The sequence below is a fragment of the Taudactylus pleione genome, unplaced genomic scaffold (assembly GCF_031769625.1).
Source record: "Taudactylus pleione unplaced genomic scaffold, aTauple2 ptg000041l, whole genome shotgun sequence".
Lineage (NCBI taxonomy): Eukaryota > Metazoa > Chordata > Amphibia > Anura > Myobatrachidae > Taudactylus > Taudactylus pleione.
Genome location: NW_028284443.1, coordinates 63,746,055 through 63,890,233, shown reverse-complemented (window position 1 = coordinate 63,890,233; position 144,179 = coordinate 63,746,055). Strand labels below are relative to the sequence as shown.

The 144,179-nt window shown below is 40.0% G+C and overlaps 1 pseudogene; it reads left to right on the top strand.

Moving 5' to 3' along the window:
- Positions 1-55,062: 55,062 nt before the first annotated feature.
- On the top strand, positions 55,063-103,062 carry LOC148538224 (single-stranded DNA-binding protein 3-like; annotated as a pseudogene).
- The last annotated feature ends 41,117 nt before the right edge of the window (positions 103,063-144,179 follow it).

Sequence of the window (144,179 nt, the reverse complement as noted above, 5' to 3'; positions counted from 1 at the left end):
ATGGGAACAGCAAGATGTCTCCAACCCACAAATTTTTTGTAGTCCGCTGAAGTCTTTTTCAAAGAACAATGAATCTCTTTTCATAAAGTAGAGAAGGAATCAACCAAGGTTGTGACAGCAGGAGCTTCTTTTGGTAGTATTTCTTGGAAATCTGGCACCCATGGATGTTTACCGTACACTGTTGTTACGGGCTCAGAGTCACTAGAGGGAAAAAGTCCTGCACAGCCTTGAGGGCTGGAATATCTTGGCAAGATGTGGCTGTATAATTGAGATGTGGCCTCTGGGCCTGCTGCAGCCTCTGGGCTGGATAAGGCCTGAGGGCCTATGAGTTGAGATGTGGCCTTTGGCCGTTAACAGCCTCCGGGTTGGTTGAGACTAGAGGGCCTTAAAGTAGTGATGCGGCCTTTGGGCCAGTAGCAGCCTCTGGGCTGGTTGAGGCCTGTGGGCCTATGAGTTGTGATGTGGCCTTTGGGTCGGTAGAAGCCTCTGGGCTGGTTGTTGCCTTGAGGGCAGAACGACTTGTCAGGAGGATGCTGAGTAGCTACCAGTGCTGCTGGGATGACACTGGCGATGGTGCACTGGATTGTGCACTGAGGATGCTGAGTCACTACCAGCATCACTGGGATGACACTGGCGACTGTGCTCTGGAGTGTGCACTTGGACCACTGAGTCACAACCAGTGTCACTGGGATGACACTGGTGACGGTGTGCTGGAGTGCATACTTGGCCTGCTGAGTAGTGCCCCATGTCACCGGGTTGACACTGGCGCTGGACACAGACTGGCACTTCAGGTGGAGAAAGTGTACCATGCCACTTAGATGACACAAGCAGCATGAGCAGGTGGAATTCAGACTGCACCGCCTGGATGGGACAAATGGCAGTAGATAAACACAGTAGACTGGCTCTGGAACTCAACTGGAAAACAGAAGACTGGAACAACTGGAAGTACAAGAAACTCTATCACCGGCAAGAAGTAGAAGGGCTGGCTGGAATATTACAGGAACAGGGCTCAACCAGAGCAATTTTCCCTAATGACAAATTATTGAGCACCTGGGCTGTATTCAGACAGGAGAATCAATCAGTGTGCACCTGATAGTGCACACAGACAGGCAGTAATTAGTGCAGAGGCTCAGCAGCAACCAAGACTGGAACTGCAACAATATGCTGCTAACCACTGATCCTAACAGGAGGAAGGAGGAGACTTCAGCGAATACTTGTCTGGCATTCACTCCGCACAGCATTGGCAGCACAGCAGTTTGTGACAACTATAAAGAATGGAGTGGAATTAGAGGAAAAATGGTATCTGAATATGTGAGTAAATTCTGCCCAGGGTAAAAGATTGATCCAATCGTCTTGCGAAGAGGACACAAAGAGTCTGATGAATGCCTCCAACTCCTGATTTACCCTTTCCATTTGGCCATTGGTTTGAGGGTGAAAGGCAGAAAAGAATTTCAATTTAATTCCACAGGAAGCACAGAGGGCCCTCCAAAATTTCACCACAAACTGTACCCCACGGTAAGATACAATTTCTTTAGGCAAGCCATTAAGCCAGAAAATCTCATGAATGAATACCTTTGATAGTTGTGTAGCAGAAGGAAGACTGATCAAAGGGATAAAATGGGGCATCTTTGAAAACAGGTCAACCACAACCTAAAGGGTATTGTGACCCTTGGAGGGGGGCAATTCAGAAATAAAATCCATCAAGAGATGAGTAGAAGGGGCATCCGGCACAGGTAAAGGGCGTAGTGGACCAACAACTTTGTGACAACTGGACTTATGATGAGCACATTTGGCACAAGACACAATAAAACTATGAATATCCTGCCTTATGGTGGGCTACCAGTAAGAATTCTGTAAGACTTTGAATGTCTTAAGAAAGCCTGAGTGACCAGCAAAAAGAGAAGCATGGGCCCACGTTAACAATTTTTCCCACAATTGAGGACATACAAAAATTTTGTCAGGAGGTGGAGAAAGGACTTCAGTGGGCTCAAAAACAAGAGGATCCAATATCATCTGGACTTGTGGTTGATCCTCTTCCTTAGGAGACAGGAAGTACTGAGAGAGAGCATCAGTCTTTTTTATTCAGGGTTCCAGGTCAAAATTGAAGCTTGAAATCAAACCGGGTGAAGAAGAGGGACCAACAAGCCTGTCTGGCATTGAGATGTTGGGCAGTCTGAAGGTAAACCAGGTTCTTTTGATCTGTGATAATCATAATTGGAAATCTTGCACACTCCAAGAGATGTCTCCATTCTTCCAAGGCTAGGCGCATGGCTAGTAGCTCTTGGTTTCCAATGGCATAATTCTTCTCCACTGGGGAGAACTTATGAGAGAAGAATCCACACTGGTGATTCTTCCCGTCATAAGCAGTTTGAGATAGCACTGCTCTCACACCTATGGAGGAGGCATCTACCTCCAGAATAAAAGGTTTTTCCAGTTGTCGCTGGCATAAAATTGGAGCTGAAGAAAAGGCTGTTTTAAGATTTTGAAAAGCAGCAATAGCTGCAGGTGGCCAGTGGGACTAATCTGAACTTTTTTTAGTGAGAGCTGTGATGGGAGCAACTGCCGTAGAGAAGTTCAGAATACATTTTCTGTAGAAGCCCAAAAAATGCTGGATTACCTTTAATGAGTTTTGCTGGGGCCATTCCTGATTGGCTTTTAGCTTGTCTGGGTCCATCTGTAAAGAACTCCCAGAAATGATGTGCCCCAGGAATTCAATAGATGGCTGCTCAAAAAGACATTTGGAAACTTTCCCAAAGAGTCTGTGGTTGCGAAGGCATGACAAGATTTCTTTGACATGACATCGCTGACTCTGTCCTTAGAAAAAAAATATAATGTCATTGACATAGAGTACCATAAACTCATAGAGGATATCTCTAAAAATGTCATTGACATATCCCTGGAAGGCTGCTGGAGCATTACTTGCATCTTGTAGTGCCGCCTCTTGGTTGATCGCTAAGCTGTGGGTTACCACCCACAGCTCTAGCGACCAACCAGGGTGATGGTCGCGATGGTCGACCATCGGGGCTTGTGACGAAACCCTAAGTTTGGGTCTCGGCACTCGCAAGTCCCAGGGAGCTTCCTGCTCTGATCGAGCAGGAAGCTCCCCACTGACATCAGTGCTGATGTCAGTGGGGCCACCCCCAAATGGCAAGTGTTCTGTCTGGAATGCCTCCATTTTACCGGCCATGCCCCCTGCCCGCCTTCCAAACGGGGTGAGCTGTCACTCACCATAGCCAGCTCACCCCCTTTGGTGCAAGACCCCTAGCAACGGAGCTCCCATCGCTAGCCGGGACTCGTGCATGCGCACGTCGGACCGGCTCCAACGTGCGCATGCCCAGTGGGGAAGCATCGACCTGGTTGTGAGCGCTCAGCGCTTGCGTTTGGGTCTGAATGACCCACTCTGAGTGTGTAATGAATGAAATTGGATTTCCCTAAATGATACTGCCATCCATTCCAGAGAGAGCTAGTTTGCTGGGAAGAGGATTGACCGGTATACCCAGAAAATGTGCCAAGGACTCCGAACTAAAGTTCCCAGCTGCTCCAGAATCAAAGAACATACAAAAAAAAACCCACTTTGGGCGCTGATCTTATTAGTAACAGTTTAATACCAACTGACTTGTAGCTTTCTGAAGGGTATTGCTCCCTTTTTACTGAAATAACACTTTTTTCTCTATGGAAAAACTTACATAAAGAAAAGAAAGCGCTTTCACACTGTGGCCATCTTTAATCGCCTCTACTTTTAACTAAAAAAACAAGTTACCATGACACTATAATTTAAATATATTTTTTTATTTATTCCCATATATCTTGTTTGGAAATATAACAATCCCAATATTTGTATATTTTTTATACCCTATTAGAATTTATTTTCACATCCTATTTTATAAAGTGCTTTAATACATAATCTTAAAAATCGTGGTAATTTAGAAACTATCAGATGGGAAATATGACCATAACAGTTTTCTTTAGAGAATTATGCATATAAAAACAAGATGCAAACGATGCCCTTATTAAGTTTTTCTTATATATAATTTTATGATATAAATAACTCTCCAAATAATATATATTGCTCACCTTGACAAAGGGACAGTGTGGCCCCAAAACGTTGGTCGCTTTTCCAGCTCATGGAATAAACATCACTTGTCACCTGCTTTTAAGTCTCAGAGTGCCACTTCATTATACAGTATATTTTCCTTCATTAGGAGGCACCTGAGCATTTTTTTGGATGGTGGATCTATTTGAGTGCCGGACTATTTGTTTGTATATATACATATATATATATATACATATATATATATATATATATATATATATATAAATGTCTTTAGTAGTTCAAAAACTAAATAGGATCCTTATTATACCAAAACCCAGACATTTGTTAATAACACCAATATTGTTACTTAACATTATTCTTACATATCTCTGGACTGGATATTCTCTCTCGTAACATGTAAGGATTACAGACAATATCAAATAACTTGAACTATGTGAAAAGGGAGATTTAAACTGCATTTACTTATGTGCTGTCATTTAACCCCTGTGGTAGCAATGTTTGCAATCTAAATATCCAAAATGCCTCCCTTCTGCATAGTCTGGTATATCTATCTCCCCCTCTTGAGGTGTTCTCCACCTGTTCTATAGCTTTTATAATGATTTTGTTTCATATCACCTTGGAAACATTCTGTAATATGTTTATATAATGTGTTATTTCTTGACTTCTTTATAACATTACATTGATGTTCCAAGAACCTAATGTGCAGTTTTCTTGTCGTTCGACCAACAGATACATGAGATTTAAAGTACTTGACTTTTCTCTCTGTATGTTCACATGTAGAACAGTAAGTTCTTCCACATTTATGGAAACCCTTTGGTTTCCGGGGGATCCAAGTGATTTTATGTTCTAGTATCACATAATTCTTACCATAAAAGCTAGGAGCTAATTTTTAAATTGTCTGATTTTCTAAATACTACTTTATCACTCAGTTGAGGAATATTATTTAAAGTTTCATCAAGTTTTAATAAAGGAAAATTCCTCTTAATAATTATTTCTTGTATGCTTCACTATTATATTTGGTTAGAAATAGTGTGGATCTCCTTATCCTCTTGTTTTTTTTGCCTACCCTAATCTAACAATACATCCCTATTTACTTGATCTATTCTAATGCCCAATCCAAAACCTTCATCGGGTAGCCCTGATCTTTAAGGGCTTGATATATTTTTAATGTTTGTTTAGAGTGTGTCTGGTGAGGAACAATTCCTTTTTAATTTAAGAAATTGTCCTTTAGGAATATTATTCTTCCCCTGTTTTAAATTACTACTTTTAGAATTGATATATCTATTTTTATCTACTTTTTTAATATATATCTTCATCATAATAGTCTAATTTTTGGCAGTAAGTGCGATAGCCAAGAAATTAATTTCAACCAGGTGTGGTTCTTGTGAATTTTATACCAACATTATTGTGATTCAAACTTTCTAAAAATACCTGACTTGGTGAGAGTGCCTCATCCCAAACAAAAAATAATTCATCAATAAACCTGCCGAAGAGGACGAGACCTGCCCCCAGCCCATTCCCCCACACATGTTGGTCCTTGAACCTACCCATGAAAGGGTTTGCAAAGCTGGGGGTGAAGCTAGTCCCCATCTCAGTACCCTGAATTTGTAAAAATAGCTTTTTATCAAATATAAAAAATTATGATACAAAATGAATCTGATAGCTCATAAAATAAATTATCTTAAATAATTTGTCAAGGAGGTATTGAGTAATAATTTGTGCTCTTCCTCTTGAATCCCAAATTCATGGTCAATATTAGAATAGTCATTCTACATCGCATGTGATAAAGACATACATACATTCCCATTGAACATTTTCTATTAATTTTAAGAACCACTTTGTATACTTAATATTAGATTTTAAATTTTTAACATACTTTTGTATATAACTGTCAACAAAATAGGATAAATTACTGAAAATAGAACCCACTCCCGATATGGTGGCTCTCCCTGGTGGAGAAATTAAAGAAATGTATTTCTGGTAAATAATAAAATGTTGGTGTAACTGAATGAGTTAAGAACAAAAAATTAAATGTATCCTTGGGTATCGTACCCACTGCCAGGGTCTCATCCAGAATTCTTGAAATCTATTGCTGGGCTTTTCACTTAATTTTCTAGAGAACAATTCATCATTTAATTGTCTAAATGACTCAACTAAATAGTCAGGTGTGTTTAAAACAACAACCCCTTCCCATTTATCTGCTTGTTTTATTATAATATTTGGGTCATTAGATAATGCCCTTAAGGCAGTTCTCTCTTGTTCAAATTATGTTTTACAGGATTTTTCAGAGCATCACTACATAATTTTCTGAATTGTTCCATGGTACTTTTATAAAAGCTCTCTATATATGGTCCTCTCTATTGTAAAGGGTAAAACTCCGACTTTGGCTTGAATCTCTTTACATTACTTGCCTTAATATCATATAATAATTCTCCTTTATTACCCTCTTTTAACTCTGCAGCTAATGATTGTAAAATTTCTAGTGCCAAATTATCAGTGTTATCCAGGATGATAGGGGACCCTATCTCTCCTCGCTTCATTGATTATAAGGCAAAATACCTTTTTCTGCTCAGACTTCTAATGAACCTGTTCAGGTCCATGAAGCTATCAAACAAACTGGGTTTACTCATCGGGGCAAAGTTTAATCCCTTTTCTAACAATTTTTCTTCATTTGTATTTAATATTTTAGAATAGAGATTAAATACCTTTCCCTTTTATACCAGACATACACTTTTCTCTTGATTTTCTTCTATTACCGTTTCCTCCTCTCTTTATTGGTCCGTTGTCCTTTTTGATGCCCACCTTGGTCTTATTTGAGTTCGATTCTGGTAATTTTGATATCCTTGGGCATTCCCTAACAATTTACTCTCTTATGGGACCTTTCATGATGCTCCAGAATCAACTAAGGCCTTTAGTTTCTTTGTCTTTGCCTTGTAGGAAAGAGACACTGTTAGTAAACTATCCATTAAATTGGATGGCTTGATCAGTACCCCTAACTGGATGCTCCCAGAAGCAGTTAGGTTCTTGTGTTTCCCGAAAGGGGAGGACAACTCTTAATAATGTGATCCGGGGTGGCACAATAGAGGCAAGGCATGTTTTGGAACCTACTGGTTCATTCATTAGTTGTTAGACAAGATCTATTGACCTGCATAGGTTCTTCCCTACTGGTGGTAGGAGACGAAGAACAAAGATCCAAAAATCCATGGATGGTCAATCTCAAAAATGGTCCCCTCAACCCCTGCTGGCCAAACATTCCCTGTGTCATATATGCATAGTGAAACTACCTAAGCGAAGGCCTCTGGGAGGTCTCAATAGGCTAGTTCATCCTTAATTTTTTGTAAAGGCAATGAAGAAAAGCTTTACTAAGGGCCTCCTTATTCCACTTTAATTCAGGAAATGGTTTGGAATTGAACCACATACTGTCCCACAGTACGGGTTCCCTGTCGGACTCGAAGGAGATCAGCAGAAGCTAAAGCAGTATGACCAGGCTCATCAAAAACTCTTTTAAAGGTAGTGATGAAAGTGTTGTAGTTGGATACTAGCAGATCCACTCATTCCCACAGTGGGAAAATCCAGTCTAACGCAGTTCCAATCAACAGGGAAATAATGTACGCCACCCTCAATCTAGGCAATGGGAAATTCTGCAGCAGGCATTCAAATTGAATTTCACACTGGTTGATAAACCCCCGGCATCATCGAGGGTTCCCATCAAAGCATTCAGGAGATGTCAGTTGAAGACGAGACTTCAAGTCTCCAGAAACCAGAGATTGAGCTAGAGGATTAGATGGTGCAACCACAGCGGGAGGAGGGAGGAGTGTGGCCAGTGTCACCTATATAGACAGTAACTATCCAGAGACTTCTTGTAGATATTGACCCATCTGATGTTAAGGCCCCTCCTGATTATCCATGCATGAGGCAAGGTCTTGTAATGCACCCACCACTTGGTAACCATTAGCTTCCATGCGGCCTGTGCAAACTGTTATGTTTGACTTTGAAGAAACCCCAGCAGAGGGGGTGAAAGCTGAGGTCCCAGGCTGAGTGATGTATCGGAGGCATGGGGCCTGTATATAAGATCTCCTCATCCATGACTATCAGACATTTATGAGACCTGACCAAGGGTGCACAGTCTAACCTTCTGAGAGGTGTTCACCAGTGACCCCTCCAAGTGGGATATGGGTTTAAGCTGCATCCAGCAGGCAGGTCATGGTCTTTTGTTCAGGTATTCGATACCCACGAGAATGGAGAAAATACAAAAATGGCCCATAAAAAGTACTTCAGGAAGAAGTACAGCTGCACTAGGAGTTGGCATTTGTAGTTGTACGCAGGTGATGGGTTTTTGATGCACTGCTGCACCAAGAGGTGGCACTTGTAACTGCACACAGGCACAATGTCTTTGAGGCACTGCTGCACCGAGAGGTGGCACTTGTACTGGCACACAGGCAATGTGTTTTGATGCACTGTTGCACAAAAAAATGGCACTTGTATGGCACACAGGCAAGGTGTTCGGATTCACTGTTGCACAAGGAGGTGGCACTTTTATGGCACACAGGCAAGGTGTTCAGATGCCCTGTTGAACAAGGAGATGGCACTTGTATGGCACACAGGCACGGTGTTTGGACACACTGTTGCACTAGGAGATGGTACTTGCATGGCACACAGGCAAGGTGTTTGGTTGCAATGTTGCACTAGGAGAAGGTACATATAGTATCAAAGGTATCTCAATACGGGAACCTGGAATGAGGTGACGGCAAGTATACACAATGTAGCGACAATGTTGCACAGGCAACTTCATGCAGTCCGGAGACTGGCTTATACCTTGTGGCAGCGTCAGCTGATCATCGCCACACTATCATTGGGTAAAGGATAGTCAGGTGATGCAGACTGTCATGGCTGCATCCATGACGGCAACTGCAGTAACTAAGGCATGACATAGCTCATGGATGTCCACATGGCTCTAGGTATAATGCTCACCCCGTCACTCACTGCCGCACCTGACGTCTGACCACCCGAGGGATCAGGGGAAGCAGGTGCTGGGGTGTGTAAAGGCCGATCCTAGGCCACAACCTGACAGTCTGATACCGTAGGCCAAATGTAGTATGGTAAGAGTTTCGAAACTGTGAGAGTAAACATCTTACATTTTTAAACTCAGCCAATGTAATAGAGTCACATAACATGCAAATTTGCTTGTTTTTCAGACTCAAAAAACTCTCAAGATTTAAACTCTCATCCATGTGTTTCCTGTTTTGAAAATACAACTCGATCTATGTATTAGTGTAAGAGTTTTACTGCTACACTCTCACATTTTCTAAACTCTCACCATATTACATGTGGCCCTGTGTCTCTAAATTGCTTTGGCATTTTCTGCATGCACACTTCATAGAGCAAACAGTTTTTAGGGATTTTCATGTATGTGCCTGTGCAAATAATCACTTAACTCAAAGAACATTGGCATTGAGTTTGACTGAATAAGGCCCTATATTTATATGCAATTTGTAATGCTAACCCTCTGGTACAGTAATGTTTCAAAATTTCTACTGGCAGTCAGTGCAAATGCATACTGTATGTTATGTTATTGAAAGGATGGTACAATGCCATTGTGTAACTTTGTATTTTGTAAAACATGCCCACAACACACATACTGTGAGTTACAGTATGATTGTCTTCTCTCTTTTCATCACTAACAGCGTAGTGACTGTTTTTTTGTGTCTGTTAACACTGACAAATGGTGGGGTAATGGTGGAGTCTGCAGATTCTATCTATGTGTTTCAGTGTCTGAATTGATTCAAAAGTAGCAATCAATTAATGATGTATATTTCTGTCATGTCCATTGTTCATAAAGCCGAATGGATTTATGTATATTTCTGTCATGTCCATTGTTCATAAAGCCGAAGGGTGTGGATTATGTTTGATTATAAGTTTTCAGCTGAGCATTGCTGTATTATATTCTTTTCATTGATCTGTCATCCTTTTTTCTTAATTACAGAACCTACTGATAAATTTGTACATTTTACTGAGTCCCTTAATGTCCTGACTAAGCTTCCCTGAAAACATTGTTTCCATTGTTTCGTTATGAGTACATGATTTGAAGTAGTAAGATTTAGTGTAATGTTCCTCATGCAAGTACATACAGTAGTGACTATAATGCACTATAGTCCGCTACAGTAACCCTTTACTTTGCTTGATTAAGTACTACATTGAAATGTTTATTATTTGTATAATCAAAAAATATAGGTTTCCTAAATATGTTCTACAGGCACTTATGCAAATCTTACTGAGAAGGAAGACTAGAAAAATGTTTTTTATTTTTAAATGTTGATGTGTGCCACAATCTTAATATTAATATTTTATAGCTAATATTTATGATCATTTGAGGAGTTGCTTAATAAAAATATGCTTTGCATAGGAGCATTGCTGAATGAAAAAAATGCTAATTTCTTTTTAGTGTGTGTTTTCTATACTAGGCATGGGGCTAAATTTACTAAGTGGTGGTTTTTAATTTCTAGCAGGTTTGTGGCAGTTTTCTGGTACATAATAAATTGATTTTGACAGACAGGACTAACTGAAAGAATATAATTCAGTAGGAGAATAGAAGATTATGAATGTGTATCACCAGATATAACAGAAACACTCAAACAAAAATATAAAATACAAGTAGGGGTGCTACCCATTGCAACCAATCAGATTATGTCTATCATTTCTCTATTGCATCCTAAAAATTGTTGCAGTATTCATATTACATCAGACTGATGCCTGCTCAGAAATTCATTCATTTGGACCATTAGCATATGGACAGAAATGGCTTACACACAGTATATTGTCTGGACAAAAGACAATGGATTTTGACCACTAGCTATGCTGGTCACGCCCACTGAGGCCAATATTACCCACTCATACAAGTATTTTCAGACACACAGCGGGAAGCTTATTTTATTTCACTCTAAAACCCACAATGGACCTAGAGACACCTGGATTTAGAAGCTAGCTCTTCCTTTATTCCACTCATGGCTAAGGATCACATCTCTCACCCACCAATTTGGTTACCCCCACATGGCCAGATAATGGAACTTGGCTTGTGGCATAGTACATACTTTAATGCAAATGGCTTTAATGGTAATGGCTATTATATACTTATGTGATTTAGTTTTTTGGTAATTTGTGTAATATAAACAGCAAGCAGTATATTCTGTTTACTGTGTAATTATGAGATTTGGTTATGTGGTGGTTTGTGTGGTATGTGCTATGGGTCACCAATGCCGACCGATGGTATGCAGATTAACCGATGCTGTATTGAACAACACAGCTCGGTTAAGTAATGAACAGGGGGTATGATGCCTCCTGTGCATTAACATATCTGCAAAGGATTGCAATTGCAAAACTTCCTGAGTGCAGCTTTGCATTTACTATCCTTACAGAATCAGGCCCTGTGTGTTTAGTTTGGTGTTTGACATTGTGATAATACTGTTTTATAATATATGTGAATATTATGAATATTATAGAAGATCAATTGTCAATAAAAATATACTTTATTTTACTACATATTGAGTATAATTTTTCTTGAATAGAATTATCCTAATGATTTGAAGGTTTATTTCCTGGGTATAACTTTGCGAATAAGTTATTAAAAGGGGATGCAGTCAGGAAGCCAATGGTCGAAATGCCGACAACCAGTTTCCCGACTGTCAAATCCTGGCAGGATACTATTGAGAGGTGTTAAAATCCCGACACCTGTCATTGTACCTATGCCGAGAGCCCGACGCCCGGCATACGGAACGAAGGTAAGCCGGGAGGTAAGCGCGGACAGCCTGGGGGAAGCGGTTAGGTTACTCCAGGAGGGTTAGGGTTAGGCTAGTGGTAGGGGGGTTAGAGTGTTAGAGTTAGGCACCTCCGGGGGGAGGTTAGGGTTAGGCACCCCCCGGGATACTTAGGTTTAGGCTTCGTGGACAAGGGGGTAAGGGTTAGGCACTTAGTGGGGGGTTATGGTTAGGCACTAGAGGGTGAGGTTACGGTTAAGCAATCCTACATGAAGGCAAGGGTTAGGGGGAGTAGGGTTATTAAATACTTACCTTTATAACTGTCGGGATCTTCACTGCTGCTGGCCTTCCGGAGTCGGGATATGAACCCATTAAAAGGTATATAGAAATTAATTATTATAAACTATTAAATTATAAAAATAGAATATTTGCTTTTAGAATATGATATTAATATGATGAAAGCACATAGGAAGACTTTCACATGATCAGCCTGAACAAGGACATGCTTTATCAAAAATGTCAAACAGAATTTGATATTTGGTCTATTCCACCACTTTTAATTTTTAGAAGCTTTAGTAAATCTACCCTACAGACTATAAGCAAAATACACTTCAGATAGACAATATACAGAACAAGAAACAAAGTAACTTTAAAAAAAACTCACCACAATCAGGAATCACTTTAGATCTATCTCTTGTTACTTTCCTACGACTTTCTTCTTCTCATCTTAAACTCATCACATACCCACATATTCAAAGAAGCCAGCTGTTGTTTCTATAATGTTAACTAAATGGTGCTTTCAATAACAAAGAGAAGAGAACCATTAATAAATATGAATTGAATAGCTGCTAATACACAACAGTTTGGTTAAGAATCAATTACACATGGAGCATTGTCATTTCTAATCCAACAAGGTTACATGTCAGACTATGTTAGACATCAAAACTGCCCTTTAATAAATACTAGCAATTATATATTAAAACCACTGCCAATCTCACAATGTTGCTATACCTCTACCAAGCCACAAATGCTAATGGAAGGTTATTCGCAGACACTGAATGAATGGGTACAATCTGATTGGTCAGGACATGGCATCAGCTTGCTCTGATCAATCCGAATTTTCTCATTAATTTCAATGGCACTGTCTGTGAAAGACCTGTCATAAGCATCGGGACCTTGTTAGAGGTAGTTGTATCAGCTCATATGGTGTTTCAGTTTTCCAGGTTTATAGCATGCTTATAAGAAATGAAGATTACCCTTAGCAAAAGATCTCAGTAAGTAATAAAACGAGGAAAGAGGCATGTGTAGAGAATTATTATTTTTTAAATAAAATACTTTGTTTATTATGAGTATCATGTGTCATGTGTATTTATTTTACAGGTACAATACAGGTGCTAGAGTTCCTGCCTGGTAGGTTCTCCAAGTGGCAGCATAACCTGAAAGTCATTTAAATTGAATATGACAATGTTTTCTGGGACTTGTAGTGTGCCCATAAAGAAAAATATTATATTTTTCATTAAAACTGTCCATGGTGTGTTAGGAATTGTCATAATGCTACAATAATGGGGCTATTTATGGAAAGAGTACATTTCTTTCTTGTGGGCCCCACCTCTCTAGGGATTCCAGCCCTTTGCTGGAAGCCTTCATAGAGCCTACAGCTGGTTGGCACTATTATGTTGGGACCCACATTATGAGTGTACCCCTACTATAGTGTAAAAAGCCTTGGGTGGTAAATCCTAGGGCTGTTTAGTGACATACAGTACAAGCCTGGTGCTGGTTCTACTTTGGTGGATCCCACTTATTTTTTTTTAATTGTCTATTTTTTATATTATAATATATAAAAGCCTTCCCAGTTACTATATCACTTTCTGAATACTATAAGGCCCACTTTAATCTAAGAGACATTTATATTCTGTATGCTCCTACAAATAGTTGCCTACATCCAGATTTCTGTAAAATATATACATCAAAAAGGTCCATTAGACCTCATGATATAAATTATTTACAAATCAAAATGGGAAATTATCAAAATATAAAATGAAATAATCAACCTTAAGCAAAAGATCTCAATATTAACATTTGTGGAATAAACACCTCACTTGCGGGCTAAACTTACCTTGCAATTTGTAAAACATAAAGCTGGTCTTTTGACCAGCAGATCAAAATGGTTTCTCATGACCATAATATACTGAAGTACATTCTTTTTCTCTACCAGCTGTTCCTCCCAAAACTCCCTAAGGAGACCAAGAACTCTAGGAGGTTTCCACCCCTAAAGAAGCTTAAATGGTGAAATTTCTGTAGAAGCTTGAGACACAGTTTGGACAACAAACATCAAGTAGTTTGAACTAATGTCTCTCATTGAGTATCTCAACAAAGATTATAAAGTGAGGTTAATCCATCCATTTGAAGATGATAAACTGATGTCCTTACAGAATACATTTTAATAAGTTTTAATGCACTCCTAATTAACTGAGACATGAAATTGATCCTTGATCCATGAGGATTAATTTTAAAAGATAAACTGTAGAATATAACGCATCTAGCTTCATAGATACCCAGTTGGCTGAAGCAGTATTGTACATGAAGAAAATGCCTTTGGAATATGAGTGGCAAAGTCTTCCACCACCAATATACAGTAAATCAATACCCCTGTGATGATGGCTTAAGGTGTTATTAAACTGCTTCACTAATCCATTTATTTGAGGATTATAAACTGATATCCTCTCAGAAGTTATTTTTAAAACTTTTAACACATATCTTAACTGGGACATGACATTAGTTCCCTAATCCATGGTGATTACTTTGGAAGACAAATTCTAGAAAATAACTAACATCATATTTACCTGGTTTTTCTGAAGCAGTATGTAATGGCAGTACCATCATCTGCAACCACTATGCCTTTGGATAACGAGTAGCATAATTTCCAACCGGCAATATAAATGAACACCCCATTGAGGATGGTTCAAGGATGCCCACCAAATCAATTCCAATCTTTTCAAAAAGTGCATTTACAATGGGTAAAGGAACTAACAGGGCTGGACTAGGTCACCTTAAAAAAGAACACTGACAACCTGGACAAGCTGCACAATATTTTGCTACATAGGCATATTCCACTTGCCAAAAGAACCTATTTGTATCCATAATTCTATCTACTGTTTTGTCTCATCCAAAATGTCTACCGCAAATAAAGGTATGAGATAATGATTGCCATGTGTGTAGGAAAAGAGTTGGGAATGACTGGCAGCTAAATAATCTTACCCATTTGTTTATGCTGATCTTTCTGATACAACATATATTTCCATAAAACAAAACACAGATATCTAATTTCCCTTGTACTATATAAAGGTAGACCATTAACAGCTGCCACACTTTGAATGAGCAAACCAAGTGATAGATTTTCCATTTTGGTGGCTCTGAGACCAGATAGCAGCTTTGGGCCTGATTTAGATTCTCAGGCAAAAGTGTACACAACAACATCTACTGGCAGATGCCCAACTGCAAGTTTAAGCAAATGACACTACAAACATTTTCTCTTGTGTACATCCATTTGACCAATTGTGCAAAGTCTGAGATACCCACTTTTAACATCAGTGCACACTGTAATAACTATTGATGCATTCTTATAAACCACCATCAGTGACACCATCAAAACTTTCAACAGCACTAGGGAACTTTCACCAGCAGTAGGGAACTTGATCTCAGTCTGACTATAGCCTCCAATGCCTGTGGCTGTGTGTTGGTGAATGCACTGACATTCCCATAACATGCCCACTGTCACGACCAGGGCAGGTAGTGGTTTGGGTCAGCGGCACTTACCTATCTGGATGCTCTGCCAGATTCCTTCTGGCATGGGTGCAGGCACAAGGAGGTCCACGCTGCATGCTACAGGGGTCTGGAGGCATAGTGTTCTGGCTGCTAGAGAGAGGATTGCACACCTTGGCAGTGCTGCAGTGTGACATGGGCGCCACCATCTTGCTTTTGGTCAGGTGACTTTTCTCGACCAATCCAGCATTCTGGGAGTCATAGCAACCAATCCTGCACTTCCTCTGGGTATTTAAGGGCTGATCTGCAGTCCTTTCATTGCCAATGCATAGTTGTTCCCAGCTAATGTAGGTGTTAGTTCTCTGAACTCCCTGCATTCCTTGTTCCTGCTGAGTCTCACATTAGGTATACTGTGCAGGTTCCAGCCTCCCAGACACTCTGCATACCAGTGGTGCTACTCCCTACTACCATGCCCAGAGGGAGCCCTGCTTAAGCTATCCTGACAGTCTGTGATCCTCCCAGATGTCCCAGTAACCTGTTGGGTGTATCTGCAGTCCGCTCTGGGTGTATCTTGTCTCCAGCACCTATTCTTCATTAGTGGGCCATTCATGAGCAACACACATCTCAGACCAGCATCCTTTCAATATCAGCCATCTGCTCCTATAACTCCCCCAAATCTACCATCTAGCCCGGGTTCATCTCTGCAAGTACCTAACCCTTTTGTGACAGTTTGCACTGGCCAAATGGATTTGGTCAGTGGTCAAGACCCTAGGGTAGACCTCCTCCAAGGCATTGCCAACTGCCTGGAGGGATTGGAAGTGATGCAGCAACAACTGACCCAGTTTCTACGGAAGATGTCTCATCGCCAGGATAACCTTCAGTCTTCTCTGGTCACGGTGAATTTACCAAATGTTCCAAATCCACAGCCCATACCAGTCATTCCCACTCCTACCGCTCCTACTGCGCCATCCCATCTGCATCTGCCGACACCTAATAAGTTTGATGGGAACCCCAAGTAATGTCGGGGTTTCCTCAACCAGTGTGACATACATTTCACACTTCAGCCAGTGAACTTTCCCTAAATGAGGAGGCCTTGGTCACTGCATTTTGGAGTGATCTTTTAGACCAAGTTAAGGACAATCTCGCCACTAGGGATCTTCCTTCCTCACTGAATGAGGTAATCTCACTTTACAACAAAGTAGACATTAGACACCAAGAATGCCAAGTGGAAAAGACTGAGGGAGAGCATTACTGGTTCTGCCCAACCACCCTTCCTGATACTCCAGTCCTGAGCCATCCAATGAGGAGCCAATGCAGATCAATAGAGCTGGGAAAGACATCTCTGACACAATCTTTGTTTTTATTGCGGAGGGACTGGCCACCTGTTGGCATACTGCCCTGTTCATTTGGGAAACTCCCGCTCCTAACTGGCATCGGGGACACCAGGTTAGGATTTAAGTGTCAGTCTCCATCTTAAAAATAGTCTGCCTTGCTTCTCTCTCTAGAATTTCAGCAAAGTTCTAAACTAAATCTTTCTCTCCTTGATTCAGGAGGAGCAGAGAGCTTTATCACCACTGAATTTGTCCAGCGCTCTCAATTCCCATCACCACACTAGAACACAACATCATCTTATCCACAGTGGATGGTAGCCATATCCTTAATGGGACTGTGACTTCAATGACTCAACCGGTACGAGTCCAGATTGGGGCTCCCCATACTGAGCTTAATTTCAGGTTATTCCCAAGGCCTCTCACAGGATTATCCGAGACTATCCTTGGTTGAGTAGATACAACCCCAAGATTAAATGGAACACTATCCAAGTTCTGTCATGGGGGTGGCGCGTAATGAGTCTTGTCTACCATGTATCAGACCTGTCAAAAAGATTGAATTGTTAGAATATTCATGACTTCTGTGTCCATATCATTCTTTCTGTGACATATTTAGTTAAGCTGGGACAGATTTCTTACTGCCGCACTGAGACTGGGATTGCCCCATTGAGTTGATACCAGGGAAAATCCCACCACGTGGCCACACCTTCCCTTAGTCCATGCTAGAGACCAAACACCATGTCTGAGTATATTCAGGAGAACCTGCAAAAAGGCTTCATCAGACCCTCTACCTCCCCAACTGGTGCAGGCTTCTTCTTCATAACCAAGAAAGACGGGGGCCTCTGTCCTTCTATTGACTATCGGGGATTGAAAGATATTACAGTGAAAAACCATTACCCTTTACCTCTCATTACTGAGTTATTTGATAGGGTCAAGGGATCTACAGTTTTTTCAAAATTGGACCAATGAGGAGCATACAACCTCATCTGAATATGACCTGCTGACTAGTGGAAAACCACTTTTAATACTCACGATGGACATTTTGAGTATTTAGTTATGCCTTTCGGGTTATGCAATGCTCCAGCGGTTTTTCAATGCTTCATTAATGAGATTTTCAGAAACTTGCTCTATTCCTCGGTGGTAGAGTACCTCAATGACATCCTGGTTTTCCTTCCTCATTGGATGAGCATCGGAAACACATGAGAGAAGTCCTGTACCAACACAGAAGAAACCATTTCTTTTATGGGATATATAATATCTGGATCTGGGCTAGAAATGGATCCTAAGAAGGTGCAAGCCATTCTGGACTGGTCCCATCCTACTTCCTTGAAAGCAGTCCAGAGGTTCCTAGGATTTGCCAATTATTACAGACATTTCATTAAGGTATTCTCTACCCTAGTGGCACCCATATCTGCTATGACTTGGAAAGGAGTGGTTCCCGCTTCAAGGCCTCCCAAAGCTTAATCAGCATTCCAGTTCCTGAAACAAGCATTCATGTCTGCTCCCATCATGATACAAAGTGACGTTAAGAGATGTCACGGCTATAGACTCTTGAGACTCCTGAGGAGAAACAGGCTTCACAGATGGTACAAACTGAGGGGGTTTAAGGAGTGACCTTCTCGTGAAATAGCATCGGCATGCAATGTTAAAAGTAAAACAAGATTTATTCATAGACAAGACTGTGCTGAAAAGTTCTAGATACTTAAGCATAAAGTCTCCATAAAGCAAAGTTCAGATTATCACAACAAGCAGGTGTCAGGATAGCCACGCAAGAACTAAAGTTCATATAGCACAAAGTTCATAACATACCAACTAACAGGTGCGGAGTTGAACTCCATGAGGTGATGAAGATCAGGTATGCGGCAGAGCCCCAAGATGTGACAAAGATCTGGTATGAAGTTGTGTGGGGTTGAGCCACAGGATGTGACTGAAATCCGGTATGGAGTTGAGCACCAAGGTGCGAAGGAGATCCGGTATGAGGAGGTGCTGAGGATGAGCCCCAAAATATGATGGAGGTCTGGTGTGGAAAGGTGCAGGATTGTGCCCTGAGATGAGGCAAAGGTCCGTAGTGAAGAAACTTTTATGATGCAATTGACAACTGTTAGTTGAAGGTAAACATGAAGAGACCATGAAATGGCAGCAAAGCTAGGCTAGTAGTACAGCAGAGACTACCAGCAGAGTTAGGTTTAGTAATGCAGCAGAGAGTTCAGTAGCAGCGCTGGGATCTGTAGTGCCATCAAGCATCTGTAGCAGAACCGGGCAAAGAGAGTCCATAGCAAATATCAAGTACAGCGAGTATCTGGCAGGAGTACAATGAAGAACCTGAAGGTAATGTAGCACAGACAACAATGCTCAGTTAGTAACAGACTTTTATAGCAGATGCATGAAATCCATTGGAAGTGTTAAAGCATGTAACCCAGACAGAACCAGGTTTAGAAAACCAAGTAATCACAGACCCCAGCAAGCAGACAACGCCCAAGGAACAGAGGATCACTTTATACTCTCTGCAGTACACTCCAGAGACCACAATAGAACCTTGGCAAGTATAGTTTATCTTTAAACAGGGATACAGTTCGGGTTCTGACAAGAGACCTTTCTTCTTGGAGGTGGACCCTTCTTCCAAGGTGGTTGGAGCAGTACTGTCCCAGATGTTCGAGGACAACCACATTCATCCATGTGGATACTTCTCCAAAAAGTTCCTACCGGCGGAAAGAAATTACCCCACAGAAGAACAAGAACTGCTAGCTGTCAAACTTGCTTTTGAAGACTGGCGGTATTTACTAGAAGGGGCTAAATATCCTATCTCAGTGTTCACAGACCATCGAAACCTACTCTTCTTAAAAAAGAGCCACTGCATCATTCCTCGTTTGGCCCAGTGGGCAATTTTTTTCTCCCAATTTGAAACCTCCCTAACATTCTGTTCGGGATCACAAATCCTAAAGGCCGATGCCCTATCATGTTTGCTCTCCTCTGAGAACACTATAGAGGAATCTGCAGTGTCTCCACTTCTGGAACCTAAAGTTTTTGCTGCCATCAACATTCAACCTGAAAGTCTTCATGGTTCATGGGCCCACAAACCTTGATTCTCCAGCCACATGGGGGTTTGCAAAACCTTAGAATTTCTCCAAAGGTCCTATTGGTGACCTACCATGAAGGCCGAGAAATCTGAATTTATTTCCTCTTGCGCCCAAAGTGCTCAACACAAGACATCCCATCAAGCTTCTGCTGGAGAACTTCAACTGCTAACCATACTGACCCATCCCTGGACTCATCTATCCATGGACTTTGTAACCGACCTCCCTGTCTCAAATGGGTACACTACCATCTGGGTAGTGATCGACCGTTTTTCCAAGGTGGTGCACTATATACCACTCAAAAAACTACCTTCCGCTTCTGATCTGGCTCAACTCTTCATCTCTCACATATTCTTTCTGCATGGGTTACCGACCGAAATTACTTTGGACCGAGTATTCCAATTCGTAGTCCGATTCTGGAGAGCCTTATGTTCAGCACTACAGGTCAAGCTAAAGTTCTACATGGCCTATCACTTTCAAATCAACGGGTGCACGGAGAGAGTGAATCCGGACCTAAAGACATTCTTATGAATTTATATGTCCTCTTCCCAGGATAATTGGGTGGATTATTTACCCTGGGCAGAATTTGCACATAACAGTTCATATCACTCCTCCACCAGACAAAGCCAATTTCTCCTGGTCTAAGGCCATCATCCCAGAGTCCCTGAGTTCCAAAGTCTTCCAGTCTTCGATATCCCAGCAATCGATTCTTTGCTACAACAATTCTTCTGAATCTTGTCCCAAGTCAACTCCTCTTTAATGAAGACATCCAGTCGCTACAAGTTAGGGGCAGACAAGAAAAGGTATGTTCCCAGCATGAAAATAGGGGATCAAGTTTGGCTCTCTACTCATAACTTATGACTTTGGGTACCCGCAATAAAGTTTGCCCCTCACTTCATCGGGCCTTTTACCATTACAGAGATAATCAATGCAGTGGAATATAAATTAAAGCTACCCACTGGATTCTCAAGTCTGTTTTGGTCAACTCCAGTATCTCCTGGATTGGAAGGGTTACGGACCAGTAGAGAGATGCTGGATGAAGAGTAAGACTGTCAATGCATCACGTCTAGTGGCTAAGTTTCATTCTGAAAACCCAGAAAAACCCAATAAGTGTCCATAGGTAAAGGAGGGGGTACTGTCACCACCAGGGCTGTGAGGGGTTTGGGTCAGTGGCACTTACTTGTCCGGACACCCCTGGCGGGGTCCTTCTGGCGGGGGTACAGGCACATGGATGCTCATGCTGCATGCTACAAGGGTCTGGAGGCATAATGTTGTGGCTTTTAATGTGAGGATTGCACACCTCACATGTAGTGCTGAAGCACGACATGGGTGCCACCATGTTGTATTTGGTCAGGTAACTCTTCTCAACCTATCCAGGCATAGCATTCCAGGAGTCCTAGCAACCAATCCTGCACTTCCTCTGGGTATTTAAGGGCTGATCTGCTGTCCTTTCATTGCCAATGCAAAGTTGTTCCCTGCCTAGCTGGGTGTTAGTTATATGAGCTCCCTGCATTCCTTGTTCCTGCTGAGTCTCACATATAGTATACTGCTCCAGGTTCCAGCCTACCAGACACTCTGCATTTCAGTGGTGCTGCTCCCTACTACCACCCCCAGAGGGAGCCCTGCTTAAGCTATCCAGACAGTCTGTGATCCTCCCAGACATCCTAATTACCTTTTGGGTATATCCGCAGTCCGCGCCAGGTGTATCTTGTCTCCAGCATCTATTCTTCATCAAGGGGCAATTCATGAGTAACACACATCTCAGACCAGCATCCTTTCAATATCAGTCGTCCCTGAATCTACCCCGGGTACATCTCTGCAAGTACTTAACCATCTTGTGACACCCACTGAATTAACTATTTTTCCTGCATTTCTAGCCAATACCAAGTCATAGCCCAGGAACGCCCATCACTTTTTCATCCTCACTGAACATTATCTAAGTATAAATACCCCTTTCTGCCCACTTTACTCTTCTGAGTTGCAAGATATGTGACTGAACAACTCTGCATTGCCTGTATTTGCATACTCTTGTTTCCAGAACATGTGCAATGAGAAATCAATATTTTTAACATTCATATTATAAAACATGGACAAAAATAAGTGATTGCAGCCTTATAAGCAATTGTTTTAATAACCCTTTATTTGTTTTCACATTTATATTTCTTTTATTACAGTATTTCACTTTGTTTCAGAGGATGTCATGAATATAATATAATGAGATAAAATGTATTATACTTATATGTGAATAAAGATATTAAGCTTTAACATTATTTTTGGGGTGTTTTGTGCTCTGCAAATTTATATGAACTCACTTTGCTTTCTGTTATTTTATGAATTTTATGATAGCATTACAAGTTTGTTAGTGAAGAAACTAATTGTAATCAGGCCACAATACTATTCCATCCACTCAATAAAGATATATGTGAGACAATCCAAGTTAAGCAGTGTGCATAGTTATCCTAATCACAAATTCCAGATTACATTGTTATCTTAAACATTGCTAAAACTTCTGCGTATAGTTAACAATATTAAGAAATTGTCTTTCTATAACCAGCTCTTTGTTAGGGAACCTGTGATGGTTATCAATATTAAAGTAAAACTTAGCAGAGTAAACTGCACAATGTTTGGTTGGATGTTTTAATTAGAGATGTGTGCTTGCCCCTGTGTTTTGGTTCTGGATTAAAAAAAAACATTTTTAAAAACATCTAAAATCATGTAATTTATGAAATCCAAAAGCCGAAATTCGGATCAAAATTCTGAATTCCGAACCACAAAAGATCAGAACCACGACTTGTATTCACAAAATCCGGGTGGATTCAGATTTCTGGAGAACCAAAGCGCACATCTCTAGTTTTAACTGAGGGAGATCAGAAAATAATAGTGTGCTCTCCATTCTACAAACTATTACTGTTGTTGGGTACAAAATCTGCTTAAGTCCCATTTTTGTTTGGTGGTTTTCATACTAGTTACAGAGGGATGACATTTTTAAAACTGTTCTGCAAAATATGTGCCTTGTTTCACATTTAGATGCTCAATTTCACTTAAGAATTAGAGGTCTATGTACTAATAATCATGGAACTGGCACGATAATTAAGAATCCATATTGCAGGTTATATTTTCAGTTTTAATGAAAATATCCCCGCTATGTACAAAGGAGAAATTGCAGGGACAGTGGTTGAAGTAACCACTGCCCCTATGAGTTATACCCCCAGGAAATTGTAGAAGTCTTTCCTGTTTGTGAAAGACTTCTCTGTGGGAAGCTGACACTACTCATGTGCAATGTGTCAGCTACCAGAGCCGGCCGGAAGCTGCAAAACAGAGAAAAAAAGATCTCTCTCCAGCACCTGGAGCCTCTATAGGCTTAAAGCAGTTTACACCATCTGAAGATAGTGTAACTACCTGGGTCAAACTCTGAAAAGCTTCGCTTTTTGGCATTTGGTACATCGGGTAAGATCATAGTCTCAATTGATAATAATGGAGACTACAGTCTTCAGTGCTAATTAGCACTTTGCCCGAGATTTCCTCTGGGTACTCCGGTTTCCTCCCACAGTATCTACACAGTAGATACTTTGGGCTAAATGTAATAGCCTGTGAACCGGCACCGCTGCAGGAATACATTAGAGTATTCCCATATATTTAAAGCTGCAAGCATGTTAAAGGCAAACAGCTAAGTTTTGCCTTTAACATGCTTGCTGCTTTAAAAATGAATATTTACATGTATTCCCGCAGCAATGCTGGCTTTGCAGGCTCTCACATTTAGCCCAAAGTACCTACAGCATTTAGGTGGTCACTTCTATATCACATCACACACTCCTGTCTCTGAATGCAGTAACTTAAATCATTAAACTGCAGCAAATAACTGCAGAGTCTGTAGTTACTGGCTGCAGCTTAGAATTGTTTGGGTTCACAATTAAGTAATGATTAGGCATCCATCAGTCATCAATTTATAGGTAGGGACAAGAGGGAAATTATCATATTTGGTATTCATTAAAACAATAAAGTTGTAAAATAAAATAATTGGTATAATTAATTGGTTTATTTAATTCAGTAACATGATTTAATAAAGAATCATAAAATAGCATTACAAAATTCTAATTATTATTTGTATGCTCACAAATTAAAAAGATTATGGGATAAATTTGTCAAGCAGGGTTTTTTTGGGGGACGGTTTGAAGCCTGACAAACATTGCCTGGGATTTTCTCATATAATCTCCAGAATTAATGATAAAGTAGGGTTGGTGTGCTAAAATTCAAATTGATGGTGATGAGAAGTGATGTGTGGTGGTTTCAATAGCCTCAAAAATGCCGGTGTGTGGAAAGAAATTCTGCGTATATCACAAATTGTGTTTTTATGGTTGGCCATTTCAAACCACACATGCATTCATCATGCCTCCTTGCCTAAAGTATATCTTCCAAAAAACAGCTCTTTTTGCAGAGTCAGCTTTTTTAAATTGATACTTTTTCCTTTTAGCTATACTGTCTCCACTTCCAGTCTGCAGCCCCTGCCCCATGTCTCCCCTCTCCCAGCCTGTAGCCACTACCCTGTGTGTCCCCTCTCCCAGTCTGCAACCACTGCCCCTTGTATTCCCTCTCCTAGACCCCCACCCTGCCACCTGTCCATGCCCAACCGGGGCCACCCTTCCAGACTATGGGATACATTTGTCAAGCAGGGTTTTAGGGGGGGAAGGTTTGAAGCTTGAAAAACATTCCCTTTGATTTTCTTATCCAATTTCCTGAGTTAATGATAAAGTTGGTTTGGTGTGTTAAATTTCAAATTTATGGCAATGAGAAGTGATGTGTGGGGGTTTCAATAGCCTCCAAACTGCCAGTGTATTGAAAGAAAATCTGTGTATATCACAAATTGCCTTTTAATGGTGGGCCACTTCAAACCACACATGCATTCATCATGCCTTCTTGCCTAAAGTATCACTTCCAAAAAACTGCTCTTTTGTGGAGTCAGCTTTTTGGAATTGTGATACTTTTCTCCTTTTAGCTACCCTTTCCCCACCAGCCACCACTGCTGCACTAACCACTTTTCCCCTTCCACAGCTGATGTTCATCCCAGCTTAAAACCCCTTCCCCCCGTGGCCACCACTGCTGTTGAATGTAAATGCTCCCCAGGTGTCTGTCCACGAATGGCTGCCCTTCCACCACTGGTTGCCACTGCTGCTCACCACTCTGCCCCTTCCCTGCTGGTGTCCCTCCAACTGCTGCTGTAACCACCCTCCCTTCCCTGCCATCAAAGTCTGACATGTGCAGGAGAAGCTGCAGCACAAGAGGATGGACCTAATTGGGGAAACCAGAGCTGCCAGAGGTACAGTAAGGAGGGAGATACAGCAATGTTCACAATGTCAACATCTGAAATGTTTGCATGCAAAATGTCAACATTCTGCAAAATGCTGACATTAGGGTCAAGCTGCAAGAGGACGGATAGACTTAGGGACTAGGGTTTGGGTTACGCTGTAGGAGTGAAGGGTGAAACTTAGGCACTAGGGGTAGAGTTAGGGATAGTGTTTACAGTTACTCACCATCACCTAACCACAGGACACAAAAGACAGTGCCAGAGATCTTCTAGCAGGTAAATGAGCACTGCACTGGGACAGGCTGCTTTTTCAAAATTCTAATCATGTCAACATTTTATCAGTGAAACATGATGACTGTTGACATGCAGAATATCAAAATTATGAAAATTTCCACATTCTCATATCGACCTTATGAATGTCAACAAAATATACAAAACCCATTTAGAGGACATCTCATTTGACAAGGAGATCCATATTCCACAGCATTATCCTGAACAACAGCAAGCAGTAAGTGAAAAACAGGCAGATGAAGAAGTCATCCTCAGTGTGGTAGTATGTGTCAACTGCACAAGAACAAAGACCTTATCTCCTGCAGCCTGTTACTGCATCAACCATGTTTGATATGACTGAAGCAGTTCTGGAGTACTGTACAATTCAAAAACAAATACAAAAGAGGTTGAAAGCAATTATAAAAGTATAATGCAATAAAAAAAATGGTTAATTTGCCAATTTTATATTAATGTACACATTTTTTTACACGACTATAGCATGTTCATTGCCTACAAAACATGGGTTTAAAATTTTCTACTTAGAACTGGAAATAGCATCAATGTGTCATGTTGTTGCATTTTCTTGTGGCTCAGTAGAGCTAACAGTTTATTATTCACTGCACATATTAAGTTAAGTGTGGGTTTAGGGCATGATTCAGCAGTGTTAATCATGCATATGCATAAATTAGCTACTATGATTGCATACCCCCCTTGGGTACTTACTGCATGCAATAATACTTGCAGTTTCTGTGGCTAGTCAGACCTGCTGTAAATGTGCATGATGGCCCGATGTGTGTCGATGGTACCTATGTAATGTACATGATGGAGTACGACATAGTGCGGATGTGAGAAATTAGCAGTGGGCATCTCTGTCACACAAGCTATGGCAGGAATTAAAGTGGTATAGGGGGGTATAGGTGCCCTCTTCCTGTGTAGGGGGGGTTGGGGGGTGTGGTGGGTGTAATGGTAGTGCCAAACTGTAGAGTAAAGTAAATGCAGATGCAACCAATGTAAGGAGGCTAAATCTTTTATTGATCAGGCACAGTGCTGCTTTGATGAGGTCTTGTGGTGGAGAGGGAGGGTGGGGGGAGCAGGCTTGAGTGGGAAGGTAGGTAGACCTTTTCAGGGGGATCATTGCCATGTGGTTCTTGACCGGCATGTTATCCTTGCTGGACCTATGGTCTACAGTCTTATGTGCTTGGTGGGGGTGACTGGGTACCTTGGAGGTCAGTCTGTTAGGAACAAAGTCTTGCTGTGGCAGCGTCCCACATGGTGGTCACAATGTGGACTGAGTACTTTCCTACCGGTAGGGTTTTTGTGGGTGGATGGTGCAGCTGAGGTGCTTGTTGCTTGCACCCTGTGTAGACCACTTCCTTGCATGCTCTGCTGGTTCAGTTGTTGGAATGGGAGTCTGCAGGTTGCTTGTTGGAGAGTGCACCTCACGGGGTTGTGAGGACTTGATTCAACTGACTGTGGTCTGCGTGGGCACAGTGCGTGTGGGGTTCCAGGTCCCTCCTGGCCTGCTGATGGTTGCCTGCTGGTGGTTGGCAGGGACAAGCCTGGGCCAGTGGTTGGGGGGTCCGTCCTCTCCTGAGGGCCTTTGCTGGGTGCGTGTGGGGTGTTTGCACCTCGTGGGTGGTGAATAATGTGGTTGTTGGGAGGTTGGTCTGGGGGGTGGCCATTTGCTGGTGGTGCTAGCGGCTGCCTGGACCAGTGGATGCTTGGTAGTAGCAGGTACCTGTGAGTGGAGAATGGACAGTGTGAACTGACACCGGCAGTCACGCATCCGGAAGCAGGTGTCGGTGGGTTCATTTTGGGTTGTGTGGTCTGTGGGAATGGTCACCAATGTTTTTCAGCAGTAAGGCCTACTTCCAGGAATTTTTTACAATAAAGGGTGATGGGGAATGTGTGTTTGTGGGGTGTATGTTATAGTGACTGGCAAAGTATTACAGTGAGGTTAGGTATGTATTACAGTGAGGGTAGAGGGGGGATTTTGCTACAGTGAGGGGAGGGGGAATGTCTTATAGCTAGGTATGAGAGGATTGTGATGCATTGAGGGGTGAGTGAGAAAGTATTATGGTGAGAGGTGAGGGGAAATGTGTTACAGTGAGTGGGGAAGTGATACAGTGAGGGATAACATGCTACTGTGATGGCTGGGTTAGGGAGTATGTGTTACAGTGAGGGGAGAAAATGGTACAATGTGATGAGTAATGTTGTACATTAAGGGGTGAGGTGGAACATGTTACATTAATGGATGAGAGGGAAAAGTGTAACAGTTGAGGGTGGGGAGAAATGTGTAATAGTGAATGGGAAGGTGCTACAGTGAGGGTTGAGGGATAATGTGCTACTGTGATGGCTGAGTGAGGAAGTATGTGTTACAGTAAGAGGGAACTTGTTATAGCGAGGGGAAGAATGTGCTACCTTAAGGGGTTTTGTGGAATGTGTTAAAACAATGGATGATAGGGTAAGTGTTATAGTGAGGGGTGAGGAGTTAAGTGTTACAGTGAGGGACAATGTATGTTTGTTTGTTTGTTTTTTGTTACAGTGTGGGCAATTTTTTTTCTAATCCTGTGGGCAGTGATGTGCATTTTTTCCCTCTGGGACCTAATGTGCGTGTTTTTGTTACTGTTGCGATGTATTTGGATTGGGGGTTGCTCCAAATATTCTCACACAGGCTTTAAGTAAATCTGGGGCCAGCCTTGCTGATAAGTTAGTGAGGTAAACGTCTATTCGTGCTGAGAATCAACTAGTGCTTTCTGTGTTTCATCTGGCTGATGCTGAAGAGACAGACACTTCAAATTGCCCCACTTTCTGGCTGTAGTTCGGGTGGTTCCAACTGTCAATGGTCAGCAGTGGAAAGAGGGGGAGTTGACCAGTTATAAAAACAAATGACTGCAACCTGTGGCTACAGTATAGTTTTATCAGCCTATAGGTTGCTTAGGCAATGATTGTGGCTGCTCTACTAATTAAAAAGAAAAAAAATTATCAGTTAATGCAATGGTGCTGTGGTCACTGTTGGTGTTATCTTTAACAAATTCTCAGCAAGGGAAGCTATTGCCACAGGTAATTAGTGACAAACTTTCTTCAGTCTGGCAAAAAATAAGAAGTCAATTTGTGTACTTATATAATGCCATCAATGCATCAAAAGTGGATGCAAAAAGTTCTGCACACTGAGAAACATAGATCCACTGACATTGCAGGAATATCTCTACAGGTTCTATCAAGACAGTATATTGGTGCATTTGCAAAGCATTAATAAATATGTCTTGTTTTATTTGGAACACAATAACATTTATAAAACATGCACACACACATGCACAACCTATATTGGATAATTTTGTCAAGAACAGTAAATAATCTCCCTCTAAAGTATTCCCATTAGACATATTCAAACATCTTTCATGTTTAATTAAGTCTCAAAGCAGCTGCAGTAATATTGCAACCCATTGCCTCTGGGCATCAGCGAAATGACCTTGTTCTGTAATTATGGATTTTATTCAAAGGCATTATTAAGAAATATTTTGAAGTGCAACTCTGTAAGGGCAAGATGTTTCTTTTCAGCTCTTAATGGATTTGAAAATAATTCTACCTGTAAATGGAGAGCTTTGAAAAATCATAGAGCTGGATTTAATAATTCATAAATCCACATATTTTGTATATTGTCTTCCAAAGAAAACTGCAATGTCAAAATAAATATTGAACAGAAGTCATTGAATGTCAATGTTACATGAAAAATACTTTTATGTCCCTGGATGGATGCTTACAAAATCTGACATAAACTTTAAGATAAAATGGAATAATAATAAAAAGGTGGAAATTATGAATCTAAATTTTATATTTCAAGGATTTTTGTAAAAAAAAAGATAGCGCATATATATGAACAGGCCCAAATTATTTGATTTTAGCTGTTTTATGATTTTTTTTGAAAAAAATACAGATCCATAAACAAAACACACAAGGCAATTTTTGGCAAAAGTAAATCCAGATCCGAAACACGAAGGAGATACAGTTCTAAAACCAAAACCAAAACACGGGGGTCAGCACACAGGTGCGGCACTCGGCTGATTTGGTAAATAATCAACTCAATGCAGAAAAGACTTATTGATTATTTACGAAGTCCGCCGAGTGCCGCACCTGGTGTATGAATGCATTGTAGTGAGCACCACAGCAATTTCATTCTTTGGAAGGAGTGTGCCAGGCAGCAGGCAGTATGGGCTATATATAAATATATATATATATATATATATTATACAGTATATATATATATATATATATATATATATATATATATTAGGGGTGTGCACCGGCCACTTTTCGTGTTTTGGTTTTGGATCTGGATCTTTCTTCATATTTTGGATCTGGATTGGTTTTGCCAAAACCACCCTTCCGTGTTTTGGGTTCTGGGTTTTGTGTTTTGGATCTGTATTTTTTTGAAAAAAAGCATAAAAACAGCTTAAATCACAGAATTTGTGGGTTTTTCTGCTCCTATGCAATTAATAACCCTTAATAACCTTCATTTCCACTCATTTCCAGTCTATTCTGAACACCTCACACCTCACAATATTGTTTTTATAGCCAAAAGATTGCACCAAGGTAGCTGTATGACTATGCTAAGTGACACGAGTGGGCGGCACAAACACGTGGCCCATCTAGGAGTGACACTGCAGTGGCAGACAGGATGGCAGTTTGAAAAACAAGGCCCCAAACAGTACATACTGCAAAGAAAAAAAAGAAGTGCAAGATGGAATTGTCCTTGGGCCCTCCCACCAACCCTTATGTTGTATAAACAGGACATGCACACTTTAACAAACCAATCATTTCAGCACCGGGGTCTGCCACATGACTGGGGCTTAAATGATTGGTTCGTTTGGGCCCCCACAAAACAAGCTGGCAATTAATGTGACCCTGCACAAACTGGCTCTACGGAGGCAAGATGTCGTCCTCATCCTCCTCATCCACCGATTCCTTGGATATAACAGGAAAAAGGGATTTAGGTGTCCCTGGACTGCTTACGGTCTTAGCCAAAGTTTCTGAACTTGACAGTAACTTTTTATGAACGCGCTACAGGTGCCGTATAAGGGAGGATGTTCCTAGGTGGTTAACGTCCCTACCCCTACTTATTTCACCTTTACATATGGTACATATGGCAAGACAGTTGTTGTCCGGATTTGGATAGAAATATTGCCAGACCAAAGAGGTGGAATGTTTGGTCTTCTGCCCAGGCTTGACCGTGATGGGCTTTTTCATCCCACGGACAACAACTGTCTCCCCCGGAGCCTGATTTAAACAAACCACATCACCATCAGAATCCTCCTTGCCAACTTCCTCCTCAGTGCCAGCTACACTAGTATCCTCATCCTGTTGTACTTCAACAGTGACATCTTCAATTTGCATATCAGCAAGTGGACTGTGGGTGCTCCTTTCAGCACTTGCAGGGGGCATGCAAATGGTGGAAAGAGCCAACTCTTCCCGTCCCGTGCTGGGAAGGTCAGGCATCGCAACCACCACCACACTTGGACACTCCTTGGGGATTTGTGATATCTTCTTAGAACGCACAGTTCTTTGCTGTGCTTTTGCCTGCTTAACTCGTTTGATTTTTTTAGCGGGAGGAGGTCTTCCATCGTCACGTGAAGCTGAACCACTAGTCATGAACATAGGGAAAGACCTTAGCCGTTCCTTGCCACTCCGTGTCGTAAATGGCATATTGACAAGTTTATGTTTCTCTTCAGATGATTTAAATGTTTTTTTCAAGGACATTTTCCTGAACTTTGTCATTTGGGATTGTATGTGCCCTCTACTATGACATTGGGCATCGGCCTTGGCAGACGACGTTGATGGCATGTTATCATCTATGTCATGACTAGTGGCAGCAGCTTCAGCACTAGGAGGAAGTGGTTCTTGATCTTTCCCTATTTTATTTTTATCGGAGAAAGTTTGGTCCTCCATTTATGTTATATTGATATATACGTGCGGCTAAGGCGCACACAAACACAGAAAATATGTTTTTATTTTTGCTGGAGAGTAGTGCACTTTGTGGGTTACACCACCCTTTAAGAAATGAGCCAGCCGGCTCTTTACTTATGGGACACAGGCGCACGCTTGGCGCTGCTCCTTTGTTGATGCACGTGCAGCCACAGTGCACACAATTCACAAACACAGAAAATATTTTTTTATTTTGTTTGGAGTGTACTTTGGGGGTTACAGCACCCTTTAATGGTCAAGCCAGCCAGCCCTTTACTTATGACACAGGCGCACGCTTGGCACTACTTTGTTGATGCACGTGCGGCTACTGCGCACACAATTCACAAACACAAAAAAATATATACTTTTATTTTGTTTGGAGTGCCCTTTGGGGGTTACAGCACCCTTTAGTGGTCAATCCAGCCGGCCCTTTATTTATGGGACACAGGCACATGCTTGGCACTACTTTGTTGATGCACGTGCGGCTACTGCGCACACAATTCACAAACACAGAAAATAATTTTTTATTTGGTTTGGAGTGTACTTTGGGGATTACAGCACCCTTTAATGGTCAAGCCAGCCGGCCCTTTACTTATGACACAGGCGCACGCTTGGCACTACTTTGTTGATGCACGTGCGGCTACTGCGCACACAATTCACAAACACAGAAAATATTTTTTTATTTGGTTTGGACTGGAGTGTACTTTGGGGGTTACAGCACCCTTTAACAGTCAAGCCAGCTGGCCCTTTACTTATGACACAGGCGCACGCTTGGCACTACTTTGTTGATGCACGTGCGGCTACTGCGCCTACAATTCACAAACACAGAAAATATTTTTTTATTTGGTTTGCAGTGTACTTTGGGGGGTACAGCACCCTTTAACGGTCAAGCCAGCCGGCCCTTTAATTATGACACAGGCGCACGCTTGGCACTACTTTGTTGATGCACGTGCGGCTACTGCGCACACAATTCACAAACACAGAATTTTTTTTTGATTTGGTTTGGACTGGAGTGTACTTTGGGGGATACAGCACCCTTTAACAGTCAAGCCAGCTGGCCCTTTACTTATGACACAGGCGCACGCTTGGCACTACTTTGTTGATGCACATGCTGCTACTGCGCACACAATTCACAAACACAGAAAATATTTTTTAGATTGGTTTGGACTGGAGTGTACTTTGGGGGTTACAGCACCCTTTAACAGTCAAGCCAGCTTGCCCTTTACTTATGACACAGGCGCACGCTTGGCACTACTTTGTTGATGCACATGCGGCTACTGCGCACACAATTCACAAACACAGAAAATATTTTTTAATTTGGTTTGGACAGAAGTGTACTTTGGGGGTTACAGCATCCTTTAACGGTCAAGCCAGCCGGCCCTTTACTTATGACACAGGTGCACGCTTGGCACTACTTTGTTAATGCACGTGCGGCAAATGCGCACACAATTCACAAACACAGAAAATATTTTTTTATTTGGTTTGGAGTGTACTTTGGGGGTTACAGCACCCTTTAACGGTCATGCCAGCTGGCCCTTTACTTATGACACAGGCGCACGCTTGGCACTACTTTGTTGATGCACGTGCGGCTACTGCGCACACAATTCACAAACACAGAAATTTTTTTTTTTTTTTTAGCACTTTGGGGGGAGCACCCCTGATGGACAGAGCACCCCCTGGACAACACTACAGCACCCCTTTAGGACTGTGACACTGCACAGGACTTTGGAGTGGACACAGCCCCTATGGACAACTGACTGCACAACACAGTCCAGCCAGCCCCTATGGACTTTGAAGTAGTGGACACAGCCCCTATTAACAACAGCAGCACAGCACAACACAGCCAGCCCCTATCGACTTTGAAGTAGTGGACACAGCCCCTATGGACAACAGCAGCACAGCGCAGCACAGCACAACACTACTCTGCACTATACTACACTACACTACAAAGCCCAGCCAGCCCTAACTCCCACCCTCCCTCTTCACTGTCCACAGCCAAGTGAGAAAATGGCGCCGACGCGGGTACCTTATATAGGTTCCAAAACCCGCGAAACCCGGATGGCGGGATGATGACGTTTTACCTCGATTTCAGATCCGAGTCTTGCGGGAAAAGTCGAGCCTGACTCGGATCGGCCTCGGATCGTGGGGGCTCGGGGGGGTTCCGATTTCAGAAATCCGAACCCGCTCACCCCTAATATATATATATATATATATTACCATCAATGCATCAAAAGCTGAAGCAAAAAGTTATGCACACTGAGAAACATAGATCCACTGACATTGCAGAAATACATATACAGGTTCTATCAAGCCAGTATATTGGTGCATTTGCAAGCAGCTTTGCAATTCCATCTTGCAAATATGGTAATGCAGCAGGAGGCAACCTGCCTCCTGCATGCATTACATATCCAAGCTGTGTTCGCCAATGCGGCATCAGAAATTCTGCTGTAACATTGGCCGACTAAGTGATCCATGGGGTCATGCAAGCTTGCCACCACAGATGAGAGGAAGCGGCCAGGAAATCTCTCTCAACCAACAGGCATCCTGGCCTCTTCCATCCCTCACAACAGTGGTGATGGGCCTCCATTTCGGAAAATGGAGGCTGTTGATGCCCTCTCCTGCTCACAAATGGCAGCAGAATGTCAATTAATGACAGCCTGCTACCCAACTGCGTGCGATCATGCAGGACCTATACTTGCAGTATGGGTTGGGCACCTTATCACATTCCCAACCATTGGGAATCTGAATTTAGCAGTGGCATCACAAGAGGGGTGCAGGGGGTGTGGGTGACACCAAAGTACCAACTCCTCAGTGACAGGAACCGGGTGCTATACTATAGCACTATGCAGCACTTGGCTCCTGACACAGTGAGGGAGCTGGCACTGCAAACAGAGTGGACCCCAGGGGCAGTCCGCACCTCCGCACCTAGCGTGCACTGCTGAATCAGGCTCATTTCTATTGTCATCTCTTCTTCTGTTGTGACTTCATTTACCTATTTTTGCATGATTGCATCAGCTAATGTGATTATTATTAGTGTTTCATTTGGAGGTAAATTTAGGATATCTAAAATACAGCAGCTGGGAGAATTAGACTATTCTTTCCTGAATGAGGGATTAATTAGCTGAAGATATACCTTTCATGTGGCAAACACATGAGTTTTAAAATGAACTTTCATAACACAAGAATACACCTTTTGTGCCATCTAGGTGTAATTCAAACAAGAATGAAAAGTTGTAAGTCTACAATAATGAATGTGATAAATGTGAACATGTACAAAACGTGACACATGAATTAAAGAAAACTCTAATGTCCCCTTACTGATATATGCTCATATGCTGAGTTATTCATAAACTTGGTTGAATAGCCATTATCATTACCAGCATGCATTTGCACCAGCCCTAATCTTGGTGTAAGAGGTGCATTGAAAGAAAATTCTGAATTGCCTTTAGATGATGTCTACATCTCACAATACCCTGCAGAAATATACATGTACAGTATATAGAAACATAGAATTTGATGTCAGATAAGAACCATTTTTTAAACATATTGTTACCTCAACCCTTATTGATTCTTACTTCTGCTGAAGTATATCATTATGTCTATTCCATGCATGTTTAAATTGTTCTACTGTCTTAGCCTCTACCACCTCTGATGGGAGCCTATTTCACTTGTCCACTAACCTTTCTGTGAAGTAATTTTTCCTCAAATTTCCCCTAAACCTACCTCCCTCCAGTTTCAGAACATGTCCCCTTGTTCTAATACTTATCTTTCTTTGAAGAATTTCTCCTTCCTTTACCTTGTTAACCCTTTATATATTTGAACCTTTGTATCATATCCCCCCTATCACTTCTCTGCTCCAAACTATACAAATTAATGATTATCTAGTGTTTCCTGGAACGTATTGTGGTGTAGACCTTGCAGCGTTTTAGTTGCCCTTCTTTGTACAGTCTCTAATGTATTAATATAATTCTGGAGATATGGCCTCCAGAACTAAACACAGTATTTGAAATGAGGACGTACCAATGACCTATATAGTGGTATTATCACTTCTTTCTGCTACTGATTCTTCTCCCTATGCAACCAAGCATCTGACTTGCCTTCCTCATTGCTTTGTTACAATGCTTGCTTGCCTTTAGGTCACCTGAAATAGTGACTCCGAGATTCCTTTCCTCTTCAGTAGTTTCCAGTATAGTGCCATTAATATTATACTTAGCCTTTGGATTTTTGAGACCCAAGTACATGATCTTGCATATTTTGGCATTAAACTGTAGTTGAGACGTTCTTGACCAACCCTCTAGTGGAATCGGTATGAAATACCGCTGGCCGCATGGTTCGATTCCTGGCAGCGGCTGCCCGACGGATGTACAGATCCCGGCAGCGGTAGCCTGACAGCGCTGGAAATCCCGATTATCCTTAGGTAAGTATTTCTAACCTAACCCCCATAACCTGAACCTTCCTTAGGGGAGCCTAACCCTAATCTCCCCCAAGTGCCTAACCCTAATCCCCCCTGTAAGTGCATAACCCTAACCCCCCCTTCCCCGCTGCCTAAGCCTAAGTCCCCCAGGGGGTGCCTAAACCTAAGTTCCCCCCGGGGGTGCCTAACACTAACCCTCCCTCCCCCTAGCCTAACCCTAACCCTCCTGGGGGGTGCCTAACCCTTAGACCCCCTTGGTGTGGCTGTCTGCTTGTGGCTCCCGACATTCCTTCGATCAGGATGCAGGGTGCCTGTCTCCCGGCATCAGGAAAATGACAGGTGTCTAGATATAGACACCTGTCATTTAACCCACGCCGGGATAAAGCAATCAGGAAGCCGGCTGTCAGGATCACATCAGCTGGTTTCCCGATTGCATCCCCCTCTAGTCTACCTAGATCATCAATCATTTGTTTTATCTCTCCTGGTGAGTCTACCCTGTTGCATAGCTTTGTGTAATCTACAAAAAGGCATAGTTTCCCTTCAATACCATTTGCAATGTCACAAATAAAGATATTAAAAAGCACTGGTCCAAGTACAGATCCCTGAGGTACTCCACTGGTAACATTTCCCTTTAGAGACTGCACTCTGTTTACTACAACTCTCTGTTTCCTATCCTGCAGCCATGATCTTATCCATGCAACTATCTGTGTATCCAATCCCATGCTTTCCATGCAATGGCATATAGTACAGATCATATACAGTATACAAATGTAATAGGATAAAATTTTGTGAAAATCTTGATTATGAAGTGAGATTGTAGTCACTGTATATAATACAATACGAGTACAGCCTATCTCAACATAAGCCTGTTTTCAGCACAATACATCCCAACCCAACCTCCATATGTTTCTAATTTTAAACATAAAAGTCACTGGATATAATAGTGTGTGAGTTGTAAGATAGCTGTAATCACACCACAATAACTCACCTCAAAATGAAATGGAAATCATTGATTAGTTAGAGTGTTGGGATTGTAGTGAACTAACTAATCAATGTGGCCCCATTCATACCTGTGGAGGATGTGTCCCTGAGTGACCTCTCATTATCAGCAGGGTCCAGATATGGACAACTTGTGTCATTTGAAGTGGTTTTCTTCAAGAAACCAGGGAATGCTGAAATAGACATAATTCCCAATGACTTAGTAACAAATGGGTAAAATAGAGTATATGTGTCATGAGCCACCACACTAGCTGCTCTGCATGCCAGATATTGGCTGTCACTAGGAGATTGGCAAGCTGGGCTGTAGTGCTTTGCATCTTGGTCCAGGCTGGCTCTCTGTCAATTGCAGCCTAACAGCAGCAGTGTGTTTAAATCTAGGGGTTATGTTCCTGCTGGTGCAATCTGAATGGTCTCTGTGTGTGATATAAGGTAGGGAGGGCTTAGCCTCCTTGTCAGTTGTACAGTAGCTTCATGCCTTGGTGTTTAGCCTTCTGATCCTGGTGCCTGGTAAAACTCTGGATTGCTGATATCCTGATACAATCTTGCCTCTCCAGTCTGGTCTAAAGCACTCTGTCCTTTTCCATCACCTGTTGTTAAGTATTGCTTTACTTAATATTGAAAAAGTGAAAATATTTGCAGTTACCATTGTCAGCCATATTTTTTACTACACAGCTTCAGTTTCCATGGTCAAACCACCTATTTAGGCGATACACCTTCAGTTGTCATATTATACCCACCTGTTTAAACTAAACAGCTTCAGTGTGTTCACATATTGTATTCAGCTACTCCAGTCTAAAATCCTGTGTTTTGTTTAATTGTATAAGCCCCTACTATGCTGAGTCAAGTCATGGTGGCATCTCAGTACCAGAGAAAACATCTCTCTCTATGGGAAAAGGGTGGCTTTTATAGTTGAATGTCTCTGTAACTTGGTTCTAGGGTTCTTATGAAATTCATTCAGGTGTATCATAACAGTGTGGGGTTGTGTTTATTTTCCAAAAAATATTTATCTACAATGTGTACTGTTTTTCATTTCTTTTTTACAGGTGGACTACACGTGACAGCAGGCCATTGATTCCTAGGCAAGCTGGCACCTGTGGATCTCCAAGTGTCACCATGCCCTGGCATGCTTTCTGGGGTCATTAGTTCATCTGTAAATATAATATAATTTATTACATTAACTCTTACTTCCAAACTCACTAACACCAGGGATACGGAGAAGAGCCTTAATATGATTGGCACTAGAGCTTGTTGGACTCAGAAGGGAGGCCCACACACTTTTTGGGCAACAATTTACTGGTGTAACAAGCCATGGTGCCCACTTGCCTAGGGCTGGTGAAATAATGGTGGGGTGGACCCCAAACTGCTTGTCTGTCCTCTATACTTCCTCTAGCTCTAACTGGTCAAAACTAGTGCTGGTAAACAGAAATTAGGGGTACCCCATGCACCCCCCCATGTTTGTTCCTATACCAGACTAGGCACAAGTGGTGTGGCTGGTAAAGGTTTTATTTAAAGAAAAGCATGTTTCTAGCAGACCCACTGGAAACACTCTGGCAAGTATGTTTTTTTAGGCATATATGACCAATCTATTGCTGAGTTAGTGGCTAGCTAGAAATGTACAGTATCACATTCAGTGATTTTTCACATGAAACTCACATAAAACTCTCTGTGGGTTTCAGCAACTTTTTTTTTTCTTTGGGAACCCAAACTCTATTACATTTAACCAATAATATCTTTTGATTTTATCACCAATATCAATGGTAATTGCATCCTAGTACATCAACAAAAATCTACTTCCTCCTATTCTCACTACCTATTTTTCTTGTACACCAGATACAGTACACTCTACACCTGCACCTAGAGCCTTAAGCCTCTACATACAGCTTTCCCTCAATGAGCACAACAACTTGAATTATTTGTATGAATGAAATGTATAATGCAACCAACTTGGAGATCTATCAGTAACTGCATGCACATTGAGCGTTGACCCACAAGGGATCTTATGAAGCCATTCTGGCTTTGGAAGTAACATAGAAACATAGAATTTGATGGCAGATAAGAACCTCTTGTCCATCTAATCTGCCCTTTTTTATCTTTTGGTAACCTCAATGCTATGTGATCCTCAGTGATGTGAACAAGCCCTGCCTCGGGCGAAACGTACGTCATCACTTCGTCACGTGATCTGACCTGATCGGCCGGGCACCATCCCGCTAACTCGTGGAGAGACGCTCCGGAGAGTCCAAGCCGCGCACTTACACAGTATCCGGCATCACGTGACACTAGCGTCGGGGCACCAACCCGCTGACAACCGGAGAGATTCTCCTAGTCAGTACGCAGCTACTGGCTCACAGTAAACAATCTATTTAAACTTTGTCTCCCTTCTGTATAAATTCTGGCATTGGGTACTGTAGCCTGCTATACAGGGATGGTTGACGACTTTCTGACCTTTTTAAAAATGAACATTAACATAATTGGGATATATTAATATATGATTAAGTCCAGCCACTGCCACACAGTATATTATATTTGGTATTCTGATGGCTTTTGTAAAAACAGCTATTTCTATAACTGCTAGAGTATAGCTCTGCAATTTACCTATTACTGTGTATCACCATTTTTTGCTACCATAGAGGGTCTGTACAATTCTATATGTTACTCTTATATTGTTTCAGTAACACGGCTACATATTACAACCATTGTAATTGCAAGATTGTGTCACTTTTAAAATTATCCACAGTTTATCCATATTTTTTGGCTATCTTTAATTATGGTTTTGATCTGCTATTCACAATAATCTTTGTAGGATGGATTAATGCTTTCTTTTGAACAATATCTATATGAATGCAATTTTTCTGCACTCTCTCATCGGTGTACCTACCACACCTAGGGCCTGATTCAGACCCACTCACGAGCGGCTGTCCGCTCACAAGTGGGTCGATGTTATGTACTGAGCATGCGCACGACGGAGGGAGCTCCGTCGTGCGCATGCGCCAGACGCGACGAGCGAAGGAAAGTCCTTCGCTCATTGTGTCCGATCAAAGGGGGCGTGCTGTCAATGTTGATTGACAGCACACCCCCTTTGGTGGGCGTGCCGGGGGCGTGCCTCCCTGATGGGGGCATTCCCACGGGAACGCCTCCCGTCAGAAGCCGGCCCACTGACATCACTAGTGATGTCAGTGGGAGTGATTTTGGCTCTGATAGAGCCAAAATCACTCCGGTGCTTGCGGTTGATAACCTCAACCGCAGGCTCCGGCTCGCAATTTCGATGGTCGCGATGGTCTCGACCATCGCGGCCATCACAAAGCACGCTCGTATAGCCTGTGGGTGGTGACCCACAGCTATACGAGCGTCCAGGAGGACGCTCCATGAAAATGGAGCCCGGCCCTCATTCAGAGCGTGCGCTCTGCTCAGAGCGTACGGCTCTGAATGAGGGCCCTAGACTGCAATGTCCCTGACACCAGGATAGACGTGGTTTGAGCACACTGATAGCAGAAGTGCTCTTCACCTTTCTTCCAACCAGTCACCTACCCTGTTCTCTCATCCTGTGTCCTCTTTTTCAGACAAGACGCAGCGACAGCAGAAACAGGGGAAGACCATATCTGGGCCCTTCAAAACTATTCTTCTCTCCTTCACCTAGATTGCACCTATATATGCAAAATATTGTATTCAGATATTGAATGAACTTTTATTGAGGGCTCTCTAGATCCATGACAAATGACTAATTGATTTTTTCTTTTTAGGTGACACTGTATTATATAATCATATTTTCACATAGATGTGCAGCGTCTAGGCTCTATGTCAGTTTTCTGTATAGAATTGAGTGGGTGCAGTTCACACCCTATATGACCAGGTGCAATGTGCACATTAATCTCCCATCTTTCTTGGTAATTTGACTTGACTATTTATTGTCAGTTAATATATATGTTTTGTTAGTCAATATGATGTAGTGTATATCATTCCGTCTTCTTTTATTAATAAGCATAAAAGTTAAGTTTTAATTCTTTCATAAATCATTTTGATTTACTACTTCGAGTGCCCCCAACAAAGAGTCTTCTTTTCTCCTTTTATCTTACTTGTATTTCCTGACTCAGGGGAGCACCACCAACTCGTAATTATCCCTTTTGCCACAATTTGTGTTATATTAAACTGTTAGTTGGTTCCTAATAACAAAAACTTACTGTACTGTTATAAAGAAAAAAAAAATTCTTTGTCATTATTATTATTGCTATCTGACTTTTTCCTGAGCGGGCTCCAAACAGTGTATTTTCTTGATCCTCAGTTCTTTGTAAGAATATTCTTATGCCTATACCAAACATGTTTAAATTGCTCTACTGTCTTAGCCTCTACCATGTCTCATGGGAGGCTAATCCACTTATCCACTACCCTTTCCATAAAGTATTTTTCCTCAAACTTCCTTAGTACCCATAGACAGGTATAGTGTAATGTTATATCAAGAAGCAAAGCTTTTTGCAACTTACTAAAATTTAGTAAGCCTCCATCCCCATACATTTTTGTGGGGATAGAGCTAAGAAGCATACATTTAGTTAAGACTGGAGAAATATCTGTTTTCTCCAGTAGTAACTTGTTTGCAAAATTAGAAAAAATACGAAAAGCCATTTCTCCAGAGAAACCACTATAGCAAGGGCTTTTGTTAACTTAATACAGTATATAGACTCCAATGAGTTAGGGACTGAACTGATTTATAAAAAAAATGCTGGGAAGTGTTGCATAACTATTGGTGCTATATTCATAAATGATAAAACAATATACACCAGTAGATTCATATATCTACAGGTGTGACCCCTATAATTCTAAAATTTTGTTATATTAATCTGATCTATTAAATATATATCTCTAGTGGGTAAGTTAGGCAAATGGCCATAAGGGAAATAGTTTGGGTGACATTGTTATGCTGTACTTTGCTATGACATACTATAGTACAGAACTCATTTCTTAAGTACTGTATGTGGGCTTATGTATGTATATGTAAATATTGAATTCTAATCATGTGGACCTGAATCTACTTGAATGTTCTAGAGACTCTGTGTCTCTAATCAGATTTAGGTCGGAGTGGCAGTTGGTAGGCATGAGATGAGGAGTGTATATATGGAGGAGCAGAGTAATGGTTTGTTAGATGGGTTGGGTATGAAATACCAATGGCTTAAAAGCCCTCAGTTGAAATAGCAACCCTGGAAGCCCAAGACATCATAATCCCAATGCCGGCTGGAAAGTATATTTAACCCTCCCCTCTCCCTCCCTAACCTTACCTTGGGGTGCCTAACCCTAAGACTCAGAGGTGGTGCATAACCCTAAGTCCCCCTGTGGTGCCTAACCTTAACTTCCCCCTCCCCGCACCATAAACCTAGCCCCCCTGGTAGAGTGCCTAACCATAACCTCCCCCCGGTGGTGCCTAACTCTAACTCCCCCTTCACCTAGACTATAAACCTAACCCTCTGGGGGGGTTCCTAACTATATGTCCCACCGGGGATGCCTATACCTAACCCACCTCCCCCACAGCTAACAAGTTGCAATGCCTGGCTAACCTACGTTTGGTATGCTGGGCGTCGGGATTTCGGTGTGGGGCTAATGATAGGCATCAGTATTTAGATGCCTATATTTAGTCCCATGTCAGGCTTTCAGTGTCGGGATTCTGGCAGTAGATATTTTGACGGCCAGCAATCTGACTGCATCCCCTGTTAGATCAATGGTACCTCAATACAAAATAGTGGTTGCTTTTATCAACCTAATGGTTTTTCACAGGTGCTTGAAAGGGAGGGGTTTACTCTGGGCTATAGAAAAAAAGAAAATAAGTTTCTCTCCAGCAAACTGCAAAAAAAACAGTAAAAATGCTTGAATACTACATGGTAATAGAAATACAGAGGTCTTTGTTGGAATACATGGTTAAGCACCGCTGTGTCAAGGCTCCTCTTTACCGGCATCCCTAATGCTACATAATAATAGCACCTTTTTTGTGTCATAATTGCATACTGTTGTGCCACATGATAACAGCACATACATAAATATATTTTGATAGCGAACTCACCTAGAAGGTACCCCAGAAACCTCTAAATAGAACCAGCACAACCTCCCAATGCTGGTCCCATTAATGCATCTGAGAACAGCAATACAAAATAGTGGTTGCTCATATCAACCTAATGGTTTTTCACAGGTGTTTGTAAAGGTCCTATCTTGGTCCTATGGTACCTGACAGAGAGAAGGACTCTTAAGGACATTCACTGAGCCTATTGCATCACAGAACTTGTTGCAGGTGCCTATCAGGGTAAGAGCAGTTTCAAAACCTTCCCACTGAAGCTGGAGTCATTCATCCCTGATTATCTGGGGGAATCACACTTTAGGGGGGGAGTAGCAAGAGCTATTCCAGTTACTGGGTGCTATAGGCATCTGATGGAATATGGTATTGTATATAAGCATTGCATTGCAATCATTGCCCCAATCACTGAGGTTTAGGTCAGCACCACCATTGAAGTAATAGCTGCTATATCAGCTTATAAATTATAGTTCCTCTAGCCAGCAGTGCTATCTGAAAGCATGAGAATAGAAATTATTGTTCTCTCCCTAACTCCTAGAAATACCTTAGTGGAATGGAGTTGAGAGTACGCTGGTCAAATTGAAATAAAATCTAAAACGTTAACCGCTTTGTCTACCGCGTGTATCTATTGCAATTCCTGACTGTGAGTGCCGCACCTTGCGAACTGTACCTACCTTGAACTGTGGAGGCACTCAGGTAAAGTGCAAAAGAAAGTCCACTTTGTACATCTTAGCAGAATTACAAGTTCCAAGTGTAAGATTACTAGTTCACACAGAACAGTTTTTTACGTAAAACCACACTGCCAATCTGATTGCACTGTGGCTTTAATGTTTCAAGTTGGGGTCTTCCCCTTAATCAAGTCTGCATCCAATTTGGGTTAAGATTTCTCTGCAACATCAGATAAAACAAAGGGTGCACTCCAGAGTGCATGGAAAAGTTACAAACTTTAATAGACAAAACATGAAGCACAGTCAGGGCCGGTGCTTCCATTAGGCAGCTTTAGGCAGCTCCCTAAGGGTGCCGGGACCTGAGGGGCAGCCTGCTAAGGCATGGTCTTGCCTCTACTGCTGGTGAAACTGCTTACCCCAGTGGTGGCACCCATCTACACCTGTCCCCCAGAGAAGGCAAGAAAAACACACAGTAAAAGGGAGTCAAGCTGCAGCAGCTGGGTCCAGTGCCGGCAGGGCCAGACTGGCCATCGGTTAGGCTGAAGGGCCACCAATCCGGTCACACACACTACATACAGAGAGCTGATTAAATCACTCAAAGCCCTGCCCCCTACTGTACAAGGCCAGTAGCAGTGGGTGCCGTCACTGCTCTGCACTGTTCTGGACAAATGAGGTGAAACTGGAGTCACTGTACTGCCCGCCCTCACTGACAAGCATCGGCGATCATGGAGAACAGACACCACAGTGACAGCAAGAGGTCAGTAGGTGCTCAGAGTGGACCTGGATGGGGGAGGTGAAAATCTACCTCAAGTCTCCACTGTTCTGTACAGCAGCAGATTAACCCCTGCATTGCTGGAACTGTCCTCTGATGACACTGTATACAGTAGCAGTAATGTAATGCTCTCCTGGAAGAAGCAAGTAAGGAGCTGCTCTTAACTTTATTGTCTCAGTAGCTGCTACCAATGCACTGGGGAATGGGGAGGCACATCATGCATGTACAGTAACTAGTGGGGATACCTCCATTTATACACAGATCCTCTCTTCCCAGCCTGTCACCAGGAGGGATGCTGTTACCACCTGCAGAACAGCAACAAGAACCTGGAGCCTTCTCCCTGCAGTTTCAGCCCTATTGCTGATATACACTTTCACTCTGACTCCTACTTCCCCCAACCACCTGCATGACATCAGTCAGAAAGCTACTGATTGGCTGTGACCAGTGTCAGTCTGGCTGAGGAGTATCCTACATACAGTATTACAACTTGCATGCAGCTAAAAGCTCCTACACCACCACCCTGACACCTCTATACCCACCACTACCTCTCTGCTCTACCCTCCTGACCACTCCATGCCCACCACTACCTCTCTGCACTATCCCTCTGGCCCCTTCATACTCACCTCTCTCTCTGCCTTACCACTCTGACCCTTCCATACTGTACCTACTACTAGGTATCTGCACTATCTCCCTGACCCCTCCATGCCCACCACTGCCTCTCTGCACTACCACCCTATATCTGCTTCTATCTCTGCGCTACTTCCCACACTACTCCTTATTGTACCTGCCACTATGTACCTGCACTACACCCTGAATCAGGCTCTATCTATCTAATCTTAACCTGAGGGGGTATTAGGGCGGGGGGGTGGGAGTAGGTATAAGTTTACCTAGGGTGCCGAGAAACCTTGCACCGGCCCTGAGTACAGTATGTAACAAAACACACATTACTGAACATATTTTCTTTTTGTATATACTGTAGAAGAACACAATGCAAATAGACAACAGAAAGGAATATAAATTAATTTCAGATATATAAATGCATTCCATAAATGTACAGTATGCAATGGTCTGATGAAGGAAGATTTTAAATTACAGTATTTAGTAAAGAGTTAAGGCTTTATTTTATCATTTTTTATTAACTTTCACAATTAAGCATTGTTTTTACAAAGGTTATATTTGTATTCAATTCATACTGTAGTTTGCCCTTGAAAATGCCATCAAGTGGCACATAATCTGTAAGCAATTTTCAGTCAACAACCCTTCAGGAAGGATGCTGTATGCAGAGAATGCGAAAATAATTTAAAATGTTGTCTATACTGGTTATATCATCATTTATAACATATATAATATAAAAGTTTGTATAGTAAAATGAAATTGTTAAATAATTCTGCTGTGTTTCTGATAATGGCCGTTCCCAATTTGCAACAAACATTTACAGGGGCAACTTAATGGAACAGAGGTAATAACTAGGGAATATTCTATATGTCTGCATATTATTCTGTATAGATCTAGTGAAGGATAGTGATTGGTGTGCTAGTCAACTGCCAACTATGCTGCAATTATAACTAAAGCTTTACTTATATATTTTCAATTTTATGCAAAATAAAAATGTGTACTACAGTTTATCTCATTAAACTCAAACAGACACATAACTAAATACCTATTGGTAGCACGGGATGCAGTCGGGAAGACGGCTGACATTATACCGTCAGCCGGCTTCCTGACTGTCATATCCCGGGGAGGCTGAAATGCCCGGCATCTAGATGTAGATGCCACTCATTTTACTGATGCCAGGAGACTGGCTCCCAGCATCCCGATTGAAGGGATACTGGGCGCCACGCACAGACAGCCACGGGGGGAGGAATAGGTTTAGGGCTGCCGGGGGGGACTTAGGGTAAGGAACCCCCATGGGAGGTTATGGCTAGGCTAGGGGGAGGGAGGGTTAGGGTTATGCACTACCTGGCGGAGGCTAGGGTTAGGCACCCCCCCGGGGGACTTAGGTTTAGGCAGCAGGGAAGGGGGGGTTAGGTTTAGGCACTTAGAGGGGGGATTAGGGTTAGGCACTTGGGTGGGGAGGTTAGTGTTAGGCACCCCTAAGGGAGGGTTAGGGTTAGGGGGTAGGTTAGGTTAGTTAATACTTACCTAGGGACGATCAGGATTTCCAGCTCTGTTGGGCTGCCGCTGCTGGGATCTGTTCCAGTGTCGGGCTACCGCTGCCGGGAATCGATCCACCGGCCATGATTCCGGTAGCACTAGTCAACTATATGTCATTTGGCCACCGTCATCTTCAGAATTGTTTCTACTGCCTGATTCAATTAAAAAAAATACTTTTTTTACTTAGAATTCATAGATTAAATATTATTTTAATGTTAAATATGCAATGGGCTTATATTCTTTATTTCTGGTCAGCAGATAATTGAAGGCAATTGATATATTTAAATGATTTAATATACTCAATTCTGCACATGCTGTACACAGCTTTATTTTTCTGGTATACAAATAATTGCATACCAAGTATACTAATAGTAATAATAATGTTGAAGGAAATACTGACAATATGTACATAAAGGGGCAGATGAAGAGTTTAACTGAAGGTTTTAAAAGCTACACATATATTGCATATTGCATGCAGATATACTCCTGCATGCTGAATTGTATGCATGAGTTCTTTTTGCAATATGTAGCCTATAGGCTACAATGGCTAATGTTATGTTCAGTGCTTTGAAATTATTTGACTACAGTGGATGTTGTAGATTACACAGAAAATAACCATGGGAGAAAAATATGCTGTCAATCTGTAAAGCACTGTTGCATAGGGTGCATACTGGTATGTGGGATGCCGATGTTCTGAATACCGGCAACAAAATCCCAACAGGTCTGAATCCCGGCACCAGTATCCCGACCGCCAGCATCCCGAAGGTAAGTATTGGGATGTTAGGGGGAGGTTAGGTTTAGGTAGTGGGGTTAGGGTTAGGCATTAGGGGGAGGGTTAGAGTTAAGCATCAGGGAGGGAGTGTTAGGACTATGGTGAGGGGAGGGGCTGGTTAGGTTTAGGAACTAGGGGGAGGTTATTTAGGCACCAGGGTGGGAGAGTTATGGTTAGGGTAGGGGTTATAAAAACACTTATCTGTGTTCCCTATGCGGGACGGGAATTTGACAGTTGAGATGCTGCTGTCGGTTTTCTGACCAACGGCATCCCGACAGCCGGGATTTCAAACCCAACTGGTAGCATATACATGTTAAAATTTATAGTGTTACTGTATGAATTTACAATTAAAATAATGATCTTCAATATAATAATCTATTTAAATAATAAGCAAAAAGTTAAGAACACGAAAAATTATATGTGTCAAATTCTTACATATCAAAAATAAGCTCCAGAACTACTGTTTACAAAGTATTAAAGTACTTTAGTAAGACTTTAAAATTTACTTCAATAAAGATATAATTGCTAAATCAGACATTTGTAATCCCAATGAAATTTTGTGAATTCTTAGGCTGCTGATTGATACTGTTCACATGTAGTATACTGTAGAGAACAAAACAATTATATATATATATATATATATATATATATTACTTGGTTGGAAATGGGATCCCGGCAGTCACAACCCTGATGCCAGCATCCTGACAGGGTTAGGATACTGACACCTGTCGGTAAGTATCCTAACACTTCCACTACCCCTAACTCTAACCTTCCCAATCCACAGCCTAAACCTAAACCTTCCCCCCAAAGCCTCACCCTGACCTTCCCATAGTGCCTAAGCCTAACCCTTTCCCCCCACAGCCTAATCCCAACCTTCCCCCTAGTGTCTAACCCTAACCTCTAATTATCCCCCTAAGCCCAATACTTATCATTGGGATGCCAGCATTTGGGATGCTGGTGCCAACATTCTGGGTGCCTGCATCCCAACAGCAGAGATATAAATGACATCACATTTTACAACCTCACCAAAACAACATACTAATTTATAATAAAGAAAGAAAAAACATTCCTGGCGCCAGACACTTTGACACTGAGTGCAGTGGAACAGCCTAACCTAAAAGAGGACTGCCAATCCTTAGGAATATAGAAGCACAGGTGGTGCTTAATTGCACAACAATAACATATTAATACTATAAAAATATAATAATACACATTTATTACATTTAATAAATCTCCTGGGAGTGGAGTAAAAAACAATTCAGCAATCAGCATGCACTTAAAAAATGTGATTCATAATAATTGACTTTATAATTAATAAAATTCCAGCATATAAATTCCTAAAATCTCAACATGATAAAGATACCGTAGTCTGATCTGCACAATTATGTAAATGTGTCACAGTAGCTGTCAGCTTGTTACAGAGTGCCTTAATAAATACAATGTTTGATCCTGCTAGAGGCTGTGGAAAATGTTGCTGTCAGTCTCTACACAGCCGGGTAGTAAAGGCAATCCAGCAACGAAACAGTGTTTTAGTACCACATCAGTAGATCCCCAAGTAAATAAATCAACTAATAGTGCCTGTGGTGTTCAACAAAAAAATAGGAAAATGGGCATGATCTCAACGCAATATGGATGGCATATGCCTGTGATGTCTCTATAATGTAGCTATTTCAATGACCCACTGGGACTGGTAGTGCCATATAGATAGAATGGCAATGGAGACTTGCAGGCTGTAGTAATGGGAATTTTACTTTGTAGGCTGCAGTAACTGGAGTTTAACAGAGGCTCCAGGTGCCAATGCTTGTCACAGCAGTGCCCTGCAGTTGGTATACCTGGGCAGGATTGTGCAGACAGTGGGAACTGGGTCTCAGGAGTGCAGTGCAGAGCTTTGTCAAACATAAATATTTTGCCTTGACTGTGAAAAAAATTGTCACTTGAATACTCAATTTTTGATACTCTTTCCTGCTGAAACCACTTAGATTTAGTCAAGAGATCAGTTCACTAATCACAACAGATACTTAGGTTTCTCCAGGATATACTGTATTATTATCTTTGATAGATATCTGTACCAAATGTTTTTATATAAACTTCTTGTGTTTTTGATTTTGATACAAAGTACTCAATTTTTTTATAAATTAATAAAAGTAATATTTTAACTCATTTTCAGAAATTTTTTTTTATAAGCGAGTCCTACAAAGAGTATTCTTCATTTCCCTTTTGTTTTATGTGTGATAATATGTCAATGTATCTAAGGTACTATTTATTATATATTTTCCTCTTTAAAAGCATGTGGAAAGGGTATTTAACACTTGATTTAGGTGTAGTTGCCACTTAAGAAAAGTCTAATGCAGGAGTTATTGGATATGCCTCCTGCATTTGGCAATTTTTTGATGGATACTGCAGTCCCCATTATTTGCAATGTATACAGCAGTCTGGGCCAATTTGCCAATCTGCAAAAAGCTTATCTTTGCCCTGTGTATCCCATTTTTTATTTATGGAGGCATAAAATGGCATAATATGATTTGCACATTTTATTTATTTCTCTTTAATACCTAATTATATCATGACAATTTATACAAATAAATCTAATATCTATGTAAACTAGGTTATCATTAGATATAAAGGGTTACCAAGAAAGAATCTTCCAATTCCTCCTAAGTATTAGTGCCTCCACACAAGTTTCCAAGTGTTTGTTATTTCTCCAAGGGATGGCTTGGGTCAACCCCAGGGCAGAAAGCTATCACTCACTTCTTCCTGAATAGGTCCCACTCTGATTAATAACAGTGGGTTTCTATCAGGATTGAGGTAATCACCATACCAAGGGGTTTATTCATTAGGTTAAATATCAGGGGATGGACGGCTCCTGATAATTAACATTCCATCTTGCAGAGAGCGCTGAAGCAATAATTTTTTTCTCTGGAGTGGAGACAGCTGATCCAAAAATCAGATATCTCCACAAATCCTTTTACCGCTACTTCCGTAGCAGTGAAAATTACCACTGCCAAGTCTGACAGTGTTGGTCTGCCCACGTGGGCTAGGGTTCACACAGGCACACAAAGCCCCAGCATCTGGTGGAAGGAGCCATGTCGTGGCTGAGGAATATGAATGGATTGCACTTAACAACCCAGTAGTCCTTATCATTTGGAAGAAGAAGGGTGCGGGAACAAACACATTCTGAAGATGGCAAATTTTCCTGGAATTAATCTCCAAAAATATTGTATTTTTGGCAAGTGTATGGAGACAGTGGGCAAAATTTCTATATGTGGATTTGTAGTAGAAGTCCACGCTGGATAATACTAACTACCATCAACTGAGTGACTGAGGTATGTTAACAGTTTAACCAGAAATAGTGCTCAAAATGTAGTAATATGCTCTGGCTAGTTCTGTGTTTGAACCAGGACTATCAATACAGTATGTTGCAACTTCTGGCAATAAATACACACCACCCTGGTTGGTCATTAATACCACTGGTCTACAAAAATAAACTTTTTTTCTTTCACAAGAACTAAATAAACTGAATCTAAATGTATTTTTCATACTTAATTCGAATATGCATTCAGATTTTTTGCCACAGGGCAGGGTTTGTTTGTGACCTACTGTAGGTTTAAAGTTTTATTAAATTAGTACTTACGTAAGTCTAAATGATAACCAGACTCCTCATTAAGGCTGACCTAAAAAGTTGCAGATGATAATTTTTTGCCTTTGGGATGTCTCTTTTCAGGGTTCAGCAATAGTCAGCAAGCATACTGGAACTCCATTTGACTTGGTACCTATTTTCCATCATAGAAATCTGCTAATGGAAACACTCGCCATGCTCATTGCTTACAGCCCCAAGATATTTGGGATCGGAATCGGATTTTATTGGCCAAGTATAAATATACAAAGAATTCATATTGGCAGCTACTCCTCCCATAACATATTAAACAACAACCATAGCACATACCCATAAAAACAACAGTCATATAATTATAATAATTTGATACATCACAGATGCCAAGGACCTAGTATTCCCCAGGCTAACCCTTGATTGTTCAGCATGAGAACTGACTGTCGGAGGAAGCTTTTAGAGTGCCTAGCAGTTTTAACCTGGCATGATCTATAATGCCTGCCTGGTGGAAGGCGCTGAAATAAGTCATAGCCGAGATGCGTTCAACCTCCACAATATTTTTTGCTCACCTTCCAATCCTAGTTAGATATAGTTATTTAATAGGAGGAAGATTGACACCAATATTTCTTTTTGCAGCCCTGATTACTCTTTCTAGTCTGTTATCCACTTGTTTAGTTAAAGATCCACACCATACAGTGATCGATGCACAAAGAACAGGCTGGATTATTACCGTATAGTAAAGAATTAGAAATTACTTTGGCAAGTTATACTTCCTGAGCAGCCTCAAGAAATACAACATTTGCTGTGACTTCTTAACAATGGCATCTGTGCTAAATGCCCACTTCAAGTCCCTAGATATCACATAACCAAGAAACCTAAAGTTTTCCACCACAGACACCACACTATCTACAATAGTGATCAGTGGAGAATGCCTCCTAAAATCCATTATAATTTCCACCATTTTAAGGGGATTTACCTCTAGATTATTTTGACTACACCAGTGAACCAACCGCTCAGTCTCTTTTATATAAGCGGACTTCTCACCTTTCTTGATGAGGCCAATTATGGTGGTGTCATCTGCAAATTTCAAAAGCTTCATGGGTGGTTCACTCGAGGTGAAGTCATTCACATATAAGAAGAAAAGCAAGTGGAATAGAACACATCCTTGGGGAGCCCACATATTAATTGTCTGGACACTCAATGTAAACCTCCCAAGCCTAACTTGCTGCTTCCTGTCCTCCATAAATTAAAAATCCAGCAGCAAGTAGTCACTGGGACCCCCAAACTAACAAGTTTGGGATACAATAAATGCCAAAAGATTGTGTTGAATGCCAAGCTGATGTCCTCAAACAGTACCCTTGCATATGTTCCTGGAAGATACAAATGCTGAAAAACATAATGCAATGCCATGTTAACTGCATCATCTACCAACTGTTTGCCCAATAGCAAACTGCAAAGGGTCCAATAGGGGCCCTTCAATGTTCTTCAGATGGGTCAACATTAGTCACTCAAATGTTTTCAAGATCACAGAAATCAATTCTACTGGTCTGTAATTCTTCAACCCCTTTATGGAGGATTTATTAGGTACTGGAACAATAATGTAAGACTTCCACCAAGATGGAACTACACATGATTCCACTGAACAATTAAAAATCCCTGTAAAAACAGGAACCACCTGTGCTGTAAATATCTTTAGACTAGATGGCGATACCCCATCTGGGCCTGGAGCTTTCCAAGACCTCTGGCTTCTTTTCTACATCCCCCTCCACCACCCTTATTGCAGGTACCATTCCCTTAAAACTAGATAGATGAATAATGGGAGAATCCTCCAATCATACAGTGGAGTCTGAATGAATGGAAAATGAGAAGCTGGATTCCTCAAACCTACAATAAAAAGACATTTAATTTGTCAGCCAATTCCTGGCTCACAACAGGGTGGTCAGGTGCCTTCCTATAATTAGTAACAGCCTGCAGGTCCCTCCACACTGACACAGGGTAATTTGTTGTAAAAATCTCAATCAATTTATCAGCAAATCATCTCTTAGCTGCCCTAATCTCTTTAGATAGTGTATTCTTAGCCTATTTATACAAAACTCTGTCCCCACTTCTGTAAGCCTCTTCCTTGGCTCAACAGAGCTGCCTAAGCTTTGCCGTAAACCAAGGTTTATTATTATTAAAGCTGCAATATGTTATTGTCAGCACACACATATTCTCACAAACACTAATATATGATGACAAAATATCAGTAAAATCATTGAAATCAATAGTAGCAGCTTCAAAAACACTCCAGTAAATGCAATCAAAACATGCCTGTAGTTCCAATTTTGCCTCATTAGTCCATTTCCTTACTGTCATGATCCAGTGCAAGAGTTCATCTGTGGAGGACGGTGAGCCAGGGGGAAGCGTGGCTAGGGAATCAGCAGGCAAGTGACAGCAAGGTCTTCCTGTTTCAGCCAAACCCAGGTTTGGCTAGACCTGCCCAGAGGTGTGGAGTGTAACCCATTTGGTGGTCTTCACCAGTGACCCCCTCCAGTCAGGATTTTGGTTTCGCTGCACCAAGTGGGCAGGTCGTGGCCCTCTGGACAGGTACCTGGGGAATGGTAGAAAGACCAGAACTAGATTAAATTAACTAAATACTTGAACACTGCATATGTACTGAACACTGGTGATGAACAGAATACTTAAACACTGGTGATGAATGGAATACTTGAACACTGGTGATGAACTAAATACATGAACACTGGTGCTGAGCTAAATACTGTAACACTGGTTATGAACTAAATTCTTGAACACTGGTGCTGATTTGCACAGAGAAAAACAGAGAGAAGTGGACAGAAGCATGTACTGGGGATTGCTATAGATCCAGCTGAGAGCTAACTAGAAATTAGCAGGAAACCTGACACCTTAGTAACACAGGGAAGCTGCAGTAGAGATAGCAGCACACTACAAGACAAACAAGAATAATAACATAAAACAATGGAATACTAAGAGAGAACAAAAGTCACAGTATATAAATTAGCTAATGCAGGTAATACTGGAGAACTGTGAATAGACTGAAGCAACATTCTGTAGAAAATAGCACAGAGCAACATTGGTGAGAATCACAGGCACTGGAACAGCGAAGTTGAACAGCAGTTTCCTATTCCTGGAGTCAGACTTAAATACCCCTGGGTAGCTGATCTTTGGCTCATAGGATCAGCTGAGTGACCACAGGACTACCATTGGGAGAGACTAGTCAGGTGATATTTACCAACATGGCTGCTTCCATGCCCGGCACCCTGGAAAACAGGATGCATGCATGGAAGTCCTAGCAGACCCCAGGGAGAATACTCAGACACCACTTACCTCCACTCCCAGTGACTGAACACCTAAGCCCAAGGATACCGATGCAGAGGTGAGTAGCAGCCAATCCCAGGCCACATCTTGGCACTTACTGTCTTTACCACAGGCTTCACAGATCTTACTCTCTGCCTATAAGTAGGAAGTAACTGGACCAAACAGTGATCCGAAAGGCCCAATGCTACCCAGGGATTGGAAAGATAGGCATCCTTCAAGATGGTATAACAATGATCCAATACAATAGATTCCCTTGTTGGACACTTAATATGCTGCTTATACCTTGGTAGTTCCTGGCTGAGGTTTGCTCTGTTAAAGTCACCTAATACTATAATCAGAGAGTCTGGATACTTTCATCCATATCCATTATAGAGGCAGCTAGATTTTGTAAAGCCTAGTTAACTCAAGCCTGTGGGGGAATATACACCCCAACCAAGATAAATAAGGTAAACTCCCTTGGTAAATAAAAAGGTTTGCAATTAATAAAGAAGACTCCAAATGAGGGTTACATATCCTATTTAATACCTTGACATCCATACACCAACCTTTGTTAATGTAGAAACAAATCTCCCCTTCTTTTGTTTTTCCAGAAAGTCCCATGTCCCGGTCCCCTCTGTAAATCCCATATTCCGGCAGCTGCATCAAATTCTCAGAAAACTGCTTCCTAAGCCAAGTCTCTGTGAAGCATAGCACAGCTGATCCAGAAATGCCCCCAAGGAGCAGCAGCAGTTCATCCATTTTATTACACAAGGAACAGACATTTGCCAGAACCACTGTGGGCAGTGCAGACTGATGCCCTCGCCTCTTCCACCTTACCAGGGCTCCAGCATGACTCCCCCTCCAACACTTCCTTCTGGCCCTGACAAAAGCCCCCTCATGAACTGGCCCACAAACCTGCTAGGAGCAGCAGCTCTGTCCCCCTCTACACCTCCAGCCTCAGGCAACACCAGGTCCACCATCCTTGGCTCAGTACTCCAGCTCCCCCTGCCAGCCAAACTGAGAGCTGCTCTAGCTTCAACACTTTTGGCACCTTGGATCCTCCAGGGAGCTTCCCCGCCTCCAACCGCACTCCAGGCAGCCTCAGCACCGCCGGATCCGCAGAAAGCAGCTGCACCCCAGGCCACCACCTCCAAAAACTCCAGCCAGGAAAAGAAGGCATGGCTAAGGTACAATCCCTCAGCACCATAAGCTCATCCTTGTTATACTGCAGCAGCAGCACTGAGACCAGGCATAACAGGCACACAAACAAGCAGCATAAGGAGAGCAGCGCCAAGGCAGCCATCCACGGCACCATCTGTTCTACCCTAACTAGGGATCCTTTCTTGGAAGAAGTCCAAGTGGGAGTCCAAGAAGTGAAATTTTAAAGACATGTTGCATCCCATATCTTTGTATGAATTCACTAGATCAATCACTATATCACAATAGTTTTCATCTTTGTGATTTCCAAGAAAACAAGAACAGATATTTTTGAATGACAGCCAAGCTGCTTTTTCCACTGGATTTAACAGTTCCTGAAAATTTTCATCATCCATTACTGATCTTATTTGTGGCAATATAAAAATTGATTCTTATTTTGGAAAATTTAGATTTCAAATGCATAAATGCAGCAGAGTTTTATCAATTGCTTTCACAAATTGTTTCTTCAGTCCTAGTTTAATGTGCAGTGGAGGTGAATACACATTTTCATGTTCCACTTAAGGGGCATTTAGCACATTTTCTGCCCAGGAATAAGAGATTTGCATTTAAATCATTGTTTTCTGATGAAGTGAGATTTCCAATCCCTGCTGTCCCATTCACACAAGAAACAGCAGAATTTCGTGTACCCAAGTTGCAAACCAAATAATAAAGCAATAACCTTTAAATCACCATAGATATTCCAGTTATATCTTACATACTATATTTTTTCTGACAGCAAATTCATATTTTCAAAAGTCTCTTTCATATCAGTGGCATGCACTACATTTATAGATGGAAATTTATGTAGAAGCACATCCTTCAAACTAACTTTTGATGTGTCTATGAACAATCGCCCCTCATCTGGCCGGTGTTGATGTCTAAGAGCCTCCATAACAGAACAAACATTGTTACTAAAAATAACACCTTTTTCTTCAGAGAAGTAGTCTTTGATATCACTATGGCGAGAACGATAACTACATATTCTTACATCTTTGAGGAGTAAGGGCCTGATTCAGAGCCGGACGCAATTAGCGCTCGCTCGTCCAGAAAATAGGGGTGGCTATTCAAATCAACCGTTCGCTCTTTGCAGTCTGTTCACGCCTCTAGGTCTGAACGAGCAAACAAAACTTGCGGTTGTTTTTTGAAAAAATACGCCCCCTGGCTTCTCGCATCCTACGTCATGTCCGATATTTAATAGATTAATCGAGTACATCAACCAGGGTATGAACTGCTCGCTATTCTTGGGGTTGGTTTTTGCTACCACAATTTTGCGAGCAGTTCTGGCTATAAAATAACCAAGTGACGTGGTCAATGACGCTGCTGTTTTAATTATGCACACCCATAAAATGCCCGTTTTGACCTTTAAGCACGCCTGCATTCGGATCTCCACTCCCCGTTTTCAAGCACCTTCCCCCGTTACCACCCACATACGCCTACTCCTGTCACTCAAATTATCAGGCATTCGCTATTTTGCAAGCACATGAATTTCAACCACACTGACTGGTTCGCGCATGCGTATAACGATCCGTACGCATGCGCAGTTGGGCAAACATCGCTCGGAGCGAATGAGCGGCCGCTTACGAGCGGCTCTGCATCAGGCCCTCAGTTCCATTTTTTGAGCCTGGAACTTAAAAGTTCAGATTGTTGGTTAGACAAGTTTAAATCCTAAATAAGATCATTAAGATCTCTTTGAGATAACAATGAGGTGCTGATGAAAAACTTGCTTCAAATGTAGGATCACGTCTCAGATTGCTGTGTTTTTTCTTCCATATGAGTTAGATCAGAGTCAGAGTTATCACTTAAGGTCACAAAATCGGTACACTTTGGTATGTAAGACAGGCCTCATTGCAGTTGGCAAGTTAGAATAGTTAACTGCATATTTTGTTTTAGAAGTAATTACTCTTATTTGAATGGTCCTTTGGTTCCCTCCATATCATTGTAATGGCATATGATGCGAACCATTTTTCCAGCCAGTGAGAAGCCTGAAACACAGCATATATGCGGGCCCAGTTCATAGCCAGATCACCAACTTTACACCCCAAGTTCAAAATACTTTTTTTACAAGTGGCGTGAACCATACACATAACAGAATTGTTTGGATGATTTAAACACTCTCTTGACATTATTAAAAATATTCTAACAACTAATACAACAAATACTTATTCTAACAGGCTCCTCTATGGTCAGAGACACCCAGGGGTTACAGGACAATGTGCTTAGCCCTGATTGGAGAAGAAGCCCAGCACACATGCTCCTCTGACTCGACCAGGTTTACACTGGCAGGTCAGGCTGCATGGAGGAGGAGGAGGAGGAGGAGGAGGAGGAGGAAATGGAAGTTGCTGGAGGATCCACATAAAGGTGAAATAAAAAAGTGGGGAAGGACTACAGGGGGACATATTTTTGGTATTCCCCTTTCTGTCTGTCTGTGTGTGTAAGACAGGCCATAAAGAACACTAAAATGTGAAAAAAGAAAAATAACTGTCACAAACACACTTTGCTAGATGGAAAAATTCTAATTACAAATTTGAATTCAAAATTTAAAAATGCACTAGAGTAAATATTAATGGCTTTGAAATTAAACAAACAAGATGTGCTTTAACTTCGGACTTTCATATTTAATTTGATGGTAATTACATCCAACTCAGGTGAATGGTGTAGGAATTACAACGGTTTCTATATGTGCCTCCAACTTTTTAAGGGGCCAAAAGTTATGGGACAAACTAAACAAACCTAAATCTAACTTTCACTTTTTAATACTCTGTTGCAAATCCTTTGCAGGCAATTACAGCCTGAAGTCTGGAACGCATAGACATCACCAGGCGCTGGGATTCATCCCTGGTGATGCTCTGCCAGGCCTCTACTGAAAATGTCTTCAGTTCCTGCTTGTTCTTGGGGCATTTTCCCTTCAGTTTTGTCTTCATCAAGTGACATGCATGCTCAATTGGATTCAGGTCAGGGGATTGACTTGGCCATTGCATAACATTCCACATTTTAGCCTTAAAAAACTCTTTGGGTGTCTTTTGCAGTATGCTTCGGGTCATTGTCCTTCTGCACTGTGAAGTACCGTCCAATGAGATCTGAAGCATTAAATTAAATCTGAAAGTCTGCAGTTAAAGCACATCTTGTTTGTTTCATTTCAAAGCCATTGTGGTGGTGAATAGAATCCAAAATATGAAAAATATCTCAATGTCCCAATATTTATTTTATATATACATGCATACACAAACGTATACTTACTTTCCCCAGAAGGAAGATACAGCAGCAGGTTATCGATGAGAGTGGGTCTGGGCAGTATTGCAACACTAAAATCATGTCATATTGGCCCTTCCCCATAGACCCAAGAATTATGACAATGAATGCCATGAGAGAGTGGAGCTTCAATCGTGGGCTGAGGGTCTACTACCTATGTAGAAAGGGAAACAAAGTTTTTTGTCTGAAGATAATTATTTGGTCCATTAAGGAGGTTTCTGGATACTCAGAAATAACCCCTGCATGCACCAATGCTTAATAATGTTTTATAATGTTGAATAGACTAAAAAATATGATCATTTGTCAAATTGGTTGGACTATGTTTTAATAAAATCTGTTGTTTTGTATTAATATTTAGTGGTTATATAAGCATACAGTATTATATTATACTTAGATTCAATAAAATTTACACTATAGGTTTTTATGTTATTCTTATATTTTCTAGCATGGTTAAAAAATTTAAATCAAAATCTGATTAATTGATTACAGCACCATTGTTCTTTATACTTTACTTACTGTAGTTGTGTAAAATAATTACATAAATCGAGAGCATATTACAGAAGCAAACTCATGATTCCAACTAAAAGAACAGAAAACAAATTTAAGCAGTTTAATTTAAAAAAAACAATGAAATAGTGATTTAGTCTGTTCAGTTAAATAATTTATAACAGAATTTGTACAGTAGTTGCTGTCTTCACTGCTATTTACAATCAATAGATCAACATCTTCAACTCAGACACTTAATAATGGCCATTTAACAAAAGAGGTATTGATTATTAGTATTGTGTATCCAATAAAGAGATGAAAACAAAACAAGTAGTAAAACCTGTTTAAAACGTTCACAAGCTATCATATATTCACTTTCATTGCTTAACCGACCCTAGACAGATTAAACCAATTATGCTAGTTTTAGTAAATGTTAGTAAGCACTAACAGTTACTTTTATTGTTTTATTGATCATACACAGCAGCTGCTTTCTAGATGTATGTAATATATACTAAACTATACTGAACAATATTTTATTTCAGTGACTTATTTTATGGAAGTGATTTTTGATGTAATTGTTGGTGTCATTTCCCATTCGTTCTGGAAGACATTTTTCATAGTTATCTATCACAAAGACATTTATCTTTCTATCCTATTTAAAACAGACAAGCAAATGAATGTTGATGAATTTCAGAAAGAGGAATTCTACGTTTTGGGGTAGTTCAGCTGAGGTATGGTTCTGTATGATGTTTAATAGACTTTTTATGATACAATGTTGAATTATAACTGGCTCAAATATAATTATAATATGTTAGAATATATTATAGATCTGTTACATATTTTCATACTGACAGGACAGTAGAAAACTTTTACAGAAGCACTAAGCAAAGTTTTGATTAGTTTGGTGTAAACTCTTCCAGGTTTAATTCTTTCAGCAAAACTGTACAGTTATTTAAGAATTTGTATTATTGTTTCAAAGAAGATAAAGCATAGTTATATGAAAATTAACAAACATAAGCTGTGTTATAAAGCATAATAGGAAGTATAGTGTTCAATTAGCTATAAAATATATAGAGGTCTTCACTATACAAAGAAGACAACATAAATATTATCATAGAATGGATAAAATGTCAATCTTTAACCTTTTAGTTTTCTTTTTTTATACCTTTTTATAATATCCATTGTTCACTGTTGTTGCTGATATATCCAAGCTATATATAGTTATTAGCTGTAAACGCATGCATTGAAACCTTATACTTAATTATAAACTTAATTAAACCTAGAACTAAAGATACCAGCAACTGTATTTTTGAAAGCTGATGTCACAGTATTTTTTAATAATGACAAATAAAGTTTGTGATGGCAATCTGAAAGTACTTTATAAATATATTGTAGCTATACTATAAAAGCCCTTGGTGCAACCTGGGGATCCAAGGAACCACCTCTCCTTACTTGGCCAGTATTGGCCATGCCTCTGAGAAAGATATCAGGTCCACCACTAAGGTAAAAACCTTCTCACTGTGATCAAACTCATTTCAAAGAACCATAGCCACCACCCACTCTAATTCTAACCCCTCATAATACAGTAAATCACAGATAAAAGCAACTCCACAAACACATCCAACCATCTAGCACTAAGGTGGACATTATCTGAATGGTACAAATGTGAACAAATAACAAGTCTGATTCACAACAAAGCATTCAATCTGAACCACAAACTTGCCAACTGCCCTTTTCACCTTCAGTCTAACACAGTCATAGTTACACCACTTAGATGACTTCTCCAAACCTGATTTGGCACAATACTGAACCATATCATAGACACTGAGTGGCTATCTGCAACAAACTATCCTTCATGACCATAATCAATTGCACTCATTTCATATTGCCCAAATCATAGCTACCTGATATAACAGTACCACATCATGGACACCCCACTTCCAAACACTCTCAGATAACATAGTAAATAAACAAGACCACCTCATTCCATGAACACCTAACCACCTGACCAACTACAAATGACCACAGATAAGGCCTTTAACTTGAACATGGCATTTTACTAAAACACAAAGTATAATGTTCCATCTGTAAAAAAAACACACACATGAACAAACAATCAAATACTATAGATACAGAATAGAAAACCAAACAAAAGGAGAGAACCAACAAGCCTAAGTGAAGGTGAAAACTGCAAAGCTACCTTTCTTATTTCTCTTTATTTTAGAAAAGAAAAAGGTAAGAAATAAGCAGGATGACAAGGCTTCCTCAATATAACAGTTATGGTAATAATAATAATTCAAACCATGAATTTGGGACTTATAAGAAACTTCCATTGCCCTAAAGCACAAAATGAATCTTCCTAACATCCAGATTCCACTGCACAACTTACTGCACCAATCCTAAAGGAATGGGACCTGTAGTCAGCAGGAGACAAACGTAAAGCCAGTAAAAATCACTTTAACAATGTGCAAAACTGAAACTTATTGACAGGTCACACATCAGCATCCATCAAAAACTACGGTTTCCCTGTTAGACAAATGCTGAAATATGCAGAACACAATTGGAGGAAGATTTCAAAGAAACCAACATTCCCTTATGCAACTGATCTTTCTTTGAACAATGTATTTTAAGACATACTTAAAACACAACTCCAAGCACATGGAACCCTCACTAGAACAAATATGCTTGCTTATATAAAAGGCACCAAAATATGTCAACAAATAAGCCATCCCATATAAAGCTACTTCAAGCTCATCCAAAGCCACAGAAGTCACAACATTCATGACTGAATAAAGCAACTTCATACCACAGTGATGCCAGGAGTCATCCAACCACAGATATTTTGTAGCCCATCCCTGTAAGGCTTTAGATAACAAAAAGGACTTTGTGGAATAAAGAAGCTTATGAAGCTAAGATAGATAGGCTATACAAGAAAGGGCCAGAGATATTGATGCCTTAGAAACACCCATCATGTAATGACCTCAAACAAAACATAAAGCCATTTGATGCAGATCCTCACCTCCTGATTTGCTGATAGTCAGGAAGAGTTTCCACTCTGCTCAAGCCACCAAGTAGGTCCTCATAGTCAATGGGGAAATTACTCTCTTGAAACCTACCTGACATAAGAAGGACAGGGTGAACCTTGCAATGCTGCACCAGGAGCAATTGCACAAATATGAGCTAAGCAGCAGAGCAAAAGTGCACCTACCAGTAAACAGGGAGAATCTGGCAAAAAAAAGGAGAGGTGGAAAGTGCACATTTCTTGGTAGAAACAGAAGCAGCATCCAAGGGGCAGCAGGTGCTGCAGACCACACAGGTGCTGGGGAATGGGGTTGACCACTTAGGACAGGTCATAATAAAAAAAGAATAAAATGTGAGGGAAAATTGAAATTAAGAAAGAGATAGAAAAACAAATTAGTGAGATAAATTAAATGAAAATAGAATACAATGGACAATAAAGGATTAAGCTGAGTACACACTGAGCTTTGTATACACAGCTGATATGTCGGCTCAATGGGACGGCATTTCGGATCCTGGATATACATGAGAACAATGTAATAAAAGATGGAACAAGTAATTTTTCCATCCTTCATTACACTGCATGGTGCCACATGCAACATCGTCAGGTTTGATGTGCAGCTCATCAAACCTGATGACATCGCATGCAACCATGGGAACGCTCATATCATGCATACATATTGCAAGATATACACTAAAGGATAATGAGCTAGGGACATGAATTCCCCAAACCTCGCACATGGCAAAGTCATGCGCAAGTGAAATGTGGTGTGGTCTAATTAACATAGGCCACATCCCTAAATGGCGCTATTTGGGGGCATGGCTGTGTTGCATGCCTCCCATTTAACATCAGAATGGGGCAAGCCCAGCATTTCCTCAGTAGCTGGGGCTGCCCCCAGCTTTCTACCTGCACTGAATGGATGCCAATGGATCCATTCTACTTCTCTTGGGCCAGCACCGCTGCACAGGTAGAGCGGAGGAGGTGCCCAGCCTCCTAACCGCCCATGGGACACTTCGTCCCATGGGTGGAAAAACGTGGCTGTACCCAAAAAATGCGACTGTCCCACAGATATCTGGAATGGCTGGGTGTTACGACTGTCAGTGATCCGACACCCAAGAATCCCTGTGGAAGAGTAGTACAGACAAGGTGGAAAGGGAAGTTTATTAATTGCCCCGGACAACTGACTGAAAGCTGGTAGAAGAAGTCTTGTCGATGGTAGAAGACACAAGTGGAGGCGTTTGCACCAGACAGCTCTAGCAGTTGGTCAACAGATGAAGATGAAGTTGGTGCCAAACTTTTTAGAGCAGCTGAGGCCAAGACTGCGGCTTGAGGCCGATAGAGCGGCTTGAGGCTGATGTTGCGGCTTGAGGCTGATGTTGCGGCTTGAAGCCAATGTTGTGGCTTCAGCCTGATGTTGTGGCCAGAGGCCGATGTTGCAGCTTGAAGCCGATGTTGTGGCTTGAGCCCGATGTTGTGGCCAGAGGCCGATGTTGCGACTTGAGGCCAATGTTGTGGGAGAATGGCTGCTGTGGCAGCTAAGATGCGGGGAGTGAAGACTGTGGTAGAACGGCTGCTGGAGTGGCTAAGAAGCCAGGTATGCAGGATGTGGGAGAACGGATGCTGGAGTGGCTAAGAAGCCAGGAAACAGTCCACGGTGAAACCACTTGGAGAAAATAGCTGACCATGCAGCTGAGCCGAGCGCTGTGAAATAAACACTATAGCCGGCAAGGCAGCTAGAATCCAGTGTGTAGAAATAGAGTAAGGACTCATCAGGTGAAATGGGAGGAACCCAGCCCAGATCTCAGATGTCCCAATCTTCTGGGAGCAGATCCAGTGGGGAGAGGAGCAGGAGAGTTTTGAGCCATGTACAAATCCTGGACTGGACTTCAAACACTGGGAGGGGTGCACCCTCAATGGGTTGGCACCCCTGTTAGACCACACTAGTCAAACATGCCTCGAGCTGGCCCTGCCTGTCAGGGGAGAAAATGTATATGAAGCTAAAGGCTACCACTTAAACTTACCCTAATTGACAAACAACAGGAACAACAATAAACAAAACACCTGTCAATCAAAAGTGTCAGTACCTACTGTACTGTAACAATTGCCACCCACAAACTAATGATGCTTGTTTTTGCTATGCATCTAAGTGGTCAACGCTCATTTTAAAGTTATCATAGTTTTCAGGTTTTGAGGGCAAATTATTTATACTGTTATGATAATTAATTTACTTTTAATCATACATATTTATCCCTAAAAATAGCTTCAAAACATATATTTTTTTCAAAGAAGATAACACATCGTTATATAAAAATGAGCAAACAAAAGCAGTAACATAATGCATAATAAGCAGGTATAATGGATAAGGAGCTATAAAAACAAATCTAAGTATTCACTATACTGTACTAAAGAAATATAACATAAATAATCTCAACACATGCATAGAATAAATAAAACTAAAATCTTTCACTTTGTTATTAGTTTTTTTTATAATTTTCTATAACCTGCACTAATCACTAATGTTATCACTATTAAATTTAAAGTTAACATGGTATTTAGTTTTTGATATCAATTAGATATTAATTGTGGTGATTGTTTTTCTTTTAAGCAATGATATTTATCACTAATAATACAGTAGCTGGAAATTAAAGTAATAGAACATTTTAAAAAACACAGTGCAGAACATTCAACTCTAACCTGATCTTTGCTAATAATTTTTCCATTTTGGCCACCCTTCAATTTTCTTAGTGTCAATTCACCATATTTTTCCAGTTATATTAATATACTATATCCTGTGTACTAATTGGTTACATTACTTTTACAGTAGTTTGATTTAGTAGTTTATATTCTAACTGGGAAAAACTATGCAGCATCTTGGGTGCTTTTTGGACTGATTTCTGTCTGAGGTTTGCATCAACTCTATGGTTTCTATCACATATGGTCTGAAGTCTTTAAGCTGTCATTATGTTTTTTAAAGCTGTTTTCCTATTTAAATATCTACATGTCTATCACCGTATTTAGTCCATTTTGGTCTAGTGTCTTAAATGTCCAATCGTGACACGAGTTTTCATGGATGTCTTCTTTACAGCTAAAATAATTATAATTTGTCTACCTGCTGTCAAGTTTTACCAGAATTTGCTTAATGTACTGCAGACTGTAAGAGGATGTGATCATAGTACCTATGTTTGCAATACTACATGTAATTACCTTGTGGATGGGTGCACCGCCCATGGTGCGTATGACTTTAGTGTACGACTATAGTTGTTTGTTTGCCAGATATTCACCTTGCAGGTTTTACAATCATCACACACATTAAATCACAAGCAATATATTGGATCTCTTCATGTCCCATATCTCCATTTTGAATTTGGTCTTTAGTGTTTCCTGTTGTATTCAGTATCTTTTTTTCTTGAATTACAGTCTTTCTTCATATATTATTTCCTTAATGTTAATTCATGGATTTTGCAAACTTTATGTATGTAATCAAATCCAAATGGTTTTTTTCAGCCATACCTTAGAACAGTATCTACTGGTACTTAGAACAGTATTCATGGTTTATTAACTATTGTATCTTGAGGTCCTCATTGCACATTATGTGGTCAAGGAAGTTATATGCAGCTAAAATTGAATGGTTGAATAATGACCTTGATTCATGGAGTATGGTGAAGGGAATCCACAGATTAACAGAATTTAAAATTGGGATGGGTATGGGATTCCAGCACTCTGGATCCTGACAAGTTTAGAATACTGACAATTGTCGGTCAGTATTCTAAACCACCCCCTTTCCCTATGCTAACCATAACCCTCCCTCCCCAGTGCCTGACCCTAACCTCCCCCCTAGTGCCTAAACCTAACCTCCCCCTACCCGCACCCTAAACCCATGGCCGTAGCTAGGGTAGTGTGGTCAGTGCCATTGCACAGGGCACCACAGGTCAGGGGGCACTGTTTGGGCCTGTCAAATTTCTGTTTATTATCGTTCTTGCTTGTAGCTTCCTCTTATTTCTTCCCCAGCATCTTCTGGCCTCTCCTATCTCTTCCCTGGCCCTTCCACATGGGGCCATTGCCCTTTTTGAGTGCATTATGTCCCTTTGAAAAATGAGGGGGGCACCAATGCTCTTTCTGGCGCAGGGCACCAAAATGTCTAGTTATGGCTCTGCCTAAACCTATCCCTCCCCCTAGTGCCTAACCTTAATCCCTAATGCTAAACCTCCCCCCAATTCTGCTACATACCTTCGAGATTCTGGCAGTCAGGATACTGGCTCTGGGATTCTGAGCACTGGAATCCCAGCACTCAGGATATTGACTGCATCCTTATCATATTAAATCAACTATTGTAGGCTCTATAGATGTCCCTTTGGTGGAAGAGTTAAATAATTTTATGCCCAATTTGATAGGGGAAATAGTAGCGCTATCAATAAATTGCCTCATTTGGGTGAAGATGCCGTGCTAGTTCTCACTGAATGTGGATTTAGAAATAGTCTACTGGGTGTTAGTGTTAGCAAAGCACCCAGTCCTGATGGGATTCCAGGGAAAGTGTTAAAAGGGTGTGCTAGTGAGTTATCACAAATGTTTACATACATTTTTAAGTTATCTTTAGCAAATTGTGTTGTCCCTTATTATTGTATGTCTACTATAGTTATTCTGGTTCCCAAAGATTTGAAAATTACGGGCCATAATGATTTTCATTCTATTGCACTGACCCCACTTCTTATGAAGTGTTTTGCGAGGAACAGGGAACTGGGAGTGCATAAAGATGTCAATAGAAAAATGTTGAAGTTGTTTAATCACAAAACATTAAATAATTGAAAAAATAAAATAAAAAGCAATTACTAAATATCAATACAATTTAGATCATATATGTAAAAACATGAATACTAAAGACATACACATGACAATGCCGGAATACATACTGTATATAAAAAACACTATGGTCACAGGAAATAAATCAAGTTATGAACATAGTCTACCATAAAAAATCCTGTTTAGATTAGTAGTTGAATGTATGATCACAACAAATAGATGATAAAAATTGTAGCAATCACATATCAAAACAGCTGTATTTTTTAATTTGTTGCAATATAATGGCAGTGGATCAATGAAATCACAGTCCAGTGGGTAAATGATAGTAAATGATGTCGTAGTGAGTGAATTGACTGTGTAAAAATTGCAGATTAGTCAAGCAATAGCAGCACTCCATACATATAATCAGTTTAGAAGTTCCATGTGGATACAATCCAGTAACAAGACTGCCATCTTGGTGAGTAAGTAGCTGGGCAATAATGCCGGGTTAGTGAAGTAAAAACCACACTCAGTAGGAACAAACAGCTATTGGGCTCAATATGAATGTAAATTAAAAAAAAATATATATATAGAGTCCAAAAATTGGTAATAGTGAGGTCATCAACACATTAAAAAGAATGTATGTAGATGCGGCATTCATATTACCATATAACAGTATGCTTAATGAAATGGAACAAGGGAGCCGCAAATGGTGGAGTGAATGTATCAGTCCCAATCCAAATCCTGATGCAGGTCACACTGCTGTGTGTTGGAGAGGATTCTCCTGAGTCCAGGAGATGGGTTACCTGTCCCGGCTAACGTAGTCTACTGTGTACACTCCGATAGATTAACTGCTGCCCCTGCTAAATTGATGAAACAGGCAGATGGTATTGTCAGCTTTGTCCTTAATGATTTCAAATTAGAGGTAAATCGTTTGACGCATTTCTCAGCTCCTAAAAACTCTACGTTTCCTCAGAAGCTGAGAGGATTTTACTGGTGCATATAAAAAGTTATTTGCATGCTGGCTTTGTTCATCATCAATTTGCCTATAGGCAAAATAGGTTGACTGAGGATGCTTTGTTATTTGTGGTCCACGTAGAAGGGCCAAATACTTATGCTAGAGTATTTTGGGTTGATTTTAGCTCAACATTTAGTACTATCCTCCCGAATACACTGCTAGTCAAATTGCACAAATTAGGATTTACCAATACTTTACACAACTGGATTTTTAGATTTTTTTAAGTGATAGACCACAACAAGTTAAACTGGGGAATGTGAAGTCATCTGTAATTAGGATTACAACTGGTACCCCACAGGAGTGTGTTTTAAATCAAAAGGTCAAAGTTGTTACCTTTATCTATTAATAATTTGAAGGTAGAGAGGGTAAAGAATTTTAAACTATTTGGTATTGTCGTTTCAGAGGACTTGACATGGAACGCTAACCTTTCAACTATGGTAAAAAAGGCTCAACAGTGTCTTTTTCTGTTGAGGAAATTGCGAGCTGTAAATTTATCAAACGGAAATTTGGTTAGGTTTTACTGCTGTGTCATTGAAAATATGTTATCTTATTGTATTCCAGTGTGGTATGGCAATTTTCCAAGGTAGATAGTTGGCTCTTAGAGCGGATTGTTAAAATGGCAGAAAGTATCATTGGTAGTAATCTGCCCTCTATTGAGGAAATTTGTATCAAAAATTGCCTTCATAAAGGAAATAGTATTGCAAAAGACTGTAATCATCCTAACAATTGTGAATTTTCTTTTTTACCTTTGATGTTTCAGATGTATTAAAGCCAGAACATCATGGTACAGGAATAACTTTTTTGCATCGGTAATTGTTAGATTGAACCTGAACAGGAATTTTTAACAAATACATTGTATTTGGCTAAATGTGGTTGACCTGGATTGTAATTATATTATTCATCTTACAACGACAGTAAAATATTTATTATTATTATTATTATTATTATTATTATTATTAACATTGTCTTGTTAATTTAAGGTAGTCTATTGATTTGTTGCTATTATTTACACTTTGTATGTTTGGTTCTTAGCCATTATAGGGAAAACAAATATCACCAATGTGTGTTTGCCAGAGTATGTAAGTATATTGGCTGTATCAGAAGTGTTCACCCAAATGTCTATTACAACTACAATGTAACCTACACCTTATGTAATAATGGAACTCTAAATATGAGCTAGTGTCCCTTTTATCCACATCTATTTGTTCTATTGCAGTAATACAGATACTGTGATCTGCAGTATTGAAAGAATGAACTCAATAATGTTTAACAGTGAATAAAAGGATTATTGTGTTTACACAGTACATTATCTCATTGATTATTCAAAGTGAATGGGCAAGCTGTACACATGGATTTTGGATAGGCATTAGAATCTGTATAGTGACTTGCTGAAAATATAGCCACTGTAGCAAATTTGTATACAAAAACATTACATTCCAATGTGTACTGAGAAACTCAAGATACACTTTATGGAGCAATTATATGCTATGTCAGTGACATATCCTACAGGTAATCAATCAATTGTCAGGCCCTGGTGCAGTGTAGATACTAAAAAATGATTGGGCCATCTACCCAAAATCTGATAGTTTGGCATGAGAATTGTATAATGTGTACCTAGCTTGAATAGTTGCAAGTGACAATCTCACATGCTATACACCACACAGCATTGCAGTGACAATGTTTCCTGAAAAGTATTGTTCTATTGATCTTACAAGTATTACACTACTTGAACATTTTAATGTTCATACTGTGGTTTCAAAGTATCCCAAAATTTCAGGGACTGGAACATTTACAATATATGATTATTTTAGTTACATACAGTAACATCACACTGGACAATGTCAGATACAGTGCAGATATCTATTACACTGGCATATGGTTGTGCCTTGTGCACAAATACATTATACATGCAATGAAAAATCTTCTAGTTGCTTGAGTCCTGTCTGTGTTTTCAAACTGTTCAATAAAATTTAACTATGACAATCAACAAGTCAAATGTGTCATACAGTATGTAGAAAATAATAGTAGATTCAGGTTAAAAATCATGCTATACTGTATTGTAGATATAGGCATATAGCTACTGTACTTTTGGTGCTAAAATACAGTATGTCAAACTGTGCATCTAATCTTGCAATAGCTGCTTGAATCTCCTTTGAGCTTCCATTCATTTGATGTCCTTGCAGCTATCTGAACATTTCAATGCAGAACATATCAGTGGACAGTACAGTATACTTAATAGGACATAAATTGTGCTACAGTGATTTGTACTTGCTGGCTTGTGGTTGCATAAGGCTTAGAAATGTATCATACTGTACATGAAATAACACAACATAGATACATTCAGCTCTATGTAGTTTAGCAGTGGGACTCTGTATGAAGCAGTTGCATTTATCTCTTGTGGGTTTTTGACATTTATTTCCCTATATACTACTTAAGGAAGAACATTCACTTTGAATTTAGGAGTTTATTAAAATGGTAAATGAGGGCATGGAGATATGTTTTTTAAGAAAAAGTATAGAAATGTACAGTTACAAGAATCAGTGGAAATGCATTTGAGATGCACCTTTAATAAAAGTCAATTTCCCATCATGCAAGTTTTATGGTAACTCTACATCACAGCCACAGGATAATGCAAGCCCAAATCTTTCTGCAAAACCATGCAGAATAGTGGTTTTGTGTGAAGAAAGATCTGGAAGAAAATGTAATATATTCTGAATATTTTCTGTGGCAAAAATATTTATGCAATGTCAAAAATACTTTTATACAATATTTACACTTATCTCTTCTAGGTTACATTTATACCTTAAACAATAAAGGCTTATGAATTATTCTTATACTTTTGTAATTTTATTTTTAAAAATATAAAAGAAAAAGAAAATAGGTATAAATAGCAATATAATACAGTGGGGGGGTTGGTGGAGGGAAAATAAATTACAGCAACTCATAAGGAAAAAATATATGTTGGAGGAGATAAAAGGCGCATCAATATTTATAGGGGGTACAGTAGATCAATTGCACATGAGTAGCAGTGTGGGTGGTCAGATGAGACTAAAGGGGCCTATCCATTTAACGACATGAAAGTCTGAACATCCAGCGTTCAGACTTTCATGTCGCTGAAGTGCGGGCACCGCACTGAAAGAAGTTCACTGGATGTCTTCAGTGCAGGAGCCCAACCTCCCTATCTATTAACATGTGGAACCTGACGATCATAGTCAGGTTGACCAGCATGTTCGATAGATAGTGGGGTCAGCAAGGACCCAGGACCTCATTCAGAGCCGGTCGCACAGAGCGTGCGGTCGGTCTGAATGAGGGGAGGATGTCTTGAATTTTCAAGACGTCCTCCTTTGCGGTGGTAAGGCTGTGGGTTAACACCCACAGCCTTACGACCGCCGAAGGTTATGGTCGCAATGGTCAAGACCATCGCGACCATCGGGGCTTACGACGAGACCCTAGGGTAGGGTCTCCCTTGTCGTAAGCCCCGGGGAGCTTCTGGCACTAGTGATGTCAGTTGGGGCCGCCCCCAAATGGTAGGCATTCCCATGGGAATGCCCCCGTTTGGGCTGCCACCCCCCGGCCCGCCTTCCAAACGGGACGAGCTGTCAATCAACATCGACAGCTCGCCCCCTTTGGATCGAGACCCGCTACGACTGGCGCTGTCGGTCGTAGTGGGTCTCACGCATGCGCACGATGGTGCCGTTGGCGTTTTGCACATGCTCTGTGGGGGGCCATCGACCTGGTCGGAGCGCATCGGCGCTAACTACCGGGTCTGAATGACCCCCCCTGTGTGCATGCGCATTGCTGGTCCTTGCCAGATATCCACTTGCAGGCTTTCTGCATGATCTGACCAAAACCTCCTGGTTTTGGTCACATCATGCAGAAAGTCAGCAAATGGATAGGCCCCTTTACATATTTTGTTTAGATGCTGATTTTACAGTTCCATTTGAATACAATTTTGATACATTTTAGTGTCTGTGTTGCTCATTGAAACATTGTATCTTTTTAGATACATTTATTTAAATTATGTGACAGACAGATAAAAGAAGTGGCATAAAGATATATAACTGCATGCATGAAGCTATTAATAAGACACAATCCTAGTATCAGCATATAGATAAAACAAGATACATCAATGATAAGTAAATAATTAAAGTAGTCAAATTGAGATGGCAAGGGGGAAGAAAGGTATGAAAAGGGAGAAAAAGGGGGGTGGGGAGCCTGGGAGGTGTTAGTAAGGGAGAATAAGGGGGGAGGTGGTGGTAGAAAGGTGGGTTGTTGGTAAGCTTCACACACGAGAAGAGTTTATAAAAGATCAAGAGCGAGTCTCATGATAGGAAGTCCAGGGAAACCAAATTTCAGTAAATTTTAAAGGACATTTATGTAAGCGGCTAGCAATATGTTAGAAAATATAGGTGTGCCAAAAAAAGTTGTGCAAGGCAGCGGAGGATGGGGGTCTACTTTTTTCCAGGAAGCCACAATTAGACAGTTAGCTGCATTAAGAATGTGTCTAATAAGTATTTGAGTTTGATTGTCACTATCAGGGATGGGCCACTGTAGTAGACAATAAGAGTGGCAATGTGGAAGTGAGATGTTCATGAGGGAGACAATCAGAAGGTGTACTATGTCCCAAAAGCATCTAATCCTAGGACAATGCCAACAAACATGAGCAAAGGTGCCCTCCTCTCTACAGCCCCTCCAGCATCTATCCGAAGACTGGGGAAAAATGGCTCAGATATGTGTAGGTACTAGATACCATCTGTATAAATGTTTATAGGTGTATTCTTTGATTCCAATGCAAATAGAGGATTTAGCAGTGAGCTCACAAATTTTTAACCACTAGCGGTGGTGCAGCCAAAGCATTGCACTGGGGCCTGCTGTGGTGCAGGGGCACATAGCTGCTGCTGCACCCCCGCTAGTGTCCCCCTGGCCCCAAGTGTAGGGCAGACCACAATGAGTAGTGGTCTGCACTGCACAGTTTACAAGCACACAGCTGCCGCCAGTGGCAGGGTGTTTGTTATAGCAGCCAATGAGGGTCAGACAGGCTCTCATTGGCTGCTGCTGCATCATCCATGGAGGGAGCCGACAGGAGCTCACTCATGAGCTCCACCTTCTGGCTCCTCCCACAGCGGGTGATGGGAGAGACATCATGATGAATTATCTCCAATCTCATAGTGCAGAGCAAGAGCGGGCCAAGAGGAGTGGATAATGGTGGTTGTTGGCAGGAGTGGGGATCAGTTAATTTGCATTTTTGTGTGGTTGTGTGTAAGTGGGCACGGAGACTGGAACAGCTTAGGGGGGTGCCACAAGGGGCCCTGTATAGGTGGGCCCACTACTGGGGGCACTTTATTGGGGTGCTACTGGGGGCACTGTATGGTTATGGTGGCTGCTTCTGGAGACAATGTATAGGGGGAAGCGCTACTATGGACAGTGTATAGTTGGGCTGCAACTGGGGGCACTGTATTAGGAGAGTGGCCATTACAGGGGGCACTGTATGTGGGGGACTGCTACTGGGAGCAATGCATAGGGGGATTACTAATGGGGGCAATGCATAGGGGGATTACTACTGGGGGCACTGCCTAGTGGGGATTATTACTGGGGGCACTGCACAGGGGGACTACTACTGGGGGCAATGCATAGGGGGGATTACTACTGGGGGCACTGCCTAGGGGGGATTACTACTGGGGGCACTGACTAGGGGGATTACAAATGGTGGCACTGCATAGGGGGATTACTACTGGGGGCACTGCATAGGGGGACTACTACTGGGGGCAATGCATAGGGGGATTACTACTGGGGGCACTGTATCGGGGGGATTACTACTGGGGGCACTGCATAGAGGGGAATACTACTGGGAGCAATGCATAGAGGGAACTACTACTGGGGGCAATGCATAGGGGGGATTACTACTGGGGGCACTGCATAGTGGGGACTACTACTGGGGGCACTTCATAGGGGGACTAATACTGGGTCACTGTGTAGGGGGATTACTACTGGGGGCAAAGCATAGGGGGGGCTACTACTGGGGACACTGCATAGGGGGGATTACTACTGCAGGTAATGCATAGGGGGTACTTCTACTCGGGGCACTGCATAGGGGGGACCACTTCTGGTGGCACTGTATTAGGGGCACTACATAGTGGGACCATGACTGGGGGCATTGCATAGCGGGACCCAATGCATATTCTTGCACCTGGGCCCAATACTCTCCAGTTCCGTCACTTGTATCTGTCATGTCCCTTTCCCAAGCTAACTCATGAGGCTATTTTAAAGGTTGGTTGTGGGTGATTAAGAGACTATAAAAAGTAGAAATAAGGTCCTTAGAGTCAGATCTAAGGAGACAAAACATTTCCAAAAGAGTATAGGTCGGACAGGATCCGGAGCTCCTCACCAAAGTGTAGAGATGGCAAATCTGGAGGTATTGGTGAAAACATTTGTTTAGTATTCAGAATCAATCCTGAAGGGTAGAGAACTCAGGGAAAAATCACAATGGGGTGATGTCTCTAAGAAATTTTAAGTTATTAATAAAGCATGGTGTGAAGGGTTTAGGATCAAGACCAGGTAGGAACTCTTTGTTGTTCTATAGAGGAGTCATAAGAAGGCGGTTCTGAACCAAGGAGAAAGCTCTGCTACAATAATCCCATAATAAAAAAGAAAAGGGAAGGGTAGGAGGGAGGACAGATGAGGAAGTGGGCTGCATCCAATAAAGTGAATAGGGAGAACTTAAGTTGACAAGATGTGCCTCTAGTTCTACCCAATCCCTAGAGTGAAGGTCAGCATGCACAAGAATGGCTTGAGTTAGGTGAACTGATAGTAAAATTTATGAAAGTTTGGAAGGCCCAGGCCACCATCTTTAGTGCGCCGACAAAGAATCCTATATCTCACTCTAAGTCTTCTGCCCGACCATATAAATCTAGAAAATAAATGCTGAAAAGTGCATAAATGAGAGAGGGCACTCTGACTGGGAGAATTAAAAAGAGATATAGGAATCTCAGGAGGACATTCATTTTAATGGTGTTTATATGTCTGATCCAAGAAATAAAATTTGTTCCCCAAGTGGTAAGGTCACGGCGAATCTTCTCTAAGAGAGGTGGAAAGTTTGCAGAAAACAATGTATCATAGGAGTTGGTAAGCTGAAACCTCAAATACTTCGAGGAGTGAGAGCACCAACAAAAGTATTTTGCAGCTCATGGAGAGTGTTAGGAGCTATGTGCAGAGGGAGGACTTCTGTTTTATCTTGATTAACCTTAAAATTAGATAGTTGCCCATAGGTACGAATTTCATCAAAGACTATGGGAAGAGGGGGGATAGGGTGGGTCAAAGTAAGCAGGACATCATCAGCATACAAGATAACTTAATGGTTCATCGAGCCAACATGAATACCTGTAATATTGGGAATAAAGCATAGTCTAACATCCATGCGGGTTCCATGATTAAGGCAAATAGTGATAGGGGAGAACATTGTTTAGTGCCATTTAGAATATTAAACATAGAAGAAGCGAAGCCATTAGCTAGAACAAGGGTAGATGGATTATAATATAGGGAAGTGATGTCATGCATGAATTTACCCTGAAAGCTGAAGGCCTGTAAGGTGGAATGCACAAAGGACCAGTCAACACTGTCGAAGGCCTTCTCTGCATTTAAGGCCACAACCAGAGTGGGGAGTAATCACACATTGACTAAATTAATTAGGTCATTTAGCTTATGCGTGTTGTCAGATGTTTAGCAGCCAGAAATGAAGCCAGCCTTATGGGAATAATAAGTGCAAGATGCATAGCTAACATCTTAGAAAAAAATAATAAAATCCACATTTAGAAAGCTTATTGGTCTGTAGCTAGCACACAAAGTAGGATCCCGACCTTCCTTGTGGATAACGACTATCTCTACTCTGGTGGTGGCCCCATCAAACTTCTGGCCAGTCAGAGAATTGTATTATACATATTTAATAGTAAGGGGGATAAAAAGGAGAAAATTTTTTGTAAAAGGCAGCATAAAAACCATCAAGTCCAGGGGCTGACGATGACTTAAGTGATTTAAAGTGTAAAGTTGAGACTTGGACAAGCGTGGTAGATGACAGAATGCAAGATATTTGCGGGTGGCTTCAGAAAGCAAATGCGGCGAGAGCTCCCGCTTATGTAATTTATAAAGCGAGGAATTAAAATCCTGAAAACTATTGGGTATGGATTGCGGATCATAATGAGATTTACCAGAGGAGTCTTTAATAGTTAAGATTTTATTTTTGGTGCATTTAGCTCTAAGCTTACGTGCAAGGATGGCATCGGCTTTGTCACCACATTCATAGAAGCATTGCTGTAACCATTTAAGGGTGCAAGTATCCTTAGATGATAAGAGCTGAGTTAATTGTCCTCTGTAGGAGCAAAGTTGATGAAAATACTTGTCTTTGGGAAAGCATTGATATTTAGCAGTGAGAGCAGCAATTTGTACTTCTAGATTGGCAATCTCCTGTTGCTCTGCTTTTTTAGGGGCAGAAGATATTTAGAGAGAATGACCATGGAGAGTGGACTTAAGGTTTCAATGCATGAAACCTAGAAGCGATCTTCATCACTTAAGAGAAGAAATCATCTAGTCTCCATCTAAAACGATGTGAATGTATAGAGGGAAATGTTATTTCCAAGATGACTGCTGATTGGTCAAACCAGGACACAGGAGAGAGCTCCGAGGCATGAAGGCTGGGAGTGGAGGTGTGGTCTACTTAGAAGATATCAATGCACGAGAAAAGCTTAATGAGATTATTCACATGCAGATGGGTATAACACTCTCCAAGAGTCATATAAATTATGTAGTTTCAGCAATGTGGATAATTTTGCAGATTCTCGGGCTTGACAAGATGAGATCTTGATAGAGCTGGTTCTATCTAACTGAGGGGTAAGTACAGTATTGAAGTCTTCACCGATAATAATTTTCCCCTTAACTGCCTTGAAGATCTTGATGAGGACCATGGAGAGGAAAGCACCCTGGGCTACATTAGGAGCATATAAGATGGCAATTGTCACAGGGACATCGCCAATGGAGCCTACAAGAAACAGGTACCAACCATGAGGGTCTATATGGAAAAATGTAACTATAAATGGAGAGGAGGATGGCAACACCTTTAGACTTGTGATTGGTGGAAGAATAAATGGCATAAGGGAATGTTTTATCAGTTAAACTAGGATGATTTTTAAGGGCTACGTGAGTCTGCTTACATTTATGGTACTGAAGGGTGATAGTCCTTTTATTGGAGGAATTGAGGCCATTGATGTTTAATTAATTTAATTCCAGAGACGTGTAATATAGTGTACAAGCTATATAATAAAGGTAGAAAAGAAGGAAAGTGAATGATACCAACAAGGAAAAAGGGATAGAGAGGGGGGAAGGAGGGAAGGTTAGTAAAGGAAAGAAAAGGAGGAGCAAAAGAACCGCATCTGGTCCACAGACCATAGTAAACATTCAATAGACACAGCACATCCCATGCACTTGGGGCTTAGGGGGGCAGTGAACTGGGAGGGAGAAAAACTATGAGAAGGGGATAAAGGAAGTGAGGAGGACCACATGACTGAATAAAGGTCCAAAGGTAGAGATTAGAATATAAGGTAATAAAGAGGTGGATTGAGGAACAAAGCGGATCCATACAGACCATCGCAGGGTTTACCGGTGAGGAACGGAGAGAAGAAAGAGAGAATTAGAGGGAGCATTCAGCAACAGAAAGGGTAATCGGACCAGGCAATAAGGGAAAGGAGAGCAGTATAATAAAATAACTTTTCTAGAGAAATATTACAGCAATAAATGTTATTAAATTTTTTTAAAATAAGCATATATAAACATATTGAGATATTGAGAGGCAGGCAGGATTGGACTAGGAGAGGGTGAGAGAGACCTCAAGCTCCGAAGGGAGCACTAGAGAAAACATCAAGCAATCACATCTGCATCTTATCTCAATCACTCCCCAACCCAAGGTAAACTTATGCCTCAAAAATCTAACAGTAGTAACAAGATAGTGACTATAACAAGCTATGAAATTATTAGCAAAAATGTCAAAGACAGAATAAAAAATATTTCAATATTAACAATCGGGTGACAGGTAACCTGAAAAATCGTAAGGCAATTAAATTTAGAAACCAAAAACCTGAGATAGAGTCCTTTCACAAAGAACCTGGTATCAGGGAAACATCTGGAACAAATTAAGCAGTGAACCTCTCAGGTGTGGGTACTGATCTTGTAGGAGATCCACTGGCAGGTGACAAAGGGGGTAGTTGAAGTTAAATGTTCTGGGTGGGAAGCAGAGTTAGACCTTGATCCAGAGTCTTGACCTTGTAAGAGCCATCCTCATCAGACACTAGAAGATGGAAGGGGAAACCTCACCTATATTTAATTTTGTGATTATGAAGAGCCTTTGTTCCATTAATTACATCTCTGTGATTCCTCAGCTTTGATGGAGCAAGGTCCTGGAACATCTGAAGATTATGTCCTCACAAGAAGATAGTGGGTGAATAAACAAACTGAGGAGAGAAGGCGCTCTTTAGTTTGTAGTAGTGGAACCATACCAGGACATCACGAGGAGGCTGGTCAGAAGGGGGTTTGACACATAGAGCCCTGTGGGTATGGTCCAATTGTAGAGCTTCAATAGTGGTCTCAGGGAGACATTGGAGGAAGAAACCTTCCAAGAATGCAGGGAGGTCATCCGAGTCTATAGTTTCAGTATTTTTTTCTTATACAAACATTGTTACATCTAGATCTGTTTTCTGCATCTTCCATTTATTCCTTGAGAGTGTCGATTTCAGAACAGATTTCCAAGAATTCTTGATTTGCTACATCCTGAAAATTACAAACCTTATCGACCTTCCATTCAAGTGAATCCATTCTCATGCCTAACAAGTCAAACGCGGACTCATAGGAAGCTATTAAAGAACGGAGTTCAGGCTGAATCATGACCTGAATCATTTTGGTAACATCTGCGGAGAGAGTAATTGAGGAACTATCATCTGTGGGGCCTTAAATGGTGTCAGGAGGACACAGGGATTGAGAAGAGTAGATGGTGGTTCTACCTTTATCTCTGGGTAAGAAGAAATCACAAGATTCCCCAGCAGCAGATTTTTTTGTTGCGATTTGACATGATGTGAGAAAAGAAATGAAAAAATAGGGTAGGTATCAGTAGAAAAGTAGAGGAGGGGTGGGCAAGAAAATTCACCTGTAGAAAATATATGACAGCTTTTAAGATCAATATGGAAACCGCAATTATATGTGTGGTCCTCCTCACTAATGATGGTTTAAGCTGTAACTCATAGCATCAGGATGGATAACAAGCTGTAATAAATTTGGAAATAGAAAATTAAGTCATCTATATCCACAAGATGGCGGTGTTGTATCAAAACAAGTTTGGTGATATGAAGCAAGATCCATTAAAAGGTATAGCCCTAAAGTGGAGTTAAAGTCCAGCATGGTATCCAAGGGCAACTGTATATAGGAACATAGGATATTGAGTTACTGGATTTGAGGAAAATCGTACCTGATATTGAAACCTTTGTTGTCAATGACCTATGTCAGCTTAAGCAGCAATAAAGAAGGTTGAATGCCTGGACATTGAGGGAGAAATATACTTTGTTAGAGGAGAAACCCAGTGCTGGTACTGGATATATATTTAAGAGCCCCGGTGTCAGCTACTGCAGCCACAATCAGCCCTCTCATACCAGGAGTGGGGAGCCGAAAGCATCCGGGAGCTAAGATGGCAGGAGTCGAGTGACTCACCAGTCATCCACACCACGACAGAGAATCCAGGTAAGCAGGAAGACAGCAACTGAGAAGAGGCCAACACAGGACTGGATCACCTCGGGCAAAATTGTAACTATCTTATTTTTATACCAGAGACTGGATATACATGGAATGCTTATACTGTATAACCCAGTAAGTTACAGGCTGCAGGCCTGTTACAAGGCTGCGTAGGTATTTATTTCAAAGTGGTTTTTTTCTAAGTGGTATTATATGCACAGCATAATTTAAAGAGTTAGACAGGAGACCTTGCTAGCTTTATCCGCTGCGATCAGCGAGGGATGATGATATGACTGATTTTCCCCTTCTCACCCTGCAGGTAATCTATTGGGACCAGTCTAGGAATAGCAGTGCTGTTTGAATTTACTGATTTCATAGGTAATCTATTGGAACCAGTCATCTGACATAGAAATAGCAGTGCTGTATGATTATACTGATTTCATAGGTAATCTATTGGGACCAGTCATCTGACATAGAAATAGCAGTGCTTTTTGAATTTACTGATTAAATTGTTATTTTGTTATTAATTATTATCTGCAAAAACCTAAAGTCACAAAAAAGAGTGACTTTAGGTCAGGCAATATAACTTTTTATTAACTCCTAGATACCTGGGATGCTGTTTAGGGTCTGTCTGTTTGTTTGTATTAGAATTTTATGACTTGTATCTGGTGTGGGTGAGGTAATTGGGGGGTGGGGTGCAATCAGTGAATACACATGTATGCTTCACTATATACCCAGTAAGGTACAGGCTGCAGCTCTGTTATAAGGCTGCATAGGTTTTTATTTCAAAGTGTTTTTTTTTTCTAAGTGGTATTATATGCACAGCATAATTTAAAGAGTTAAATAGGAGGAAAACATTTAAAACAACTCTTTATAACAATTGAAAAGGATCTTCTGAGCTTCTGGATACCCTGCAACTCAGTTGGATTGCTGTATTTTAATTTTTGAATGTACGTTTTTTGACCCTACACTGTTTATATTATTCCTATACCACTGTCAATTTATCTCTACACCACTGTAGTATCTATCATTGTTTAACACCTGTTCATCTTTAAGAATGCTTTAACCTTAATTTAAAGACCAGCAACTTTAACAGCTCTAAACTCATTTTGTTTATTATATACTCTTGTAGTTGTGCCTTTACATCTACCAGCACTGTTCTTCCTTTTATTTGATTCTTGACATTTTAACTGTACTGTTCCTGTGTCTCACTCTCATCACTACTACTGCTGTTTCCTTCTCTCCCCCTAATCCCTCATCTATGCAATGTCTATTTTTTTCTGCTCCCCCTCACTCAGAAGCTACGTAATACTTTCCTCTACCACCAGTTCCCATCTCTTTCCTCCCTCCATAGTCTCCTCCACTTTCTCCTCAACCTCTTTGCTCTCCTCTATTTACCTCATCCCATTTACTACTCTCCACTGCATCTCCCATAACTCCTAAGCCCTGCACCCTCCCTTTTTCTCCAAGTTACACCTCTTCTCAACCCACACCACACTAAATCTCCATCTTGTCCACCACCTGCTGTCACCCCTCCTCACTCAGAGGCCCACCACATACCCACACTCTCCTTATTCCCCTGCTCTAAATCAATCTCAAAACCACACTCCAGCAACTCTAACAATCTCCAATCTCCTCCCAACTCTGTCCCTCTCTCCTGTCTCCTCTAGAAAGCCAGTCCTGTCTATAATCAACTGGTCTCTTTCCATGACGGCTTCATATTCAACTCCTTCATTTCCTAGCCACCACCAAATCCTGGACTTACCCATCTGACACCACTTCTCCTGCAGCTATCTCCTTTGGGAGCCTCACATTCTTTCACACTCCCTGGCCTGGAGGTTGCCACAGTGTTGGGGAACTTCTATCATCTGGTCACTCCCACCAACACTTACCTTCTAAACTCTCCACTTCATTATTTGCATTCAATGCTCATATCAGTTGCCTTTTCCAACTTCCTCGAGTAGCTGACTGTCTTCGACCCCCTGGCCTTAACTCAAAATTCCACAGATGGTGTAATGGTTAGCATTACTGCCTCATAGCACTGAGGTTGTGGGTTCGATTCCCACCACGGCCCTACCTGTGCGGAGTTTGTATATTCTCCCTGTGCTTGTGTGGGTTTCCTCCGGGTACTCCGGTTTCCTCCCACATTCCAAAAATATACTGGTAGGTTAATTGGCTCCCAACACAAATTACCCCTAGTGTGTATGTGTGTGCGCATGTGATAGAGAATATAGATTGTAAGCTCCACTGGGGCAGGGTCTGATGTGAATGGCCAAATATTCTCTGTAAAGTGCTGCGTAATATGTGTGCGCTATATAAATAAATGGTAATAAATAATAATAACTTTGCTTCTTGGCTCCTAATCATCAAATGGGCTCTCAAGACCCCATTCTTCCTCAAAGCTTTACAGCTCTCATCCTAACCCACTACTCCATGTTCCTTCCACACAATCCAGCCCATCTGTGTCACCCCTGTTTGTCTGCCCCCTCGCCTTTAGAATGTAAGCTCTCATGAGCAGGGCCTTCTTCCCTTACGTGGCTCCCACGAATGAAGTCCGGAGTGATGAAAAGCATCTAAGGGGTGCTTGTATGGTGACACTGAGTGAACTGAAAAGGATGTTGGAACTCACGCAGTAATTGGTGTAGTTGCAGAGTCTCTGTCAGCTACCCAAGTATATGGCGTGACTGGAGAGTAGTCCCTGCCAGGAATTGACTACCTAAGATGACCATGACAATCAACAGGTTCAGTAGGTGTTAATAGCAAATAATATTAGCGCCCTTGTTTAGAAAATATCAGCAGCTTAAAAACTCCTCTTAGAGTGCACCCAAATTTTTAAATATATTTAAAGAACAAAAAATAAAGTAGTAACCAGTGCTATGTCATACATATAATTAAGATGATTATTTCAATATTAGATCTGTATAAACCAGTTAGGTGTTTCTTTGGAGTAGATAGACATATTCTCCTTTTGTACTCTGCTTTAGTAAGGGCTCTATTTATTAACATTATGTTTACTAAAATAAAGTGAAAATGGTGTTTTCACACCCTTTTCACATTATTTTAGTTTCACCTACAATTATAGGGCAATTGGAGTAGAATTCTTAATATTCTATTCCAACCCCTAAGTATCACTTATTTTTAGTAAGCAGATCACATTTCCCATAATTGTAATGGGAAATGTGATCCAATCAGAGTTACTAAAAATAAATTGTAAAAAAATACCGGGGAAAGCCCTGTGATAATAACGCCACCTAGAGGTGGCATTATCCATGGTCTCCTCCGGTTCAAGGACTCCTGCCCTTTCTAACAGGGAAAGCAGAGCCGAGAGTTGGCCCCAGTGATCAGCTGTGTGGTCTAAACAGACCACAGGCTGGTTCACTGTAAAATAAAGAAAACAAAATGGAAAAAAAAAATTACTTACCTGACTCCCTGGACCGGAGGTCGGGGCTCCGGGTGATATCCTCCCTCCGGTCAGCTGGTCTCCCATGCTGCACTGGGTAATTGGGTCCCAGTGCAGTATGGGATATCACCTGACCGCAGTACATTGAAGACATCACCGGATCCTGGATCTTGCAGGTAAGTGTAATTAAGGGAGATGGGGGGGTCATGGGGGGTCACAATAATGGGGGTGGGGCTTAATGATGGGGGTGGGGCTTAATGACAGGGGTAGCAGCAACAGTCGGTCGGCACATGCACGGGGCACTGTGTCATGGTATTTTTTTACAAAAATACCGTGACTAGAGTGCAGAGGGAATTTGCAGGGACAGAGCTTTCTCGCAAGCTCTGTCCCTGCAATGGACTTCAGTCCCTTGTGAATTCAGTCAGTAATATCACACTACAATCTGCATTACCAATGCGGATTGTAGTAAATAGAGCCCTAAGTCACCAGAGCGGCACTTACATTAGCATTCTGGCAGAAGTGTATGTAAAGGTTTCTTTGTATCTTAGCCTGTATACAAAGTAGTAAACAACTCACTGTGTTTTATTAGAAAAGCACTTACATTAGTTTTCAGTTATGATTGTGTATCAAGGTTTCTTTTTCTCTCTTTGTGAAGAAAAGCTCACATCTGTAGTGTATTACTACACTGTAGTTTATTCTTCATAATAAGAAATAGTCCACAGTTCATCCAGTAGAAATGCTCAATGCAGGTAAAGAATTTATTTTTAAAATTATCTTGTTGTCAAAAGGGACTAGAATATATTCACAAATTTATTTATTCATAACATAGGTAAAAAGTCCATAAATCATCTGATAAAACAATGCTCAGTGCAGATAAAAAATCATAAAAGATCTAAATCATCAAGAAGGACAGTTACCACACTCCCAAGAGGGGGATGGAGATAGAACATCAATATCTGTGCTGCAGATCATGGATATCACCAATGGTATGGTGCGGCTCATTCCACCGGGAAACATCAGAAGATATTTTTGATGCAGTTGCTGCCGCAGGTTGCTGATGTAAAGAATATGAAATAAGAATAACACTATCTAGTCTTCATAACCACCTAACTGGTTTATACAGATCTAATATTGAAATAATCCTCTTAATTATATGTATGCTGGTTACTAATTTTATTTTTTTCTCAATGTACCAACATCTCACAAAGCATTCACTCTGAAACTCATACCAGCGGTGTAACTAGGGGGGGTTGTGTGGGGCATGTGCCCTGGGCACCGTTGCAGGCAAAGCAGAGGGGGCACCACTAGCAAGGGCATCGTACCCATACCACCCGCCCCACCACCATTGCTCTTTGTCCAAAGACTTGTCACTCTAGTAATGTAATGAGCAGGCAACTGTGCCTGCTGTTGCTGACTTAGGAGGAGTGTGCAGCCCCTCCCAGGCAGTAACTAAAGCCATGGCCAAAAGTTCAGAGAATTACATATTAGTATTAGTTTTCACAAAGTTACCTACTTCAGTGTTTTTTAGACCTTTTTGCCAGATGTTACTATGGTAAACTGAAGTAAAATTATAAGCATTTCATAAGTGTCAAAGGCTTTTATTGACAATTACATTAAGTTTATGCAAAAAGTCAATATTTGCAGTGTTGACCCTTCTTTTTCAAGACCTCTGCAATTCGCCCTGGCATGCTGTCAATCAAATTATGGGCCACATACTGACTGATGGCCATCCATTCTTGCCTAATCAATGTAATCAATGCTTGGAGTTTGTCAGAATTTGTGGGTTTTTGTTTGTCCACCAACCTCTTGAGGTTTCACCACAAGTTCTCAATGGGATTAAGATCTGGGGAGTTTCTGGGCAACGGACCCGAAATGCCAATGTTTTGTTCCCTGAGCCACTCAGTTATCACTTTTGCCTCATGGCAAGGTGCTCCATCATGCTGGAAAAGGCATTGTTCATCACCAAACTGTTCTTGGATGGTTGGGAGCAGTTACTCTTGTGGGTTGCCACCTTTTAAGTCCACCACATGTGACATCAGTGGTTTCCATAAACAAAATATTAAAAACAGATGGCACTGTCCACAATTTTCTTAAACAGATATTCTTATTCAATTAAACCACTCTTCATCACCACCCAGTATTTTATAAATAACATCCAATGTGCATAGAAAGCTCTGACTGCACATCAATACAAAAAGTGCATTTGTTATCCAATAGTCACATGAAAGGTATAGTTAAATGTCTGTCAAACTCAGTCCATTCAGCAAATCAAATGTGTTAATGCATGATCGTCAGAAGTCACTTCTGACTATTATGCATTAATAAGGTTGATTTGCTGAGTGTCTTGAATGGCCCAGAATTGACCGAGGTTGACGAATATTTAATTATATCTTTCATGTAACTATTGGATAACAAATGGGTGGTGATGAAGATTGGTTTCATTAAATGAGAATATCTGTTTAAGAAAATTGTGGAGAGTGACCTCTGTTTTTAATATTTTAGATAGATAGATAGATAGATATACACAAACAGGGTTGTCCATAAGTGTGGAAACACCCTTATTAAAAGAAAATTAGAAAGGTAAAATTAATCCAGTGGAAACACATATGAAATGGGTGTGGGGGAAAACTTTTTAGGGTATGTCACCAGTATGGTGGTCATCTTGAATGTAACTATTTGGTATCCCTCTACTTGCACTCTATGACATTGTGGGAGACTTTATGGTAAAGAGTACCTATACCTCTCCATTGTACTATTAATTACAAGAGCCTCAATTTGTACATTTTTTACTGTGTTATTTATGTTTATTTTTTATGGTGTTCTAGCTGTATGTGGTTCTTATGTAACCATTTTTTGATTTGTGTGACTTCTATTAAATTGTTATTTTTTATGGTAATACACTATGTATACCCTTTTCTATTTTTTTCAAAACTGGACTGAGTCAACCACATCAATAGGAAAGTATAATAATTATACCTCCTGATTTATTGTTCTCTACCTCACCCTAGCTGCGCCGGTAGTTGTATTTACCATTTATTTACCAATAAATAGCATTGGGTAAGGAAAATAAGTGCTTAAATTCACACAATGCCAGTGATTTAAACCACCCATTGATGTCAATTGATGTTGTGATACATTGACCCAAAATGTGTTCTGGGAATTCAATTCTAACATTCCAATATTCAATGTTGGAGGCTACCATCCCCATCACCACATTTTCCATTGGCATGGAAACCTGCCGCATAAACCCTAATTATATAAATAAAGAATATTAGAATATCTTAATTGCTCTGTGTTCTGTAAGCTAATTCAAAACATATATATCAAACCCAATCTAAAAATTATAATACTGAACAACCCTATAGTGATTGAGTAAATAAGCATGCACAGTAATGATATAAATATAACAAAAAGAGACAAGGGGTGCACATAGTGTCATATTTGTAATTCTGGAATTAAATATGTATAGATTCAGGTATTACACCTATAAATTTCACGTACAGAACTGAGGCTTCAGATAGGCACTTGAGTAATACTAATAATCAGACTTTCAAATCTATCTGGAACCACAACATAGATGCCACAGTAGATCCTACAACAAATCACAGTCTATAGCATGCTTACATTGTGTGAATAAATTCAAACATTATTACACTATCTAAAAATCTCCACTAATGGCACTTACAATAAATAATAAACATAAAACATAAAGAAGACTTATCTGTAGGACAAACTGGATTCATTAATGGCAACAGTCCAGATAATTCAGACAGCAGAAAACATGGGAAGACACCCAATTTGTGTCCTCCCACCTCTGAATTCATCCTTAAATACCCAGGCCAATCGGTTGCTGGCCAATTATGTAAATCAATCAATTAATTACATACACAACATTAAAATACTAACAGTTGACCAGAATTCACAAATATGAAATATACAACATCAGTTACGGCTAAAAAAAACACTCCTTATGCATGCTAGCACCTCATTCACTATAATATGTGCCCATCTGCATCCTTTTATTTAAAAATAGTTGAGATAGACTTTAAATAATTAAATGCATCTTAAACCATTGCCATAAAGCAATAAATTGAATATAAAAACTTACATGTGTTGAAAACTTTTAAGTGAGCCCACATATGAAATCATATAGCTCTCTCCTCTACATATACCTCTCTCCACTACAATCGGTTCTAAATGCTGCTACTCGGCTCATCTTCCTCTCCAGACATTCTACATCTGCTTCTCCTCTCCATCAATCCCTACACTGGCTCCCCATCCCTTTCAGATGCCAATTCAAGGTTCTTACATTCGCCTACAAAGCCCTTACCAAATCCACCCGCATACATTTCTGACCTTCTCTCCCTTCACACTCCCTCCAGTCCACTTCGCTCAACTAATGCATGCTGCCTCTCTTGCCAACTGATTACTTCCTCCCACTCCCACATCTGAGATTTTGCCCGTGCTGCTCCCTACCTTTGGAATGCTCTCCCTCTCCCTATCAGACTCTCCACCTCTCTACAAATCTTCAAACGGGCTCTCAAGACCCACTACTTCATCAAGGCCTTTCAGCACTCATCCTAACCAACCTCATGCTCTTTCCTTCCTATCTTCCTCTTCTGTGTCACACCTGTCTGTCTGCCCCTCCCCTTTGAATGTAAGCTCTCATGAGCAGGGACCTCTTCCCTCATGTGCTTCTCTTTACATTTTCTTCTACTCTCTACTCCCCATTAGGACACCTAACACGGGACTGCCAACTCCTGGCAGCTTATTGTGAGTGCTTTAATCACTATTTCAGCAATGTGTATAAGTTGTGTCCTTGTCCTGCACTGTAATGTACTGTAAGTTACTTGTTTCTTGTTCACCTATTAGTTCTATATACTATGTAAGGCACTGCGGAACACTTGTGGCGCCATATAAATAAAGAATAATAATATTAATAATAATAATAATAATATAGTGAATCAGTCATAATGATTGTTGGTATCGGGAAAGAAAGTTAATACATCATTTCCCACAATGCCGGTCAGTCCAACCACTCACTAAAGTCAGGAAATATTGAAAAACAAAGGGCCTGATTCAGACCCACTCGCGAGCGGCTGTCCGCTCGCAAGTGGGTCGATGTTATGGACTGAGCATGCGCACGACGGAGGGAGCTCTGTCGTGCGCATGCGCCAGACGCGACGAGCGAAGGAAAGTCCTTCGCTCGTTGTGTCCGATCAAAGGGGGCGTGCTGTCAATGTTGATTGACAGCACGCCCCCTTTGGTGAGCGTGCCGGGGGCGTGCCTCCCTGACGGGGGCGTTCCCACGGGAACGCCTCCCGTCAGAAGCCGGCCCACTGACATCACTAGTGATGTCAGTGGGAGTGATTTTGGCTCTGATAGAGCCAAAATCACTCCGGAGCTTGCGGTTGAAAACCTCAACCGCAGGCTCCGGCTCGCAAATTCGATGGTCGCGATGGTCTCGACCATCGCGACCATCACAATGCACGCTCGTATAGCCTGTGGGTGGTGACCCACAGCTATACGAGTGTCCAGGAGGACGCTCCATGAAAATGGAGCCCGGCCCTCATTCAGAGCGTGCGCTCTGCTCAGAGCGTACGGCTCTGAATGAGGGCCAAAGACCCACAATGTGTTGCAGTTCAATTCTTACACTACAGTGTGTAATGTCTGAAGTTACAGCACCCATCACCATGTTATATTTTAGTATGGAAACCGTAGTATAAACACTAATTATTAATTGAGAAAATTAGGACACCCTATTTGCAATCTGTCCTGGAACTAATTCAAATCATAGATATAAAAACCAATGTTAAAATATGATACTAAATATACCTAAAGTTATTAATTAAATGTGTCAGCGTGCAAAATATTGATTAATAGAAGATATGTCAGCATGCACAATAATATTCTTATAAAACATATAACAATTTAAAAACATGTCTTATAGCTCAAACATGTAGGGGGGAATCCAACTGTGGGCAAGATTTTAAAAAAAGCACATGGCGCCGGGTTTTTCCTGCAGATGCAGGGTTTTGCAATCCAATTAGGTGACTTAAAATGGGATGTGGTGATTTCTATAGAAATCACTGCATCTTTTTTCTCGCTCTTCCTGAGCAAGTCTGATTTTTCCTAAAATCATTAATTTTAGGAAAAATCAGCTGGACTTGCACTGGGAACGTGGCAGTACCACCCCTGAGGACTAATTAAGAAATTGGAAATTTCCAATTAGCTTAGTTAGTACTTAATTACTCACCTTACAAAATGGTGTCTTCTGCATCCAGCATTGAGAACTGAGTCTGCTGCAGCAGGGTGAGTTTGTAAGTGTGTATAAGTGATCATGTGTGTGAGTGACCCCCCAGTTTTATTGTATAGACAGCGCTGAGAGAACTACATCTCCCAGCAGCCCTTTCACCTTCTACCAGCTGCTGGAGTCTCCCAACTGCCCCCAAGGCTCCTAGCAGCCCTCTTCCTGGTGACGAGATGGGGGGAGGCCATTGGAATCTGCAGAGACCACCAGAGCCCCCTGAACAAGTTAGTATAATTTTTTTACACAGCATGGGGTTTTCTGATCTTGCTAAACCTCACCTCCATTTGAATTTGTCCCATATAGTATAACTAGCTGAAGTACCTGACATTGCCCAGGTTTAAATATTCAAATAATTAAATTATTCATCCCAGACCATTTGACGCCACTCTGTGAAGATCTAAACACATCTCCAGTGTAAGGCCCAGAACAGGCTCCCCTGGTCAAAGTTCTACTCAGTGTACACCAACTGGTGTTCTGACTGGGGTATAATCTTCAAGTTAATAAGTTAGGCATCCCAGACCAATTTTCTACCCATCTGTAAAGTTTTAATCCAAATCCATCCAGTGTAAGGCCTAGAACAGGCTCCCTGGGTCACAATTCTTCCCAGCATACACCAACAGGTCATCCAAATGGGTATCTAACCCCCCTAAAACCTGGCACAAAAACAGACAAATCTCAGGTGCACAACTCCAAATTATTGATAATATATAAATGCAATTAAATTTTGGTTTAGGTTTTTAGCATAATCTTGGCAAAGGTTATGGGCCTACCCACCACATCCAGGTAACCTCTTTAGGGTAGGTCCCTAACGTACTAGGATTCAAATCCAGGGCGCAGGACACCCCCAAACTGGCCCAGCTAAGCCACCCAAGGGCACTGCCATAGTAAGAATAGTGCAGTGTAAAAGAGATAGTTAAGAGCAGCCACAGCTGCATATAAAGAATGAAAATAAAAAAGTGAAGTACATATATAATAAACAAACAGTGAAGGGTTAAAATGTGTTATAAACGAAAAATGTGTTATAATGCGGTGCCCTGAAACAGATCAACAAAGGCAATCCAGGGGGACCCCCGCCCCAAAAATGAACTGAAGTTGCACTACAGTATATAACTTGTAGGACTTACCTAGAATTGTGCCTAATACCAGTGTGCATATACTATACCAGACTCCATTTAAACCAAAAAGGTAGGGGTGATAGGGCAGACTGAGGGCGTCTCCTTTCCCTCAGGTGTGCAATAAAGTACATTAAATGGAGTATATGGGAAAGATTTCTGGACTGCACACCCTGTAATATATATATAATGGAAGGTGCTACCTGATGAGACTAATTGCAGGCACAAAAACAGACAAATCTCAGGTTCACAACTCCAAATTATTGATAATATATATATATGCAATAAAATTTTGCAATCAATTAGGTAGCAGCAATTATTTTGGGGTAAGCATTTGGGCGTGGGGCCCCCGAAGTTGTTCTGGCTGGGCCTTTTTTCAGGGCTTCACCACTTAATTCACATAGATTTTTTTTATCATCTTTCTATTTGTTTGTCTATTATTTATGTAATTTTAACCCCTTAACATTAACACTTATTGATTTATCCTTACACAACTATACTTTACACTTCACTTTCACCTTTTTTCCATTTTTTGTGTGATGCCCTGGGGATAGTCCTTGGCTGGATTCTTTTGGGGTTCCCTGCGGCTCGGATGTGAACCCCATAATGTTAGGGACACTGGTATAGAGGAGCCTTGACGTTGGCCCAGCGCTTATTCATATATTTGCAAATGTATGTAAACCAATAACTCTGAATTTCTATTATCATGTAGGATTCATGTATTTTTGATTTGCTGCAGTGTGCTGGAGGGAAAATCACCCTTTTTTTCTGTAGCTCAGTGTAAACCCCACCCTTTACAAGCACCTGTGCAATGTCATTAAGTTGATGTGAGCGACCACCATACTTTTTGTTTGCAGTGTAGTATTTCTAGTCAAGTAGTAACAGGTGCTCGTGAGAATAAGTGTGCGTACCAAAAATAAAATCTTTTAAGCTTATCTGAAATCCAGGGATAGGTCATCCACACTCAATGGATTTAAATGGGATGTCCTCAGCTGGATCACATTATAAAGAGCTTGTATAAGCTCATAGGAGAGAGAGTATATATAGTGTAGTATTTCCTTAAAATTAGTACAGTGATTATATATAGAGACTGCGTACCAGATAATGCTAGTTTAATAGCCTGTAGTATGTCATCCTCCAGATATCTCCTAGTACCCTTTAACAATCCCTCTTTGGAGTGTAAATGTTCAGTGTTTGCGAGCTAGATACAGATAATCCCTCATCATTTAAACAAGGGTTTTTATTGGGTTATAAGGTAGGGGGAGACCTAGTACACAATATAGAAAAGTAAGAAATGTGCTTATCTTTTAAAAAGGTACCCAGTCCTCTTAGGTAAATATCCAAAGAAACAGAGAGCCTGGGTCAGATGGCCTCAATGTGTTTCATCCTCTGGGGTCTTCTTCAGGAGTAGTGTGGGTCTGTGGAGTGCCTTCTATTTATCCCCTAAGAAGGGGGAGTTATGCTGCTGCAATTAGCATCAAAAATGGCAAAAAACGGCTTCTGCGCATGCGCAGTGCACAGCGGCCATTATGTATGGCATCATCAATGATGTTCGCGATCCCCCACAGAAAGCAGTGGGATTACATAATGGATGTGCCTCCACACATGTCAGTGGCTAAAACGCCAGCCTGGCTGTATCTATATAAAGCAAGGGCTTGAAAGAAGTTGCTCAAATGTCCGATTCTATATAGCGGCGGCCATTTTGTTGGTGGGACAGAAACCTGTACCCACAAGGCAGCGGCCTTTTTGATTGTGCAGGGAACCTGCATTCAGTTATGCGGTGGCCATTTTCTTGGTTGGGAAAGAGGCTAGTTATTCATAGCACATATATGTAGTGGTGGCCATTTTATTGGTTGGACAAAATTCTATGCCCACTTGACGGTGGCCATGTTAATGCTGAGATGAAAGCCTAAATTAACTATATGGTGGCCATTTTCTATCTTGGAAAGGGTGCTGTTTGTTATTTGAAGTCCAGGCATGGCCAATATATAATTGAATATTTATAGTAAATACAGCATAATAATGAGTGCAATTTTAATGCCATTAATTCTAACAGTGTAAAAAACAAATTAATATATAAATGATATTACTGAATGTAGGGGATGGGAATAAATATGAATTTAGGAGGACAAATAAATAAAAAGAAGTTAAAAAGAAACTGAAAGGAGGAAATTCCTGAATTTCTTCTTCATGGATGCTTTGTGTTTCTAAATGTGTAGAATCATGAACAAGCATTTTTTTCTACTTCTTGGAACTAGAAAAAAGTCCGAATCAATTTTATACATAGTTGGTGTATTTATAGCAAAAAAACGAAATTCATAACTAAATAATAATTTAAGAATAAGAAAATAAAAAAATATTTTTTTTTCTTCAAATTTAATTAGTTAATTATTTATTGGTACCTTTAAGCAAACATAAAAACAATAGCAGATTTAAGTCTTCACATCTTTACCTTGATGCCCTAGCCCTTTCTTTCCACAAAACTTTGCCTAGTATAGTAATTGTGGATGTTGTACACTCCATACCACTACTACAGTATGAGAACAGCAAAAGCGTCAAAGAGCTTCAATGTCATTGCCACTGTATACTAGATAGCATAGATTGAAAGTTCACACTGTTATAATGTGTTCATTTCAGGGCATACTTTCCCACTTTATACTACTGTATCTTTTAATTTGTAGGATTGGCAGTTTTCATGCCCTTCTCTCTTCACATTTGATTAAAAAAGTGCATATTTGAAGTAGAAAGATAATTTGCATACTTCTTTAAATACATTTTATGTATTTACCTTGGAACACCTTTTTGACTCTCTTTGTTGCTTTGGTGCCACAGGGGCTTTCATCGCTATGCTTCAATCCCTCTACTCTGGTTCATAATCCCAAATTTTAAGCAATAATTATCTTCCCCCCTCTCTATATTTAAAGGTACAAGGCAGGGCTGCCCCCTATCACCCCTAATTTTTTCTATAGCCTTGGAGCCCTTAGCAATAGCCTTACAGGCTTCCCCTTTTTTATATGCATTTCTGTGACTGGCCTTGAGGTCAAATTAGGCCTCTTCGCTGATGACATGCTTCTATTTATATCGAACCCTCTCCAACCTTTACCAGCTATTACTGCTCTTATTGATAGTTTTGGTACGTTTGCCAGCTTCAGAGTTAACTACTCCAAGTCTAAGCTATTGTGTTTAGCCACTGACTATTCCTATTTTAGTTCTAATCCTGTTCTATCACATTTCTCCTGCTGCAGCTCTCCTCTAAAATATTTGGGGGGTTTCATTCCAAAGGTGTTATCTTCCCTCTACTCTGTAAACTTTAAAATGGTGCTGTCCTCGATTAAAGCCTGGATCACTAATTGGATGTCTTTGCCTTTATCACTATCTGGTCGCATATCAGTGATTAAAAGTGTCATATTCCCAAAATTGTCTTATATCCTTTAGATGCTTCCCTTATCATTATCTATATCTGATGCTAAAGACATTCGCTGCCTTTTTACCACTTTTATTTGGAATGCTAAGAAGCCCCATATCGCATATGCCAAACTGATTTTACCTAAGTCAGAGGCTGGCTTCAGCCTCCCAGATGTCTCTGCCTTTGCCCAGGCAGCTCTCTTCAAATACATTTCAGACTGGCTCCTGCCGAACACTCATTTTACTAATTGTCACATAAAAGAAGCCCTTTTTTATCCATACTCTCCTAGTGCTCTATTGCATACTCCAAATAAACAGATTCCTTGCACAATAGTTTCCAATAAATTGTTCTCACATACTTACAAGGCATGGTGCACTATTAATAAGAAACATTCTGGGGTAATCCCTATTTCCCTCCTGGTTTGGAAAGGGATGTATTTGAGACCTGGAAACAGCTTGGCATCGCTGCCATTTGGGATATCTTTGACCCTGGAGGTTCTGTCCGCACATTTGACTATTTGCGGGAAACCTTTGGCATTCCTCATAAGTGCTTCTTTATGTAACTAGAAATTAGGCACTTTGCTCAGACGAGACCCACCACTTTGACTGTTGCCACAAATGGTGACTCTGATAATATATTGTCGGTTTTGTCTTTTAGCCATACCAATACATTTAGGATATGATATTTATACCAATCTTTACTTAGAAATAAAAAAAACACTTCCCTTGGGCTGGTACACTGAAAAATTGGGTCAATGATATCCCTTCACTGGAGCCTTCTGAATTGTTGTTACAGCATTGTTCCACTTCTTTGAACTACTTACACTCAATGGATCTACAGGAGGTTCACCTAAAAGTTCTTCACAGAGCATATGTCTCGCAAGCACAGAGAAAACACATAGTCCCGGGTGAATCTGGTTACTGTCCAAAATGTGGTGCGATGGATGCTTCATTCTTCCACAATTTCTGGGAATGCAGCAAAATAAGTCATTTTTGGGATAAGGTAGTAGCATTTATAAACCAAGTATTTTCTATCAATCTGATCAAACTTCCTATTCCCTGTCTGTTTCTAAATTTTTCACATTGGAACTTGGGCTCTAATTTTAAACATATAGTTCCGGCACTCTCTGTTATTTTGATGGTGGCTCAAAAGATGATTTTGACGCATTGGATAAAAAAAAACCCCTTTACTTGCTGAGGTTAAGGCTGTAGTGCTAAAACTGATTTATTATGATCGCCAGGCCGCATTGCCGGAGATTGAGATGGGGGTGGAGCATTTCTATAAAAAGTGGGAAAACTATTCTGTTAAGTTAGACCCTACTGTTCAACAACAGATCCAGAAGATGTTTGAATCCACCACTTGGTACCTTCTCAGACAGGTCTCATGATTATTTATGCTTCAGTTTGCAGTACATTTCTATTCTCTTTTTAAATGCCTTATTACATTAGTCATCTAGTTAATGGAAAACATATGCTTTAAGCTAAGACCCTTTGTCTTGTCCCCCCTCTTCCCCACCCTTTTCCCCCTTTATTGCCTACATCTTTCTGGTTTTTTTAATTATTTTTTGATGGTTCTGCTGGTATTGGTTTGTGTTATGCAGGTCATTAAAACTTGTGTTTCACATATACAGTATTGCTTTCCCATATCTTAATCCTGTGTTATGCTTCAGCCCATGCTACTGCAGGATCACCGTAGTATTTTTTTGTCTTGTTGTGACTTCTGCCTTATGGACCACAAAGACTTTTTTACTGATACATGGATGTATCATGCGGAGTACTTTTGTCATTTAGCTGCTTCTTGAGTCATCCTTATGTTTGTACACTGTATTATTCTTGTATTGGTTACCTGTTGATGACAAAATGTATCGTCCCAATGTAAATACTTTCTATTTTGTACTATTGAAAAATATATAAAATGCTTTTAAAAAAAATAAATACATTTTAAGACATAAATAATGTAGTTCAATTATGAAAAAGTTAATTGAAAACATGTTAGATTTTTTAAATACTGTATAAGCCTTTTACTTAATGCAGTGTTTCCAAAGGCTATGGAGAAAGATGAAAGGAAATTTTTCTAGACTTTCATATATTCTTTTCCTATGCTTTCATTTTTGTAAAACTGATTTCAGTAAAAATGCATTATTGAAATAATTTCTATAATTTTAATATGTTGTGCATAAATGAGTATAAAATTAAATGTTATTAATCATATAAAAGGAAAATAAATATTTATAATTATATTTAGAATTTTGTTATGATGCTTCTCTGTGTTTTGTATTTTTAAAAGTATGATTTCTTTAACTTGAAGTTGTCACTTTTTCTGTATGCTCCAGATATAAGACAGGACAACACCTTTAAAGATAGCAATTAAGTAGTGTATTTATTTAATTTTGCCACTTTACACACCATGCACATAGAAACACAGGGCAAATGGTGCAAGTAGTAAATGGTCATTTTAGCAAATGGGCAATTTATGCATTTTGGGCTGTGAACCTATGTTCATAGCATAAAATATTTAGAGTATGTATCTTGACACAAAACAAGATAAACCGCTAAGGATGTGATTCCCAGCACATATTAAATTGCATTCCTACATGAAATGCCTCTTTATACTAGGATTACATGTAGGTTTAAGGAATAGCAGAAAAGTCTTTAGAAGCACTCTACGAAAGTTTAAAAGGAGTCCAACACCTTATATTACTGTAGGTTGAAAATTTTCCTTTTTATTTCTCCTAAAATAATTCTGGGCTTAGCTTTTTCTGTTTATTAAATTAATTTTCAGTGTGAGGAGATATTGGGACTGTTTTGTCATTTGACTACTACTAGTTACACTGCTCATCTCTGTCCAACATAGAGGTGCTTTTAAAAGTACAAGACATACAGATGAGCTGATGCAAAATACAAGTTGTTTTTTTGGAGAGATAATTGCAATCTTGAATCACATAACTTTTTTTTAATTTCTGCACTGCTCAGACACACTAATGCGCATACCCTCTACTTTGCAAGGAACACCTTTTCCTGTCGAAAAATCCTCAAATCCCAAATTGCAAAGCATGACAAATACTTATGTGATTTTATTCTCCAGAAATCCGAATCCACCCAAATTTTGTGAATCCAGGTAAATCCGAGAAGCGGTTCTGATCTTCTAAAGAGAATCGGATACATCTAGGTCACGGTTCTGATCTTTTTGCGGTTTAGAATTCGGATTTTAAATCCAAATTTCGGGTTTTAGATTGCATAAATTACATGATTTTATCAGTTTTTAAAACTTTTTATCTATTTTGTTTTTAAAAATCCAGATCCAAAACCAAAACACTTGAAGGTGGTATAGCAAAAACAAATCCAGATCCAAAACCTTGAAGGAGATACAGATCCAAAACCAAAACATGGGGGTCAGTGCACATCCCTAATTATAATGATTAAAGGTTGACTTCAACAAACAGATGACATAGAGTATTAATTTCAAAATAATTTCAAATAAGAGATTAGAAAATTAGCATACTGTATTTAATGTGTTCAACAGATAAAATATGACACAGAAAACTTTTTTTTTCCAAATTTGGAGTTAGATAATTACATTTGTTAATGATCAACATTAAACTCTATAGACCTGCAAAGAGATTTATCTTAATGAAGATTTTAGTGATTAATCCAGAAGTAGAAAAAGTGTGTGAGGACAATTCCTGTAGTGTCAAATCTTGAGCCACTTTTGAAACTATAGTAACGAACATTTTTACCAGATTTTTATATCAGTAACTTTTCTAAAAAGCAGGGATCAAAAATAATCTTTAAAGAGCAAACATAATTCTATGGCATCCTCAAGTATGAAGAATTTTAATTTATAATACTGTATATCATATTGGTGATAGTGTTCCCTATGAATGGTATTACATTTAAAATTCCCCAAGAAAAACATCAATAAATAACCATAAATTCCTGCTTCCAAGAACATCTCTTATTTTTAATGCAGATAATACTTTTTCTATAATAACACAAATATATATGACATTATTAATGCTGGACCTTTCCATTTAATTTATTTTACCATGAAATTCAGTACAATCTGGTCTACTTTGTAATACATTGCAAATTCAGGATAATCTAAATACATCATTTAACACATTCCATAAACACCTTCTGAATCTTTTGCCTGTGTGATAAAGTTATATAACAACATTTATGGAACACTAGTGGGAATAGATTTAGAAAAAGTCCTTACAATTAAAAGGTGCAGTGTTTCCCATTGCAAGCAACCAATTTATAGTTACTGTCTTATTTATCTACTGCAGTACAGTACATTCTATTTACTTGATAGTTACAATTAGATTGGTTGTGATGAGCAACACCATCACTTTTTCTTTATAGAGGTTTTAGTAAATACTGTATATCACATATTTGTATGGCACAATATAGGTCTGGAAGAATTTGGATAATGGTATGAAATACTGTAAATGATGACCTGGACATGTTTAGTTATCTGTTAAATGTACAGGATAAAAATGTAGGAATTTAAATAATAATTGTAAAACCCTACATATTTTTAAAGCTAGCACATAGGGATATGATTGACCTATAAATAAAAACCAAAGGATTACTTAGTAAAAAAATAAAGTCTACATTCAATGAAACTTTATCCAAATTAGTTTTTATTGGATTGCATTTATAGAACATCACGTAAAATATCCACAGAAAATCCCATGAATCCAGCAATCCCTCACTAGATTTCAAATGTGCACATAAAACATAGACTTTATGCATACTATCACTGTGAATTTAGCTCCTAAAGAAAATATAAAGGCTATTATTATCATTTGGGAATCCACAGGAAATGTTGAACATTGTGGGAGGATTTTGCACACACTAAAAAGCCTATAGAAAATAAATATTGAATTCTAGATGTTATCTTTGGATAGTTAATGATTTCCCAAGAACCAGTTTTCCAAGTTATCATTTCTCAAAGTTTTATCCAAAGTTTAAATAGAAGTAATTTCATTAAATTCCACTGTGACCATTTGGATTAAGACCTCATCAAGGATCTTTGTTAATTACTGTTAACATAAAAATATTTGACAAATATAATTTAAAATATTGTGAGAATATATATGCAGAAATTATTGTACTTATTGCAGTCTCATGACATGAAATTATGTTGCAAAGAGGATTCATGAAGTAGTTGTGAACATAACATTTGACCATAACATTTGATCAGTTTTCATTAACATTTTCTCAAAACTTACTACTTAATAGTACCAAATTAGACACATATTTCACATAGATTTACTATTGAAAATAACTTGTGAATACTTGTGAAAATAACTTGTGACTTTATCATTTGCATTATTGCATTATTGGAAACTACAAAAGTTTAACTAAGCGTTTCACTTTCAAAACAGCCATGTCAGTGCTTGAAAAGAAAAATGAGGAAGAGGGAGAAATTGTGCATTCACAGAATCTCGAGGACAGTCTAATGTTGTCTTAAAGTGCTATGTGATTATGTTGATATTCAGAATGGCGACATTCAGTATATGTAGACCAGAATGTCAACATGGTCTGAAGATCAACATGGACATTATGTTGACAGTTAACATGTTGACTTTGACAATGTTGACATGAACAGAATATTGACATTATATTTATGTTGATATTGTAAATGTTGATGGTCACAATGTCAACACTACAGTGGACAGGGGATAGGGTTAGGTTCCATGTCGAACATTCTACCTGTCAGCATTTTGTACCACACCTTCATAAAATGATGAATGAGTTGTATTTCATAAAGTTAATGAGGATGATGTTGATTGTGTCAAAATAAGATGGTGACCAATAGTACCACCTGTCATGATCAGCCAGACCCCAGATACCTCAATATGTAACCACTGTCAGTGTTTAATGGGCACATTAGCACTTAGAGTGAATAACATGAATCAGCTGCCACCATCAAGGGTTCATTGCAAGTAGTCCTTAGATACTACTTTCACATAATTATTAATTTTTAAAATATAATGTCCCATATATATATATATATATATATATATATATATATATGTAACATAAACCTTAGCAATCCTGCAGGTATATAGGTACCTGGAAAAAGCATCAGAAAGCACACTAAGATTAAGGGTATTAAACTGAATGAAAAATTTCCCCAATCCGTCAAATACAAAAAAAAGTTTACATAGAGGAAACACAGATTACTATCCAAAATAATAAAAAAAATGAAAAGGAATAAAAACAGATTATCTCACTTATAAGAAATATGAAAATACTGCCATGTTGAGATCACTTAGGATGAATGAACCAATGTAGTCTGCACAGACTTCTCCATAAGATTGAAAAACAGGCAAAGGGAGAATTGGATTCTTATGCTGCGCAGGTTCCCTCTTAGCCCTACCTTTCTGGCTAATTCTCCCAATGAAAATGTTAATTAGTCCTCTGTGACTCACGCAAATTCTTTTGTCAGACTTTCTATAGGCAAGTTTATCACATTTTTGCAAAGCGTCTGTTTGAATCATCGTATAGCTGTCTGCACAGGAGATAGGAGGCAGTTGTATCAGCATACCACAAATCTTTATGAATATCCTGTCATGCTCTTTCATTACTTAGGAATTACCTCATAAAAATACTATCTCTTTCCTGATCCACTGTGCAACATCCACTCATTGGAAAGCTTCAAGCCGAACACAACATCTGTCAAGCTGGACATAGAATGTTATCTGCCACATTCCTGGTCTGGGCTGGCCTCAAAGAGCTCAGTGGTCATAAACCTCTTTCTACACATCAGCCCCTCTTTCTGCACAACAGCCCCTATTCAGTACAGACACAAGAAATGTATAGGACATAGTAACTGGCATCCATTTTGATACATGACACACTAACACACATAGGTCAGTTGCTTTATACATACAAAGTTCATGAAATATATATTCTGGTAATTACTTCTATTTGCTATACCACCCCATTCCAATTTATGTGTTTATTAACATCTATGTATAGTGCCTGCATATTCCATTGCACTTTAAAATAGGGAACAAAACAGTAAAAATACAGAATCAAAAGAGAAAGACAAATATGTAAGAGGCTCAAAAGCTTACAATCAATAGGGAAAAATATGTTAGATTCAAGAGGATAAGTGCTACATATTCTAAATTGATCCATCCAGGTTACATACATTCTTAGTGGGTCACATGATTTAGTCACACATCAAATCTGGCCTTAAGTCACTGGGATGTGTTTGAGGGTAGAAAGGAAACATTTTTAAAGTTATGTGTGAACTGTCTATAGGGGATGTAATTAGTAGAATTGTTTACAGATGTTATGAGGAAGGGTCCAATATTTGAAAAGCTTGTCTGTAGATGTGAGATTTCAGGGTATGCTTAAATGCTTGAATATTGGAAGAAAGCTTTGTTGTGCTTGGGAGGGCATTTCACAGAATGGGTTCAGCCTGAAATACATCCTGTAACTTTGGATGGGAGCAGGTAATGTGTGCATAAAAGATTCTAAGCAGAGGGGTTGAAATGGGAGATATTTTAAGATAAACAAGGAGATGTATATTGGTGTAGTTTGGTTCATATAATAAAAAGGAGAAGGATGTGCTGCCTCAGTTTGGTATAATTAATCTCTTAGATAAAAAAATCAGTTTACTGTACAAATAATTTCAATCAATTATATATATAAATAATAATAAAAAAAATATATATATATATATATATATATATATATATATTATACTAGTTGAAGTACTCAATGTTGTCCAGGTATAAATCTTCCATTTATGTTATTATCAATGAACTGGATGTCGCTGTCAATATTTTAAAAATAATTAGCAGCTTAGTAGTTATTCCAAGACACCCATAAGGAAAGTTCTGCCCAGCATACTCCACCGTGAGGTCCAACTGGGACCCCAATCACTCTATTAGGCATCCCAGACCAATTGCCACCCCTCTGTGAGTTTTTTTTTTTTTTAATTCATCCAGTGGAAGACCCAGAAAAGACTCCCGGGATCAAAGTTCTGCCCAGCATACAACAATTTTGGAGATCCAAATGGGACCTCAACCCTCTAGTATGTCTTCTGAGGTCCAATGTTACCACTCTGTGAAATTGTCATCCAAATCCATCTAGTGGAAGTCTCAGAACAGGCTCCCTGGGAGAAAGTTTTGCCAGCGTACACCAATGGGTGGTCTGACCAGGACCCTAATGCCCTGAAACCTGGCCAGGATCCAACTGGTCCACCTCATGATGGTTTCATCCCAATCAGTGCAGGGGTGTCCCAATGCATAACCAGACAGACAAACAAACACACAGACAGAACAATGAATTTTATGTATAAGATACATAGACCAGCAATCATAGACCAGCAATTTTACTGTTTTGTCCCCTCATTGTGGAGATGGGCCCTGGCCACACATAAGAATGGATAGCCAGCCACCAGGTGGCATCCCAGGAGCACAGCTTTTGTTACTGAATTCCATGTACCTGATGCGACAAGGACACCCGAGCATGGGAGGATCCATGCAGAGGATGAATCCTCCTAGACAAATAAGCCCCATGGGTCCTGGACCTCAGTCTGATCCTTGGTTATCATTGCAGAATTAAGGACGTGGCATGAGACCACCACCCAATTCCTTAGGGCCTGGCATGAAAATGGGTCCTGGAGCAGGCAGGCCATAGCCAAACCCCAATAGTGCAAACTTGATTCCATATTCTTCGTCTCGATTCCATTCATTCTTCGTCTTATGTGGGGCCCCCTGGTGGCGGAGGACCTCCAGGAACACCGTTTATGCCCAGTCCTGCAGAGTTAACAAATTCAAGTGACAATATTTACACAATGATAAATCCCGGTCCTCCTACAGGGAACCATTCAAAACTTCCCAATGGACCCCTGGTTCAGATGGACCTATGGGAGGAATGGGCGGGATGGAACTTCATCATATAAACGGGTCTGGTGACATGGATGGACTTCCTAAGAATTCACCAAATAACATAAGTAGCATTAGTAATCCTCCAGGAACACTGCGAGAGTTAGGAGGAAATTTTCATCATTTCTTGCTAAATCACAATTACTCTCCCAGCATGACAGTGTGACAACAGGGACAATATTCCTATTGGCTACTGCTAGGATGGTCACGGTGATGGGATAAGAGATTTGTGCACGGAGCTGTAGAAATGAATGGAACAGCTGCCCTCAGTTCAGTTTCATGCAATAAAAAGCACCAAACTTTTTATTCCATCAAACACAGGGCCTGATTTAAAGCCGGACGCTCTGACAAGAGCAATCAGGGCCCTCCTACCTAAAAATGGAGTGGCCTCCTGGCCACTCGCATAGCTGTGGGTGACCACCCACAGCTTATGCGAGCGGCCAAAAAGATGGTCGCGATTGTCATGACCATCGCGACCATCGGGCTTGCGACAAGACCCTGCAGTAGGGTCTCGCTGCCGCAAGCCGAGGAGTGCCTTTGGCTCTATCAGAGCAAAAAGCACTCCCACTGACATCACTAGTGATGTCAGTGGGGCCGGACCCAGACGGTAGGCGTCCCCATGAGAACGCCTCTGTCTGGGCAGCAATGCCCATGGCATGCCCACCAAAGGGGGCGTGCTGTCACTCACCATCAACAGCACACCCCCTTTGGTGCGAGACCCATAGCGACAGCTTTGCCGTCGCTATGCTGGTCTCGCGCTTGCGCATGACAGAGCTCCCTCTGTCGTGTGCATGCGCATTAGTTATGAATCCAATTGTAATTTTATTTTTTAATTTTTCCTCCCAATGTTCTATGTCTGTGACATGATATTCAAGGAGATTAACTGAAATAGGGAACTTCATGTGGCTTTAGTTTTAGCTTTTTTTTTTTTGGAATGAACTGAGATTTTTATTTACCCACTTCCCTACCAAATGTTTTTTGTTTTTTTCATACAATCCGAAAACACCTCCAAAAAAGACTATATATTTTTTCTCAATGTTCTCCACTGTGCAGACTCTCTTGTAGGAACTGCATCCTTCTCTTTACCTCATACAATACAACACTTGATTCAGTAGCTTATCTTACAGGCTTGATAAAAAGCACTAAATTAGAGATTATAAATTGGTATTCTTAGAAAAGAAGTCCCATATTATTCTGTCAATTACTGAGTACTATTACTTGTAAGTCTAGCTGCATATCTATACAGGTGATGCACAAATAAAATGTTATCTTGTTCAAGTGGTGCATTCAAAAAGTGTTCCAGTGGTACATTTAAAAAAAGGTATATTCAGTACCAAAATATAAATATAAAAAATACACTAGTCTAACATATGAAATAGGTGTAATCTGCTTCTACATTGTTTTTGAAGGAATTGCACATGAAGGTGGGTTGAAAAAAAACTTTCTGCATCGATTGTGAGGGTCGAACAAAAATACTGTGAGACCACTCAAGAAGATGATTGCCATTTAGTTTTTCAAAATCGGATAATATCTTAGTCGGTCAATTGGCGCCTAAAGATTTTGTATTTACGCATGCCCGCAGAAAACCACCGCAAAAGTGCTCTGGCAGTGCATTTTTTCATACTGTTTGTTGCTAAGTAGCAAAATACAATAGTTTTGACTTGTAATACATGCTCTGTTCACCGTATAGTATCATATAGTGCGCTCAACATAGACGTATCATCTAAAATGCAGTAGTAGGGTATCTGCTGCGCTGCAGCTCTCAACTTGTTGCAAACAAATACATGCACCACTCCTGGACTCACCATGTGGAGGTGGCTGCAGCTTGAGTCCCACACGCCACCCACCCTGTCATGTTATAACTGCTCACTGTTCTAGCGGCTTGTTATCTTTTATAGAACCAAACTTTGGCATTAATGCCCTCGACCGAAGTACAGTACAATATATATATATATATATATATATATATATATATATATATATATATTTAAAACACAATCCAAATACAGCATGCACTTATGTAACAGTGTTCCATTAGCAGGGGTGCATCACATTGACCGCTGAAAGATCTCCTCCAGATAGTTAAACATTCTTTACAATAATTGAGCACTCTCCTTTAATTATGGAAAAATATCCCTTTGGTTTTATTTCACCAAGCACACTTATTCAGTGTTCCCAGTCATGGTACAAATCTTTAAATATCTTTATAAAGTCACATCTGTGATTATTTTGATTATTTCTTTTACCATTTGCAAGACCACCAACAAATAGGTCCTGCTGCCAAGAAGACATATACAATATACATATACTTGTGGGCCCAGCTAGTTTGTTGCTCATAGCATGCCATTCAGGCCTCTGTGTCACACCATGGAATATTACGTGATGGCTGGACCTTGTTGTACCATGGTATTCTTTAATGAAAGATACGCTATGGCATGTAGCTTAACTGCTGGGCGGTGAGTGCTCCACTGATGTCATTTGTACTGAATACCATACTGTTAAATTGGATGGATATCACATTCACGCAGTGTATTTGCATATGGCATGTTCGCACAACCAAACTTTTTATTATCACATAAGCTCTTAGAACGGGAAGCAAATCAGTTCACATAAGTCACCCATAGTTTCATTATTTTCACACCACTCTTAAGCTATAACTAAATAATAAATAAAGATGCGACAACTGTATAAATTGCATAAAGAGGTCACAGCCAAATTTATTAATACGAATTAGAATTAGAATCAGAATTAAGCCTGGTGGTGAAAAAAACAGGGCTCACTTGGTCTACAGCCCATATAAGTATTATTTACCAAACATGGAGTGGAGTTTCCACCCCGTGCGCAAACCATCCTGGGTAGTACCACCTCCCCGTAACCCTTAACTAGCACAGTGCTGGTCCCTCCTTATGATGATGACCTGGTCCTTTCATAAAGTAATGACTGACTCACCTTTCTCAAAGGGGAAATGCTAGCCAAGATCTTTTGCGCTAAATTGAGCCACCGATGAGCACTGCTTTCCACAAAACAGATGTGGTCCCTGACCACGTTACGCCACAAAGACCCCAAATACACCTCTAAACTATGACAAACATGACAAAATGGCTGCGACAAATAACTCTAACCTTCATCTGTCAGGTGAACCCCATCTGGCGTATACAAATGCTCTTCCTCATAACGAACACGCAGGTGCTTCACAACAATCCCATTCAAACCAACTACAAACCTATATGCTGCAGCATTCAACTTTCTCCTGATCTGATCTATAGCAGGCCCACTGTGTGTACCACGCCAAAACCTCAGTGGAATGACCTCTGACCAACAGAGCTTAACTTGTGGCCAATGCTCAGCAATCACCTTCATATCCCGTTTAATGGCAATGATCAACTCCACTCCTTTACAGGTACCCAGATCATTACCACCTAAATGGACCATTAAACAATCCGGAACACCCCACTTACTCTCTGACTGCCACAGAAGGTCCAAAAGACCACACCACTTAAAATCTCTCAACCCAATCTAGCGGATTCTGCAAGGACCTGACCTGGCACAAGGGTGTCTACTAGCCCAGAAAACAAAAGAGTGTCCCACAATCCACACCCGACAATCTCTTCCCAAAAAAACTGTAAGTGTGAAGTTTATAACAAAGCATTAGTAACGTGAATTCATTAACATGATTAACAAGGTAGGGGAAAACTAAGTTATTTTGGTGACCCAGATGGAGGTGAACAACACCAAACCTCTATTTACTTTTGAGGGCAAAGGTGTAAAGAACTCCAAATCTCCCCTAGCGGCGGGTGACATAATGCCCTGGGTTTCCCAAAGAACAAACTCACAGGGAGTGCCACTACTTTTGCAGCTTATCGCTTCTTAAATAACTTTTAAACGCAAAAGATTTCCACCTGCCCAAGCATTTTATCGACTCAGCAGAATAGCCTGACTCTGCAGCACATGTTGCTGCCCCTATTATGAATGAATGAGTGCCATATAACTCGACTGGCAAGCCCAGAGCCACAAGGCAATCATTAAAAACACTTTTGAACTGAAACCTAGACAGCGGGGAAAGATCCGCATGTGCTAACCATTGCGCCCCTCCCTTAGGCCTGCGTTGATTGTAACTACCAGCCAACACCACCGGGCATATGTCCGGCTTCTGATGCAATGGGACAGAGATCCAACGCCCCCCTCCCTAACTGATCAGTCTTTAATCTCTGTATTTTACTCAGAATCAAACCTTGTTTAACTATAACATTAACCAACATAATACCTGAAGTAATGGAATTCTTATTAACAGCTGTTATCACACCTGCCCTTAATGCACCAAAAAATACTAATGCAAAAGCCAAACTAGACAAACTGGACTCAAAATCATCTTTCACTATACCCAATACTGCCACTACCAAGTACCTTAGCAACCCCGTGTCATTAGGCCTATGAGAATCACTCAGCTTCAACTGTTCCTTTGCCCATCCTTTCAGTGCTTTAGAGATTACAAAAGAATTTGGTAGGGTCCACCAAACCATTTAAACGAGCAAAATAGGAAATTCCCGCTAAAGCGCCCGACATAGATGACTTTGAACGGCTGCTCTCATGCCAAAAAAACACAAACTCTAACATCAAATCATGAATGCTCTTACCCTCTTCTTTGCCAGCAATGAATGCCTGCCATTCATTACAGGCCACTGAATATGATCTCAAAGTAAGTACCAGGAGCAAGTGCTCTTAAAGCAAGTCCTATAATGCCTGCTTTATGATCTGCCAAACATAATCAGGACAAGAGAAACCATGAACAGCTGCTGGAGGCGCAAGCACTCTAAATCTCTCCCATTGAAAACGAGATAACGAGTGCGCAATCTCATTTTCAACTCCAGGAACATGCTTAGCTGTAAAATCAATATTCATAGACAGACAAACAAAAACCAAATGCCTAAGAAGTCGTATCAATTGCTGGCAAACTGACTTTTGATTATTGATGGCCTGTACTACCCCCAGATTATCACACCAAAATATGATTCTATGATTACTAAGCTTTAAAGCCCAAATCTCAACTGCTACCACAATGGGAAACAGTTCCAGCAGAAGTAAATTGCCCATCAAACCTTCAAAGGCGCCACAATTCCGGCCAAGCTTCTGCACACCATTCTCTCTCAAAGAACACCCTAAAGCCCATTGATCCTGACGCATCCATATACAGATGCAAATCATTATTAGCCACTGGCGGTGGCAACCAAATTCGTACCTCGTTAAATTTGCGTAAAAAAAACCCTGAAGTCATCTTTCATTTCTTCACACAGGCGAATCATGTAATGGAGATTTTTAACACCTGCTGAAGCTCGCTCTAACCTCTGGCAAAAAACCTTGTCCATTGGAATGACTCTACACATGAAGTTAAGTAAACCTAGCAAAGACTGCAGCTGCTTCAAAGAAACTTTTTTAGCTGAAACCAAACTGAACAACAAATCATTACGTTTCTGCACCTTATCACATGGCAATCTGCAAAGACCCAAATCAGTATCGACTTCAATACCTAGATAAGACAATCTGGTAATTGGCCCCTCCATCTTTTTTCCAGTGATGGGGACTCCCAATACCGAGAAAAAAGCCTGCACCGAAAAAATAAGGTCAAATCACTATTACTTGGCCCTCTTAATAAAAAATCATCCAAGTAATACGTGACACCTGACTGATTAGTACCCGCCTGAATACACCACTGAAAAAAGGAGCTAAAACACTCAAAAAAGGAGCATGAAATAGAACAGCCCATAGGTAGACATTTGTCTACATAGAATGAACTGCCCACTTTAAAACCCATATAACGAAAGGAATCAGGATGCAGGGGAAGCAATCTAAAGGTGGATTCAATATCTATCTTCACTAACAAAGCCCCCTTCCCAAAACCCTGCACTATACTAAGGGCATGCTCGAATGATTGGTAAGTGATGCTACAATCTGCTGGATCTAAAGCATCATTCACCGAACCACCCTCCGGATAAGACAGGTGCTGAATTAACCTGAATTTTCCAGGCTCTTTTTTTGGTACCACACCAAGAGGTGAAATACAAAGGTTATCTAATGGAGGTGAGGTAAAAGGACCACACATCCTACCTAAACTAACCTCTAATTTTCTCTGCTACCACCTCTGGTAAGTCCCTAGCTGATTTCAAGTTCCTTTTGGCCACTACTAAAACCGGTTGAACTAACGACAGCCTAAAACCTTCTTTAAAACCTTGAAATAAAAATTCTGCCTCCTCCTTAAGAGGATAACGGTTTAACCAATGCTCTAAAATGTTGACATTAATCAGAGATGCAGCTTTACCTAGAGTTAGGACGCTGGTCTCCTTTCCTCCCTGCATGACCCCAGGGATGACTGCATTCCTTTGACAGGTGATTTCCCCCACAGAGAATGTGTCTATAACGGCAGCTTGTCCATCTAGTGCATTGCGAGTTATTAAACGAATAACACTTCTCTCTACCTGCTGTGTTGAAACCTGGTCACGTCACAAAGGGCTGCCTATGCTCCACAGGCGCGTCGTTAGAAGGCCGCATATGCTGCGTGGCTTCCAACCACACTTCAACATCCTTAAAACCAAAATTTATTTTTTTTTGACCATCTTGCTTCTTTCTAAGAAGCTTGTCATATTGCCTCTAAACATTAACCATAGCAGAAACATACATACCCTGCACCAGATGCAAATATTTTAATATATTTAAGAACTCAGCTGGCCGGGTTTCTATGTAACAGGCTGCAAAACATAAATACCAGAAAGCAAATTCTGGTAACTTCTCCTAGCCTCCTCTGCTGCCGGACCCCCAGACTTAGCTAAGTCCAATGCTTTTTTAGCATCATACATGATTAAAAACATGTCTACATAATGACCTTTTCTTATCCGCTCCCTAACCTTAGACCTAACCCCCCTCAAAATCACTGTATTGGAGCAATGGACTGCTTCCCCAGACGCATCCAAAGCAGAGCTGGCCATACTAACTGATCTTTTTGAATTCTTGCCCTTGCCCTTTAACTGCTGCACGAAATACTTCATCAGCTTGCATGGTTTTTCTGCGGAGGTAGAAGAATCAGAAGATTCTTCCATCCACAACAATTGAGCGCTAACATTAGGCATTATGTTTTTCTCACCTGCTCCTGATGTGGAAGGAACCACTGGCTCAACCGTAGATGAAGAGGCCTGTCCCTTGTTGTGAAGTGCCCACCGCACTTTGACATGTCGATAACTGATCTTCAGCGACTATAGGAGTGGATGCAGACACGGCCATCACTAGATGAAAAGAAGGAGCCTGCAAACTGAAAACAGCAGTATTAGGGCCAGCAACATCTAAGACATTAGCATCAACTAATGGCACTTACACAATCTGCGGCGATGGAGAAGCCGGGGGCTGCGCTGGTGTCACCTTTTTGGGAATGGGGGACAAAGCTGGTGGAGCAGCAAGTGGAAGGGGGGTTGCAACATCTGCTGCTGACTAGCCTGTTGCACCTGCATATAATGCACCTGCTGCGCACATGGATTAATCACCGCAGGTTTTGCAACATAATGTTGTGGAAATTGACCGGCTCGTTGAATAAACTGAGGGGGTCAAAACTGCTGAATAGGCCCTGGAAATGGTGACTGTCCTAAACCATGATTAAAATAAGGGGACCAATAGAAACCCGGCACACCTTGGACAATAGTTAATGCTTGCATCCCACCTTGATTATTTACTGCAGCCACTGGAGGGAGGGTCGCAGGAGGGACAAAATTTGAAAATTGGGTCCCTTCATGAAGTACAACTAGCCTGTGCAAGGAGCCCCCACCTGGTGATGCATGACAGCTACCTACTTGTCCAACTAAATGGCCCCTGGGAGAGGAGTGCACACTACTCATGGGGGATGTGTAAGAAGCCCCAGCTCTTAAAGCCATGGGGGGAATCTGAAGAGGTTAAAACCTCTTCATCACCTAAAATGGCGCCCGTGTCTTGGTGGGTCTGCCTGTCCCCTAAAAAGAGAAGCCTGTGACCGGGGGGTGCCTGTAACTCCCGTTGCTCCCATTTCCAGCCATGCTTGCAGACTGAAAGGAGAGGGGGATGGCGGGGATGCCCAGAGCCCTGAACCAGTGTCGCAACCGCGACGAATTACAGGAAGCAGGGTCCGGCGCGTGCTGAAGACAGGTGCTGCAGGTGACAAAGGAAGCAGCGGCGACCATTAATGGTCTCCCTGTTTCGACCAAGTGGTGGGGAGGGGGGGCGTTGTGGTGTGGATGGTGCATGGTCAGTTCTATTCAACAGGGCAAGCCGACAGGAGAGAAAACAGAAAGAGGGAGATGTTTAAGGAGGCGGGGGGGATGGTAAGGATTAATTACTAAATGAAAGAAAAAAGGAATAAAATATGAAGTGAATATTGAAGGGCAATGTAAAATTAGATCAAAAACAATTTAGAGAAGTATATATGTATACGGAAAGAATACAACACGTTATATCAATAGCTACAGGGTACTTATCCCACTGGATCACAATCTGGAAAGAGGAATCTAAACCCCTCCTCTAGCCTTTAAATAGTAATGCTAAACCCCGCCTAAACGGAGCACCTAATAGGATAGCTATTTTGATTGACAACTATAAACACCAATCATAACCTGTCAACATCAAACCAGCTTTAACTAGTTTTGTTCCAATAAAAAACAGTGTGCTTATATCCTTTCAAGCTTATACAAGCATTCGAGCATTTTACTGTACATAACTGTACAGTATTGTAATTGCCATGTTCTTATGATGGTAAAACTGATACTATACATTAATGAGATGCAAGCACAACTTTCAATGAGATGGGATGAATTATTCTCTAATGGTGGGGTACTGTGTATATACTGTATGTACTAGTATAATATGTTGTAAGGAAGACACATTTTGTTATTATTAAAAACAGCAGCGGGTGGGTGGAGTGCACAAGGATGTGCCCAATATTGACATTATACACAGTGCCTGCTGTAATTCACAGACATCACATAAATAACACAACAGGTGCAGCTCCTGCTATGGCTGGCATGTTGGCTAGAGGTTAGGTGATGACCTTACTACAGTACTTGTACCGGGGGTTCGAGACATGAAATAAATATATATATATATATTTTTTTTTAAATCTTCACTAAAGGATTAAAATAAAATCACTTGGTGGTGTGTGACTTCTGTCATTTATACAGATATTTGTGTTGACCAAAAAGATGCACTCCCAGCATTGCATAAAGACCAAGCTATCGAAGTTTAGTATTGTTATCAAACCCTTATTGAACTCAATACATTATCCACAACTTCCCACCACTATGGCATTTAGAGTCTAATTGTACTCTGTGCATGCCCACTGTGTCAGGAGTCACACACTGCATCCCAGACTATACTGATCTCATGACTTTAGAAACTTATAGTGGCCTCTGTTTAAAAGCGGAGTCTCTATATTACAAACTGACTGTGCATTTTAATCTGCACACTTGCATCAATGTCGTCGCTGTCCCAGACAAACACTATAGTGATTTCATGACATTAGAAACTAGCAGTGAGCTGTTTGAAATTGGGGTTTTAATCCACACACTTGTGGCACTGTATGCACTGTGGTGGCTGCCAGCTCTGGGGGTTGAAATGGGATTTCTGGCACATGATCAGTGGAGCCGATACATGACAGGTGCAGCTCTTGATATGGCTGGCATGTGAGCTAGAGGTTAAGTGATCGCTATACTACAGTGCTTTATTTTTTTTTAAATCTTCATTACAGGATTAAAAAGAAATCACTTGGTGGTGTGTGATTTCTGTCATTTATATAGATATCTGTGTTGGCCAAAAAGAAGCACTCCCAGCATTGCACGCACTCCCAGCATTGCATATAAACCAAGCTATTGAAGTTCAGTATTGTTATCCAACCCTTACTGAACTCAATCAATTATTCACAACTTCCCACCACCTGGCATTTCTATGCTACTTTATGCCACTGTACTGCTGATGCACTGTGTGCTCAAGAAAGTGGTGGATGGAGTTCCAATACAGTACCCACGTAGCACCCTGCTAGTCGTGCTATGGCGTTTAGAGTCTCATAGTACTGCGCATGCCCAGTGTGTCAGGAATCACACACTGCATCCCAGAATATACTGATTTCAAGACTTTAGAAACTAGTAGTGGGCTCTGTTTAAAAGTGGAGTCTCTATTTTTTTCATTAGTATTAATACAGTACTGTATTTGCATGAAGTTTATAGTTATATTTTACAAATATACTATAATATAAATACTATATATACAGTACTATATAGAAAATATAAATATATTTATAGTGTGTGTACATGTGTGTGTACAGGGATGGAGTCAACAGACCGGTGGACGGGATGCCGCCGATCTATATCTCGACTGCAGAAGCCCAGAATGGGACTGAAAATACTGTAGGCGTTGAAATACCGGAAAAAATACAGAATGCCAAAGGACATCATCCCAAATTAGGTAAGTCCAGGGATCGGAAGGGTTAGGGTTGGGCACCCCTGGGGGTAGGTTACAAAACATTCTGTTACAAAACATTCTGTGTGGCGCAACTCGGCGTAGTGTGTGGCACGAAATGCATGACGCACTACATCGTGCATGGAGCAACAAACTAGCTGGGCACATCTGTATCTGTCACTCACTATGTGAAAAAATTTACTCTGCGACCAACATTGCTAATCAATGTGCATGTACACTGTGGCTGTGGGGCATGCACAGTAACAAAAAATTGCTCCGCTGAGTCCAACATTGATATTGCGTCCACCTCTGAATCAGGCCCATAATAACTACTTTGAACTTTACAAGATTTTGCTGCTTGCTACCAGAGATGTAATGATACAGCTCCTCACACAACAATACCTATCTGTAACCAAAAACATATTAACAAGAATCATTTTTGTTATTATTATTATTTTTATTATTTTTTGTCATGCATGCACAGAAGCCTTTTATTATCAGAGATGTGATGATTCTGCCCCAAACACAATAATACCAAACTTTAACAACTTACTGTAGATTTTTACATCAAATAAGTAGTCTTTTTGTTTGGATTTTACAACACATACATTTATTTTGGGGGAGGAGTGACAGGTGCTGCTTGTTTCATTTATGTGTTTTCATTTTTATGTATTTATTTATTTATTAAATACTGTAAATAGTTATATTTTGTTTGTGAAATATACTTTTGTTAATATATAGAAATATAAATAAGTCTATTTTATTATTAAAATTAGATTTTTTTTCAAATGCGTGTTTTATTGACTCAAAAGCAGTTTTAACACAAAATCAATACAAAACATAATATGAATTGGATAAGGACAAATAAAGAGGATAAATTTATCGAGTGGATGTATCATAGTTAACAAGTAACAAGACAAAATATTAATAAACCATCACACTCAATATGTAAAATTGATTGAAAAAAAAGTAAAAAATCAGTAAATAAAGCATAAAAACAGTAGTGCCATGTGTAAAATATGTGATTTCATTGCACTTAAACTGTATTATTATGTTACATGTTTATTTGATTAAAAATGAAAATGTATGCTTTAACATGCCTGGTGTGGTTTTTTGTCATATCTTAACCACAGTTATTTAATCACTTATAACGCAGATCACTCTACTTTCTTTTATCTCAGCAGCATTATACTTTACCTATCTGTAACCTCTGCACAGACTTGCAAGTGTAAAATTGCAGCTACTCAAGTACAAACTGATTGCCTTCAGCTTCTGACTCCAACTATCTCACACCCTCTAATTACACTTATCACATCTACTACACACCACAGGTTTCCAAGTGTACAATGACAGCTAGACTAGTACAAAGGACAGACAAACTGCATTAAAACTGTCTGCCACACAAAGAAATTACACCTTGTTGAAACACCCCACTCATAGGGGTTGGTTTTGAGTCACATGCAAAATGGTAGTGGTTGAGAGCAGCCATGGAAGCCTGATTAACTTTATGTTAATGCCAGTATGCCAGTATCTGTTGAACTAATGTGGAGGTTTGTGCATGTGCAATTGGATCTCATCATTATTATCAGCACTTACAACAGCATCCTCAGAAACAGGATTCCCTTTCCCATATATATACATACCCAAAACACTGTCATGACACCACCATGACACACCCAAAAGTCATGGTGGTTGCATGCAATCACTTTGCCATCACCCAAATCCTCACCCAAAATGCCCTACAGTATTTCATGGAAAGACAGATCCAGCCAAGTTCAATTACACTCAGAATAGAACAGACATAGACATAAATGTATAAGTTCACATCTGTGCATGTGCAATATGCAAAAAGTTACCATCTTCATCCATGAAGAGAGATCCGTGTGCCTCAGAATCACATCCCTAGTAGCAACCTCACCTCACACATTCTAGTGTAAAATGTGAGGTGAAAGCAGGAAGGAGTTGTTTATACTGTATGTGACCCAAAACACATACAGTATAAATTAGAGATTTCCAGCTAATTAGGTTTAGCCTTGTTTTCAGATCTAGATTTCTCGGTTTGCTTTGGTAGTCCAAAATAATTTTTTGGCAAATTTTTCAGAATCTTCACAACTAATCTCTAAATAATCACAGTTCACAATTATTTCTAAAAATGTGATGGATTTTGTGTAAAAAAATATTTTTACATATGTTTACATAAGGTAAAAACTGTATATCTGAAATAAAATATCTCTATTGATGTTGAGCCAGAGCCAGGGGTCCATGTTTTAGTTGTAGTGATATTGGAATACAAATGAGGCACAAAACACAGGAGAGTCTTCCATAGAATTTTCATGGTGGTTCTGTGCAGAGCCGTAACTAGACATTTTGGTGCCCTGTGCCAGAAAGAGCAATGGTGCCCCCCTCATTTTCAAAGGGACATAATGCACCCAAAAAAGGGCCATGGCTTCATGGGGAAGGGCCAGGGAAGAGATAGGAGAGGCCAGGAGATGCTGGGGAAGAAATGAGGGGAAGCTACAAGCATGAATGACAATAAACAGAAATTGACAGGCCCAATCAGCGCCCCCTGACCTGTGGTGCCCTGTGCGATGGCACCGGCTGCACTACCCTAGCTACGGCCATGGTTCTGTGCATTATATCACCAACAAATAATATACCACCAGTGAGTATTAGTCAATCATAATACATTTTTCTGGTGCGTACACAGGATTATTTTTTTTATATTTGATGTTTATCCTATACCATTAGTTGTTTAAATAAACCAATTGAATAAGTCATAACATTGGCTAAACAGTTTTGGAACACACTCAACCATCTACATAACACTACTGACATAAACATATTTATTATAACTTGTTTGAATTCTGTGAAGTAATTATGTTTCTATACTTAGAAGTGGAAATAAACATAAAACACACTTAACATCAACATCTTAGAAACAAAAAAGAGAACACTAGCAAATATACAGGCAGCTGCAAAAATAAACATCTAGCAAAACATGACATTACACAAAACATAAAAATGACACAAACACCTCACATCACCACCATTGTACTTCTCAACCTCACAAAAGTCCACCCTCTAATCCCACCAAACCAAAACATTATATAACATAACTGTAATTTACCATAAAGATATTATCAACTGGGACATACATAGAAGCAGAAAATATGACCACAAACTGAACAAACCTATAAAGATGCAAACATTCACCAAGCACCATCAAGCCCACAACCAGCTTTATTACATTTTAAAACTATCTACTTTTTCACAAAATATTCATCTTAGTTACATCACTAAGGCAACAATATTACAATGCAAATTTAGCTTGGACAGTGGTGTTGGCATTGTATGCAGCTGCTTTGTGCGACTCTGACACTAAGCTGTGTACAAAGGCAAAAGACAAAAATCTGATACCAGTGAGCTGTGTCATGCTTCATGCCATGCATCATTGTGCTTAATCTGTGACTTTGTACCAATTCCTGGGCAACAAATACACTAATGCTACTGCCTTGTACATTATGGCTAAGATGCAAAAAAGATGAAAACTTTAGAATAATAGTAAAAAGTCAAGAAATTGCTATCAGTGGTGCAGCATCAAAGTCATGCCATGAATCTCATACCATATGGACTAAAAAGGATAGTTTTATCAGGATTAGATACGTGCGTTGACCCCCTTGTTTTGATTTTGGTTCTATTTCATCATTGTTTTTTTGATTTTGGCAAAACCACTCTCAAGTGTTTTGGTTCTGGTTCAGTTTTGGATTCCTTAAAAATCAATACAAAAATCAATAAAACAGCTAAAATCGTGTAATAATGGACTGATAACATGCAATCCAAAATCCAAGTGACAGCAGATTTGAGCTGGGACCCCTCAATTTGGGTGTTTTTGTATTTCAGGAAAACCAAACTGCCCATTTGTAATGAAGATACATCTGTATACAATAACATATTTACAAAGACCAACTTTAGTAACTACCAACAGTAAAAAAGAAACAAAACAAAAACACACCGCAGTAAAACCAAACTCCAAACTTTACATAAAGGTAATGCAATAAAAATATTCTAAAAGCTCACAAACTGAAAATATTTAACTCAAATGACATCTTCATGTAGATCTGACTTACTACAGATAAGTACATCAGTACATCTGTAATGTTTGCTCCACTAGTAAACACATACTGTAGCCCCTCATACTACAGTTATTAGTATTTTTTCACTCTTAGTCATTAATATAAAATAATAATAACTGCCATTTCAGTATATAATAGAATAAAATAAAAATAGTCCCCTATGCTGTTTATGTCAAGTATATGAAATTCTCTTTAATTGCTCATGGAAATTTAAAAAAAAGCTTAAAAGATTTAGATAATACTGGAAATTCAAATTCATATGCATCACAACCTCACCTCCACTTGCAGCTTAATGTGTGTAACTAGGCACAACTAGAGTAGGTATTTGCACATAAGATAAAAAGAGATATTCATATAAGGCTATTGCAGACGCATGCTGACAGTGATGACGGAAGTATAGTAACTGTGGGAAACAATTGTAATAATATTTTTGACTAAATCAATTTGCATTTAAGTCTCTAATCAATTATGGTCTTAAATCTTTTACTGCAGAAGATGAGTGGGACTATATATAATAAGACTGCGGAGGTTGAGCTCCATTTATTTTCCTCAGTGCACACCAAAAAATCCAAAACTTTATTTCCTATATATAATGACTGGTCGGGACCACCTGCAGCCACCAGGTCAGACCAGGAGTAACTTTTGTGAAAAAAAATAATGAAAATGTGGGGGTGAAGGAATTTAAGTCCCTTTAACTCCCGAACCCCACCACCTAGAAAGATAAGTGTATCTTCTTTTGAAGGGAGAATTCCAACTTTTACAGATTGTGCCCATATAAAATCTTATTTCTTGTGATCATACTGATGACCAGTTATTAATCCCCTGCACTATAGAAAAAGAGAAGTCTGGGCATGGGGGAAGTTCTCCCACAACCTGGCAAAAAAAGTTAGGGGGCACCAATTTTAAAAGTTTGGCACTGGAGTACTTATTACCTGGTGATCACTTGTGAGAATGTACATTTTCTACACATGAGGGGAGGGTACCAAGTGCCCTATCACCCCCATAATGACAACTTCAACTGAATGGGCATTTGTATTTGAAAGCAGGGTGTCTCTACTTTTAAATGAAGTGGCCCACTAGTAACTATTTTCTAGTGATCACCTGTGATCTGTAGGACATATACAATGCCGGTGCACACTCTATGATCTAAGAATACTGATAGTCAAAACAATTATGATAAATAACAATAATCATCCAGCACTATGGGGCAAACATGGCTTTCCATAGATGTGCCCTATCTCCCACATACTGGCCCACATACATATTGAGGCCCCCTGTCTTGAAAGAGGTGATTTTTCTATTTCAATCAATGTGCCGCTTGCATGCAGCATTGACACTGCTTCTAATAAGGCAAAGAATCAGATTTTCACTATATTGGAATTGTAAATTATTGGTAAAATAAGAAGCACAATGTATTTCTTTGTGGTGTTTATAAGACAAAAAAAATCATGTCTGCTTTTGTTTCCGTGTATTGAAATTTCAACTAAAAACACTATTTTGGGCCATTTGGATTACATATGTTTCAATGTTTTCTGATTAAAAACAATAATGGTACTTCGGAAATACAAACTCTTCTAAAAATATTAAAAAAAGTAAAATTTGTGTGGAACCAGTGACTTATATATAATGTAAAACAATTTGTATTTTAAAATGGTGTTTTTTGCATAGAATTGTTTTGAAATGTCATTGCATGGCAGGGTGTGAACCTGAACATTTAGTTTATATATACTGTACACCAAATGTACAAAAACTAACCAACATATTTTAGATGAAGAAAGGATTAAACTTGTCTCTTTGGGGCATATCTATCATCACTTAAATTTGCTTTTCACAAATGTTTCATGTGTTTTTCTCAGTTATAATGTACAAAGCTATTTGTCATTTCTTTAATGCAGGAGCTATCACTCATTTATCCTTGTTACAAATCTGTCTCGGCGAATCACATATACATTATGCGATTCATAAAGTTCCATGAATGCATTTTTTGGAACTTGACAGTGAAACTGTACACCATCCTAAAATGGCATACAGCTCCCAACAGTCTTCTCAGTCTGCAGCAGAGGGAATATTTCATATCCATCCCCACTGTATCATCCCTGCCTGTGCTTCCCCCCACCATCACTAGAACATCCCTCCCAAGGCTCCTCTTCCATTCTGACTCCATTGCACCTGCCCTCACTGCTCGCTTGTCAAGTGTGCACCACAGGGATATCTCTTTGCACTCTGGGGGTCTTTCAGCATAACTCACTGCACTGGCACCACCTTCTGTCTGATGGTTAACTGCATATGTGCAAAATGTTAAAAGGCACATGTGCTCTATCAGCTAAATATGCAGTCAGAAGAAGTATGGTACATATGAAGGAGAAAAGTATCACATTTCCGAAAGGATAACTCAACAAAAAGAACAGCTTTTTTCGAAAGTTATACTTTTGTTAAAGTGTCATGATGAATGCCTCCAAATTCTTCATTGAGCTTTCAGTGAGTTCAAAACATAAATATCACTAATGCAGTTTTATCATCATGAATTTTCCCCATAAAATATCTTACAGCATGTGAAAATGCTGAATGTGAATGCTGCATAAGCTGATGTAAAAAACAACTCTTGTTCTTATGGACACTTGGGTATCCGAGATGCAAAGATATTGCCTTGTCAAGATTAAGCCAAGGAAGAAGGAGGATCCTTATTAGTTGAAATAGAACATATGTGTTCAATAATGTGAGTCTTTTAATTTACATTATTATTCTTGCTTTCTCTTATGACTGTGGGTTGCCTCTGTGGGTATTAGAGTAGCTTCTAATTTGCTAATTTAACTTAGTTTTGTTTTTATATTACATGATTTATTTTTAATGTATGTCTGTTTTTAAAATATTTCTCTTTCTCATTTGTTCACCAGCTATTAATATTATTGTACTAGGTTCAGTGTGTTCCATGATTGCTGAGTAAATTATATAGTGATTAAGTGAAAGTTCATAGTTACTTGTTTATACAGCTTGTCAGAAACAGTTCTCCTCATTAGAATCAGTGATTGTACATCTTAATATGGATGCAGTCAAGAGGCCCAGGTGATTTGATTGCAGAGTGTGATCAAGTACTACTGTAGTATGTGTTTTAAGAAATCAATCAGTTATTGCTTAAAGAATTGCAACAAAATATTCCAGCATCAACAATGTATGAAAAATATGCATTTAAAAGTGTGAAATATCCAAATAAAGAACACAGTGAGTATACATTAACATTGAAGTTTCACAATTATTAGGATATTTTGATGAAGACATTTTAAAGAGACTTTTCAGACAGAAAATGATTGTAAAATAGCCCAAAATTTATCTATTTTGGTTACAGGAGGCAAGTAGTTCACCTGTATGCCCTCCTGTACTTTATATATCCAAAATTATTTTTATATTGAGCAGGACAAAAAGAAACACCTATACCCTAGAGCAATAAATCTTACTGCACCCCAAAACAGGACAGGGGGCTCCAAAAAACATTGATTACCACCAGTAGTCCCATTCTCATTGCCTCAATTTTCTCCCCTACCTAACATTTACAACAATGCCCCTAACAGAGGCATCAAGAATTGGTTTAGCTTTCATCATATAAAGAAATAAGTAATAAAAATATGGTACATCTACAATTAACTACTAAGTCAACTTTTCACACTGCGGATTGTCAAATGTACATGGGGTGCCCCTGGGGCTTGATTAAAGACTGTGGGGGCAACGGGACCATGGCCAAATAAAGTCAACCTGCCCCATATAGTAAAGGAAACCAATTGATGTCTTCATTTAGAGTGAGTCTTCCAAGATAATGAATAAAAGTTTAAAATTTTGGATAACAGACTTTATTTTATTTATTTATTAGCAGGTTTATTTATATAGTGCACACATATTCCGCAGCGCTATACAGAGAATATTTGGCCATTCACATCAGTCCCTGCCCCGGTTGAGCTTACAATCTATATTCCCTAGCAAATGCTCACACACACATACACACGAAGGTTATTTGTTTGTTGAGAGTCAATTAGCCTAGCTGTATATTTTTGGAGTGTGGGAGGAAACCGGAACACACAGAGGAAACCCACGCAAGCACAGGGAGAATATACAAACTCCACACAGTTAGAGCCCTGGTGGGCCACAACCTTAGTGCTGTGAGGCAGGAATGCTAACCATTACACCATCTGTGCTGCCCGTGACTTGCAAGTGACTGAAAAGCTTCTAATTAGAATACCTTGAGTTCAACCTCAAATCACATACATTTATTATTCTCAACATTTCATAGTAAAACATGATACAAACATTTAAATTTGTTTACATATTCTAGGAGAGTGAAATCAGGGCATATACTGTAATTGGATACATCATACTAGTTGCATCATAGACCATAGACAAACAGTATTAACTTCATCCAATATGTATTGATTACATTTAAGTTTGATTATAAATTCACCTTTTAACACATAAATAGGAGTTATCTGTATATAGACCAAATAATTACATTGGGAATTTATGAATATTAACACCAAAATAGATTTGTAAAAAGGAGACATTATTAAAGTTGATTATTTGTAGACACATGCCCTGCTGGTACTGCAAAAAAATATAGGGCACCAGGATGCACTATGGGAAGGCAAGCTGGCAGAGGCAGTGTGATACTCTGAGCACAGTTCTGCTGTAAAACCATAGGTTATGGGATGTGAATGTTACTCTGACAGATAACATCCACATACCTAACATACCTAAACATTGTTCCAGACCAAGTACACCCCTTCATTGCCTTTTTTAGCAGGATAATACACCTTGTCACACTGCAGAAATTGTTTAGGAATGATTTCATGAACATGACAAAGAGTTCAAGGTTTAAACTTGGCCTCCAAATTTTCCAGGTTTCAAACTTAGCCCAATGTCTCATAGGAGCCGGTCCATTCAGTCGTATTCATCACAAGGGGCATGGGTCACTAAAAAAGGGACTATAAAGTCCATACTAGTTTATAGAGATTTTACTCAAATGTGGGGTTTCTAAATTTTGGAGACCTAATTTTTGATTAAAAGCTCTATAAGCCATTTGTTTGTGACCATCTAAATGCACTATTAAAGTGCTATTATTGTGGATGATGTCACTTCCGGTGACATCATCCACTTCTGGGATCTTCTTTGTTGTTTGTTTGCCACTAGTATATAAATACGGTAACTGTACTGGAGTGTATGCATCTGTTTTTCTAACTCTTGGTGTGGATTATGTCCTGGACACGGTCACCAACAGAGGCTAAAATGTTGACTATAATTGATGTCATGTTATTATAAGTACCTATTTGGATTATACATGTGCTGCTCCTATAGCGGGTTATTGATTTACAACATGTGTCAGATATCAAATTAATCTGTGCAGTCTCGTGAAGCTGTTTGCCACATCTGTTGGTGATAGACAATTTTTCCCTTAAAAAAAGTTGCTTTGTGCAAATCGAGTCACATGGGATCTGGCAGCTCACTTTGGCCATGTTTCTAATACCACATGGCATATTGAGGCTAGTTGTAAGAGTCACTCACATTAAGAATATGTAACTACACTCAGTGATATCCTTAGCTACTCCAGCTCCAGAGCCTATAAACAAATGTACAGAGAGGCGGCATTCAGGCACAAAGTAACACATGACAAAGCAGGATTGCTCCAATGTTTCAATGTCAATGCATTATCATCAGAGATTCAAAACATAGAAAAACCAACTTACATTATAGCCAGAGATAACACCATGTAAAGTGCCTGTGCCTGGAACTAAAAAGACGCACAGATCAATGACTTCATCACCAAGTGACTATCACCATGGAGATGCACAAACACTGACACTGTTACAGAGATAAACTGTAAGGTATACAGGCAATATATAGCAATTATATATATATATATATATATATATATATATACGTGGCAGGCATTCACAGTTTGCTGCAATAGAAAAAAGAACATTGTTAGGTTTTTATTGAGCAACATTTATCAAGCAGGCTCCACTTACTAAATGTAAATTGAAAAAAAATTGAGAACATATTGTTTTCTTAATATCAAGGAAGAGAACTTTAACATAGTCATACAAACACATTTACATTCCAACACCTTCCTAGATTTTTGATTTATAAAAGTGCTAATAATATCATCAAAGCTTATTTCTCTCAAAATATAACTTTCAAGATCACAAGTGCAAAGTAGTTCAGTTGGTTGTCAGTCATGATGGTCCTCAGTCTATTTTTAAGTTTTAGTTTTAAAAAAGATCTTGGAAGATCTTTTGCTGCTAAAATGTGTTTTCATTAAGACCTTAAGAGCTATTTCTATGTTAGGAAAAGAACCTTCACTTTTTTTCCAGCAAAAATGAATAAGTCATGACCGTCTTATAGTATTGCATGCAGCAAATGTGCAAATGGGGTAACTTTGCAAAGTAATAGTCCACCATATGTTTTCAATTATCTCTCCAGACCTTACCCTTCCCAGAGTTCTCCCAAATCACCCTCTACATGTTTTTTTTTAGCTAACACCTAACACCTGGCTTTAGGATATATATATATATATATATATATATATATAGCAATCTAATGTCCGTATGAAAACGGAACAGGCGGCACTCCATGGGCTTCATGAACATGAAAGTTCTTTATTACCAATGATTCAAGGCCCTTAAGGCTCTGATTACACCCTGATGACAAGGCCTTTAGGGCATTGAAACATTGGTAATAAGGAACTTTCTTGTTTATGAAGCCTTTGGAGTGCCGCCTATTCTGTTTTCATATAGACATTGGATTGCTGCATTACTCTAAAGAAGGCACCCCAGCACTTTATGTTTAGAACTGAGAGTGCCCCTCTACATGATATATATATATATATATATATATATACATACAATCACATATAGTACACACTCACTGTAGTATAACCAGTTTGCTGGGGAGCTACATCAATATTCAGTGTAGGAAAGATTCATATACCAATAATATAATATAGCATAGGGGTGCACTCACCAGACTTTCAAAATTGGAAGTGTTTATAGTTTATTTTTATCAAATAACAAAATGCATAGTGAATGAACAGGAGAGAAATCTAAATCAAATCAATATTTGGTGTGACCACCCTTTGCCATCAAAATTAGCATGTACGGTTATAGCAAAATAGAATAAAAACCTGCTACTGGTGGCAGGGGCAAGTTGGTGGTGGTGGTGGTGGCGGACCATAGACTGCCATCTTTTAAGTCTACTCATACATGTTACTTGGATGCAGCCTCTCTAGTTGGCACCATATCTGCCATACTAGATGCCACAGGAAAAACACACACCCTATTTACCAATCCTGAATTGCCAAAGGCTCCCAGTGCAGACATTGAAGATGTTATTGAGTAAATAAAACAAATGGATGCTATTTACCTTTCTATTATATATTATATGGTTTAGTAGACATGGTACAGACTCTACATAGGAAGAGATGGACCACATTTATGTAATCAATTCCATTGGATAAACATTAACACTGTCTCCACTTACCACACAAAACTTACTATAGATACAGAAAAACTTTACATGACAAAATACCCACTACAGACAATCAGACAAAGCAAACTATAAAACAGGATGCAGCTAAAAAGAAAAGCACTAACATTTCTGACAACTCACTAACAAGCATTTAACACCTTTTAGTGATCATTGATTTTGTATAGACAGTAAAATTACCACGCATACTGTATATGAATTTACAAAACAATATGGGGATAAAATAGCACTAGATAACAGATCACAAAGTTCAAGCTCATGAACATACAAATCAAATCTGCAGAAGCCATCTGCAATATGGCCTCACAGCCCAGACTGCAACCAATGTTTGCCTTACCTAGATGTCATGTCAATTACTTTAATTTCAATGGAAAAGTATATTTGATCTATAATTGCAGAAAAACAATGAGGCAGAGACCTCAAGGGGGACAGGAACATTATTCCTAGACCCCCAATGACAAAGGTAAATGAGGAAAGTACAGTGTAGCTGTATTTACATTCACATGGTTTCTTGGTTTCTGGAATAGGTAATGTAAATGGTATATTACATGACCTTTTCCAGAAACCAAACAGCAAAAAACTGAAACTGTAGCAAGTTAACTTGCACTTGTACCTCATTTAGCTTTCCCAAGTCATACACATCCATTTTGTCTTTTCTACTATGAGGTACTAGGTTTTTCTTTAGGGTACTTACACAAAGATAGTGGATTATTATAGTGTACCTCTTGATTTAGGAGCCAAAGTTCTGTCTGTTTGTCTTAAGGCAGTTGCTGCTGCCACAGTATTGGTAGAAAAGAATACAGAAATTGTTTTCCAGAAGCTCACTTTTCTTGTATGTACTGTACCATATGCAGTGGTCACATTACTAAAGTGTCAACAAACTAAGTATATTACATCTGCAAGACTCACAAAATGGAAACTACTCTAGAACTGTTAGCCCCTAAAAACATAGTTCACCAAAATTGCACTTTATTCAATCCTGCTACCTTCATATTCATTCCACAATGGGAGTCGTACTGAAAGGGTCAAAGATGGGCATCATTCTTTGCTGATGATACAGCAGAATTTTACACATATACCATATCATAAAGGAACCACACTTGAAAATCCATATTTTATGTAAATAAAACCTTTAACAGACAGAAGGCCTGATTTTGAGTCACACCCAAAGTGGCTGTTGTTGTGGCCAACTGTGGAAGCCTAATTTACTACCTTATGCTATTGCAATAATCCATAGTGCTAATGTGAGGGTCCATACATCTGCAAGTAGAAAGCTATGCTGCCCATTGATTTTGTGCCAGCTGTCTCAAACATCATCATCAGTATTGGCACTTGCACCAGCCCAATGCTATGAGGTGCAAGAGATTAATCAGAAACAGACATCAGTTCCCTGTGACCATGACTCAAAATAAAACAGAACTTTAGATACATTTGATTGCACATGCACAAAGGCATTCAAACACACAAATACAATGGATTTGCAGACATTGTTACTGTAAACATGTAAACTACACTTACCAACAAAGTAAAACACATTTTTTAAAAACTTTGGCACAAAATTAAACTAGTCCTCCAGCTTTGCACATTCTAATAAATGGTAAACTGTATGGGTCCTCTTTATTTCTGGGTGTGCTGCTGATATGGGTTGTAGCCCATAAACCTTCAGCTAAGTACTGTACAAATTATTACAATATCGCGCTTAGACCCTATATATATGTAATTGCATATTCTAAGCAGTTTTAAGTTGTTTCTCATCTTCTCCTTATTTTCAAATACTCTCTTCAAATACTCACTTCCTTTTCACAACCAACAACTCCATCCTTGGATACAATTGTGAGAGATAAAGCACCAACCAATCAGTTCCTAACTGTCACTACACATTCTGTTTGTGAAAAATGACAGTTTGAAGCTGATTGGTTGGTAATTTATCTCTCACAATTGTATCTCTTTCCAAGATTTATTTAATCTCCCCTTTAATCTGCAAGAACATTTCCCCTCTACATTCTACACCAATACCTTCCACACACACCTTTTTTTTCCCTTTCCAAACTTTCCCTCCTTTTTCCCCGCAAGCTGGGATGAAGTCCATGTCATCCTGTCATCATCTCTTAACTTGGCCCCTTTACCAAACACATTATTTGCTTGTCCATATCTTCAACCTGTCTCACTCTTACTGCACTTTCCCCTTGTCTTCTGAGCTTGTACTTACCCATCTTTAAGAAACCATCACTGGATTTTGACTCTCTCTCGCTAATATTAACTGAAATATACCTCCCCATACCTGACCTTTCTCTCTGATCCTTTCTCATATCGTTTCTTGCCTCTCTGCCATCTCATTCTGGATCTTCCAGCACTTTGTTTACCCCTCTGCCAGCACACCTTTATCTCCATTGCATTTTTTTCTGTTAATATCAATTGCTTCCATGTTGTCCATCAAGAACACTGCCTAATTCTTCCCTCACCTTCACTTCTCACATAAAAAATATCTATCAATCTTGTAATTTTCACCTCTAGAAAACTCTAAGATCATACCTTTTTGTGCAGCCAATGCAATCAAGATCCATGCACTAATCATCTGCCGCCTTAACTACTGTAACTTCTACCTCTCTGACCTCTCCTGTATTTAAGTGTTAATAACTGAATGTTCAAAGAGGTGATTGAAGTAGTTACAAGTTTCCTTCAAGTATTCATAAGTAAAATTATAACAGCATGAAGCCAGTCCTTTTGTGTGTGCAGCACACAGGGTGACACATTCCCAGAGGTTTTCAATCCAGAAAATCCTTACAGATCTCAATTTCACTCGATATTTATTCACTTCAAACTAGGCTATTCATATTCATAATTATTCATTGCATGTCACTCCAATTCTGAGACATTAACAGATATTAAAGAGAGATGCCTCAATTACTATTGTACATAAGAGATCATTATGAAAAGTAGCCTGTCTGTAATTGGTCAATGACTTTAATTTTGGTCAGTCATTATCACATATTAAATTTGTCTCTCCTCAGTGCCAACCTTTACCAAAACAAACACATAGCACATTCCTGTTCTACACAGATGGCTAGAATATGGTATAAATGATGCATTCATGTAAAAAGAAAGTATACAAAATGTTGGCATTTAGGTTATAATCCACTCTTGCTATAAAGTTTATTTAAAAACTATTATACAATGTCTTAATTTTGTTTTTAACCATTCATAATATGTTAATAACACTATATGCTATTGATTGTTTATTTACTAAGGATAATAGATAATACGCTCATCAGATCAGGGACCTATTGGTAAGATGTGGAGCACGTCTCACCTGGGGGATACTTTATGGAATTACAAGTAACAAGGGGTATTAGGAGAAGGCTATTTGGTGTAATGTAAAGATACTTACAGTACTAGCTTATATATAGTTATATGTGATTAGCATATATTGTCTATTTAACATTTGTTATCACTTTTCCTTTATTCAACATATCCTGAATGCTTCTGGTTGTCTCATTTTCATCTCTCACTACTCAGTGTCGACTTCCCAAACCTGTAACCTCCTTCACTGGCCCACTATCTATCCCTTTTAGCATCTAGCATAAGCTCACTAAAAGGCCTATTCATCATCACTTTTTTTTTGCAAAAACAGGTGAAAATTAACATTTTCACATACTTTTTTAAAAATTATTTGTCCGGGCTCTTCATAAAGTCCAGAAAAAACATTTTTTTGGGGAACTGAGAAATCTGGGGCACCGCAGACATGTGGCCTGGACTCAACAACAGAAGACAGAAGAACCATGGGGAAAGGATGTGGCAGTGTGGGGAGGAGGGGATACTGACACCCACAATGCCATGTTGGAATCTGTGAGCCCAGTGCTGGTTACTTAAATATGGGGGACCCCTGCATGTTTTCCCCCCATATTTTTAAAACCAGGATTGGCTCAGGAGCCCAGGGCTGGTTATGCTTTGGGGGAGGAAACCCCACATTTTTTTTTTCACTGAACCCTTTTTTTGATTTAATACAATGAAGTAGCCAGCACATATCTCTCTGATATGTGCAGGCTGCTTGTTCAGGAGTGTTAGGGCTAGGGAAACCCAGGGCTTAAACACGGGTAGGAAGGATCAGATACACCATCGGAAAATACAATCCTGACAAACATGGGAGCTTAGTAAATTCCTGAACTTGTTTTAGAAAAAAAAACCATGTGACTGATTGTTCCTACTTATGTTTAATCTTGAACAAATATGGTAAAAACACAAATCTTAGTAAGTTTACCCCATGACTCTGATACTATACATTACCATTACCTTGTGCACAGGCTCATTGAGTGCCAAACTGACTTCCCTCCTTGTGACATGCCCTACAAGATAATGAGTGCCTTCTTTCAACCCATATCAATGTCAATTTGCACCACATTGTACTTATGCTGTCAAGTTTACCTGTTTATACGTATATTTTTTCTAAAGTGCTGCAGATACTTTGTGCACCTTAAAAATAATAATAATTTTAATAATAATAATAATAATAATATAGTACATAAAAAAGCTACACATTTGAATATAGAACAGCATTCATGTATTGTAAGGTGATGAAAATCATTAGGGCATGCCCAATTTAACGAACCACAAATTTCTATACAAATTTATTTTATATAGTAGAGTCAGTCATTATTAATAACACCCACATTAGTCATCCATATCTCATACATACACTCATTTGATACATGAATGAGAGGACCAAGTCAATATCTTGGAAAGACAGCAAAATGAAATTACACCTGTTTCCTAATTATCAGCTCCTAGATTTAAGAATTACAGTACTGTGCAAAAGTTTTAGCCAGGTGTAGAAAAATGCAGCAAAGTAAGAATGCTTTAAAAAATAGACGTGTTAATAGTTTATTTTTTACCAATTAACAAGATTAAAAGTAAATGAATAGAATGTATATCTAAATCAAATCAGTATTTGGTGTGACCACCCTTCAGAACATTTACTTCATATTATATTCTATTTTGAGGTAAGGTTATGTGAGGTAACCTTAGGAATAGGTAAAGGAGGGTCTGCAGACAGCACATGCAGATACACAGAGTAAACTCTCACTCACTTCCACAGAGAACTAACATTGTAATTCAAATTCAGCTATTACCTTAGCATACACAAGAGTGTATGACATGTATAAAGGACTACCACTCACTCACAGACTAAGACAAGGCTTGCCATACAGCATCTTATTGTGAGCAGAAAAGTTACTACAATCAACATCCTGTAGGTGACTTGTTATTTGTTTGGTGATTAAGTTCTAGTTAGTTGTTTCCTGAAATGAAGTTCTCTAACAAACCAGTGGAAAGAACCATTTAAATTGTCACCTCAACCACTGTAGCTACTGTAAAGGAGAGCGCAACCTGTGTCCAGGTAAGAAAGTAAACTCACCATCAACCAAAGCACTGTACGCAACTGAGGATGTCCTGGAAGAAGCAGATCTACAACCAAAGCATAGTTCAGCAGGTGGCAAAGGTAAAACTGTACAGTAAATAAGGTTATCAGAGCTAGCCCCAGGTCCACTCACACCCTGTGTGTGAATTGTTGAAGCACACCCCCACCCTATTCCAACTATGTTCCTAATTAATACTATCAAACAACAAACTCTGCCCCCACAAGCAAAGAAAAAGACAAATTGACCCCTATAGGGAAAAAAACACATATTGGCCCCCACTAAAAAATGCTCACATTGGCCCCGACAGGGAATAAAACACAATGGCAATCAAAGGAGAAAATCATTGGCCCCACATATATACTTACCTCATATGAGTTAAAATCAGAGGCCTGCTTCCTGCAGTGCTCATCTGCCTCATTCTTTATGGATCTGTTGACCATGGGGGTGAGCTTCTTGTGAAGGATTCATGCACAACTGCTTATAACCTCCCCTTGATAAGGAAAACATATGGGAATAACAGAAGTTCCTTTAGGTTGGCAGCAGGCATTAGAAGCCACTGCCTATTTCCATTCCCCCATCAACCTTAGAGCACTGGATGACACAGTTACCACCATTACATAATGCTACCACATGAAAAATAGGTCTCAGCCCAACCATGCCACATCTGAGCCAGAAGATGAGCTCAGCACGGCCCAGGTTAGCAGTTCAGTAGTCGCAGGTACATTCCTGTGTCTAGCTAAGTTGTAACTTGGGATTGTGGTGTCCCAATTAATTTGCTATTAGCACTTAATGTAAATGTTTTCTAGTGTGCTATTAGTGAAATAGAGGTATTTTCTATGTGACTTAGAGAATAAAAACTAAGATTCTGTGGATTTTGTGTTAATTTTACTGTCCTTAATAAATAATAAAATTTTATTTTAAAATAAGACCAATAAAGGAATGTATAGCTGTCAGTGAATATTTTTTTAGCTCCTTTGAAATCTATTTTCCAATGAGCTAAAATCTTTGCACTGTTAACTAATTGCACAGAGGCTACCTGTCCCTTCTGACATTTAGAAACATTGGCGTAGGCCTTATGAGCTGGCACTAACATGTTGAATATCCAAATGGATCTACAGTATGAATTCGGAATGTGTTTTGTATCTGAGTACTTTCCCTCTAACTATAGTTTCTAAGGCTCAATGCTCTATTCAGATTCTCAGGAGTGCTGTTCATGAGCTCCCCGATGCTGTCAGATTGCTGGCAGCCCAGATACTAGCACAATTATTTTGTTCCAGGAGCAGCATGAGTGACATCATGACATTGTACCACTGAGTGGTAGAGAAGGCATGAAGAGGATCAGACAGCAGACGTGAAGTGTGGGTGGTAGTGTCACTTGAATGATGGCTGCAGACACATGGGGAGGTGTGCTGGAGATGCAAAAACATAACTGCAGATGGTGCTAAAGGCATGGGGTTGGAAATCCATAGGGCACGATTCTATTCAACGCGATGTAAATAGCTCCAGGAGATAGCTCCCGGTGTTATTCAATTCATCGCGATGTTTGGTCGGGGAAGGCTCGTTCTCGCGCCTTAAACAGGGCCTCTTCCAGCAGAACATGCAATATTTGCTCCTTCCCATACATTGCCATTTTCACAAATAAAATTTTTGCACTTTAAATAAAATTAGGCACATTTACATGAAAGTAAACAGAGAAGAAAGGAGAAGAAAAAGTATTCTAGAGGGAGGCTGTCTGGGGTTCAGTTTAATAAAACTAGGGGTGTGCACCGGCCACTTTTCGTGTTTTGTGTTTTGGTTTTGGATCTGGATCTTTCTTCGTGTTTTGGATCTGGATTGGTTTTGCCAAAACCACCTTTCAGTGTTTTGGGTTCTGGGTTTTGTGTTTTGGATCTGTATTTTTTTTTAAAAAAGCATAAAAACAGCAAAAATCACAGAATGTGTTGATAAATCTGCTCCTATGCTATTATTAACCTCAAAAACCTTAATTTCCACTCATTTCCAGTCTATTCTGAACACCTCACACCTCACAATAGTGTTTTTATGTCCAAAAGGTTGCACCAAGGTAGATGGGTGACTATGCTAAGCGACACGAGTGGGTGGCACAAACACGTGGCCCATCTAGGAGTTACACTGCAGTGGCTGACAGGATGGCAGTTTGAAAAACTAGGCCACAAACAGTACATAATGCAAAGAAAAAAAAGAGGTGCAAGATGGAATTGTCCTTGGGCTCTCCCACCCACCCTTATGTTGTATAAACAGGACATGTACACTTTAACAAACCAAACATTTCAGCGCCAGGGTCTGCCACATGACTGTGGCTGAAATGATAGGTTTGTTTGGGCCCCCAACAAAACAAGCTGGCAAATAATCTGTCCCTGCACAAACTGGCTCTACGGAGGCAAGATGTTGTCCTCATCCTCCTCATTCACCAATTCCTCACCCTCTTCAGTGTTGTGTACATCCTCATCCTCACACAGTATTAATTCATCCCCACTGGAATCCACCACCACAGGTCCCTCTATACGTTCTGGAGGCTGGTCTCCCTGGAAGAGATGATAATTAATTTTTATGAACATCATCTGCTCCACATTTTGTGGAAGCAACCTCCTACGTCTTTTGCTGACAAGGTTCCCGGCTGCACTAAACACTCTTTCGGAGTACACACTGGAGGGGGGGCAACTCAGGTAAAATAGAGCCAGTTTGTACAGGGGCCTCCTAATTGCCTCTTTTTCCTGCCAGTACAGGTACGGACCGTCTGACATGCCTAATTGGATGCTGTCACCGATATAATCCTTTAACAGACAGACGCACGCTTGTCACTGCTGCTTTGAGGATGCAGGTGCGGCAACAGCCCACACAATTCACAAAGACAGAAAAAAGAAGAAGAATTTTGTATTTTTTGTGGAGCGCACTTTGGGGGTTACACCACCCTTTAGCAGACAGACGCACACTTTTTGCTGCTGCTTTGAGGATGCAGGTGCGGCTACTGCGCATACATTTCACACACAAACACAGAAAAAAAGAAGATTATTTTATTTTGGTTGGAGCGCACTTTGGGTGTTACACCACCCTTTTAACAGACAGATGCACGCTTGTCACTGCTGTTTTGAGGATGCAGGTGCGGCTACAGCCAACACATTTTACAAAGACAGAAAAATTTTATTTTTTTTATTTTTTGTGTAACGCACTTTGAGGGTTACACCACCCTTTAACAGACAGATGCATGCTTGTTGCTTCCACTTTGAGGATGCAGGTGCGGCTACAGCCCACACATTTCACAAAGAGAAAAAAAAAGAAGAATTTTTTATTTTTTGTGGAGCGCACTTTGGGGGTTACACCACCCTTTAACAGACAGACGCACGCTTTTCACTGCTGCTTTGAGGATGCAGGTGCAGCTACAGTCCACACATTTCACAAAGACAGAAAAAAAAGAAGACTTATTTTTTGTGGAGCGCACTTGGGGGGATACACCACCCTTTAACAGACAGATGCATGTTTGTCGCTGCTGCTTTGAGGATGCAGGTGCAGCTACTGCGCATACATTTCACACACAAACAGAAAAATTTAAGAATTTTTTATTTTTTTGGAGTGCACTTTGGTGGTTACAGCACCCTTTAACGGACAAGCCAGCCGGCCCTTTACTTATGACACAGGCGCACGCTTGGTGCTGCTCCTTTGTTGATGCATGTGCAGCCACAGTGCACACAATTCACAAACACAGAAAATAATTCCTCCACCATTCTGTCAGTGGTGACAGTATCATATGCAGTGACAGTAGACATATCAGGAATTGTTGGCACATCCTTCAGTCCGGACCAGATGTCCAAACTGGCCCTTGACTTATGACACAGGTGCACACTTGGGGCTGCTGCTGTGTTGATGCACGTGCGGCTACTGCGCATACATTTCACACACAAACACAGAAAAAAAGAAGAATTTTTTAATTTTTTTGGAGTGCACTTTGAGGGTTACAGCACCCTTTAATGGACAAGCCAGCCGGCCCTTTACTTATGACACAGGCGCATGCTTGGCGCTGATCCTTTGTTGATGCACGTGCAGCCACAGTGCACACAATTCACAAACTCAGAAAATAATTCCTCCACCATTCTGTCAGTGGTGACAGTATCATACACAGTGACAGTAGACATGTCAGTTATTGTTGGCACGTTCTTCAGTCTGGACCAGGTGTCCAAACCGGCCCTTGACTTATGACACAGGCGCACACTCGGCGCTGCTGCTGTGTTGATGCACGTGCGGCTACTGCGCATACATTTCGCACACAAACACAGAAAAAAAAGAATTGTTTATTTTCTGTGGAGTGCACTTTGGGGGTTACACCACCCTTTAACAGACAGACGCATGCTTGTCACTGCTGCTTTGATGATGCAGGTGCGGCTACAGCCCACACAATTCACAAAGACAGAAAAAAAAATAAGATTTTTTTTATTGTTTGTGGAGCGCACTTTGGGGGTTACACCACACTTTAACAGACAGACACATGCTTGTCATTGCTGCTTTGAAGATGCTGGTGCGGCTACAGCCAACACAATTCACAAAGACAGAACAAAAAGAAGTGTTTTTTTTTTTTTTTTTGGAGTGCACTTTGGGGGTTACAGCACCCTTTAACTGACAAGCAAGCCGGCCCTTTACTTATGGGACACAGTGCACGCTTGGCGCTGCTCCTTTGTTGATGCACATGCAGCCACAGTGCACACAATTCACAAACACAGAACATATTTTTTTAATTTGGTTTGGAGTGCACTGTGGGGGTTACAGCACCCTTTAACGGTCAAGCCAGCCAGCCCTTTACTTATGACACAGGTGCACGCTTGGCGCTACTTTGTTGATGCACGTGCAGCTACTGTGCACACAATTCACAAACACAAAAGTATATATATTTTTAATTTTTGGAGTGCACTTAGGGGGTTACAGCATGCTTTAATGGACAAGCCAGCCTGCCCTTTACTTATGGGACACAGGCGCACGCTTGGCGCTGCTCTTTTGTTGATGCACGTGCAGTCACAGTGCACACAATTCACAAACACAGAAAATATTTTTTTGTTTGCTTTGGAGTGTGCTTTGGGGGTTACAGCACCCTTTAACGGTCAAGCCAGCCAGCCCTTTACTTATGACACAGGTGCACGCTTGGCACTACTTTGTTGATGCACGTGCGGCTACTGCGCACACAATTCAGAAACACAGAAAAAATATTCTATTTTTTTGCACTTAGGGGGAGCACCCCTGATGGACAGAGCACCCCCTGGACAACACTACAGCACCCCTTTAGGACTGGAACACTGCACAGAACTTTGGAGTGGACACAGCCCCTATGGACAACTGACTGCACAACACTGTCCAGCCAGCCCCTATGGACTCTGGAGGAGTGGACACAGCCCATATGGACAATAGCAGCACAGCACAACACAGCCAGCCCCTATGGACTTTGGAGGAGTGGACACAGCCCCTATGGACAACAGCAGCACAGCGCAGCACAGCACAGCACAACACTACACTGCACTACACTACACAGCCCAGCCAGCCCCAACTCCCACCCTCCCTCTTCACTGTCCACAGCCAAGTGAAAAAATGGCGCCGACATGGTTACCGTATATAGAATCCAAAACCCGCGAGACCCGGAAGGCGGGATGATGACGTTTTGCCTCGTTTTCAGATCCGAGTCAGGCAGGAAAAGTCGAGCCTGACTCGGATCGGCCTCAGATCGGGGGGGCTCGGGGGGGTTCGGAATTCAGAAATCCGAACCCGCTCACCCCTAAATAAAACCCATATTTTATTATATATGAATAAAAACATTCATGTAAACTAATGATTTCCTCTTTACTACTAATGAAATGAAGTATTAAAATGGTGAAAAGTACAATTTGTGAGAAAGTCAATCAAGAAAAATATTAAAATATAAGTTGTTGAAATCACTAAGCATCACTCAAATATTGATTTGTATATTGTATATCTTAAGTTGACAGTTTTATCTCTGCAGCAAGAATAATTTTTCACCTTCAGAATGAAATATATGGTTTTGATGCATTTCAATAAACATCCTTAAATATTTGTGTGATGTGTAGTTTACTTTGTCTTTTTTCAATTATGTTTGTATATTTGATCCCATAATAGTACGAAGGTATCTCTTTTCCTAAGATGTGTCGATATGTTTATTGATGAGAACCTTAATACATTGTGGCAGGATATAAATGATTGATTCATTTTTTGTCTATAATGATACACCCAATAACTATACTAAAATTGTTCAAGGCTTTAAATGCCAGCGGTGTCAATTCATTTTCATGTGTACTTAAAATATCCAACAGTGTGTTGGTTCAAGTAACTTCTCAGAATCTTTATTGATGTTTTATAGTAACAACATTGAATAATAATGGACAATAATAATATTATCTGGCCTCTAAACTCTCTCACAATTTCTCCTATTTCAACACAATACTATAAAGAAATGGGAAGTATTTTATGAAAGAACCATCTATATCTCAATATACTGGTTGTATCTGGTGGGTAGCTCATCTATTTAAACATTTGTAAATGATCTATAATTACTTACTCATGTTGTTCTGAATGATTCATCCTCTAGTGTTCATGCAGTATCATAAAGGATTAGCTGCTCTGACTGATTTGCCTTTGCAATTCTCTTCGAGTCTCTCAGGTTTTTTTACAACAGCAATAGCCTAAATATATTGTTTCCTTTAATCTTACCCACCCCTATGATGAGTTGCAACCTTATAAATAGAATGTAAAAGAGTAATTTTTATGGATATTATCTTATCTACATTTAATAGTCAGTAATTCTGATCTCATATCTTATCATTTAGCAAAGTGATCCATTCACACTGGTTGCAAATTACTTTCTCTATCATATTACTGCTGTGAGTGATTGCTGCTAACCTCCATGCTGGCAGTGAGAATTAGCTACTCTGAATACTTTATTACTATAGAGTGTCTCAAAATTTGTGGTTGCAACACTGGTTCCGAAATATATTGTTTTTCTTTCATTAATTCACACATTGTAATTATCATTGACAATTTTAATATAGTTTCTATACTGTCTATCATTTTTTCAATGCAACTAAATCTGTCTTTGACTCAATATCATGTAATATAACTTTATAAAATTGACAATATATACTATTAACTTTCTATTAGTGACATAGATATTTATTTTAAGGGAACTATGGATATTCTAGATGTTTTTGGCTAGACAACAGTTTAACAACAGAAGAGGAAAATATGTAAAAGAAGAACAATGGCAAGAATAGAAATGAAGAGATCTAAATGCTATTTTAGAGAGCTTTTAGATGTTAAAAAAATGGAAAATTCTTCAAGGGTTCTATTAAAGGTCAGTATTACAACTTTTTTGAAAATTCAAATATAAATCACTGGTGGGAAAACAGAAAATCTCAAATCTTTGACAGTGTTTTTAGTGATTCTTATCAAATCAAAAAAGATGAATTTGCCAAACAAATTTAAAAATCATATAACTTTTCTCATTTATTTCAATGTTTTCAGACATTTCTGTGGTGTATCCTGCACATTGAAAGAAATGAGAAAAGCTTCATTTAATGAAGTTGTTACTAGTTTAATGAGTTATAGATCAAACATTTTGAAAACATTTAAATCAATTCCAAGTAATCCTGTTTTTCCCCTTGTCCCCAACATACCCCAGCATTGTTTTCTTTATTATTTCAATACAGATTTGGAAGTCTTAATTGATTCATCTATTAAATTACTACTTTTTATAATACTGAGTGTTGTCATATTCTATTGTCATTATATTAATTAAATACTTAGAGGCTTTTAATATTGAACATAATCAAAGTGTTAACAAATTAATTAACCACATCATTAAGCACTTCCACATTTCTAATGATTTGGAAAAAAACAATGTTATTGAGGCACTGTTGTGACATGATAGAAAAAAAGCTGGAAAAGGGTTTATAACAGTTTGCGAATGTCAGACTATTCTGTAGCTAAATCATTTGGCTAGTTTTGGAAAACTCCATGGACTGAGGTTTTTCACATACATCTCTGTGAAGAGATTTGTGGAAACAATAAAATGAATGGGCACATTTTTTTCAGTCTTTCATAATTATCTTTATTCTATATTTAACTTGGAGAAATTTGTACTTAAGATACCAGAAGATTTATTTTTAATGTACAGGTTAGTATGCATTTTATAGATATTTTTTTTAGGAAATTTATCAAAGCCATTCTGCTTTAGCTAACTGTTTTCTGATATGTTTACTGCTGACCTGAAAGTGAGTACTTTATCTAAAAAAGCTTAGTGACTAGCACAAAATATTCTCAAAAGTCAAGTTATGCAGATCAAGCTAATGGACATAATTGACTCATGAGCATTGAGCTGTTAAAGGAGTACTGCAAGCTAAAGTTAAAATCATCATGTGCATTGTTTTCTATTATCTGATCCACCAAAACTGCACTTATTTCTAATTACATTGTACAACCCATTGGTATTATTCACAATAGAGGGCAAATCTGCTGTCCATTAAATAATGACAGATTAATGACAGAGGGCCTGATTCAGAGCCGGACGCTCTAACCAGAGCGCTCGCTCTGAATCAGGGCCCTCCTCAATTAAAATGGAGCGTCCTCCTGGACGCTCGTATAGCTGTGGGTGACCACCCACAGCATATACGAGCATCCAAAAAGATGGTCGCGATGGTCTTCACCATCGCAACCATCGGACTTGCGACGGAAACCCTGCGGTAGGGTTTCCCAGCCACAAGTCCTGGAGTGCTTTTGGCTCTATCAGAGCCAAAATCACTCCCACTGACATCACTAGTGATGTCAGTGGGGCCGGCTTCAGACGGTAGGTGTTCCCATGGGAATGCCTCCATCTGGCAGGCACGCCCCTGGCACGCCCACCAAAGGGGACGTGCTGTCAGTCACCATCGACAGCATGCCCCCTTTGGTGCGAGACCCGGAGTGACAGCTTGGCTGTCGCAGTCCGGGTCTCGCGCATGCGCATGACGGAGCTCCCTCTTTCGTGCGCATGCGCAGTGGGGAACATCGACCCACTTGCGAGCGTACTGCCACTTGCGAGTGGGTCTGAATGACCCCAAGAATTTTTATCAAATAATTTCTACAATGCAATGCACTCAATCATTTACATTATTTACGATTCTGTTCTTCATTAATTTCATAAATATTGGGGTAACAACTATGATTTACCATATAGATTGCACAGCCCGCCATATTCCCATTATGTTCTTATTTATAGACCATGTGAAATGTACTATAATTCAATGTTTTAACCCACCAATACATTACTCATCTTCCTATTGTAGGTATATGCTACCTATTTGTTCGCTGCCTACTACTGACCATGATAGATAAACACAGTGATGTCCATTTCTTGACTTTTTCCCCATTGCAGGCAATGACATTACTGCCTGGTGCTATGTTCCAAAGAATAGCCAATTGGATATCATTTAAGTCTTGCAGAATTCAAATGGCTGTTGTCATTCTTTAAGCAACAAAATACAGCATCACCATTTACTGCACTAGCTGTTATTTTTTAATTACTGAACTTGATATCACTTATGCCAGCACCAACTATAGACTTTCACCTGCAATCTATGGCAGAATAAAATTTATGAGTATGTACCAGTGCAACAGGCATGCATTATGACTAAAGAGGACAATGCACCAATAGATTCAGAATAATCCATTTATAATGTACATGATTAAAAAAAAACATAAAACTAAGATACCAATAGCAATGTAATTTTGTTTTGAGATGCAGTTCATATTAATGTTTCACTCACCTTTTCAATGTGCTATTCATGTGCACAAACAACACTGACAGCACACATACTGCATGCATAACTGCTGTACATATGACTTTGGGAATCATCATTCCCTATTCAGTCAATTCACGAAGGAAGCCGTAATAAAGCCCAGGAATCAATTTTCAAAAGAATACTGAAAAACAAACCCATTCTAAACTTAAAATGTAATAGAATATTAACCACTCACAAAAAACAATATATCTAATCAAGCCTAAAATTTTACCTAAATTGCATCTGAGACAGCAATTGATTCTATACTAGTGTGTTCTAATATATTATTATTATTATTATTATTATTATTATTATTATTATTATTTTATTTTTATTATTATTATTTTTTATTTATAGCACTCTTTATTACCAGTTAGTGGGGAAAACAATACCTACATAAATTAATGACATACAAGGTAGACAAAATTAATACAGACATGAAAACAAATGCATGGGAGGGTCTTGCACATGAGAGATTAATTTATTGGAAGATGGCAGAACTGAAGCAAGAGGAGCAAGTGGGGCTCAAAGTGTAGTTTGGAAGATTTGTGAGGGTGCATTAGTTTGGGTAGTTTAATTGGGAGTAAGGTAACTTCTAGAAAATGTATGTTTTTTAAAGATAATTTAAATATTTGGAGGCTATGGGAGAGTCTGATTTGGCATGGAAGGGAAGTCCATAGCTGGGCAGTGGGACAGGAGAAGTCTTGAAGGTGGGAGTGCAAAATGGTTACCATACATCAGTACAGGTCAGATGTATATCTATGAGGGAAAGAGAGAGTATTTTGTGATGTGTTTTGAGATGTATGAAAGGTTGCTGCTGTTGATGGTTCTGTACTTAAGAATGCATGATTTGAATTGGATTCTGGAGGATAGTCAGAGCCTATGCAATAATTTTCATAGTGATCCAACAGAGGCGGAGCAGTGAGAAATGAAGATCAGTTTTGCTCTGGCAGTTAGGGTGTATTCAATAGGGATTAAGGAATTATAGGAGGAGGTTGCAGTAGTCAAAGTAGGAGATTATGATTGAGTGGATAAGAGTTTTGGTAACATCTTGGATAAAAATAGGTAATTTTCTGGCAATAATTCTAAATTGAAGGCAAGTGCAGGATCAGGAGAGAGACCAGATGTTAGGAATAAAGTAGAGGAGAGAGGCAAGAACTGTACCCGTATTACAGTGATAACATCAGGATATATATATATATATATATATATATTATATATATATATATACACTGCATTTTTGCTCTGTATATAATTTCTTATATATAAAGTTCATTGGTCTTTTTGTTTGTTCCCCTGTCTGCATCAATTAGGATGAAACCAATGCGAGGTTGTCCAGTTGGACCCTGGCCAAGTTTTAAGGGGGTTAGGGTCCCAGTTGGACCTCCCATTTGTGTACACTGGTAAGAGATTGTGGTGTTATTGATGGTGATAGAAATTTGAGTGGAGATGTTGACTATGAAAGGGAGTGGATGATAAGTTCTATTGTAACATGTTGAGTTTTAGGAATCTTTTGGACATAAATATTTATATGCAGAGAGAAAACTTGATTACACAATATTGTCTAGAGCGTGTGCTCAGGAGTAAAGAGATAGGTGTAGTCATCAGTATAAAGGTTGAACTTGAGACTGGAAAAGCAAATTAGTTCCCGAGAGAACAGTTGTACAGTGAGAAAAGCAGAGGGCCAAGAACAGAACCATGTGAGATTCCAACAGTTAATAGGAAAAATGGCTTGATAGATAAGAAGTGAATCCAGAAAGAACTGTGTACCAACAGCTAATGGTGTGAAAGGAGTATAGAATGGAGAATTATGTATCCATTAGACTTTTTCAGTAAGTAGGTTATTAAAGAAATAAATTATGGATTGGATGTCAAGTGAATTGACAGGTTGCAAAATGAAAGGATGAATTAATAGGAGTGAGATTTCCTCCAGAAGTGCTCTGCAGTTCAGAAAAAGTTTTTGCAGGTTGCATGTCTGCTTATTGTGCCGTGGAGGCTTGGATGTGCCATGGAGGTTTGGATCATCAGAGACTACATGTGGTGGCAGGAGCTGACATTTCTATTGCTGAATTGAGTGTTCAAGACAGGGAGGTCCCAGGAACAAATAGTTGATATTTTTAAAATGAAAAGTGGATCAAATATATAGTATGTAGAATTTCTATTTTTGTTTGTCCATATTGGGACTTTGTGCATAGCTGCAGCAGGAGTGAATATGAAACTGGGAGCTTTGATACGACCTCTGCTCATCTATGAAGTACCAATATCAGAACAGCACTGGCAGAAAGGAAGGAATGTAAAGACCAGCAACTGGACCAGATTATGGAACTTAAACCTGCAGCTATAGAAATCTGGAATTAATCGTTGAGATCTCAACATGGGAACATCAATCCAAGAACTCAAGGTGGAACCCACTTCTGAGAACTCAGAGAGATACAGCCAATGGAAGCTCAGAACTCAAATAAGTTAAGACTGGAATCAATAACTTGGATATCAGAACTGATAGCAGAATTTAGTAAATCAGGACTACAAGCTAACTACAGGCACAGAGACCTAGAACCTGCATGCATACACACAGATCTGGAAATGGAACCTGAAACTCAGTGCTAGTCCTGGTTACCAGACACCACCAGTACTGTGCTAGTAGATGGACCAGTTACTTGAGACATTAGATATAGGTGTAGCACTTGCTGAAAAACAGACCCTTTGGATAATGTACTGTAGAATGCTTGCTAAGAAACAAGCACTTTGGGGAATGAAGAGTTCTTGCAAAGAAACAAGAAGTAAGTGTAACCAGAGCACTTACTGACAAACAGTCACTTAGTGTACAAGGAGCACTTGCGGAGAAACACAGGAACAGAACTTAATGCAACTGAAACCCAGAGCTAGGGAACTATCCTCATGAGAAATAAGCGAGTTGTACTGCTAATGAACTGGACTCCAGAGCTTGTTTTAATAGGGCAATTCCAGAGACTATTGAATAAATAGATCATATGAGTGCAGCCTCTGGGTTCCCGTTAGACTGGAAGTATCACATAGAAGAACAGAAAATGGCCACGCCCATGCAGCCAGACAGTTTCTTTACAATAGAGATGCAGTGATGCTGCCAGTGGCCAGGCAAAGCACAGACAACTGTGAGGTAGCATGGCCAGACAGTCACTTTGTGAATATTGATTCATTTTCAAGGGATAGAACATGTTGCATGATGAGGATGAAGTGAGATTATACTTGGAGAGCAGGAAGACCAGGTTGGAGAAACTATAAAGCTACCCATCCACTAGGCGATGCGGGAGACGATGGCACAATTACGATGCTGTCATCTCTCACAGGGTGAACTGCATACACTGAATGTTCAGACGTTCAGTGTATGCAGATCAATCATCCCCGAACATGGCAAACTGACGGCGGTCGTCAGGTTGACTGTCATGTTCAGGCGATGATTGATGTGCGATGTGCATGCCCGCTGGTCGTTTTTAACCTTTTACTGCTCTATTTGTGGGCAATTACCAAGCGAAGGAGCGATAATGACCGTTGTTATCACTCCATTGCTAGGTTTAATTGCCTTGTGGATAGGCAGCATAAATGAGCAAAAGTGAGAGAGAACAAGATCAAAGGAATGTCCATTATATTAGGTGGGTGATGAAATGGGAGAGACCAAAGTAGGCTAGAAAGCACTGTAAGGGTCTATGGGAATGTTAAAATAATATACAGTACTGCAAATGTAGGTAAGTCAAACAATAAGAAATTACAATGAGAAATAGAGGCCTAGAATGGCACTCCAGAAAAGACATAAAGCAGCCTGTGTAAATATAAGAATGAATAAGATTTCCCTTAGTAGATGAAGTAGTAATGATGTGATTTCCCTTAAGGTCGATGCCAGACCTGAAACAAAAAGAAAGCAACAATAGTGTGATACTTTCATAAAATATGAGG